This window comes from Plasmodium brasilianum, chromosome 3 (genome assembly GCF_023973825.1).
Source record: "Plasmodium brasilianum strain Bolivian I chromosome 3, whole genome shotgun sequence".
Taxonomy (NCBI): Eukaryota; Apicomplexa; class Aconoidasida; order Haemosporida; family Plasmodiidae; genus Plasmodium; species Plasmodium brasilianum.
This window is the reverse complement of record NC_090116.1, coordinates 1-125,605: the sequence shown is the minus strand read 5'-3', so window position 1 is coordinate 125,605 and position 125,605 is coordinate 1. Positions and strand designations below refer to the sequence as shown.

The 125,605-nt window shown below is 18.6% G+C and overlaps 15 protein-coding genes across 15 annotated transcripts; 11 read left to right on the top strand and 4 right to left on the bottom strand.

The window, feature by feature from the left end:
• Positions 1–1,086: 1,086 nt before the first annotated feature.
• Positions 1,087–2,771, bottom strand: MKS88_000838 (PIR protein; the record flags this gene model as incomplete). Its single annotated transcript, XM_067219477.1, has 3 exons — positions 1,087–1,251; positions 1,374–2,627; positions 2,745–2,771. The coding sequence occupies 3 exons, from the start codon at positions 2,769–2,771 to the stop codon at positions 1,087–1,089; spliced, it is 1,446 nt and encodes a 481-aa protein (XP_067075206.1).
• An 11,635-nt stretch (positions 2,772–14,406) lies between these two features.
• Positions 14,407–14,763, bottom strand: MKS88_000837 (STP1 protein; the record flags this gene model as incomplete). Its single annotated transcript, XM_067219475.1, has 2 exons — positions 14,407–14,502; positions 14,635–14,763. The coding sequence occupies 2 exons, from the start codon at positions 14,761–14,763 to the stop codon at positions 14,407–14,409; spliced, it is 225 nt and encodes a 74-aa protein (XP_067075205.1).
• A 1,031-nt stretch (positions 14,764–15,794) lies between these two features.
• On the bottom strand, positions 15,795–16,836 carry MKS88_000836 (STP1 protein; the record flags this gene model as incomplete). The annotated part of the gene is made up of 3 exons (XM_067219474.1): positions 15,795–16,291; positions 16,442–16,673; positions 16,801–16,836. The coding sequence occupies 3 exons, from the start codon at positions 16,834–16,836 to the stop codon at positions 15,795–15,797; spliced, it is 765 nt and encodes a 254-aa protein (XP_067075204.1).
• A 12,358-nt stretch (positions 16,837–29,194) lies between these two features.
• On the top strand, positions 29,195–30,064 carry MKS88_000835 (uncharacterized protein; the record flags this gene model as incomplete). Its single annotated transcript, XM_067219473.1, has 2 exons — positions 29,195–29,281; positions 29,408–30,064. The coding sequence occupies 2 exons, from the start codon at positions 29,195–29,197 to the stop codon at positions 30,062–30,064; spliced, it is 744 nt and encodes a 247-aa protein (XP_067075203.1).
• Positions 30,065–37,674: 7,610 nt separating this feature from the next.
• MKS88_000834 (uncharacterized protein) lies at positions 37,675–38,616 on the top strand (the record flags this gene model as incomplete). The annotated part of the gene is made up of 2 exons (XM_067219472.1): positions 37,675–37,761; positions 37,894–38,616. 2 exons carry the CDS (start codon positions 37,675–37,677, stop codon positions 38,614–38,616), a joined length of 810 nt encoding a protein of 269 aa, XP_067075202.1.
• A 1,795-nt stretch (positions 38,617–40,411) lies between these two features.
• On the top strand, positions 40,412–41,531 carry MKS88_000833 (uncharacterized protein; the record flags this gene model as incomplete). The annotated part of the gene is made up of 3 exons (XM_067219471.1): positions 40,412–40,495; positions 40,628–41,207; positions 41,341–41,531. The coding sequence occupies 3 exons, from the start codon at positions 40,412–40,414 to the stop codon at positions 41,529–41,531; spliced, it is 855 nt and encodes a 284-aa protein (XP_067075201.1).
• Positions 41,532–50,900: 9,369 nt separating this feature from the next.
• Positions 50,901–51,551, top strand: MKS88_000832 (uncharacterized protein; the record flags this gene model as incomplete). Its single annotated transcript, XM_067219470.1, has 1 exon — positions 50,901–51,551. One exon carries the CDS (start codon positions 50,901–50,903, stop codon positions 51,549–51,551), a length of 651 nt encoding a protein of 216 aa, XP_067075200.1.
• Positions 51,552–69,027: 17,476 nt separating this feature from the next.
• Positions 69,028–70,527, top strand: MKS88_000831 (uncharacterized protein; the record flags this gene model as incomplete). The annotated part of the gene is made up of 5 exons (XM_067219469.1): positions 69,028–69,058; positions 69,191–69,224; positions 69,419–69,538; positions 70,218–70,291; positions 70,427–70,527. The coding sequence occupies 5 exons, from the start codon at positions 69,028–69,030 to the stop codon at positions 70,525–70,527; spliced, it is 360 nt and encodes a 119-aa protein (XP_067075199.1).
• A 6,506-nt stretch (positions 70,528–77,033) lies between these two features.
• On the top strand, positions 77,034–78,808 carry MKS88_000830 (uncharacterized protein; the record flags this gene model as incomplete). Its single annotated transcript, XM_067219468.1, has 3 exons — positions 77,034–77,069; positions 77,225–78,517; positions 78,644–78,808. 3 exons carry the CDS (start codon positions 77,034–77,036, stop codon positions 78,806–78,808), a joined length of 1,494 nt encoding a protein of 497 aa, XP_067075198.1.
• A 2,043-nt stretch (positions 78,809–80,851) lies between these two features.
• Positions 80,852–81,806, top strand: MKS88_000829 (uncharacterized protein; the record flags this gene model as incomplete). Its single annotated transcript, XM_067219467.1, has 2 exons — positions 80,852–80,938; positions 81,066–81,806. The coding sequence occupies 2 exons, from the start codon at positions 80,852–80,854 to the stop codon at positions 81,804–81,806; spliced, it is 828 nt and encodes a 275-aa protein (XP_067075197.1).
• A 7,632-nt stretch (positions 81,807–89,438) lies between these two features.
• Positions 89,439–92,013, bottom strand: MKS88_000828 (uncharacterized protein; the record flags this gene model as incomplete). Its single annotated transcript, XM_067219466.1, has 3 exons — positions 89,439–90,550; positions 90,855–91,884; positions 91,993–92,013. The coding sequence occupies 3 exons, from the start codon at positions 92,011–92,013 to the stop codon at positions 89,439–89,441; spliced, it is 2,163 nt and encodes a 720-aa protein (XP_067075196.1).
• Positions 92,014–101,791: 9,778 nt separating this feature from the next.
• Positions 101,792–102,610, top strand: MKS88_000827 (uncharacterized protein; the record flags this gene model as incomplete). The annotated part of the gene is made up of 3 exons (XM_067219464.1): positions 101,792–101,873; positions 102,070–102,091; positions 102,403–102,610. The coding sequence occupies 3 exons, from the start codon at positions 101,792–101,794 to the stop codon at positions 102,608–102,610; spliced, it is 312 nt and encodes a 103-aa protein (XP_067075195.1).
• A 3,064-nt stretch (positions 102,611–105,674) lies between these two features.
• Positions 105,675–106,566, top strand: MKS88_000826 (uncharacterized protein; the record flags this gene model as incomplete). Its single annotated transcript, XM_067219463.1, has 2 exons — positions 105,675–105,764; positions 105,892–106,566. The coding sequence occupies 2 exons, from the start codon at positions 105,675–105,677 to the stop codon at positions 106,564–106,566; spliced, it is 765 nt and encodes a 254-aa protein (XP_067075194.1).
• A 4,289-nt stretch (positions 106,567–110,855) lies between these two features.
• Positions 110,856–111,882, top strand: MKS88_000825 (uncharacterized protein; the record flags this gene model as incomplete). The annotated part of the gene is made up of 2 exons (XM_067219462.1): positions 110,856–110,942; positions 111,070–111,882. 2 exons carry the CDS (start codon positions 110,856–110,858, stop codon positions 111,880–111,882), a joined length of 900 nt encoding a protein of 299 aa, XP_067075193.1.
• A 10,291-nt stretch (positions 111,883–122,173) lies between these two features.
• MKS88_000824 (fam-l protein) lies at positions 122,174–123,194 on the top strand (the record flags this gene model as incomplete). Its single annotated transcript, XM_067219461.1, has 3 exons — positions 122,174–122,260; positions 122,393–122,622; positions 122,738–123,194. 3 exons carry the CDS (start codon positions 122,174–122,176, stop codon positions 123,192–123,194), a joined length of 774 nt encoding a protein of 257 aa, XP_067075192.1.
• Between the last annotated feature and the right edge of the window lie 2,411 nt (positions 123,195–125,605).

The window sequence follows — 125,605 nt, the reverse complement described above, 5'->3', positions numbered from 1 at the left end:
AGCACGATTGATCGAATTAGTACTGTAAATTTATAATTTCTTTTTTCTATTATTTATAGTTAAAACGTAATTCATTTTATATTTTGCTATATTTTATAATAATTGTTAATGTACTCCCAAAACAGAAGAGTTACAGTAATATATAACACTTTAGTTGAGTTAAATAAAATAATGAATTATAATAATATTATTGTATAAAATGTCTTTATATAAATCACAAAATTTTAATATTTTTTAGAAAGATAAAATGTATTTGTGTAAAATTTAATATAATCTTATTATAGAATATAGACAATTTTAATTATAACGAATAAATAAAAGGAAAGAAGGAAAAAAAAAAGGGGGAAAAAAGGAGAATAATATAATAATATGTATTAATGAATTTTATTTGTTGTATTTATGTAAAAATGTAACTACACCAAAATTTTTAATAATAAAAGCATAATTCTTTATATGAGTTATTTACATTCTGAAAAATATTTCTACGTAATCCTAATAGCAAGGTATTTCTTTTCTTTTATATTTATGGTTATTCCTATTCCATATTTTTTGACATGATATGGGCATAAACTTTTTTTTTATTTTTCTACATTGTTATTTAATGAGCTAATTGTACAGTTTCATATGGTATTATCATTGTTGATTTTCTTCGATATATGCTAAAACATATTAGAACTTCTTATATTATTAATATGTATCTATTACTTTATGTAAATTTTTTAATATAATATAATTTTTGTTTTAATATATGGATACTTAAGATCTACTATGCTTTTATTAATGAGTTTTCATATATTTTTATGTTTATAATATTATATGTATAATTACACAAATTTTCTGTGTTTAACCATTTTTTAATATAGAAGCTATACCATGTAGTTATGAGTAATTAATATATATGGTTAATTTTACTTTTATTCATTGCGCGCATTATATGTTTGTTCTATGCAATAATTGAATTTCGTTCATTTTTTGTTATTTGTTCTCTTACTAAGCATAAATGCTTCTATGACCTCCTATCGAGAGATTTTCAATATGATTTTTCAAAATATTTTTACATTTACTTTAAAGTAAACATATACGATTTCACGAAGAATAATAAGAAAAACGTAATCCTCTAGTTCCAACTTTCCTTTTAACAGATTTTGGAGCATGGATTATAAAATGGCGCATATAAGGATTATCATAATAATCGTCAATTCTTTTTCTCCTTGATATCTTTTTATGAAAATATTTTCCGAAGGGAGTAAACTAAAATAAAGGTGAAGAATAAAAAATATAAATAATTTATTTTTTTTATAATTATATAATTTTGGAAATATTAAAAATTCTAAATTATTATATTCTGTATTTTATTGAGAATTTAAATTTACTTTATAATAAATGAAAATAGTGGAAATTATTCCCACTATAAAAGCAAATGCAATACCAACTCGGAATATATTGTTATTTAACGTACTAGAAGAAACACTACTATTGTTGAATGAAATAATAGCTTTTGTTTTATCGGGGTGATATTCATTCAGCTTTAATCTAATAGTTCCTGTTTCACGTACACTTGGTTCCCTGCAATTTCCTGATGAATCTCTTAGAAATCCAGGTTTTTCACAAACGGCTTGCGCTTTACTACTACTTTTAGTCTGCTTTTTATCTAATGACCGTAAATTGGATGATGGACTTTGTTGTTCTGAAATTTCGCTTGATGCTTGATTCTCTAGTCCTAATTTAGTAGATTCCAGTGTTCCTGTTTGTCTGACGATTGCAAAAGTAGCATGAGCAGGAGGAGGTTGAACAAATGGTGATAATGGATTATTCAGTGAACTAGGTGATGCTGGAAACACATTGCATTGCTGTTTTCCACTTTTAAGTCTATTTGCTGTAGGTCTATCATCTGTAATATCTCTACACCCAATAAAATAAATTGAATTCATAAAATCACTTTGGGAGCTCAGAGTTTTCTGTATTTTTTCTAAGATATTACAGTTATTTCCTTTAGACTTTAATGAAGTTATGAATTTAGTAGGATCAAATTCCTTTTTACATTTAAAATACTCTCCACAATCATCCCAAAATGAATTATTACAACATTCTTTATCTTTTTTATGCTTTATGTATAGTTCACTTATCTGATTAAGGTATTTTTCATATTCACTGAATTTTACCGTATTACAAGTATTAAACGTTTTAATATAATCATAATTTTCAAAATAATCAAACAAATATTTCTGTTCTACCTTTTCATTCAATTCGTTTATATGATTATCATTAATGTTAGGTAGACAATTATATAAGTGATAATCTCTATAAATACTTTTTTTTATATCCAAAAACTTAATAAGATGTTTTAATTTTTCACTTTCCGAGCTCTTTTCTAAATTTTTTTTTATTTTATAATATATCCAATATGTAAAATGTAAACAATAATAGACATATCTTCTATTATTTCTCAATTTTGATAAATCCTCCGCATTTCTTGAAATTTTTTTACAGAGATCATAACTTCCATCTGGATAATTAGTTTTATCTGAATTGAATACGTTACACTCAACACTGTTTTGGCTTCCACTGAAATTTTTATTGAAATTATTATATATGTTTCCTGATGGTGATCCTTCTAAAATTTGATTCTGAATATTAAGAAGAATTTATGAACTATATATATTTAAATTTTACTTTTGAAGAAGAAAATTTTATTTGCAGTGAAATAAATTAAATTATTAATCTTATAATATACAATAATATACCAAATTTTCTTCACTTATTTTATCCATTCTATATGAGATATGTTAAATAATAAAAAATATCATTAATTTTCATGTTCATTAACCAAATATAAAAAATAAGAACAAAATATTTATTAGTATGTATTGTTATATACGTATATTGAAAATTATATAAGTATTTGTTGCTTATAGAAGTTAGTTAACCATATTTCAGGTTTAAAAATTCAAAACAGAATTATTAAAAAAAATAATAAAGGTTTTTAATTTTTAAAAAATAAATAGTAAAATAACTATGATATGTTACCATTAAATTGAAGAACTTATTCAGAAAATATTATTCTGAAAAACATTAATCTATAAAAATAAAACACTATTTCATTAATATATTACATAACAGAATAATTTGTTTTTATCCCTTTTTTAATGTACATAAATTATAATTTATGTGAAATATATATTTATTCATTTTATTTATTTAATTTATTTTATATATATAATATAATTTTGTAATATTTTCATTTCCCTTATTGTGAATAACTATTTGGCTTTTACATTTAGAACTATATTTATATAATTATTCTATAGAAACTGTTCTAGTTATTGTAATATATATATATATATATATATATATATTTTTTTATCAAAATTACTAAATATATATATTTCAAAAAATTTTATTCTTACATGTGAGACAATAGTATAAATTAAGAGTATTGCGACTCTTAAAAAATAAATTGTTATAAATATGATAAAAAATTAGTATGTAAAAACTTATATCAGTCATAATTGCACTATTTAATAAAATATTTCCCCTTTTAATACAGAAATATATTTCTCCCAGTCTTTACATGTTTTAAATAACATTATAAAATTTTTGTTTTTGATTTTTTATTAATTTTTCACTTATATATTATCTATTAAATAATTTACTTTTTATCATATGTTTTTATTATTTTTTTCAAATTTAAATTACCACCTAATAAAAGTAATTAAATTTTATTGATATAATTAATTCACTATAGTAAATAATAATATTAGTAGTAATTAATTTTATTAATTAGAATAAATATTGTTAATAATACAAAGGACATATTACACATTCTTAAGATCTTGAAAAAAAGTTATATGAAATAATATTATAAGCACTAAGTTAGAGAAAACAATTATGAATAAGGGGTTGAATTTATTAATCCTTTTTTTATATGCGCATTTTCTTATATAATTATTATCTCATAATATATATTATGTATACTAACAAAAAAATAATTCTCATTATACCAATATTTACATTATCTTCAAAATAATAAAATGTAACAAAAATATTTTATAGAAAAAATCATTCATTCTAAAAAGAATTTATTTATTAGTTTACATTAAAATATTAATTTATTATATCCTGAAAATTCGTAAAAAATATTTAATGGATTATCAAATAAATTAATAAGAATAATATACAAAAGTACCATAATGTTTTGTAAACAGTGATACTGATACATTCTGACTGAAAATATTCCACCTCAAAACTTATATTTAAGAAAATATGTGATTGATTATGTAACGATTCTTTTCTTTTTTTTAATATTTATTATTATATCTTAATTGAATTATTACTAATTAGTGCCAAAATAAATGAAATAATAATGGACATAAATAAATTGTTTTGTATAATAAAAGAAATTTTAATTATTATTTTAATATGTATGTAATGAAAAAATATTTTTGCACTAGATATATTACTTGCAGTTAAATTCATTTTACTTAGTATTAAATTTTAAGAAAATGTTCTTATGTTAGATATCAAAATAAAAATTGTTTTTAACATATGACTTTTTAAAAATAGTGAATTTTTACATTCTTAAAATAATTATGTTACAATAAATTTAGAACTAAAAATATAATTATATATATATATATATATGCATAAAAATTTTTATTTTTCGATCTTTGTATATTACATTTTCATTTTTGTTACATGTAAAAAAAAAAACATTAAAATTTCCTAAAGAATAGTATAATAGGTGTTATAATATTTTTTAATTACATAATAAATGGAATTTTTTATATTGAACATTTATAAAAAAATTATATTTTATTTATAAAAATATAATTCAAATTCATTTATTATATTTAATAATATATGATATTTTTCATCCATTTTTATATATTGTCAAAAATTCAATACTCACTAATGTGAAAAATAATAAAATAAATTATTAATAATTATAATTACTATAGGAAGAAATTATAATAATATATAAGATATATGTTTGAGCTTACGACCCAAGATATTTATAATAAAGTAAATTTAATTATATACATATTTATATTTAAACAATATATTTAAGATGAAAATGAAATTGAATAATTTAATTAGCGTGTTAATATAAAATGAGTTATGTATATATGATAACGATATACAATTTGTTTTACTATGTATCCTTAGAAGAAATACTTTTCATTTTTATTAAATTAAAATTTAAATGATAATAAATTTTTATACTAGAATACATTTTTTAACGGACTTTAGATTACAAAAATTTATATTATTTCTTTCAAAAATATGAATGTCTATTATATTGAGTTGATAGAATTATTATAATAAAATCCAAATATTATTATTAATGTATAATTCTCACTAAAGAATATATATTTACTTTCTATAACGCATACGAATAATAAATAATACATTAATATATTATGTTCTGTTATCCTATATATATATCTATTTCTTCATAATAATGATCATTTAATTTAATTTATATCTTTCAAAAAAGAATGAGTTATATAGGAGATGATATTTTGATATATTTTAATTATTAAATAAAATCATTATTAATTATATTTATTATTATTTTATATTTAATTTAATATGATATGTTTTTTTTTTTTTTTAGGAGTATTTCTAGTAAAGATAAAATTTCTTTTTTCTTTTTTTTAGGAAGAAATATTAAATGAGTTAATTGAATACAAATAATTGATAATTTAATAATAATGATGTTTCAACTTCAAATAATAAATATTGTAAAGGATTATGTACTTCTGTAGAATAATGTACGGAAATAAGAACACTTTGTATTAGTATTGTAAATAATTTATGTAGTTTTACGAATAGTAGTGAAGAAATCAGTTATAGTTTGAGCTGTTATTTTAATTACTGCGTATATGATCAAATAGAGCAAACCTTTAGGTCTAAATGTAGTAACAATTTTGAAGTATTTCGTGATTATAAATTTAATAACATATTTATGAATATAGATATAGTGATATAATAGATAAATTTTTTTTATTTTATATGAATTGTATGAGTTAGGAATGGAAAAAATAAAAACATTTATACTATTACTTTAAAAGCCACGATTATATTGAAAAAAAAAGACAAAATGCATGAAAAATAAAAGTACTGTAAATAACTTGAACAGTTAAAAAATATATTTGAAGGTCGTATAAGGAAATGTTGTACTTATTTATTGATAGAGAAAATCTACGATAATAGTTCTACAAAATATTTTAAATGTTAACAATTGCATAACCCACATAATCTCTTATCTAAATTATTATGGGTCCATAGTTTAACTAGTGAATATTCAAAAAAACTAATTTAATAATTTTCCATTTATCATTATGTTATAACTAAAAATTTGAATTTATTGAAAATAACATATAGTAATTAAATATATGACCCCTTCTACAAAGAGTTAATATTGGGATTTATAGTTATAGGAATATTTTTAACATGATTAATATTTTATAAATTAAATGAAATTTTTATTTTAAGATATAAATATGTTATACATATCTATTCAATCAATATACATTAAAAAAACATAATTACACAGTAAAAATATTATATTTGTTATAATTTTTTTATATTCGTTTTCTCACTGAGAAAAAAAACAGATAAATATTTGGATAAAACTGGATCCTTAGTAAGATTTTAAGGTGCAAAACGTAGAAATATAAATTGAGAATGTAAGAAATTTTTTTTATCTTATTATAATATATGAAAGAATTTGTTATAATTTCTCATATGATATATTTTGGAGAAGAAGTATTAAAATATATATAAAACATATTCTGGAAGTAACCAAATTTACTAAAACAATAAAATAAGTAAATAAATGATATATAAATTGTAATTGTTTATTTGAATATTATATCTTTATTTATATATTATATTTTTTCTTCTTTTTTTGTTTTATCTCTATTAATGAAATAAAATATTCATAATTTTTTTCGTGGTAAAATGTACATTTATTTTTCTAAGAGTTAATTCTTATTTTAATGTATCATAATACATAAAAATATGATAATTATATATTTTTATATTTTCTACCGATTTAGAGATTATTAATTAGTCTTATGTACCTATAAATATATATAGTCGAAACTGTAGGAATTATAATAATACATTATATTTTTTTGTTATATATAATTTTATATATTCTTTTATAAATTAAAAAATTATGTATTACAACATTGGAATATATGAATTAGATAATGATATCATAAATTATAATAATGAAAAGTGCATGCAGATCTATCATATACGAGATAATTATTAAATTGATATATTAATTATATATATATAGAATATAAATGCATATTTCTTTATGAATTGTTAAAAATAAATATGTATTAATTGATTAGATAAGAAAACGATAAAAATTTTCATATTGCATTTTATGGGATGAATGATAAGTGCGCATGGTTAGAATGTTTTATATAATAATTTAAATGAAGTACTCTGGAACCTTTTAATATAAACTCTTCTTTTTGAAGGGTAAGGTATAAGTATATACATGTCTAATAATTATCATTTCAGACAAGTTATGTATCCATTATTAAATGAATTAAACAGAACAAATTGAAAAAAATATTTTTTCAAAATGTAAAGAGCTAAATACTTTGAGAATTATGTAATAATTGGAATATAAATTTATTATCTCCTAACAAGAAAAAATATCATTGTAAAATTAAAATTTTTATGTGTGAGTAATTTTATAATTAAATATTATTTTTTTTTGTATTATTATTTATTATATAAAGTTTTATCTCTATATATAGTTGATAAATAAAGGGAACTTATATTATCTGAGTTAAAAATGAGATAATAGTTTATCGAATAAAAAAGAATACAGTAATAGTAATAGTAATAGATAAAGAAGTATTTCTTAATTAGGCATAGAAAATAATTGAATTTTTGTTTATTATGAGTTGATTGTAAATGAAGTGTATTAATATATGTAAGTACTCTTTCTTTCTAGAATAATATTTTCAAATGTTTATGTTATTTAATGTATTTGATTTAGATTGTTTATTCATTCTATGGTAATGATAATATAATAAAAAGTATATTATAAAAAACATGTTCAGCTTGCATATATTATGTTATTCGCTTTTAAGTTCATAACAAAGTGATATATTTCTCTCTATATATCTATTTAGTTAGTTTTATTTATTTTTCAATCATTATACGTATATATTTTGTCAAAAGCTTGTTTTAGATAATGGTATCGAAGTTAAATTGATATAAGAGAATTATTTTTTGCTATATACATATTTTTTGTTTTATTATTATCTTAAGAATATTATTCATTAGTAAGTTTTTTGTTCTGCTTTATATGTATGTCAGAACGCAATTTACTGTTAATGATAAGAATTTGCAATGGAAAAATTACATTTTCAAAAAACGGATATTTATAGCTCTACCTAGATTGTAGTTAACATAAATAATGCATTGACATTTCATAATTTCTTCGTTATTTTTTGTTTTTAGTAATTATTCTAATATCTAAGGAAGAAATAAAATTTTTTGAATACCATTAATTTTGATAAATGAGTAACAATAATAATAAAAAAAAAAAATATGATTTGTCAAATATATGTATAAAAAACCATTAATATTATTCTATGCTAATATTGTATATTTTTGTGGAATATGTAGAAAAGAAGAAATTTAGACAATAAGGAATAACTGAATGAGTAAAATATAAAATTACTTCTGAAGTAAATTAATATAAAATGCAAAATTAAACAATAATTGTGTTCATATATATATATCCCTAATAAATGAACACACTATAATGTATATGTTTATGCTATAAAAGAAGTAATTCTATACTTTATTAATTCTTTTTCAAAACAAAATATATTATTTAAAAAAATCATAATCTTGAGATGAACAATATTTCTACAAAGTAAAAATTATTATAAACTTAATTTTTATATTTAACTAAAATTTTTTAAGGGCTATTACGCTGTTTTCTTCAACAAAATTATCCTAATTAACATGTAAAACATATATTTACGAGCTAGTACACAAATGAACATAAAGAGGATAATTACAAAAACTAATAAATTTAAATCTTTAAAAGTTTACATATATATAGAAGTAGAAATAAAAGAAATAAACGTAAATACCATAGAATACGAAATAAATGGATATATGAAAATATAACATTGAAAAATTAACTAAAACAATCATATATAGACGATTTTTCTTCATATATATATAAAAAAACAAATAAGTAAAAAATATATATTTTCTTATAAAGGTTATGTAAAATTAATTTATATAAATAATCATATAAAATGTAAATAATATAATTATAATATGTGGTATAAATATAATGTTAAAAGAACTAATTTAAATAAAAATTGAAAAGAATATAATTAGTGTATAATATACAAAATAGGAGATTTTGTGTACACTTAAATAAGTAAAAATCGATGTATATTAATATGAGTGGGATAAACTTAATTTTTTTAGATAATATATTTTTAATTATATTATCTTAATACAAGATTAGAATATTTCTCAGGCTTACTTGGATTGCCATTATTTAACTTAGCAATATTGATATGTACAGTAAGTAAAAGGTAAATTACTTATAATAAAAATGCTGAAGGAAACGATGAAAAAAGTATAACTAATGGTCGATTCAAGGGATTAAAAGAAATATAAATGTTTCTTAAACTTCCAATAAAACAATTTAGCATGCTTTTAATTTTTTTGTTAAATATACCTTTTAATTTATTGCATATTTTATTTTCAGAATTTATCCATTTTTGCTCTGAACTTTCATGTTTTTATCTGAATTACTTAAAAGTGTACTTTTAAATGATAATGTACTTTTTTTCTTTTTAGGTGAATCCTTGTATTTTTTACATTCCATTTCATGTTCATTATAACTCTTTAATGAATTAGATGATTTTTAAAGTTATTTTAAATTTTCTTTTAGGAAAGTTTTTAGTTGAATAGGATTTACATATGTTTCTGTATATAATAATCTTCCTATTCTCCAATGCGAAGTATTATTTAGCTTGATTTTCCTATTACATGGTTTAACAGAATTATCTTACTAAAAATTAGATTAAATATTTAAAAATATGTTCGTTTTTTCTCATAAATATAATATTAGATTTAAAATGAAAATGTATAGTTAAAAGGAAAGTATAAAAATTATTGAACATGATAATTATCGTATCTCAGAGGAATAATGACCCATCCATGTTAATCAGGTAAAAGAAAAAATTTTAATAATAAATATTTTACTTGTTTGTACCTTAATTCCGAATTTTTATTTAGATGGTATAACTTTTGTGATAATATAATTCTTCGCAGGATAGTTCTTTCAATAATATTCGATAGAAAAATTATTATAATTCTTTTTTATCGTTTTATGTAACCTAAAAATTTAAAACTTTTTTTATTTTTTAATTTAATGTTAATTATATTATATATACCAAGGTAAAAAGAAAAAAAAATTATTTAAATTAAAATATTATAGTAATATTTCTATGTAAAAATATTATTAATTAAAATAATATAAGTAGGTTAGGTTTTAAAAATATATTAAAAAATATAAGATTATTATATAATAAATGGAACTACATATGCTGTAAATAATTTATTACAAAGAATTTATTTATCTATTATAAACAAAATACTGTAAAGAGTTTCTTTAATTTTTTTATTAAATTGGATAAAATGTAATAACATTACATGAAAGAATATACGTAAATTATCCTTTGGAAGAATATCATTTAAAATATCTATAATGGAATTAAAATAAAGGAAAACATATTGAATTCCTCTAAATTCTTACATATAAAATTTTTTTTTTAAAGTAATTTTAAATAAAAATAATATTTAGAACAACAATATATATGTAAAATAAGAATGATATAATAGGATTTTATTAATTATATGTACTATATGCAACATTAATATAATGATGTATTTTAAACAAAAATGTTTAATGGCAAGTTATTAGTAAATATACCTTAATTAAGGTTACTTTTACTGTTATTTCATATAAGATAAATTAAACTTTTAATTTTTTAAATAATATATTATAAAATTTTATTTATTTTTACTCCACATTTTGTAGCTTTAATGATAATTATAAAACTCTAATGATGTAATATGTGATATAATATTCAAAAAAAGCATTTGAACAATGATTTTACATTTTGAATTCCTGAGGTAAAAATAATAAAATATAATAAAAAAAAAATAACGGAAAATAATAATAATAAGTAATAGATATATAAATGTTAAAAATGTTATAAATTATTATATATACATAATTAATTTAAGCATTAATTATATTTTTAATTAATATTATTAGCTAATTAAATTATTTAATACTAAAATGCATTTATCCATATAGAAAAATGTCTTCATTAAGACAAAATATAACAAAGAAATAATGATTATTATTAACTAAAAAAAGTATCAACTTAACATGTAATAAAGTAATTACAGTTAAGATTATGCACGTTATTTTCAAAATATATTATTAAAATGTAAATTTTTTTTCATATTTCATTTACATAATACGATTTAGTTAAATTTATTAAAAAAATATAAACATATTCCAGAATTTTTAAATTTTTGTGTAATACATCATTAAAGTGTATGTTAAAATCTGTTCTTTACTCCTATTATGTTTATAATAAATCATAAATTACAATTTTTAATTTTCTTCTTTTTTTTATACATATGAAAGTTCCTAAAAAAAATTTATTTTTTAAAAACAATAAATTTCCTAGTATGTACAAATGACCTTTGTAAAGTTTTATAACAAAATATTAAATATTTAAAATATGTACTTATATTTTTTAGTATAGCTTGGTATAATATTTACTGTATATTTTTACAAGAATATCAATATTATCAATAAAAAAAAGGCTTTTAATCGTAATATGATTTAATGATTCTATATATGGGTCTCACATAATAAATTATTAATGATGATGAAGCATAACTTAAGAATGTTAAGTTATTCATGAATTTTATTACTAAAATATGCATTTTTATGTTAAGTTAAACAAAAATTGATTAAAATTTTGCATCTTTTTATTTATAATTCATTTTGAATATAATTCTAATAATTAAGAAATTAATAAATATTCAAGCAAATATAAATTTGATAAAATTTTATGTTCAGTAATCCTTTATTGTAACATATACATATATATATATATATATATATATATAAAGTATTAATAATATATATTTTAAATATTATTTCATATAAGGTGTTTAGATGAATGTATATGAAAATATTTCATTTTTATAAATTTTAAACTATCTATTAATAAATCATTAAAAAATTACTATATGAAGAAGTATGTAATAATTTATGATTTATTATTTCTTCAACGAAACTATGTTCATTTATAACCCCTTTCATTATAATATATGGCTAATATAAATAATATTTATAATATATAAACCAGCTATATATCTATTAGAATTAATAATATATATGATGAAATTACTAACCATTGTGAATTCAAGTAATCTGTAACGTGTAAGAAGATGAAAGAAAAGTCACAATTTATTACTTAGTTGAAATAAATGAAAAAAAAAAATTTTAAAGGTATAATAATATTACTTTTTATTTTTTTATTATACATATGATGTATTAATTTGTTTTAAAATTAGTTTCTTAATAATCTCAGTGAAATTACATATTAGTTTTCTTAAATATTTTATATAATAAAAATATTTAATCATAAAAAGTAATATAACATTATTTTTTCTTTCTTCCTGTACAGTTATATTTCATAAAGTAAAATAAAACCAAGTAAAAGGAAAAATGTAATCTATTCTAAAATATTTAAAAAAATTTTGTTGAAAAAGGAAATAAGAAATTTAAATGCAACTGTATTTTACTTAATGTTCCTTAATTTTTTATCAACGTTTATAATAAATTACAAAAAAATAGTAAATAAAATAATATATATGTATGAATATTCTATTTTTCTGTTATCGCACTTTACAAATAAAAAAAATATTTTATATATTTTTATAAATATTTATATATACATATTAAATCTGTTTTGACTTTTATAGTTATCTTTTATAGTTAATTTATAACAGTAATATTTTCCGAATACTTTGAAATATATTAATCATTTATATTAGGTGTCACAAATAGACATAAGAAAAAACATTTCTTTGATATGAAACATAAAGAGGGTGATAACAGAAAATATATCTATATCTATATATATATAATTTTATATAGTAAGGTATATAAAATAAGATATATAATATAAAGTCATTAATTATGTGTATTATAACACTGGATAATACAATTAGTTATTGTATGTATATTATGCTTGTACAATTATAAGTAAAAAAAAAATATATTAATTTTTTTTTATTCACATATTAGGTTTAAAATAAACCATTAAACTTTATATTAGATTATTCATAATAATAACTGCTATTCAACATAACACATAACTTTATAGATTTATATGTAAGAAAAATATATTATTAAAAAATATAATAATTTTTTTTTTCCTTGTATCGTTAAATAATATTTTTATTATTAATCATGCTAAAAATAAATTTCTCTTATGGTAAAACATGATATTGTATGGACACAAAATTTCAATGAAAAATTACATAAAGGAAGTATAAACAAATTAAATATTTAAGAAAAAAACGAAAAAAAATTAACAAACAATATATATATATAAATATATATATATATATATAAAATTAAATGAATCCTTATGGAGGATACTAATGTTCTCTTTAATATTACTACTATGAGAATCTGGTTTTCAATATTATGTGTTGATCTAATATATATATAAGAAATTAATATAGATTTTAAAGTTATATGATATAAATTTAACATATCTTATAATTTAACTTAAAAAGATGTTATAATGGATCCAAACAAAGAACATTGCTAAAAATATCTTGAATTGTTGCCCTAATAACTCATAGAAAAAGATTAATTCTCTTTTATATATACAATAACAACTTCCAATTTTTATTGAATCAAGGATTAGTATAAATTTTTTATAGATATTCTTAAAGAAATAAAAAAAATTATATTTATTAGGAATATTTTTTAAGTACGTGCATTTAATTTATTGTATTTCACGATTGCTTTTTTCTTTTTTATTTTTCGTTACTTTACATTCTTCTACTTTTTTCCATTATGATATGAGAATATTTAAGAAATATTTTTCATTGACAACATGTTTTCTGTTAAATATCATGAGAATATATTTTAGATGTATATCTGTGAATTTGTGAAAACTGTTTTTATTTTATTTCAATGGATTTATCAACCCTTCTATCATTAATTATGAAATTTACATATTCATCATCTTAACTTATTCAACCATTCATCTCCCTTCTAATGTTTTATTCTACATGATAAGCATTCTTCTTATTTCTCGAAACATCTCGGTTAACATTAGTTATATTTTTTGTAATTTCTGATTCTCTCGATAAATTCACCTACGCGTTCCATTCATTTATGGAACTATCAAAATATGATTTTCTATTTTCTATACAGTCTAATTTTTTTACATTCTTCTGATATCATCATAAGTACGAGTACACAAAGTTTTACTAATACTTTTTTTTTACATATTTACATAATTCTTTATAGCATTCTTTATATTCCAATTCTTTCATATTTATTAATGGAATATCATTTTTAGTTTCTTCAATTTCGAACTCATATAAAAATATTTTGCAATTCTTTTGACAATCCATTTAATCAGTTGTGTTTCAAATATTGTTCTATGTTCGTATCTATTTTTTATATCCATTTTTTCCATAATAATTTTTCTTTTTTAATAAATGGAACTTTTTGATTTTCATTAGAAGATTACTTTTTTAATTTTTCCATTTCTCCTAAGTTTACTTATTTCTTTTTCCATGCATTATTCAGATTGTTAAACCAATCTTCGTTTTTCAATTTTTCTGAATGATTTCCAAGTCTCTCTATCCACTTATTGCATAGCCATTTTTGTTGTTATACATCATTAATTCTTTTAATATTTTCTGTTATTAGTTCATCATTTGTTAAATGAGTATGTGTTTTATATTTCTCATTTGTAAACACTTCTATTCATATTTCTAAAAATTCTCCTTTGCTGGATTCCCATTCTTTATTTCTGCATTCTTCGAGCATTTGCATATGCATTTCTATAATAGTTTTTGTTCTGTACTTTTTTCGCTTTGATTTTTTATGTTTTTGTTAATAATATGTTCACATAATATAACATTTTTTGTAATTTCTCCATCATTATATAAGGGATATTCTAAATATGCATGAACTAAACACTTAATTTTTATAGCAGGATATGAAGGTGTTACTATTTTCATTAATTTCATCTTTGTTTTTCTTTTTTTTTTTTTCAAACATCCCCATTAAATCGTACTGTAGTAGAGTAAAAAGTGTTTTGTTAGTAAAATTATTACAAGAATCATGCGTTTATCATATATTTAATACTTAAGGTTTATGTTACTTTAATAAAAAGGAAAAATAGTATAACAATTGGAAAAATTATTAAAAAAAATAATACGTATGTAATAGGGGTATTTCATTTTAGAACTGTAAATACATTTTAAATATGTATATTGTTTAATATAGTTATTTCGAAAATAGGGAAATAAAGAGCATAAGTGTTACATGTAACTGTAAGGAACGAAGGGGCGACTAAAGAATTTGGAACAATAATAGGTTAAATATGTTTCGATATATATGTTTTATTATCACTACCAAAAAATATTGTTTAACTTTATGATTTTATTGTTCCTTGTGAAGTTTTCAAATGTTTAAGAACTTGCAATAATAAATTTTGTTTTAAGTAATTATCTTCAGATTGAATATTTGGTGTTTGATGTTTCGTAGCTTCTGATTGTGTTGCTAGATCAAGTTCACATTTATCAAAAGATCGAGATTTCTCTTCGACAGCAGCTCTATATTTCTTTGTATGTGAACCTGGTATTGAATTCTGTTTTCGTACATCTTTTGTACAAGTTTCTTGTCCATACATAACTTGAAAATAAGGATATTTAACAAAATCTGCATTTACGAGTTCATGAAAAGTTTTATCCTTGAATACGTCGCATATTTCGTCTCTCGGAAAATCGATTTTTTGTGTTATTGCTTGGGATTTCTTAAATATTCTGTTTTGAAAAAAAACTTCTCTTGTATTTATAATACACGCATTATATTCTTTAAAGTTATTTATACATTTAGGATCATTGTTACATTTATGTGAATTTTCATCTTCTGTTTAATAGGGTATTAGAAATTTTAGCCGATCATTTTTTTCTTTACAGAAATCTGGTGCCTTATATGATAATTTTAAAAGTTATCTTTCTTCCTTCTTTAATATAAAAAGACATATTTCATGTATAGAAGAATTGTTAAAGTATGTACTTAAAAATTCTCTAAGTAGTGCTTCCCACCTCCCCTTTGAAAAAATATTTGGATGTATATTCTTTTGTATAATTAGAAAATTCACCATATGTAAGAATTTATTCCTAAAATCTTCTTTTTTAATATCACTTCTATTTAAGGAACTAGTTTTATTTATGATATAATTTATTTTAGCTACTACATTGTGAGACTTAGCCCAACTGTTTAATACTTCACGTTTACTCCTTGAGAACTAGATTCAGAAAAAAAAATTAGAAAATATTTAGGCATTAGTTTTTATGTTGGTTATACTATTATATTTTTTTATAATAAATAAATAATTTAATAAAAAATTAAGATATATTTAAAAAAATTAATACTGCTATGGATGTAAAATTCCTATAACAAGTGTACATTATTTCTGTATATGTTTCAAAACAAATATCTGGACGAAAAATTAAAATTTTTATGTTTTCTATTTATCAATAGTATAATTTACAATCAATATGTATTAATATATAGAAATTATAAAATAATCAAGTACGTATGAATTTATTTGAGAACTATAAAATAATTGAATGTATCAATATTTATTTTATATGGTTGTTATCGGTTATTAACATAAATAAATCAATTATAACCGTAAATATATAATAATCATATTTTTATATTAAATAACAGTTAAGCATATATTTGTATATAATGTTATTGTGTCCTTTTTAAAGAAAAATTCGAATAGCTGTTAACACAAAAATACATATAAGTAACATTGATAAGAAATATATACATTATCGTGTAATAATATCATTATATATGTATTTAGACTTTTTTTTTTTTCTTCTTTTCCTAATAAAATGAAATATATATAAATAAAGATTATTACTTGTATTAATGTAATTAATTCTTTTTATTCTTTTGATTTTCTAAATAATGTAAACTACAAATCAAATAATTACTACTAGTGATAACATATATTTTTTTTTTATTGTGTAACTTTTGTAATTTATTTCTAATATAATCCATTATAATGCTATAATTATGCTGTTAATATTTTTTTATATTTAATACATTGTACGGTGAAATGAATACTAAAAAAAAGTAAATTATGCTAAATTATTTTTAGGCTTCTTTAAAGTACGTTCTATTAAATGGCCTTATGACACTTAATATTGAATATATATATAAATTTGCTAAATATTAAATATTTATGGTATATATTATATCCTTGAGTAGTTTTAAAATTGTATAAATTATTTTAAGCATATGTATTTATGTATATAGCTACTGTAACTTTAGAATTGTTATGATTTCATTTTTTCTAAATTATAATTAATAAAATTTATATTTAGGTATATAAATGAAAATAATTTTGTTTACTTCTACAAAATATAAAAATTTATTATGTTATACATATGATGAAGAAAATTATAGGGTTATATATTTGAAAAAAATGAAAAATAAACTGTAACTTTGTAATAAAATATAACAAAATTATAATTGCATATAGATGTAATAATATACTAGATTAAATATTATAAATTTTAATGAAATCTTATGGTTATATTTCTGTAATTATTAATTCATATATTAGAATAAATACATTAATATAATATTATTTATATTTTGGTTTTTACTGTATTTTATAGCTTTATGAAAAAATATTTTTAAAACCACTATTATTTGTTTACCGTGCATTCAAAATAAGAAAGTCGTGTATTAATTTATATTAATTTTAAAACATAAGCGGGTAAGTTATATCAAAAAATAATTCATATGTATTTTCAACAACATAACATATTCTATAATAATGTAAATATATTTTATTTTTTCTAATTTTAAATTTTTAGTTACAAAGAGTTCTTAAAAGATATATTATTTTGAGAAAATAAAATATATATTTATATCTATCTTTTTATATGTATATATATATATATATATACATAATTATAATTAATTTTTGTAAATATTTTAATTATATACTTGTAAGTATCAAATTTTTTTAAGGGAACAAATATATAACGTTATATTTCATATATTATCAAATATTTAGGGTGATATAATATTTATATAATTATCACTGTACGTGTTACAATATGCAAAAGACAGAATTACTGCGAAATAACTAATTATTACTGTAAAAATATTTTTAATATAGTATTATTTATTTATATGCTTATTTTTGTTGATTATGTTATACCTTTAATATATACTTTTGCACTACTTTTGTGTAAAAAAAATAAATAAATAATTATATAATCCTTATAAAAAAAAGCAGAAAAATAACTAAATTGTATATATTCTTAAAATATATTGTTATTCTTTTATATTTGTTATGTGTATAATAAAATATATATATATTTTTTTCTTATTTTTAAATTCCTTTCATTTGAAATATTTCTGAATGACTGCAATTGGATTTAATATTTTTTACTAAATTTACTGTCAATCTTTTATTTTTTTTATGTTAATATTTGTACTAATAATATATATTTAAATGAAAAGAAAAGAATAAAATAAATAGATATATGTGAAAAATTTTCCTTTATAAATAATTATACAAAATCAAATTAAATAGAAATTATAATTTTCAAGAATTATGATACAAAATTAAGAAAATAACATTTGGAATTAATTAAAAGTTACGTTTCTTTAAGAACTATAAGAAGTATATTATAAATTGAATTTTATATATATATCATTGACAGTAAAAATTGTAGGCGAATAAGTACTATCTAAATCGCTTGTTGTAATTAATACAATAAAAAATTTGTACAAAATTCCATTTTTACATTTACTATTCTTACAATCATTATGATATAATAATTAATATATTTTAAGGATAATCACGAGTTTTTCTAAAATATAAATTTTACAAAGTTAGACTTATTTATAGGATAATATATTTAAAATTTGTAATTATTATCCTAATATGTAGAGGAGAGCATCATACATATATTGTGCATGTTCTACGTTGTTTGTAAAGCTCAAACATTACAAATATTAGGAAATTGTATATATATCTTTTTATTTTATCTTATAATGAATAGTATTAATAACAAAATTATTTGATTAGTGTAGTATATTAAATAGTTGTATTTTGCGTTTTGAATAATTATGAATGAATTCAAATATTTTATTTAATTAAATTTATTTGTTTTTAAAACAAAATTTAGATTAAACCTATAAAATACGTTTTTAAAGTTATTTTTCTTTATGAACAATGTAAAATGCATTGTAGTTATATGCACAGTATTAAGTACTTATGAAGCTTTAATAAAAAAAAAATTATAAAATAAATGGAGCATCCTTTATAATTAGAAGTATGTTATATTATTTTTATTAATTTTCTTAGTGAATATATTACTAAATTGAATATATAAATTATGAAAAAAAAATTTAAGTCACTGTTATTTATTAAAATTTGTAGTTTTATCATTTTAAGTTGGATATTTCTTTTTCTCAGAGATGTGGTATGATAATATTATTTACATGTATTTGTAGTATTCATATTTTTGGTGTTTTATTTTTGTTATTACTGTTTTATATTTTTAAATATGTTCTTTTAAATAATAAAAATTTACTTAGTTTTTTCAGAGAACATTTAACAAAATAATTTGATGAAGATGAAACTTTGGTAGAAAATTAAATAAAAAACTTGTAGATTACTAGTAAAAAGTAAAAAAAATAATAATTCGGGTATCTTATGGTTAAAAGAGATACCAAATAATGGAGAAAGCAAACAAAATGATATACCTATTGATGAAAAAGTGCCCAAAGGAAAAAACAAAGATTCTTATATATGTTCATTAACAAAAGGGAAATACAATAAATAAGTTATTGATTATAATAATGGATTCTTTGATGGAAAACATTTCAAATTTGAAAGAAAATGGGTCAAAAAAATAGATCATAATTATCATATTAAAAAAAATAGAACGATTGCTACTATAGCTTCACAAAAAACTAATATTTAGAAAATACCGATATCTTGTTTATATATTTATTTCTATTTTATTGTTGGGAATAGGATTTCCAATATTACAAAAACATAGTTTGTTGCCACTATTTGTAGATGAAATTTATAATGCACTGAAGTTAGATTTGTGATGTGTTGTGGTACTGAAGGCCTTGATGGATATTGCTGGACATCATTTTTTTTATATAGCCTATGGTGTAATTTTGGTTCCAATAGTTATATTAATAGTTACATTGGTTTATAAGAACCTTAAAAATAGGGAGAAATAAAATAAAATTAAATTTAGGGCCTATTTAAATGAATAATATCTAATATGCTAATTTTATTAAGGAAGTCTTTTATAAGAAATAATATCATTAGATATATACTTTTTTTACACGTATCCATTATGATTAAATTTTACAAGTACAAATACATATACCTGGACATTTTAATACATATCAATAAAGAAAATGTTCTTTTTTTTTTGTTTTTTGTGAATTTTAATGTTTTTATATTTTTATTTTTATGTATTGTCTATACATTATTAAATATTATGTTTTATTATATCTTTTTAAATTTTTAAGAAAAATAAATATTTGTATGGTAAATAAAATGTTTAATAGCATATTTCATACACTATAATTGAAGTGTGATTATTTTCAATTCAATTAAAAAGCGATTCTTTCTGTTTCTTATCTTGTTTTATTTTAAGTTTATTATTTGTTAATATAATAAAAAAGAAAAATGAATTATTATTTATAAATTAAAAATAAGTGTGTGCTATTTGTATGTAAAAAAATGAAATGAAAGTTTTTTATCGCACTGATATATATATATATTTATATTACTTAAAAAAGCTTAATATTTATTCTCTAAAATATGTTTTATGATAAATTTATTATAAAACATATTTAATGTAAAAGATATTTTAATAAAATAATCTTTTTTTGCATTATTTAAAAAAGAATATATAAACATATAATAAAATAATACATTTCTTGATTATTACTAATTTGTAATTGCTTAATAAATCCTTATTTCTAAATGTTCACAATTAAATGAAGAGTTAACTCCAATTAAATTTTTGTTATTCCACCTAAATTTTGCGTTTATTCAATTTTACAAAAATATTTAAATAAATATTAAAAATTTGTAAATAAATATACATTATATATATTTTCTTACTTTTTACATAAATATAGTATTAAATTAAGGTATTAACTATAATCATAGGTTAATATTTAAATTGTATAAATTCTTTTTTTTTTTGTCTTTATCGTAAGATTAAAATTATATATATATGCATTTGTTTACAAAGAGTTAAAATATCATTAGAGGAATGAAAATAACTATATATTTCTTAGAATCTTATAATGTTGTGTAATTATATGATTGTGTCCTATTTTCTATATCTATATATATATTACGAGTTAGATTATTTTAAAGAAGTATAAAAATATGTATATTTTACATTAACAATTACTAAATCATTTATATTTATAACGTTAATTTTTTAAATGAAATATAATTAAAGTAAAAGTGATATTTTTTTATAGATAATTTATTAATACAAAACAATGCTTCTTTTGGTTAGATAAGCTTTAATTAAGTTTATATAAAAACTTACTATATTTTTTGTACAAGGTTTTGTTAAATAAGAGTAATGTATATAGTTTCGCGTTTAACTACTTTACTAGTATATTTCATGATTAATTTTTATTTATAAAATATTATTTTTAATAGATTTAACTTAAAATGATAATGTAGCATTAATATATTTTTTTGTTATACAACTTATGTGTACTTTAAAAAATAATATTTAGTCAGTAAAATAACCCATGAATATTTTTTTCTTTGTAAAAGTATGCATAGGAATATAATGAAAATGAGACTACCATATATGGAGATACTGCATTGAAGAAGTGAACAAATAACTAACATGTATTTTAGCAATATATATATATATATATATGTATTTTTTCGATAATATTATATATTACTATAATGTGTTAAAATTTTTAATTCTATATGAACAGCATTTTTATGTATAGACATATAGAATAATCCTATTTTTATAGTATGTCATTTTTATTAGTGCCTTTACAAATAAAAAAAAACCATATTATTATATGGAACAGAATAAGTGTTACTTTATTCAGTACTTGTTTAAGTAGAAACAATGTAAAGACTGGAGATACCAATACATATTTATTATAAATTTAAAAAATAGTTCTGCAATAAAATATGTTATAAACCTTTTTATTACAGGTTATAATATAACTGTGCTTATATAATTGATTTTATTGTTTTTAGGAAGACGAAATACACTTTTGTAAATATATATATATAATATTCTTTTAAACTATCCATTCTTTTAACAATTTTTATAAATTTTTAGGAACTGTTCAAAAAATTTTGTGTGAATTTTATATTTCATGAAATAATAGAATCAGCACTAAAATTAAATACTAGATATTGAAGTAATTTATATAAGTAGAACTAGATATATGATTTTAATAAAGGATAATACCAAAATTTTTTGAATTATTATGTGTTGTTATAAACAAATAATTTTCATTTAATCTTAGATGAAACTTATATAAATGGAAGAAAATAATAAAATTATTTTTGATTTAATTATTTTATACAACCAATTGGAGTTAATATGAAATATTAAAAATAGGATAATTAAAATATTAAGAATTTTTTTTTCGTAAATATTTTCCGAAATTTTCGATTTAAATTGTATTACCATAATTAGTGATAATTTTATTCTGATTTAAACATACTTAAACAATAACTTTTAATTCTATCGTTGTAGGACAGTTATATTTTTGACAGTGTACATACAAATAATTATTATAGTTATGTCCCTATAAAATTATGTAGTTATAATGAAGCATCTTTTCCTTCATCGCAAGAAGTTCCATTCATATTATTAATAATGCTGTAAATACTTCGTATATTTTCGAGGTTAATTGCACAGTTATATAATTTAAATATCTATATATTACAAATGATTCTTTAATTTGATTTTACATTTATAAGTTCTATAGTGGGACTTCCAATATAAATATATTTAATAATAAAAATAATTCATTTTAAAAGGAGTATCTGAATTATGCACTCTCTGAGCACATTTTTCGAATTAAAATAAACTAATTTATTATTGAAAATAATGAGGAATAACTGAACCTAGTGCAATAAACATTTATACTGAAGAACATAATCAAATAATCTTGAGGTTGTATCAGTATATCTGAATGCATGTCACATATACCTTTTGCAAAAAAAGATATAATAATGCATATTGCATCAAGGGAGGTATAATTTTTTTATCATTACAATTATTAATAAAGATCATATGGATTATCATTGTTGCTAAACAAAAAATTTATTTTATTTTATATGAATTATCTTGTTATATTTTATATTGTGATTTGAATTCATAAGAATAATTTATATGAATATTTTAGAAAGTATACAGGTATAAAGAGTATAAATCAAACTTAATTTTTCTTCTTTTAAAATACACACTGCACTGTTGTAAGTGTTATATAATATGTCCAATTTGATTTTTTATTAAAACATAAACATGTGGTGTATCCAAATGTATTTATTTTAATTAGTAATTGTAAAAGTTATTATTACATGATATATTTGATGTGACATATATTAATACAAGTAATTCATTATTATGTTCCATGGAAAATAAAAATTTTCAAGTATTCTTACAAGTTATTGAGAAGATAATGTATTTAGAAAGATATTTCTAATAAAATCAAATATAATATTTTATGTAGAAATATAATTAAGAAAATAAGGAACACATATGAAAATTAAAAATTAAAAACATACTTGGTTTTTATACCATTAAGTTTTTACCTTTGTACTTAAATGCTTAAAAACTTATTTAAAATAAACAAGCATGAAAAATACTTCTGATATTTCAAATATCTTAATTATATATATATAATAATATAATATATACATATATATTCATCCCATTCATTCATTTTGTTATTTAATTAATTTTGAACTATTTTATACTTACTTATCATTGTTATCCACATGTTAATAAACAAGTTAGGGGGTTTGAAGTATATTTTAATATAAAATAGTAAAGTATTTACTGGGAAAATTTGAAACAATTTAAATTATATATATTGATCAATAAAGGAAAATAATTATAAAATTCATTCCTCCTGTGTAAAAGGTATTTGTATAATAGTACAAAGAAGAATAGCTGATAGATGTGTAAAATTATAGAATTCAAAATATATAAATTTATTGAACATTTAGATATAAAAATAAAAAAAACCTTTATATAAGAAATTATTCTTTAATTTTTATTTTATTTTTCTCAATTTCACCATGTCTGAAAAGTTATATTATTATTATATAATAAATTATTAAAGGGAATTTTATGTATTAATCATGAATCCTTATTTTAACGTTTTCGTTTATATATGATGGGATTAGTCATCATAATATAATGAAAAATTCAACAAAAAATTTTCATTAATTATATTCTAATATACATAATAAATATTTTCATGTTTATTTAATTTATTAAGTACCGTTTAAAATATAATGTAACGGTTTAATGAGTACTTAAATAATTAAAATTGTAGCTTTAATTAATATTTTTATATACAAATAAAAAAGGGAACGTCAATAAAATAATTATAGCTTTATTTTATTTATTTTTATTTTGAATACCTATATATTTGTGTATTATATTCTTTAATATGATAAAAATTATATTTTATAAATATTTATGCTGTTATGGTGAAACGAACAAATGAGCACTAAATTAAAATTTTTTCTTTTGAATTAATAATAATATTTAAGATAATTTGAAAAAAAAAAAAAAAAGGAAAGAGTTTTATATTGTTTATAATAAATATTTTATTTATTAATTTTTTTCTTTTATGTATTTCTTTTTTTTCTTGTATTATTTTTTTTCGTGTATTTTTTTTTTTTTTTTCGTGTATTTTTTTTTTTTTTCGTGTATTTTCTTTTTTCTTCGTGTATTTTTTTTTTTTTCATGTATTCTTTTTTGTTTATTTTTTATTATTTTGTTTTAATATATTATAAAAACTAAAGCTTTATACTGTAGTTTATACAATAGATTTATTTAAAAGTGATATAAAATTAATATTAAATGCTTAAGTTTTTTCTATAGTTTAATAAATATATTATTTATTAAAAAAATAACGAATAATATTATAATTATTTTGTACATTATGTAAATTACTAACATAATATAAACAAATAGAAATGTTGCAAACTTAAAATGTATCACAGAAAAAAAAAGAAATATAATTAAAAGTACTTTTATTTAAGAAAAAATAGTTCAGCAACATATTATATATTTTTATTTTTTTATTTAATATGTATAAATTCCCAAAGAACTATAGTATATATTATTAAAAAAAGGCACACACATTTAAATTATAGTGAATATTATTTCATACTAAATTGCATAATTATGTATTTATTATAATAGAAAATACGTCCTTAAATACTAAAATACCTTCAAAAAAAATTGGAAAATTTATTTTTGATAATAAAAATATTTTATGTTTATTCTTTTATTTACACAGGTAAGTATTGAGTCTTATAATACTATATAGAGAACTTGTACATTTTGTTGCACATAATATGGAATAAATTATATTTATCAAATTGTCATAATGTAATATACGTGCTAATATTTTTATATTCATTTCATATCGTTTAATTCTATAGAATTACGTTTTTTAGTTCCATATATAATATGTATAATATTATACTCTACAGTTCTAACGCTGATTTTTCAAAATTTGATTGCATATTTTATCCTATATATGTCAAATTAATTATTATATTATAAAAATTATTATATTTGTTTCAATTCAATATTAATATATGCAATATTTTTATTATTATTAGATTTTAGAAAATACATTAATCGTTTCATTTTTCAGTATAAATAGTTATAATGTTTTACCTATATATTCATTGAATTGTACTTACATATATATATATATATATATATATTTATATTTATATGTATATCTATTATGTGGATGATTTCTTATAATAAATATTATATGCCCCATGTTAAACTTGAGTAATGATATTAATATTGTTATGTACTTAATTTGAATGTAATTTTATATTTTCTTTATATCTTCTTCATAATGTATAAACTTAAATAAAATAATTATTCTTTAATTTTATATATATTTTTTTAAGGTTCTTAAACATGTTACCTAGTATCTTTTATATAAACCTTTTATGGTTCTGTTAGAATTATACTCATTCGTATATTACTACTCTTGTAATTATGTCGGTCAAAATTTTTATTCTGACATTTAATTTTGTTTGATATTTTTTTAAAATACCCTTTAATTAATTTGTTCATGCCCGTATATCATATGAACAAATATATTATCTAATAACAATTTATAAATTATAATTTTGTGCAGCATTATATGTTATACAACATCGCTAGTTATTAGAATGTGTCTGATTACACGAAAAATCATTTATCAATATTTGTTTATTTTGTTCATTTAGTTGTATCCATGCATTTACTTTTTTTCTTAATGAATACAATAGATAAAATTGTATGAAGTAAATCAGTTTTTAGAAAGAATGAATATTTGTAAATAAACAACTACTGAAAAATAGTAATTTTATGTAGTAGTAAAATAGAGGGATTGTAGACATGCATTCTCATTTTTAATTAGAATAAATTATAGTGTTAGCAAAAAAAAAAATTAGAAAACTCCTGTAAAAAAAAATAATGTAATTATTGGAAATTAATAGATAAATTCTATCCAGGTAACATGAGCATCCTTGTTCTTGTGATTAACACCGATGAAAGTAGATTTTACGGAAAGCTGGATTTATTTATATTTAGTATTATGGTGGTTATCGTTAACAAAATTTTAAAATGGTACCTTTTTGCATGCAAATGCAAAAATGATTGCAATCTTGTCTTATACAGTTATTTTAATGACTATTATATAATCAAATACATTTTTCATCATAGGTGAGAAGATATTTTGTAGAAATTGTGCTGTGGGAACAATATTTTAGAAAAGGTATAACTTATAATTTATATATTAAATTATAAAAGACGAAATAATTTCGAACACTTTTTTTTTAAAGGTGCAAGAAATTAGGTTTTTCTTTGTAATAAATTAAATTCATTATATAATAGAAATTTATTATAATCCACAATAATTCAATATATATATAAATATCATGTTTTTTTTTGGACAATGTATTGTGCATATAATGTACATATGAACATAATACAATATAAACTAAAGCTTAATATTATTTTATATTTAATTTGCTTTATTATTATGCACTTATATCAATATTATATATTAAATATAAATAAGACCTAATTCGAAATGTGTGTAAACGTCATTAAGGTATATATGTATATATACATGTATATATATAACAAAACAATTCCATAACTGTATATATATTTACTGTGGAATAAATTAAATTTATTGCTATATAAATAAACTATTTGTACACTATATATAAATTTAGGGAAAAAATAAATAATTTAGCAGAATTCTGATTTATTTTTTAAAAGAAAGGCTTACAAAAATGTTTACAAATCATGCATGTTGCCAAAACAAAAAATTTGTATTTATAAAAAAAATTGTTAGATGGATTTTTTTATGTCGTAAGTGTATTGTTCATAATATATTTAATAGTATATTTTGATTGTTATAAAATATTAAATGTGTTAAACTATACTGTACAGAAATATTATATGAGTACAAAATGATATGAACAAAATGTCCGAAAAATTATAACTAAATGAGCTATATTAAAAATGCTAGATTGTAAATGAAATTAACATAAATAAACGTAAATAAATAATATAAATTTCTGTACATTTTTTTTTTTTAAATTTGATTAATATCTTTTCTAAAAGTATACATTTTATTAAAAAATTTGTATATATAAAAGTAAAAAAATTTTAAAATATTTCACTTAGAAGTGATGTTATAAATAGAACTCAATTGTGAATTATATTTTTAAAAAATTATTATACAAATATAAGAATTTTTTTTTTTTTTTTTGCATCTAAAAAATATATTTTTTCGCATATTAGACATAATCTTATAAATATTATTTCTTAAATATACAACAAATAAAAAATAAAAGTTTTATAATTAACAAAAAAATTTCAAAAATATTTTTTTTAGTTTATTATTACGATTTTTATATTGTCATGATAATTAATATTTTTTATGAATAATAATCGTTTGTTACGAACTATAATATTTAAGAAAAAATAATTATTAATGAGAAAACATAATTAAAGTTTTCAATTATTTCATACTTTATACAGAATAATGCATTATTAATTTGCTATACATTTTATATTTTATTTAATCTGAGTATTTTCATATACTAAGGAATCATATGTTTTGTTTTTTATTTTATTTTGAAAAGGATTCCTAAAATAATTAATTAATATTCGATACAAAATAAATAATTTATGTATTAAAAATATTCAAAAATGAATTCATATTGTTTTATGCTAGTTAAAGTTTATTTTCTTTATAAATTATATTATAAAGGTTAAAATTTAATAATAAAATTTTAGAGTTTATTTACATTTTCTAAGTTGCAAAATGTATTATACTAATATATATATTATTAATTTTTTTACGAAAATGTAATAAAAAAATAAAACAAAAATATAGTATCCTTTGTCATTAAAAGGATGTTATATTATTATTAATTTGTTCATAACAGGATATATTAGAATATTAATAATGTACAGTATGAAAGAGAAAATTTGGCTATTCTTTTTTATTAAAGTTTATAAGTTTATCCTTTTAAATGAGTATGTCATTTTATGTAGTAAAGTGGTATGGCAATATTCAATATAGACACTTTTATTATTCATTTTTATAGTATCTTTTTTTTATTAATCATACTTGTTTTTAGTATTATATTACTTGTTTCTTTAAATAAAGAATACTTGGTTTTTTCAGAGTAACGTTAATAAAAATTTCCATAAAAAACACGATGATTATAGAATATCGGATATTAGAACTTATGGGTTAGTAGAAGTTCATAAAAACGAAAGGATTTCTAATATTGAAAGGATGAAAGGAGGTATACCAAATATTGGAGTGTATGAAATAAAAGATATATCTAATAATAAAAAGGGAACCAAAGGAAAAAATAAAAAACAATGTAAAAGTTCATTAAATAATAAAGGAGTACTTGAACAAGCTATGGATGTTAAATCTTCTGCCCACACCGAAGGAATTACATATTCTGATAAAGGTACACTAAAGAATAAAAATTATCTAAAGAAAGTTAGGGGAGTTGTAAGAACTCGTTTTAAGTTTTTAAGAAAATTTATAGATAGAAAAGGAGTTCTTTTTAATTTTTTATTTATCTTGCATTTAGCACTTGCAATATTAATTACGGTAGCAGCATTAATTGAAGGTACTGTTGAATATACAGGGGATGTAAAGAAGGTTTTTCCGTTTCTTTTACGATCACTTCTCATATTTTGGATTTTATTTTTATTAGGTATTTTTTGTATCTGCAGAAAAGCTGTAAAACATGAAAAGTTGACACAAATGAAAAGTGAGATGCATCATAAAGCACATACTTCTTTAAGTACAATACACTTTTAGAACAATTAAAATCTAAAATTTTTTAATTTATATATACAAAGAACTAAAAATTCTATAACTTTATAGATTTCATAGATCTACCTATGGGAGACAAGTTTTTTTGATTTACGAGAGTACAAATGTACACTTAACTTTTTGTTAATTTGAATATTTAAATGTTTTTGTCACTTTATCTTAAAATATTTTTTAAGAATAACATAAAACAGTGTTTCATATATATATTTCGGTAAATAAAATGAATTATTTGAAAAATATATGTATATAACATAAAATGAACACATAAAAGCACAATTTATATATTTTTTTTTGACATATGTGACACTTTGTATTAGTAGCTGTAAAAAATATTCTTGCTTATACTTTGTCTTTACTATTATTAAATTACTATTTTCTGACTTAATTAAAAAAATGTTTAATAATTTTTTTTCAATTAAGTGTAAACATTTCCTGTTTTCCACATGAAGAAATGAGGTGGATGAATGTAAATGTGTTGTTATATATATATATATATATATTGTATATAAATAACAACTGAATTATTAGCTGGATCTATATCACTATTACATATATATTTTTTTTTTCGTACAAAATAAATTAATTTTATTAAGAATAAGTTTAAAAAAAAAAAAATCAATGATATTTAATTAATTAGATCATATGAGTAGTTCCGAATAATATATTTGACTATAAGTTTTTATTTATTCTGCTTCGTTGTCTTTCGATTATTAAAAAATAATTTGTTTATTTAGTAATAAAATTTTTTTGTAAGGCACATAAAGATATAAAATATTTATAACATTTTAAATATTAAAAAGCGAAACACATACAGCATTTTTGTTTATTTTAATAATCTTATTCCGCTGGATTTTATTATTGAATTATAAACATTATTATATATATGCATTATTATACATTAGAGCTTTTGGATAATATTAGGTTCCATTATACAGTGTACTATAGAATGTTACATTTGTTTTGTATTTAATTGCTTTTTTAAGGAGTTCCATAATTAATATTTGGGTATACAGAATGACTTAATATTTAGTAAATAAGTTCTTTATTTTATTTATGTTTTTTCTACATTTTGCTCTGCATATATATTACATTATACAATTCATGATAGGAGCTTTATTATTTTAACTTTTCTTCTTTTTTTATTTTTAACTTTTTATTAGTTAAATATATATAAAGTTGAATACTATATGAATTGGTTAAATAAATTTTGAATATTGCAGATTAATTAAAAAATATAAACCTCTATAAAGTACTAAAGTAAAATAAAAAAGAGGGAATTTTAAAAAGACATACATATAGAAGTGGAATTTCCCTTTATTTTTGCTATTAACTGAAATATATAAGTTTTAGCTGAAATGTTTTTTTAGACCTATTAATAGTAAAAGAACAGTTGAAAAGACATTATATTTTTATAGTAAGGATCATTGAGATATTGTTAATTAACGAAACTGTGAGGGAAAAAAGTATTAAATGAAAATATATATAGTACGATATCAACTATATTTAAACGAAATACTGAAATAAATAAAGTCATATACCACAATATTGTATAACATTAGGAACCTTACCAATTAGAAGAAAAATATACTATTATTATGAAACTCATGTTCAAAATATATTATAATTAAAAATAAATTTATTAATACAAGAAGTCATAAAATATTAGAGTGTTTTAATAAATAAATATATGAATTCATAAATTTACGTACATACATAAAATACATAGAAATATATATTTATAATAATAAAAATTATATATGATATAAATATGTAATTAAGATCAAATTATATGTTTTATCTAAAAATAAAAAATATATACAGATGATATTTTGATTTGGCTTAATATATTTAATTAATTTAGATTATCATAAGTAGTCTTAATGAATGTATCATTAAAAATATAATTGTGGAGAAAACAAATAATGATAAATATGACGATGGAAATTAGTTAAATGAGAATGTATAAATATTAATGATATAGGAGAATATAAGTTTATATAACACATATCATGGGAAATTCTTTTTATGCTATAATATTAATTATTATGATGTTCTGTTATATTGTCTATATAAACAATAATTTGTAATATATGAGAATATAAGAGATATTTAAGTAATAGATACATTAAATGTCCATGAAATAGCATCTTATCAAATATATTTATAATTATACGTATGATATTTCTATAAATGGATGAAATAAGAAAATAATCTCACTTTTATGAAATGTTATAGAGTAATATATGATATATGGAAAAATATATTAATATTTTTTTATTTACATTGAATTTATTATTTTTTAGAAGAGTAGCTGCTTAGAAAAATTAGTAGCATAATATTATTTATTTAGTTAAAGTAATATATTTAATTAAATATATTTTTTATAATAAACTAGGTACTAATTTTAACAAAGAGTAAAAAACACAGATATTTTCATATATATTGTTATGATTCTAAAAGTATATTTCCAAAAAAAAAACTAATTTATTTCATTTATATTAGTTTCATAAAATAGATATTTTAATCAATATTTTCAGTAGTACTTGTTTATAAGTTATTAAAAAATAAATATTCATTCATGTCATATATAAAATATTCATAAAAAAAATTAAAACTTCAAAATTTTTCTTAAATTTTTTTATATACTATTATATGCATAATACATTCATATTTCGAAACTATATTTTTTTATCTAAGTTATTTTGTTTAAAAATATTTTTAAAATTATCATAATTACTAAAGGTAATTTTTAATTAAATTTATTTGTACATTTATATTTATTTTTCATTATTAATACACTTCTCCTAATTAAAAATTTTTATTATATAAAAAAAAAAAAAAAGAAAAGGATAAAAAAATGAATTCTTTTTATATAAATTATTCGCGATTGTTAATAAAAAATCAAATATATTTATTTAAATTATATAGTAACTATAATGCCATATTTACAATAATTATATAAAAAAATATAAAAGAGATATTTTGAATTTCCCTTTTTTAAATATATAAATGTTTTAAATAAATAAATTCTATAATGTATCTTTTAAGGGATATTATGTAAATGTTCAACATATTATAAGTATATTTTACATGTTACGTTAAATTTGTGCTACAAAAAAAAAATTATGGTTTTCTTATTCTTTTTAATTTTATCTTTTCTGTTATATTCCATATAATAATTTAAATATTTTAATTATAAAATAATATTTAAAAATATAATAAGCTCAAAAATTTATGTTGTTAGGAAATACAGAAACAAAAATTAATATATATATTTGTAATATTTATTTTAATGTACTGATTAAGAGTATATATAATTTTTTTAAATTATATATTAAATAAAATCATTAAACAAAAAACAAAAAAGTAATTTTATTTTATTTATAAAAGGTGTAAATAAAATGAATATATAATTGTCTATCAGGGAAAAAATATATATATTAATCATTTATTAATAAAATTTTCTTTACCAAAAAATATCGTAATTAATGTTACATTGCTTTATAAATAGCATTGTTATATTTATTGGTTAAAGCATTATTATAATTATTTTTTCTTTTTTACTGTTTATATTTGTATTTTATTAATGATATATAATACTTTTTTAAGAGTAAGAAATTTTTATAATCAACATGAAAATGTCCGTTTATTAGTAACTTGCGAAAATACAGTTAATTTTTACCAATATAAATATATTATAAAATTAAATAATTCCAACACAAATTGAAATATGAAATTTTTTAATTTAGTTATAACTCCTAAATTTCTTTTTATTTGGTTATGCTCTAATTTCTGTAGTATGTTATAAAAATAACGCACCAGAAAATTTTTTTTATATTCGTTAATACTTCATGTTTTCTATATATATATATAATTATAACAGTGTATCAATGATTAACAAAATATATAACATTGTAAATAATTAAAACATTTTATTTTTTTGTAGTGTGTTTTTGATAAATCTTTAAATTCTAAGAACAGTATACAGATAACTTTAGATCCTGGAATTGATATTTTATTGTCAGATCATTAGAATACAACAAAAAAGGTAGGATGGTCAAATATATTTCCTTCAAACAGAGGTAATGATACAAAATATGAAGGAGAAAATTCTGAGTCAGAATACGCTATTAAATGTGAAACTAATGACAAAAATAATTCAAGAGCTGCATGTAAAAGATAATTTAAAAAAGTAGCATCTATTATATGTAAACCATTTACAACAGTATATAATTTTTATAAAAAACTATTACACAGAGGATTCAGTCATATGTATAAATATAGGAATTGTATCGACCTTAACAAGAAAAAAAGTTTAAAACTTTCAGAATATATTAGTGCAGCTTTTCTATTTTTTTTACCTATAATATTTTTTTCAAAAGTATTTAGATTATTTATTTTATGTTATTATTACAATCGTATTTTTAATATACCAGAGAAAATTTAAGTGTTTATCTTCATTAGTAGCTAATAATGGAATAGAAATTGCATTATGGTTAGTGTTATTTAGTATTTCAATCTTATTTATATGTTGGTAAAATTACTGAAATATTTAATTTATGTAGGAGAAAAAGAAATTTAAGTCTATTTATAATATATTGTCTTCATATAAAATGTTTTCATGTACATAGTAAAGATGTACTCTATGTTTAATGTTATTATGTTCTCAAAAAAATTCTTGCTTGTATTAATGTATCATTTAATATATTTAATAAATAATTTACTTGATGTGCTAACACGAGAAAATAAAAAAAAAATATGTATGAAATATATATAACAGGTAGTATTATTCTATATTTATTTTATTATTATATTGTTTTCCTATGAGATATTTTATTATTCTCTCTTGCTATACTCGTGTATATATTTTTTTTTTGTTTCATAATGATATTAAATATATATTTATCATTAATCGCAAGAAAATGTGAAATACATTTGAAAAAATTATATTAATATATGTTCTTATGTAAATTTTTATTATAAACTATGTGTACGTTTAATTTGATATATCAAATTTTATTTAGTACAACTACAATCATGTAATGAGACAATTTACATTTTTAACAATCGATATTTTTAGTTTTTTTATGGTTGTAAATAATTAATTGAAAAACTTTTTAAAGGAATTTATTATATGTTATTTTAAACTTAAAAGTATATTGTTTTTCTTCATTTAATAAAACTAAATCTACATGTTTACTTTTTGTTAATGTGTATGTTTTATGCAAAAATGTAAGCTTAACAAATATTCATTAAAATATATTATTATGAGGAATATATATTTCAAAATGTATGTCATATAAAATTATTTTTATATTGTTTTTATTGTTTAAGATGTAATTATCAATAAAAACTATTATTATTTTGTTTTTTTGTACGAATTATTAATAGGACATCAAATTAAGAATATATGTAGCTTTATAATTAAATGAAGGACTTACAGCTCATGTATCATTTTTTTTGTAACTTATGTAATTTTTAGATAAATAATTGTTTTTTAAGTATTAAATATCTATAATAAAAGAAAATTCTTAATAGGTAGTTATTATACTTTTTAATTTCTGATAGTATTAGGTGATAACGTCTGTGAACAAATATTAATCTGACATTAAAAAGTATTATATAACGTGTACTAATTTCATTCTGTCTTAAATAATAAATGCTTTATAAAAGTTATTAATGTTCTTATAATAAAATTTAATTAATCTTTACACAATATGTAAATAAATTTTTAGTTAATTTTATTTTTTCAAAAGCATCAATATATATATGGATAATCATTTAAGTATTTGTGCTAGTTTGCTTTTTTTCTTTATTCGATTGTTTAGAGAGGCATATTATGATCTTAAATTTACGAAGAAATGTAAGCAGTTTCCATTAATGTTTAAAAATTTTATTAAATATTTGTAAAATCTTTTTAAAAATATAATGTTATGTAAAAGAAATACACGTTATACATATACGTTAGTTAACACATAATTAACTATACATTTACTAATGCTATACACTTCAATATATTTTAATTTAAGTATTCAGCTATTCTTTGAATAAAAGACTTAATTGTGTAAGAATAATATAAATGCTTTTTGGTTAAATTTATATGAGTGCTTTTCACATGGAATTAGTTTAATTTTCTTAAAAACCTTATTCTCTATAAGCAAATTGAGAAAAAAAAATAAGGTTATTTTTTTTTTTTATTATTACACAATTCGAATATTTTAAAATGTGTTACTCATCATATGGAACACCTTAAATATTTCCTCTTTTTCTGGATAAACATAATACGAGATAGAAAAATTAAGGGAAATATATGAATAAATATGAGTATAAAAGTTCACTAACTTGTTAATAATAATTTTAATTTATTAGTACATTTTTTTTTTTTTTAATGTTAAATGTTATAATATTTTACGTAATTATAATCTTTTCTGTAAAAAGTATACATATGTCTATAGAAAAATTTTATTTTGTGTTTCATTGTACTTGTAAGAAATTTCATATATATTAGCATAATCTTAATTTTTAGTAATACTATATGTAACACATCAATAATTTTGAGTAATAAAATATATAAAGAATAAATTAAATGATACCTGAGTTAATTATAACATTAGTTAAGTAACCTCATTGTTAGTTTGATTTTCTTTTATATAAATTATTTGAATATCTATGGAAAAATAAATTGGGAAAAAAAAATATTTATTCATATTAATGATAGAGTTAAAAAAATATATTAATGAATCAATAATTTTCTATCTTTAACACATTTTATACAAGAAATACTACTTGTTTTTAAAATACATTTCTCTTAAATATATGTGTTTAATTAAAAAAAAAAATAATTAGATAATTTAAAAACACATCACTTACAAATAACAATAAAAAATTTAGCATAATTAAAGATAATAATTCTAAAAATATTATTATACACCAATAAAAATAAATTCATTATTTTAATTTAAAAAATACATATTTTTACATATTTAATGATATATAATAAATTTGATTTTTTAAATATATTTTAGGCTATAAAAATAAGAGTGTGTTATAAATAGTAAAACGAAAAAGTTTTCACAAAATATATATTTTTTAATTTACTAATAAGTTTGTTTCGTTGTTGTAATAATTAATATTTATTATCAATTATAACTAGATTTTCCGAAATATTATATTAATATAATTAGTAGGAAAACTTAAAAATAGTAACTATTCTAGAAATACCTAGAATAATAATATATATCTATATTTTATACATTCTATACTGTAAATAAATTCAAAATTTCCAAATAAAAATAAATTTGTTTAAATACTCTAATATGTAATTTATTTATATCTTGTGAATATATATGAATGAATTTAAATTGTGTCATTTTACTTAAAGTTTATTTTTTATAAGTAATATCAATTATAAAATTTTTGGAAAATACATTTTTGGGTATTTTATTCTTGGACTATATAGTAATATATGATATATATTTAATTTGTTTAAGAATAAATATTAATTATAGAAGGGATATTTTTTTATTGTTAGATGTGTATAATTTGATGTTTATTTTTTCTTTATTGTATATATTGCATTATTAGAGATCTATAACATGGAGCACAGAATTAAGTTTATCGTTCTTATTAATATTTCTATGTTTATCCTTTTATATTGGATATATAATTTTTATAGTGACATGGTATGATAATACTTTTTGAAAGAAGTTGTATCACTAATATTTTTATTGTTTATTTTTATTAATTATTTTATTTTAGAATGGGAATATTTATTCATTTTTATAAGAACTATTTACATTTTTTTTTTTTTTTAGAGTAAGTTTAACAATATTTTTGACGATAAATATGGTATTTGTAGAAAATTATATAGGAAAATTTATCGATTATTAGGAGACTGTGAAAAGGATACTTATTCAAATGTAAGAAATTTAAAAAAATGTAACGATAAATTATTTACAGTCAGTAATGAAAAAAGAGACAAAGAAAAAAGCGCAAAATTATATAGAAGCTTATTATATAAGGAAAAATTATTTAAAAGGCTCATGAAAAATAAAATTACCATGTTACATAAATCATACAGCCATTATGAAAAAAAAATAATGAATGGACTTGATGATATATGCTTTTTTAAAAAAATTATGTTAATTAATGATAAGGATTACAAAAAATTAAAACGTAAAAAATACATATTGATGCTTTTTTTACTTTTAATATCGTTCGTGATGGTATTAACGATACCCATATTAGATTTATCCATTGGTAATTTATTAATGAAAATTTTTACATTATTAGATAACGGTACATCAGCTAATTTAGGAGCTGTGGGATCTCCCTCACCTACAGCCTCTCCGAACACTTCATGGATAGAATATTTTTCGAAGAATTTTTCTGTATTATACAAAGCCGAAAGTATTCTAATTTATTGTATACCTATCTTAGTATTGGCTATTATACTTATACTTGGAATTTTTTGTTATTATAAACATGTTATAAAACAGAAAAAAATTAAGTCTTTGGAAATGTTCAATGAATGGTAAGGAATACGTTTATTATTGTAAAGGAGCCTTTAACGTTATTTACTATCTGTAATATTTGTGTTGCCATATTTAATATAAGAATAATTGCTTGTATTGTATCTGTGAATTTACATATACGTAGTTATATTTATAAGTAAATATAAAAAAAATATATTTTTATATTTTTTGTTTATTTGAATGTTTGAAAAGTTTTTAATTTGTAATTTAATGTATTCATTTATATTAATTCATTATTATAGCTTAATATATGTATTTTTCTTTATATGAAAGTTTCAATGGAAAATATATATTTACACGTCAAAATTAATGTACAATGTCGCAAGTAATGTTATTTTATTGAATTAATTTATTAATTTACTTTTTAATTATAAATGTTGCTGTATTATATTTTTTATCATCTTGTAGTATAAAATTATTATTCCTTCACGTTAATAAGAAAATGAATTATTATTTAAAAATTTTAAATAAATTTTCTTTTTTTTGTATATAATGAAAGAAACAGGTTATATTTATTGTATTGATATATTTTATTTTTTTCAAATTTTAAAATAGCATAATAAATTTCATTTTTTTTTCATTGTTCTTAACTTCTTAATTTATTAATTGGGAAAGTAATATTATTTTAAATGAAAAATAAAATATAATTTTATTTGGGATTTTTACAGTAATTATTTGCGAATATAATAATTTTATAATTTTTAACATTTAGTTTACACTAGATATATTGCAGAAATAATTGAACGAATCATTGTTTTTTGCTATAAGTATTATTAAAAAGATGAATTTTTATTTGTTTTCATTATTTAATAGGTATCTGTAAAATTATTTTTCTGACAATTTATGTTTGTAAAAGACTAAACATAACTAATATATCATCTCTAATATTGTCAGTACTAATGTTACTAAACAACATATGTTAGTAAAACATATTGTTACACTTCATTATTTCTAATTTATATAAAATAACATGTATATTAATCTCATAGGTAAATTTAATTAAGAATTAAATTTTTTAAAAATATGATGCAAATACAAAATATAAATTTTTATGTAATTTTTAAATATATATATATTTTCGTACAATGTATAGTACGTTAAAAATTGAACTTTCTAGATATATTGTAAACTATAATCTAAAACAACAGTATATGTGACATTTATAAATGTGTTATATTTTATAAAACAAAAAAAGATATACTTGTCAATGAATGCTTCATTTATTATTATAGTTATTTTATATCTATTATAATTAATGTTTTATAAAATAAATTACACGTTTTTACAAAGTGTAACAACTTATAAATTAGATTTAATAATAAGAAATCATCATCAAAATTAGGAATTACTATCCCATTATATAAAACATTGCAATACATCTATATTCTATAGATTTTCTGCTGTTAAAAGAGTATTTAGAAATATTAATATATCATATATTTTTTTTTTACATTGAAAAAATTCTATAAAAAAAACGAGTAATTGCTCGATCATGCTGAATAATTAACTTATATATTTTGAATATTTATGAATAAATTAAAATAATATCATTTTATTTAAAGTGATATCTTTGTTCATATAGTAAATATTAAAAACTTATAATATTTTTTTAAAGGAATTTAATGTTGTTTCGCACTGTAAAATGCATTTTACGTATATATATATTATTATGTTTCTATGAAAAAATAGTAAACAAAAATTGAAAAAATATATTTAGTACAATCTTACGTTGAACATATAATACTTATTGTATATATAATTCTTTAAGAATATATAAAGAACTTTGGAAAATTTTATGATGGAACAAAAAATTATGTTCTTATGTATTAAAATTACAACGTTTATACTTTTACATTGTATATGTCACTTTTACAGGGACGTGGTATTATAATAATATTCAAAGATATCTATATTATTTACACTGTAATTGTTTATTTTTATTAGTAATTTTTTTTAGGATGAGTATATTTTTCCATTTAAATAAGAAATATTTACATTTTTCTTTTTTTTTTAGAGCTCTTTAAATAAGAATTTTGATGAAAAATGCAATCTTCGTAGAAAATTAAATACTATAAATTATCGATTATTAGTAATATATAAAAAGGATAGGGATTCATTTACTACAAATTTTAAAAAAGAAATTCCAAATGATGAAGTGAAAGAAAGAAATTATATATGTAATTGTAAAAAAGGAACATATGGAAAACACAAACCCTTATGTAGAAGTTCATTATATATTGAGGTATTTGGTAAAAATACTAAGAAAAATAAATCATGTATACCAAAAACAAAGAAATATCCCAATTTTGAAAAAAATATATTTAGAGAACTCGATTATAATGATTACCTTAAAAACATCAAGGAAATTGAAGATAAGGAGTATAAAAAAGTAGCACGTAAAAAACGTGTAATACGAGTTGTTTTACTTTTGTTATTTATTTTGGTACTGACTGTACCCATATTAGACCTTTTATTAGAAAAATGTGTAACAGGAGGATTGTTAGGTACATTAGGCTTGTTATCTTTAACTAAAATAGATAGCGTGTATTCGCTAGAGGGACTTTTGAGTACTGTGTTCGATATAGAAGGATGGAGTAATTCACATAAAATACGTGCTTCAACTATTTTCTTTTATTGTTTACCTTTTTTTATTTTTGTTTTTATATTTATATTATGCATGGTATATTACTATAAAAAGGTTATAAAATATGAAAATATTAAGTTCAGAAAAAGAATTAATAAGAAGTAATATGTGTTATTCCGTGAAGACGAATTTAACGTATAGTAGTATCTTTAGTGATATACTTATCAACTATAAAAATAAATATTTATATTTTATAAATACACCTAACTGTATTGATGCTTTCATGGATAATATTAAAAATTTATGTACTTCTTCTGTTAATTTTAATATTTGACTTTTTAAAAAATTTCCAATTTGTATTTTAATGACTTTAGATTATCTAAATATTTTTTCTCCAAACATACATATTCGTGTTAAAATAGGTTTCATGAATAATATATATATATGCTTTAAAAATAGTATTTATTAGAATAATTCACATAATTTTATTGTACTGTGACACTTTATATTTCACTAAAGTTTTTTCCTTACCTCTTTTATTCTGGATCTATTCTAATGTGATACTTGTTTAGGTGACTAGGAAAATGAATTATTATGTTTAAATTAATAAATGTGTCTTTTTTTAGCTTTGAGTGATTGTATATCAATAATTATTGTAACGGAGGTAATTATGTAAATTTTGTTTTTACAAAAAAAAGACTATTAATATTTATTCAATAAAATATATTTTATTAAAATTATTTTATAAAGGTACTAACTGTAAAAATCTTTTTAACAGAATTAATAATTTGCATAGTCTAAATATGAAATTATAAATATAAAAAGAAATAATATGTTTTTTAATTATATATTTTTTACATCTGTTTATAAATTTAAGTATTCCAGATCATCACAATTAGGTGAAATTTTAAAATCCATTGTTATATTATTTTTGTACCTAATTGTGATGTTTACTTAATTTTTGGTAAATTATTTGTATGTATATTATATTGAAAATTAATATTTAAATAATTTGTATACGCTTTTTTTTTTTACATCATTAATAAATTATGTTGGACTATAATTAAGAATATATTAATAGATAATTTGTTAGATATATTTCTAAATACCATAATTTATTTGGGATTTAATAATGGAATGTTATTATATCATGTGTTAATATTATCTGTGCTATTATTTTCGTATTTTACTAATAATTATATTAGATATAATGAATGATTTAATTCATGGGTATTAACGCTATCATGGAATTGACAGTAATAAAAGACTTATTTTATTAGCAATATACATTACTTGTTATGTTTTTTTATGAAATTTTTTTTAATTTTTGTTTTTTAAATATATTTTATTATAATATACGCTAATACTATGTCTCATAAGTGGAAAAATAGAACTTTGATAATTAACAATAATTTATGGTTCTAAATCACAATGAGTATAAAGAATACATTGTGAGAGCAATTTTATTTACTTTTATACACATAACACTGTGTAGTGACAACATTTTATATTAAAACTTCAAATATAAGGGATAAATTATATTTGTATTTAATATAATAATAATTCTGAATATTTGAATTTATTAAACCCATTTACGAGAGAAATTGCACAGAAATTAATAGCACTATGAACTGCTCAATATATAATCATAATCTAAATAATAATCTAAGTTTCAGAATAGTTATATTTATAATAATATATATATATAAAATTTCGATTAAAGATTATATAAACACACATGAACTAAATCTTTTTATATAAAATATTATATATATATTTTTGTTTTATTTTTCAATATTTTTTAAATAAAACAGAATTCCATTCCGAAAATAATGCTTTTATAATTACAAAACAATGATTATGGATATTTAAAATATTATATAACATAAAACATTTATTAAATACCCAAATGAGATAAGATGCATGTAAAAAGTGCTATTGAACTATTTTATTATAAAATATATTAATTGTAAACAAAATATGTTATAATTGTGGGAAAAATATATAAATTAAAAAAAGCTCATAATTCAAAATTTTAATATAATTATTTATATGAAAAAAACTGAATAGTAAAAAAAAGCATGATATAAGAAAATTAATTATAGTCTTCATAAAAATTTATATAAACTTTTTTTTTGTTGACTATATTATAAATAAAACTTTAACTAAAGCTCAAATATATATTATTTCATAAATATATTTTTATTATTAAATCTTTCAATATAAAGAACAAAAAATTAACTATATTTTTATAAAAATAAATATTTAATAAAATTTTCTAGTCTATGAACAAATTAACATACTAACTTTATTGTACAATATAAAACTTAATAGCCTTTCTAATTAATTTTGTAATAAAACCTGTATGCTTCTTTTTCTACCGAATTTTATGTATTAAACCTTTTTTTTATGTGAAATATTGTGTTTAACTCTTTAAAAGTTGTATAGATGAAATGATAAAAGCGTTCAACGCATACAAGAAAAGTGTCATGTACAACGTTATAGTTTTTACATAATATGTAATAAAATGAGAATAGAATATCTCAATTTTTACAACTTTGTTTAGTAATCTAGAAAATTTATTTTAGTTATAGTAATACTTTTTTTTTTTCTTTTAAAATTATAAATTTTTTCTTAATTATTTACATATGAAAATGATGTTACTATGATTTTTTTTCTTTTTTTTTTTGTTAATATTATTTTTTTTAACATCATACATTTATAATTATTACTCCCTATATTACAAATATGCAAAGAGTAAAATGAATAGGATGTAAAAATATTTTATTTTAATAAAAAAATTTTATATTTTATAAAAATATTAAATAAATATATTTCATATTAAAAATATGCTTTTAATAGTATGTGGTAAAATAAAATAACATATTGAAAATTTTTTTCTAAATTATTTCTTATTAAAAATTAGTAAATTTTTTATATTCCAAAATTTATATTTATCATCATTTAATATTTATTATGTATATATTTTTTTGTCTCTTCCCTTTGTAAAAATTTATGGCTATAAATATTTCTGAAATTGTTTAATTGTATATAATACTTTTATACTAAAGTCCTTTTTACCTTTTATTTTATAATTATATTAATATTTTTCTATATATATTCATATGAATTTTAAAGAAGTATAAGTAATATATGGAAATTAATAATTTTTAACTATTCTATTAAATAATAATAGATCATATTCATATTAAGTTATAAATTATTATATTGTGAAATCCTTATGTAGTAATATAATTCTCAATATTATATGGCTTTTAAAAGTATGGGTGAATTCGCAGGTTATCCCATAACAGTAAATATTATTTTATTAATATATAACTGTTCACAAAAAAACATGCATTTTTTAGTGAAATACTAATGCACATTTTATGTAATAAAATATAAATTTCAGCACTTCATATACTTCTTCTATTATTTGCATTATGGAAATTATTAATATTATTTCACTACATAAGGACGTTCTACAAAATAATATATATAATTATAATTATTTTTTAGGAACTGTAAAACTTCATAATTTGCTTATAAATACATACAGGTATACATTTTCTAAATGTTATACTTTCGTTTAAATTAATAAAATATTTTTTTTAATGAATGATTAATTTTTTTTTTTTTTTGTTTTTTTTTTTTTTTTTTTTTTGTTTTTATATAATATTCTTATTCATAATAAATTTTTTTTTTTTTTGATAAATAACGCTATATAGAAATTATGCTAAATAAATTTTCAAGTTATTTTTACTTTGTAAAATTTAATATGAGTCATAACTAAATAAATTCAATTTATTACTTATAAAATAAACTAAAAAATTCAGAAATAATATAAAAAGTTTATTTTATGATGTACGGGATTTAAAATATAGTTAATATTTTTATTATTCAATATTTAATATCATAGAAAAACTATACATTAAGAGAAAATTTTAATCTCTTACTTTTTATTAAATTTTTTTTATTTATTTTATTAATTTGGATATGGCATTTTAACAATGACGCAGTATTATAATAAAATATCTTCTTTTTTTTTGGTTTCACTTTTTATTTTTAAAAATTATAATTTTTTAGTGTAGATATATGTATACATGAAAAAAATAAATGTTTATGTTTCTTTTTTTAGTATAAATGTGGTAAATCTATAAATAAGTATAAATTATATGAATATTCAAGTTTAACAACTAATAGACTACTATTAGAGAATTCATTTAATATAATAAATTATGGAAATAAATAAGATAACAATCTTGACACTAAATTAATGTATGAAAACAAAGATATATCTAAAAGTGGAAAAGACCCTAAATCACAGAGAAAAATAATAATAGAAATTTTATTAAAAGCAAAGAAAAAGTATAAATTACCTAATAAAAGAAAATATTATTCATTTAATATAATAGATATATTCCGTGAAGGGGATATATTGAACGAATAAGATTCTATAAATAAAAATAAAAATAACAAGAAAATTGATAAACAGACTGAAATAAAAATGAGGCATAGCAAGAAATATTTAGGATATATTCAACTTTCTTTATTTATTTTGATTGTATTCGTATTTTTGTGGCTTATTAATTATTCCTTATATTATTGTATCTACTGTATGATAATAAATAAATAGAGGTACATCATAAATGAAGAATATTTTATTAATTCCTATATTATCAACAATTTCTGTACTTTTAGTATTTGTGGATCTTTTAACTGTATATGGTATTAATTATACTTCGAAAAGAAGTGAAAATTTTAAAGTAAAAAAGACGAATAATTCAAAAATGTGTTATAATATTGTAAATTTTTCTGGTAAGTAAAACATTTGATATGGAATATAAAGATGATAGTATCCTTAATAATAATATATAAATTAGAAATATGCGCGCATTTAATTAATTTTTATAATATCACATACATATACCTTACCATTTGGATATGAAATATAAGAATACATATTTTTAATTTTTAGTGATTTTCACTGTTTAATTTTAAAAATTTGTCTTTTACAGAATTGTTTTAAAGTAATTTCATATTTTGGCATAATATATGTATGTTTATGTAAGTATTTTTTTTATATGAAATATATATATATGTTACATATAATTCATTTAAAAGTGTGCATATGTAGTCTTGTTTCATTAATTTAGTAGGAAATTTAATGTCGTAAATATCAATAATTTGTCGTAATTTTTTCCTATCTCTCTTACTCTTTTAGTCCAAAATGATTATTTGGTGATCTAATTAAGAAAAATATATTATTTTTTTTATATTAATTGTACATAATTTTTTCTGTATTTTATAAAACGAAAAGAGCGTATATTTTTGGGGGGTTTTGTAGAAAGTAATTTTAAATAATTTTTTTTGTATATGTTATTAAGATAAATGCGTTACAATACGCTTTAACCACATAGCTGGTTTTATCATATTTATAAATTCCTGAATGTTTTAAATATGAAAATATAAATATATAATAAGAATAAAATATATAAAAAATGAATAATATAGTTCATTACTGATTTAAAGGTATATAATTTTCTGTATATAAAATATATCAGATACGTATATTATTGTATTTTCTTAAAATGAGTTCTTTATTCAATATTATAAGAATTACTTAAATATTTATTGTAAAGTGTTGTTATAAATATATGTTGTACTTTAATTATTACTTTTTAGTTAATATTAAATATTTTAATATTCTATTAAATTATTTAATTATATATACATAATATATATATTTTATTTTTCAAAACATAATATATAAAAATTACTATTTGTGAGAGAAGCAATTTAATTTTACATAGCACATTTTTTTCTTGGGATAATATCCATGTTCCCAATTCCTACGTATATTCACTCTTTATTGAATAATTTTTTTTTATTAGTACAAAATATATTGTAACTTTTTGCTTTCTACTGCCTTTACTTTACAAGCTGATATTATTATTATAATGAAGTATATAGTGTAAAATACATATATACATGAAAATATGTCTTTTTTTAATTACATTTAAATTATCTATTTTTATAAAGGATTTTAAAATATAATTTAAAGTTTTTTAAACATTCAACGTTTAGTAAATTTATAATTAGCAACATGATAGTATCACTTATTCAATTGGATATGAAGCCTTGTAATAACTTAAAATTGTATAAATGAACATAAGTTTTTTAAAATGGGAAATATATAGAACAATTTAAATTAATTATGGCATTTTTTAGCTGATAATATTTATCACAACTCAGATGAAAATTGTATAAGTAAAGGTCCTTATACATAGTATATTTGTTTATATATATATTTTGCATCAAGGTGAAAATATTGAATATATATTATTTCAAGTTTATTAAAATATTTTTAAGTGTATTAAAAATAATTTAAGGTATATAATAATGTTCATGATTGCATCTTTTATACAAGACTTAATATCTTCAGTTATATGACTTAAAATACTTTTATTATTATATTAATAAAACAATAAAAATAATTAATATACACAATTCAACATTTTTTATTATCTAAAATGCATTAAAATAATCTATAATAGTTGTATATTAATTTAAAACTTTCTTCAATTTATAATAATGTTACATTTTATACTTTTAAAAAAGATGATATATCAAAAACTAAAAAAAAAAAAGAATATATGTAAATAAAATAAATAAAAAAATAATAATAAAAGAAAAGAATCACATAAATCAGTATATTCATAATAAGACAAAACGTATCTATGTAATAAGTGTAATAAATTGACACATTGATATTAAATTATGTTTAAGAGATACAATAGTATATGAAAGTTCATATTTTAGCATGTAACATGCATTATATTGTTTATACTAGTATTTGTTGAGGAAGATACTTCATGAAATAACGGAATAGTAGATTAATGCAAACTAATGTTAAAATATGTCTAGCATATATCTTTATATTTATAGAAAGAAAATTATGAATTTTTAATGAAATTTTAGGTAAATATATGTGTAAATTTACTTTTTTAAAATTATTTATATAATTCATGTGTTTATATATTGAAGGATAGAAAAGATTTTAGAACAATTTCACATATAAATTAAAGGAGATAGTTATGTATTATAAGAACTATATTAATAATGAGACTAATAATATATATATTACTAAATGAATGTTTTAATATAAATAAATATAAAATAGATACATTTATAAAAAAATTGTATAACGAAGTATAATATTATTTATTAATATATATGAATAATTGAAGTTTTCTAACAAAATGACAATTCTATGGTAACCTTACTTAAATTGAAAGAATAGAAATAACATGTTCCAATATTATTAGTATTTAAGCATTAGGTAGTATAAATGCACATAAACATAAATAACTAATGAATATTGTCCATGTCGCCTGTATCGAATATTTCCCTTTGAAAAATATATAAATGATAACAGGTCATATATATATGAAAAATAAAACAATATGAATAAAGTACGAATAAATATGTATAATCATGTACAATTAAAAGATTAATCAATTTATATAATTTTCCATACATGAATTTGTAGTTCCATTAATAACAGTTTATTTAAAATATATATATACTTTAATCGGCATATTACTATATTACTAAAATATGAAACACTTAGGTAACAAAATATTTATAGAGCTTATTTAATAGTTTTTTATTATTTCTTAAAAATACCTATGAAAAAAAAAATTACTAAACATTTTATGGTCTTGATCATGTAGCAAAGTAAAAAAAAGAAATAATAATGTAAAAGTGGATTACTAAAATATTAGAATTCAATATTATATGAAATTTAAGTGGAAATGGATCAACATTAATGAGTTATATGAATATAAGCAATACTTCACTTATTATAGAGATATTAATATGGAAAAATTTAAATACCTTAGAAAAAACAGAAATGGTTCATAAAGGCCACAATTTTGTGAAAATATAAAAAATTTAAGTGATATTTAATATAACTTTAGTATGAAACCTTCAAGTAATAAAATTTTTGACTAATAACAAATATGGTTATTTCTATATTAGACTATAAATCCATTTATATTCGGAATAAATGTAGAATTATACTATTGGAGGAATTTTTATTTAACTTAAAATTAATTTTAAATTTAATATTTTACTATCTTTTTTTTTAATTTATTCGTTTTTGTTTTTTTTTTTTTGAGGAAATATAATACGAAATTATTTTTATTGTCATTAGTATAATTTTGTGTGTATATAATAAAATTATTGCTTCCTCTTACATTGTTATATATCACTAATAATGAAAATATGAAGTTATTTAATATTTTTTTAAATATAAATTTAGTTAGAATCATATATTCATATATCTTATATTTATGTACATATTTTGTTTGTTAAAATATATGCTCTTTGTGGTATGTTTTTATATAAATATAAAAAGAATTATACATTCTTTCTAAAATATTCATCAGAAAAGTGAACAAATTTATGAATAATTTTCTTTACATATATAATTACAATATTATATTAATTAAATAAAAAATAATATATATGTAACATTTGTTTAAAAATATATTTCATTGCATTGTTCTTGAAATTATTATTACTTCATCCGATTAATATTAACTAAAATTATTAAAATTGTTTTTTTTTTTAATAATAAATTTTAATTTATTTTTTTGAATAAATTACAAAAAAAATTTTTTTTTACAAATTTATTAATATATTATGTATAATAATAAAATCGCTTTCCAGGATATGCATTATATATAATCTTGTTAATTTATAATACAGAAACAAAGCTTTCATATGGATTATACTCTTTAAAACATAAAATTTCATATATTATAAATATACTGAAAATTCTATTTCTTTCAATATATTGTATTTCATAGAAATATAGGTATTATATTAGTTATTAAGGAATAATTTAAAATGGAGTTTTATATTTTAAAATTAATTTTTTCATTTATTTTTATATTTTAAAACATTAATTATAAGAATTCAATTTTTTAAGATACATTTCTTATATAGTGGAAATAGGAATAAGAAGAAACAGTTGAAATTAACAAAGTATTAATACACTGAATTGTGGGTACTAACTATATTTTGTGACTTTTATATTTTTAATAAATTAAATAAATTGAAATATTCGATAATAATTTTTTTTTTTTTTCAAAAGTGTTATTAAATTATTAATTATTAATTCTAATATTAAGTAATTATTTTACATATTTTGAACATTTATTAATGAACTTAAATGATATTATTTTATTTCAAATTAGGTTTATATAAATAGCATTAAAATAAAAATTTTATAGTTATTTTTTGTTTACCTCTTTTGTAAAAGATTCTATATTTACATAGATTTTATTAAGTTCTTTATGATGTATTAATAAAAAAGTTTTTTTAATTAACATAGAATCCTTTATATTTAGATATAAATTATACTGTTCTTAACTGTTTCCTAACTGAATATATTATAATATTAATAATTAGCACAATGGAAGAAACAAATAAGATACAGTTTTTTATTATAATTTTTATGTTTATGTTTTTAAGTTTGCTATGCTATACTAACAAATATATGGTACGATAATATTAAGAATATTCTGTATTATTCATGTTTTTCTTGTTATTTTTTTGTTAGTACTTTTGATATGAATGAAGTTTTTTATTATTTAGATAATTAATATTTATATTTTTTTATTTTTTTTTGTATATGTTTAATATATCTTTTTATGAAAACTACCACCTTCGTAAGAAACTAGATAAAAGAACATATAGGTTACTCTCAAAATATAAGCCTATTACGGATTCAAGTACTGTATTATTAAAAGAACAGGTGTCATATAATGAAAAATACGAAGAAAAAGATAAATTTAAACAGGTTTCAGTAACAAGAGGAAGAAATAAACATCCAACTAAATGTTCATTAAATAATATAGAAGGCTGTGTAGCATCTAGGAAAAGTAAATCTCCTGTATGTAGAAGAGATTCATATTTTGGAAAAAGAATATTAGACAAAATATATTATAAAAATAATGTTAGATGTGCTACGACTTCTGATTTTAATTTTTTAAAAAGGTGTAAAAAAAACAAAATATACTTTTTATATGCTTTGTTTATCGCATTCGTAGTACGTGCAATAATAGATATTGGTTCATTAGTCGTTCATAAGGGGAATATTGAGAACACGTTTACATCAGGATGGAGCATACCAGTACAAATATTAAGCTTTATATTGACTATAATATTTATAATAACGACTATCTATATATGCAGAAATATAAAAAAATACGATAAAATGTTAAACGTAAAAAGTAAAATGAATAATAGCCTATATCGTCCTTTACCTAAAATGGGATTTTAAAAACATTAGTATTAAATGATTTTTTAGTTATATATATACATTAAAATGAGAATTATAATTCTTTAATTCTAATAAATTTTACCTTTAAATGTCTATTCCTTTTTATAGGAAACAGAAAAAATAAACATTTTCAAATTTTTTGTGAATTTGAATGTTTTAATATTTTTTAATTTCTATTTTAAAATATTGTTTTAGTTTAACAGAACATCATGTCTATATATGTATAGCTGTTTATTTTAATATATCTTTATGAAATATATATGTATGTAATGTATGTATGTGCGTTGAAATCATTGAGAAATAGAAGAATTCTAATATCTTTAAGGCTATTTTGTGTAGTTTATATATGTTACAGTAATACTTAGATATATTTTTATTATTAACTTGTTCTGTCTTAAAGCATATTTCGTATAATAAAATAATTTTTTTATTAGTTTTATATAAAATATTCAGCCTCCTCCCTTTCATATAATGAGACGAAGTGAATTGAATGCATACATATTGTTACTTTTTTGTTTTACTTTATTTTTTTTAAATATACATAAAAACTAAATTATATATTTTATAAATGTTATCAACATTCATTTAATTTTGGTTAAAATTCAAATTTATTATGAGAGTTAATAATAAAATTAAAAAAAAGACAAATCAATGTAACTTAATATATTAAATTCTGGGAGATGTTTTAAATAATATATATGATAATTACTTTATATATATTTTGCTTTGATGTCTTTTTTTTTAAGAAATAATTTGTTTAATTAGTAAGTAAAATATTATGTAAGGCACAAAAAAGTGAAAAATTATGAGTTTTTAAATAATAAAATATAAAAGTATAACAGTTTTTTTTGTTTATTTTAACAAATTTATTTAAATATATAATATAATTTTCTTATTAATATTATTACATTTTACGCATTATTATACTTTAAAATATATGGTTAATATTATGTTCTATATCATGTAGGTAATATAGAATACTACTTTCATTTTTTTTAATTATATATCTAAATGTCTCCTTGCTAACATTTATATAAAAGGAAAGGAATGAATATTTATTAAATGAAATTGGTTTATTTTAATTTTTTCTACATGTTTTTCTGTATTTTTAATGAATCATACATTTTGTGATGGAATGATATTATAAACTCCTGTTTTTTTTTTTTTGTGGTGAACATTATATTGGGATACGTATATGTAAAATTATATGAGTTATGAAAATGTTAAATTTATTTTTAACATAGAGAATTAATTAGTAAAAATGAATGTCACTAAAGTTCTACAGTTGAATGATAAATATTTCATTGCTAGAAAACCGAAAGTTGTAAAATGAAATGTCACTTCTTTTCATGATTAAATAAAATATATAAGCTTGGATGACATATTTTCGTGGACACATTAGTAGTTCTATCATAGTTGCAAAGAAATAATAGATATATAGTAAAGATAATTCTATAAATTATACTTAATGAAATAATGATATAATAATATTTTAACTGAAAATGCACACCGTACTCTATCGTTTTATTTTAGACAAATTACCCAAATATATGAGATCATATAAACCATCATTATAAGTCATTAATGACACCACTAATTAGAAGAAATATGAACTACGATTATAAGAGTTTTTATAAGAAGAAGTGAACATTACAATTGATATATATTTAAAAGAAATAAAAAATTATTAAGGCGTTAATATATATATAAATATATACAATAAATATGTACGAACATAGATATATATAATAATACTACAAATATAAGTTATATCCATTTACTACAGAGAGAAGTGTACATTTAACAAAAAGGTCAAAAATTATATATGGATGATATTTTAATGTAGATAAATATGTGTAGTTAATTATTAAGAATTGATATATATGTTTTTATAAAATACACCAATCATAAAATAATTTAGAAAAAAAATACTTCTAAAAGTGACAAGATAAATTACTTCAGAATCTAAAAAATATTAATTATTTATCAGATTAAATATATATCTTATTTATATCAATGTATATTCTAAGTAAGATATAGTATTAATTATTGATATGAACCGCTATATTTCTATAAAAAATTTAAATATGTAATATATAACAAATTATGTAACATTCGAAAGTCTAAAACCAAGAAACGTTCCAAAAATATTTATAACTATATATATAAATATATATATTATATTTATACATATACGTATGATATGGTGAAATGAATAAATATTAAAATTTTGTAGCTTTTCCTCAGAGTGATATTAAATATAGAATATATTTTTTAGTGATTTTTTTTTTCATTTAATTATTTATATCTTAGAAGAGTAATTTTATTATAAAAATAAGAATAAATTCATTATATATTTCATTAAAATTATATATTTAATAAATGATATTTTTATAATTAATCAAAGAATGTAAATGCAACTAAAAACACGGTATAAATATATTATAATGCAAACATTTCTTTACTCTTTGGCATATTCCCCACAATATAATTCGCTTTAGTTGCATATAAGTTATAATTTACTAAATTAATTTTAGAAAAATTTATATATAAATAAATAATAAAATATATAAAAACTTCTCTCTTTCTTTAACATTTTCTAAGAAGGGAATTAATATAACAAGTATGTCCATATGCTTTATTGTATAATATTTTAATCATCAATTTTTCAAATATATAACTATGTTTATTTATTCTATAAATTTTTTATTTTAAATTGCATTAAAATAATAATATTCTACTTAAATTAATATAATGCAAAAATTTAAAACCACTAATTTGTATTGTAATATTTAAAATGGAAAATCTTTTATGTAAATTACATCTTATAATGCCATTTTTGCGAGAACAATGTTTAAACTTTTTATATATCCTACTAAATATATCATATGTTGGCTCTTAAATTATGCAATTAAAAAAAGTTTGAAGTTTTTGTATTTTTTATTTTCTATACTGTTATTGTAATTATGTTCTATATAATAATTCACATTTTTTAATAAAAAAATAATGTTTAAGAAAAAAAAATGTAAAAATAACTATATTACTAGTAGGAATTTTATAAAAAATTAATAATTGTAAAAGCATCATGTGACAATATAATTATTCTTATCACATAAATTGTTTTGTTTTAAATGTAAAGTAATATCATCAAGCAACCATAAATTCACTTTATTTTATTTGAAATTTATTCCCAAACAAATTTACTATTACTCTATAGGAGGATAATATATAAATGTTTTTTAAACATTTATTAATAAGATCAGGTCTAGCAAAAATTATTTTAATTAATGTTTATTTTTTAAAATATTAATTTATTGAAATATTTACTAAAATATTTTTTAAATTATTTTTTTTTTTTGTCTTTCTATTTTTATTTTTTTTTTGGAATTTATTACTCTTTAAATAGATAAAATAAAATCACCAATGAAATGAAAGTATATTTTTATTAGCATTTTGTGAATATATAGTAAATTATTTACATGTTAAATGATATTAAACAATATAATTACAGTATCAATAAAAACATAATATCTTTTGTTTTAGTTAAAAGTATTACATTTATACTTTTTATTTCTATATGTTCTTATTTCTGTGATGAATTATAATTATAACATTGCAGAAAATGTGCTCCATATTTTTTGATGATTCATGTTATATATACACATACAATACATATATATACTTGCAACAAAACAATTTTTTTATGTGTAAATAAATATATTAAATTATAAAAAATAAAAACATTTTATTTTCTTTTTAGTATAACTTTGACAGAATATTATGTATAAAACATATTATACATATAGCATTATATTCAAGAACTTATAGATTTTTATCAAAATTTGAGAAAAAAAAGATAATGTTTCATTAACACGTAACTTATCTAGAAATATATATTACAATATAAAAAAAAAAAAAAAATTGCGAATTGAAAAATTATGATACCAATAGTGAATTGATATATAGTGAAAAAGGAAGAACTATAAATAAAAATAATTCACGAGTTGAGGTAAATTAATTAGCGAAGAAATGATTATCTGTATTATGTAGACCATTTGTAAAAATAGATAATTTGTTATAAAAATTAGTATATAGAGGATTTATTGCAATATATAAATACAGGAAATGTACATATTTTATTCAGAAAAAGAGTTTAATGTGTTCAACATAAAAGAGCACGGCTTTAACTTTTGATGTACCATCAAAAATTTTTTTTATAGTACTTTCATTGCTTTTGTTAGTTTTTCCTTTTCTAGGTACATTATTATTGGATGGAAATAGTCAGAATTTTCATAAATTTATAACAAAATGTAAAATACATGTTTTTTTATTGTCGTTATTTATGATAAGTATTACCATGGTAATATATATACTGGTAAATTTTATAAATTATGCAATAGAAGTAGAAGAAGATTAAGTAGAAAACTACTTATAATAAATATATTACTTTCAGAAAAAATAATTTTTTTGTAAAAAATGAAGATTTACCTATAGCCTAATGAAATTTTGCTTAAATTTTTTTATTTTGTTTTGTATACATGGTTATAATATACAAGCTAGTTATAGCGTATATTTATACATATTCATAAAAATATGAATTTTTATTATATATATCAATTATAGTTTTTCCATATATGTTTTTCTCATAATAATGTATTCTTTTGAAATAATTTTATACTTTCATTTGGTGTATATATATAAATGTATGTATATATGAAAGTATGGAATAAAAAAAATTATTATTCTATTTTTTGCATTGATCTAGGGTAATATATATTATATAATATATCAAAAAATATTATAATTTTTTTTTCTTTATTTCAATTAATTATTTTTTAGAAGAGTAATTTAATTAAATATATTAGTATTAATTAATTATTTTATAATTACAGTAATTCATTTAATATATAATATTTTTATAATTAACTCAAATTGTCTAATGTATCAAAAAGGGATGAATAAAAATATTGGGATAATAATATTTTTTGCTTTATAGAAAAAACTAATAAAACAGCTATTTTTTTTAACTTATATTTGTTTCGCAAAAGTTATAATTTAATATATGAGTCCAAGGAGCACTTATTTATAAAGCGTAAGGTATAAATGCGGACTTCTTTCTCCATAAAAATTCAAGGTAGATATTAATAAATAAAGGATTTTGTAAAATTTTATTATATATTTTTATTTTCATTTTATCTCTTAATATTGCATAAAGATAATATTTTTCTTTCATATTTCTAATGTAATGTTATATTATGATGGAATTTTTTTTTAATTTTCTAATTGGTAAAAATACTTTTCTGTTAAACTTTTGGATTTTTCTTTTCTCTTATTTTTTTTAATATTTGTATTTTTTTATAACTTATAAATTCGTAATATTTTTACAAGAAATAACAAATTATATATATAAGTGAATTCATATATGTAATCTACTCATTTTTAATTATAATAAATAATATATATTTTTTAAAATTATATAATAATTATAATGTGGTTCTTATACGATATAAACCTATAAAATGATAATTTGTAGTTTTTTTTTTAAAATACAAAATTTAGTGTTCTAATTCGTTCTTCCAATGAGACTTCTATAATAAAACTATATAAACGTACCAAAAATTCAAGTATATATTAAATGCAACCTTATAATTTTTACAATAATAAAAATATGAAGTTCTTTTTTTCCCGATATATTACAGGAATTAAATTATATATAATAATTTATATATTTTTAATAAGTGCACAAAACTATGTTTATTTACATATATATAGATACTTCAATTACTATATTCCCAATTTATATTAATGTACTGTTTTATATAGCATATTTTTATATTTTATATATTAAATAAAAATTTTATGAATTGGAGAAGCCATTTTATTTATTTTCTGAAGATTGTTAAAAGAAGAAATTCATATTTGTTTTTTTATACAAAACAGAATAATGTATATGTATATTTGTTGATTTATTAATAAAATTAGTTCTACCAAAGTTATTTAATTGAAGATTTTTTTATAAATATATTCATTCGAAATATTTAGTAAAGCATTTATAATATGGTCCTTTTTTTTTTTTATTGTTTACATGTATGTTTTACTTAACAAATTTAATACTATTTAAGAAAAAGTAATACAATATAGTAATATAAAATAACAGATGAAAGAAAAACATTTTTTATCGCTATACATTGAATATACGGCATATTTTTTTACGTAGATGTACATATTATAACATTAAATAATTGCAAAATGAAGGCAAATATTAAATATTTTATTTTAATTAAACCTATAATATTTATAATTTTTAATTTCATTTACTTTTATTTTAATAATTTGGTATCACTATTATATCCCAGAAAATTTGCTTGATATCTTTAATATTTCATGCTATATATGTGTCTATATATATTCATTTAAAAGAACATTTTCTTTGTGTGTAAACAAATATATAACATTATATACAACGTGAATATTTCTTTTTCTCTGTAGTGTAATTCTGATAAATCTTTATATTATAGAAACTATGAAAATAGAATATTAAATTCGTGAAAATAGAGAATGTTATCAGATGATAAGAATAAAGTAATAAAAATGGGTTTCAAGTATAAATGAAATCTAAACTTAAATGATTATTTAGAAGATAATAAATAGCTTGGTAAATCAGATGGTATTTAAAAAAGTGCATCTAAGTAAAAATATAATTCAAAATTTGTAACCAAATAATCAGTTAAGAACTGTTCTTTTATTATATGTAAACCAAATACAGCAATAGATAATTTTTTTGAGAAACTATTATATAGAGTATTTTGTACAATATATAAATATAGGAAATGTACATAGTTCGTTTAGGAACAAAGGTTAAAACATTTTGTATTTATAAATACAGCTTTGATATTTCTATACCAGTAATACTTTTTTTAACATCTGTAATATATATTTTAACGAAATGTTTTTTCTAAACGTAGAAAAATTTTATTCCAATTTACGATACAAATATTTTTGCATATAGTACGCGTGATAATGCAACGTTCATTGCATTATCATTAGATATTTTAAATGTTTCAATTGTTATTTATACACTGGTAAAGTTCTTAAAATATGTAATTAATATAAAGAGAAATGTAGTTAGAACCTAGTTACAATGAATATAACGATTTAAGAAAAAATGTTTTTTATTTAATTATTGAAGATCTTTTCTATGACTAATGCAGTTATATTCTTAACAAATTTTCTTGTATAACTAAAAATATCATTATTCTTTCTAAATAAAATAAAAATGCACAATGATACGCAAGATTAAGAAACAAAAAATACATATATATATTAAATGTTTATAATATTTTTTTTGTTTTTATATTTTTTTTCACATTATAGTGTATTCTGGTAAGGTAAATTAACCCTCTGATTTAGCATTTATATACATATATATAAATACCTTGTGTTTCATAAAAATGTGAATCTATATTTTTCAATATTCCCAACATATTATCTATTATATGAAAAATTATATCTGTACAATAAATATGAAAATAATTATTATAATAAATGAAAGCCTACTTAATTTAATATATAAAAATTCAATTACCCAAACTTCACATATGTAGTGTAACGATTTATATTTTTAAGAGTCATGCATTTTATTGTTTTTTTTATGGTTGTATGTGATTATTTGTTGATGTTTTAAAATATATTTATTGTTTATTGCTTTTAATTAAAATATATTATAAGTTTTTCATTTAATAAAACTAAAATAATTTTTTTCGTTCATGTTTATATTTTAATTAAATTGAAACTAAGGAAATATACTTTGTTAAAAATAGTTTTATAAGAAACGAATATTTGAAATATTCTTTAATATTAACTCATATTTATTAGTTTTTTTAATTTTTTCTGCGTATCTTATATGTGAAATTATAAATATATACTATTATAATATTACTTATAAGAAAAAAATATTAATAGAACCTTATTATTTTTAGAATTCGTGAAGCTTTATAATTAGATGATGTTATCAAAACTCATTTATCATTATGTTATCTTAATTAATCATTGTATATATAACTTTTTTTTTTACATAACTTAGATATCTATAACAAAAGAAAATTATATATAATTTTTTTTGAAAATATTTTGTAAAAATAATATTGAATTAATGTTAGTTCGGTGTTAGATGGTATTATATAACAATTATACATTTTGTTCTCTCTAAAAAAATTGACTTAATAAAAATTAAAATAATATATTTTTATTGATATTCTGTTAACCATTATATAAAATTTAAATAAGTGTTAATTATAAATACATTTTTTCTTGTAACTAATTATATATGGATAATTATTTATGCATCTGTGTTACTTGAGAATTTTGCTCTATATATTAATTTATATCTTCAATAGGAAAATATAATGTGCAAAAATATATATAATGTATATTAATAACCAGGAATATTTTGGAAATATTTAATCAACCTCTTTTTAATAATATAATATAAAGTAAAAGAGAATACATCTTATACAAATAGGGTAGTTGGTATAAAAGTTATTGTCCTTTTATTAGTGCTATAATGTCTAATATAAATTCATTGGAATATTAATCTATTTTTTTAAATTTTCTAATAAAATAATAATATATTACATCGTTTTCGGTTGTTTTTATTTATACGTTTTCTAGTCTATTAAACGACAATTTCTTAAAAGCGTTCTTCCATATATTCAAGTTGAAACACATATCAACATAAATATTTGATTTATAAATAATTATTTATACACAAATGAAATAATATTACTTATACTATGAAAAATATAAAAAATTTCTTTTTTATGCAAAAATACACTTGAACTTTAATATCATGAGTTATATATTTTGAAACATGATCACAAAAAAATTGAATGCCTTGTTAATGAAAATTTTAATATTTTTTAATTTTTATTTTCTTTGTTAATTTCAAAAACATAATATTTTATGAAATTATATTCTTTTATGTATATTATATATATATATTTATTTAAGAGATTTGATATGTATTAATATTAATTTGAAAGAAAAGTTCAATATTTATTCTTATATTTATGATTTACTGTAGGTGTATATGTAGGAAATTATTAATTTTTTTATTGTAATATTTTACCAATAAATGAAGAAATAGTAACACATATTAAATTATAGTTATTTTTACGTAGTTATTGATTTATTTCTATGTTAAATAAATTACTTAAAAATATATAATTAAATGTATTAATATAAATAAAGGATAACGTGCTTATTCGTGACATAAATTACTAAGATACTATAGAAATTTCATTATTATTGTATAGGTGCATTTTATACAAGAATAAACTTTTTTTTTGTTTATTACTCTATCTTCTAATAATTTACGTTTAATTAAAAATAAAGTGATTAACTAGAAAAATTTTAAAATATTTCGTTTTCAAATAATAGTATAAATTAGAATTTATTAAAAATTATAAAGTTAAAAATTATTATAGAAAAATAAAAAATTATAATTTATTTATTTCTTATAAAAATATAATTTCCCAAATATTATTTAATATATTATAAAAACTATATTTTAAACATATTATAGAGAATAAAAAAATTCATATATTTAATTAGTAATTAAAGCTTTTGTTATAATTAATATATCGTAAAAAGTTGTTTTTTTCATTTATTATTACAAACATTATATTTTTATAATAATTAATATTTTTTAAGTATAATTATAAGTTTTTCAAAAATATTATGAAAATAGAATTAGAAAAATTAATAGGAATACACTACTAAAATTAGTATTTGTTCTCTTATTATATATAACAATGCATTATCTATATTCTCTCCCTTCTATAATGCATAAAAACTAAATATGTAGAAAGAGTAGGAAATTGTATATATATATCTTCTATTTTTTCTTGAAAATAAACGATAAAAAATTATATAATTATTCTGTTGTATTAAATAATTTTTATACAGTTATAGACTGTTTATAAATGAATTCTATTTATATTATTTTAGTTATATTTATTTTTTTATAAATAACTTTAAGATAAAAATATTATAGTTTATTTATAAGTTTATTTTCTCATGTTTACGTTGTAATAACAATTATAGTTATATACAATTTATTACGATTTTAGGAAATAATAAAATAAATTAAATAGACAATAATATTGTGCTTTATCATTCATCAAATATTGTATTATTGTTAATTTATCCTTCCTAAGTATATTACCATTTTAAATTACTATAATATGGAACATAAAATTAAAACATTGTTATTTATTAAAATTGTTATATTTATTCTTTTATGTTGGATATGTCATTTTGAGGTTTATTTGGTTATTACAATTTTACATAAATTCATTATATTATTTATATTTTTCGATTTTTATTTTTAACAATTTTTTTTTTTGTATGATATTATATATTTGATTATACAATTTTTTTTATGTTCTTTTAGTGTAAGTATGACAAATATTTGGTTGAATGCTACAGTCATCGTAAAAAGTTATATATAAGAAATTATCGTATACTTACAAAATATAATCAGGTTAAGGATTCAGGTATTGTATGCTTAAACGATGAGATATAATATGGAGTGAATAATAAAACAGATACATCAAATAATGAAAATGAATACGAAATTAAAAAGAAACAATTAAATGGAAGTACATTATATAGTGCCAAAGGCCGCAAATATACTATGAAAAATAATTTCTGTATATTTGAAACGAAAAAATGTACTAATTTAGAAAAAAAAATATTCAAAGAATTTAATTATGAAGATTTTCTTAAAAATAACAGGAGAATTAGTGAAAAGATTTACAAAAAAATAATGCCTAAAAAATTGGCATCATGATTACCTTTACCTTTGTTTTTGTTTTTATCAGTAGCACTCGAAGTAGATAGTTTTTTGGGTTATGGAACTGTAAAGATACTGTACATTTTATTGAAACAAATCTGTTGAGAGAATTGGAAGATCATTTTAGGTAAATGGTTGTTGAAGACCCCTCCTTTTAGTTGGTTGGTTTCTTCTGCAAAAAATGTAGGGCGAAAGAACTATATTACATTAAATTTTTTTTTCATTCTAGTATATGGCGTTACTTTTTTAGTATTAGGTGTTACACTTTTATTAGCTATTTTATGTTATTATAAAAAAGTTAAAAAATAAGAGAAATCAAATTAGCAAAGAGATAAAATTAATAATAAATAATATGTTTCTATATACAATAAAATCATAAATGTGAAATAGTATTTACCAAATTTATTGTGAAAATAAGCGTAAACATACCCACTATTTTTTATCTTTTATGTATGTACTTACATATAAATGGTCTTTTTTATACACAAATAAAAAAAAATGTATTATTATTTTATTGTAAATTTGAACGTTTTAATGTATTTCTATTTGTAGTTAAATGTATCGCTTCAGCTTAATTGAATATTTAGAAATTATTTGTATCTTGATATATTTCAATATATTTTTGTAAATAATTTTTTTCTGTGCATTATGATTAATATATAGGAAGACAAATTATAAAATTTTATTGGTATGTGCTAATTTACATTTTATATAAATTTTGATTATTTCTACTTTTTATCTTATTATAGTTTAAATGGACCTTATATTTATCTAAGTGGGTGTGCAATTAGCATTAAATAAATAATAAAAGTATTTTGTTTTGTGTTTAATTAAATAAAGTTAACGAATTTTGCTGCATCTATATAAATAAAGGCATATATATTTTTTTATTTAGAAATGCACATCTTATTTCATAATATATGTATTATGGGATATTTTGTACAATGTTTAGTTATTGTAAAACTGCCTTTAACATATTTAAAATATTTTTTATAATTTACATGTTGAACTATGAATAAATAATAAAATTATGTTCTTTTAAAATATAGATTATTTATAATAGATTACCCTTATATATATAAATCTTTACAGTTATGGGTTCAGTTAAAACTACTCTTTTTATTATTGTTAATAATCAGGATATTAATTTAATTTTGATAACACTATTTAAATGTATATTAAGTTGAAATTTGAAAAATAAATATATAATATTTTATACTTTTTATGATAATGAAAGATTAAATTAATTCACTAAAATTAAGGAAATATTAATATTTAATTTAGAGGAATTATTTTTCTTTCTTTTTAATTTTTTTTTTTAATAATAGCAGTCTACTATAAATGTGTTATATATGTATAAAATTAAAATTTCATTAAGGATAATCAAAAAGAAATTTGTACTTTTTTGAAAAAATATATTTATGCGAAGATAAATATTTATACATATTTTATATTTTTTACACTTTTATATAAATATATTAAGTAAAAGATTAATATTATTTAAAGGAAGCATGAAAATATGTATAGTTTATATTAACACTTATTATTTTCTTCAAATTAATAATATTAATAATTTAAATAAAATAAAAATGAAAAAAAGAACTTCATATATAAGTTGTAAAATCTTAAAATTTGTTAATTTGTTATTTATATTCTAATATGATATATTTAAAAATGTACTTAATATTATTATTTTTTTTTACAGTGTTTAAATATGCACAATGTATATAGTTTTACTTTAAATGGTTTTTCTAATATATTTAGTCATTAAATTTCTTTTATATTAATAGTTTTTTTATGGATTAAAATTATAATTATAATACAACATTAATATATGTTTTAGTAACAACAATCAATACATACACTTTAAAAAGTATTTTCTAATCAGTGATATGAGATTGTATATTTTATTCTTGTAAAAGTGTTATTAGATCCTATTGGAATGGAATAAGCAAATATGGGTAATTCTGAAGAAAGAAATTAAAAATGATAATAATATCGATTTTAATAAAAGAATCAAATATTTATATTATTTACATTTTTTTTTTTTGTTAATACTAAGAATTACTATAATATGTTAACATATATTTTTCTGCGTAAGCAATATTTATATGCTTAGATATATGGAATAATTCTTCCGTTATATGATTTTGTGTTTATTTTTTATTCTTTGTATTATTATAATAATAATATTTATATATATAAAATTAAATTAAAAAAAGAAATAAAAAAATTAAATAGATAAATATAGTTATTTTTTATATAAACATAGTAATATACACTAAATTTAATTAAAGTTTATAATTTCAAAAATTATTGTACATAAACAAAATATCGGTTCTAAAATTTTTATAAATATATTTCTTCACAGAACATATAGTGTTATATTAACTAAATATTTTTAGCATTTTTTAGGCTATAAAATATTTTATAGGCATAAGGTGTAATTTAAGCATGTGTTAAAATTTACATAACATAAAATGTTATCTTCATTTATTATTATATAATTTAATCATTAGGATTAATTCAGAATAAGAGAGAGTTATCATTAAATATAATTATTATAAAAGTAGAATTACGTATATGATAAATTCCTTATAATTTTTAAAAGCTGTTTTAATATTTAGAGAAATGTTTTATATGTATATTCCACAGGCACTATCATATACATAACATCAATATTTCATATAATAAGAAATAATACATATTTTTTATAGTTTATTCTCAAAAGGATTAGTAAAAAAAATTATTTACTTGGTTCACTATATATATATATATACATATGAAAATATATATTCTGTATAATTATGAATGGTTTCATACTTTTTTATTTTGATAAATGTTAGTTTTATTTTTTTTTTAGATCTTTATTATATAAATTATATTATACATTTTTAAAGATATCATTTATTGCATAAATCGTAAAAGCAAATTTATCATATATAAATATTATTATATGTTTACAAATTAATAATAAACAGTTTAAAAGTTTATATAACTGTTATCAATAGAAATATATTTTAAGGTTTTTAACTTTATTAGTACTGAATATATTATATTATTAAAAATTATATATAAAGTAACTAAAAATTGAAACTTTCTTATTTATTAAAATTGATACATTTATACTCTTATTACGGATATTCCAATTTTATAATAATAATGTATAATAATAGCATTTGTAGATATTTGCATTTTTCAAATTTTTTATATCTTATTTTTGTTGATACACTTATTTATCGTTATATTATTTATTATATTAAATAAAATATATTTATTATTGTTTTTTTTCTTAAAGAATCTTTAGCAATTATCCTTGTGAGAGCAAATTTGATACAATAATTAACACAAGACATAGTAAATTTTTAGGGAAATATAAAAAAAAAAGAGATTGAAATATTTCAGGGTTAAAAGAAGATGAACCAAATAACTAAGCATATTAAAAAAAAGATGTATCTAATAAAAAAAGGGAACCATAGGGAAAAACCAAAAATATAACAATTCATTAAACATAATGGAATACTATAGAGAATTTATAGATTATAAAAATGGAAATTTTGGTGAAAATATTTCCATTTTAAAAAATAATTGCTCCTAAAAATATTATGATAATTTTTGTTGATAAAAACAGATTTCGTAACATATATATATATAATATACAGCTTAGTGGTTACATATTTGATGTTTCTATATTTTTTCTTTTTATCATAATGGAAATGAGATTAACCCTATTACATCTATTTCAGTTGTCGGATAACACATTAACTGCAAATCTATATGTAGTAGCTAATAAGGTTATAGGATATATGAAAGAAGAAGCAGGTTCAGAAGAAAGATACATTTATGTAATGTTATTTTCAGTGGTTTTAATTATATTAGGTGTAATATTTATAAAAGATATTTATAATATATTATGAAATATATATGTATAATAAGTTGATTTTTAAGTATAACAATTAATAAGGTAAGTTTATATTTCTGTAAAAAATTCTCTAATATGAAGTAATATATATAATGTTTTTTGTGAAAGCCTTAATAATAATGCGCATAATTTCTGAAATATTATAAATTCATATATGTACAAGCAGTCCTTTATATATTCAACCATAAATGTATATATTCTTCGTTTTTTTGAAAATTTGAAAGTTTCTGTGTTTTCAATTTCGAATTTCAAAATATTAAAGCTTAATTAAAAGAATTTAGAATGTTTAATTGTAATCATAAATGTATTTATATGAATAATATTTGTTAGTACTTTAAGAAAAATAAATAATAGAACGATTAATATATTATTATAGAACCAAAGTAGTTTATACTGGAATTATCAATTGCATTTTTCTATAATGTACCTTGATTCGGCATAAAGTGATTATTTATTCGAGGAACTAAAATAAATTGAATTATTAGTTACAAATTAACAATAAATGATGCTTGATGCGTAATAATGTAAAGATATAAACATATTATTTTGTAATAACATATATATATATATATTGTTTTATATAAGAACAGACTAAATATTCAATTTATAAGATATATATTAGGAGAAATATGTAAAAAATCTAATTAATTGAAAACATATTCTTAAATTCTTTTAGTTTTTTTTTTTATCGTATAACTGTGAAATTATAGGTATATATAGAGATAATATCCTCTTTAATTATCAGCTCCTTATAATTGTTTCTTAAGTTGTAGTTATAAATAATTAAAATTAAGATATAAGTCAAAACTAGTTATTATACTATTATTTTTCTTAATTTTAATAGTAATTCGACCTTGTATAAATTATTTATATATAAATATATTTAAAACTTATAAATAAACAGAGAATATGTATTTCTTATTTTTTATGTATTACCGTAACTATATTAATGTATTAATTTTAATACAATATTAATTGTGTATATTTCGAATTTTTTTTTTTTTTTTTAATAAATAATTAATTTTATATTACTACTTCCTAAGAAATAGAAAATAATTGGTATAGGAAAATAAAAAATAATGAGCTGTCATATGTTATATTATAAGCTATTTATTTTAATATATGTAAGAAATAAAATAATTAAATATTTTGTTATAACATAATATAATATAGTAAACATTATATAATAGTTATCACCTTTTTTATTTTAGATAGAAAAATAGTACCAATATTAAAAATGTAAACATATATCGATAACCTACTTTTTTTTTGCTTTTTAAAAGAATTACTTACGTCACATATTTCTAGAAAATTTTTATTAGAAATAGTTCATGTATTTTTCAATAATGTCTTAATATTTAATAATATTTATAATTATTAAAAATGTATTTTATGTGGCTAAATTTTCAAATTGTAATAAATCCATTGGAACAATATCATTATGAAATAAAAGAGAGTAAAATAGAAAAAAAAAATTCTTCATTAAATGAGTAAAAAGTATTTCTATGAGAAAAATTATATTATTAAAAAGACAATTTTAGTAATAAGGATTTTTCATTCAGTTGAAAAGACCGTTTTGTAAAGTATCTTAAGCATATTTTAATAATATTTCTTTACCATTTTAGTATTTTGCAGTTTTTACAATATGTTTGAAGTTAAGTATATGATAATAAAGTTTTACTTTAATGAAATCCTTCAGAAAAAGATTTAATGAAAGAAATGAAATATTAACAACGTCAAACATACAAATATAGATATATTATTAATCAAAATCATAAAGAAATAATAATAATATAGATTCTATTTAATTTCAATAAATTAAATATAATTAATTTTTAAAAAATGTAATTAATGCAAAACAAAATAAATAAATGAATATTTCGATAAACAATTTAGCCAACTATTATGTTTACTATATAATTTTTCTTTATTAATTAACATATTTATGGTAAAATAGCTTTTTTATTCACGAAACATTTACAAAATGCTATTATAGCATGGAATTAAAATCTTATAAATTATGCAATTAAAACATCCTTTTTTTTCTGATAAATGAAAATTTTATTTTTCCGTTATGTTTTATTTAAATTGAAGTTTTTTTACTAAGAAAATATGTTTATTAGTATTTTCTTGGATTTTTATATATATATCAAATGGAGTAGGATATATATAAATAAATTTAAACTTTATTTTATTTACTACTTAAAGAACTTTCTTTGAAAATATTATGAGTTCGTTAATTTTTTGTTCTTTCATTTTACAAATATTCATTAACAAAATACCTTGTGCTACTATTCAGGTATTCCATTGCTAAGTGTTTTTAACATTTAAATGTTTTAATTTTATTATTAACTATACTCCAGTGTAGAATTAAATTTATTTGGGGATCATTTCATTATATGATTTTTTCAAATAGACAGTATTTGCAATGTTATTACTGCATCTGTGTTAGATATTATGAGCTTCACATGCATTTGATCAACGTGTAGGTGCTCCAGTTACTTTTGGTAAAAGTATTAAATATGGTATTAATGATAATCGTTGTATTACGGATCTTAATTTGACTACGTATTCTGATTGTTTAGAGTGAGCTAATTTGTTTCGTTTACCAGAAAAATCACGGGAAATTGTTGTTAATGTAAATGGAGTAAATAGTTGCACTGTAACTTTACTAGAAACTCTACAAGATAAAGCACCATATGGAAGGTGCTTCTGAGGACCATAATTATGGTATTTCTTATTCTAAGATATCTGAATATCGCATATCAGTTATTTAGGATAAAGAAATGTAATCCTAGTACATCTATTTCTAAGGAAATTATCCATTAAGAAGATGGTTATAATACCTGTCTTTCTAATAAGGTGATAATTTAAATTATGATACCTTAGATTTTTGGTAAGTTTCAGGATAAGACTTTTCGTTGATATAAACCGTACGTACCATATTTGTAATGAAATAAATTAACATAAGCCAGTAAAAAATAATTATTAGTAAGCGCACTAATTCAAATCCTCTATCTATAAATAATTATGTACTTAATGAAAATAAATCTAACAAAATAAATTAATAATATTTCAATATGTCTCCAGGTTAAGCAAAAAGAATGATGATCCTTTAGATCTTCTTTTAGAAAGCACTAAAAGAAAATTTGAACTTCCTCCTTATGATGGAGGAAATGATAATATTATAGAAAAAAAGTACTTTGTAATGTAAAACATTCAATCTATTTAGACTACAGTTCATATAGGTTCATCTAAAAATTCGTGAGTTTTATCAAGTTATTAATAATATTGCTTGATATAATATAAAATTTTTTAAAAAGGATGTACATTATAAATATTAATATTTTATACATCTTATTTTATTTTAATTATAATATAAAATTATAATATATATATTTCTAATAAGTCAATATTAATACATTGAATAACTTTTGGATTATATTTAGGTGATAAAGTGAGAAAGAATAAAAAAAAGACCCTTCATAAACTATAAATAATACACGTAGACTATTATTTTGAAAAATGTGAAATTAATCAAGATATATATTATGATTTTGAGGTAGAAGTGGAAATATATAAAATAGAGAGGACACATATACATGAACGAATGAATGTATTTACGAGAAGAAAGAAGAAAATATGAAGAAGACTATATATTCAAATGATACTACTGGATTAATAATAAATGATGAGGGGGAGTTAAATGAAGGTTGTTTCTTAGAAACATAAATAGTAGAATTTATGAAAATAAAAAGAACAAGAGAATATGCAATATTAAATGAATGAATATTGGACATATAAATGTTTTATGAGATATTAATTCGGTAAAAATACAAAACAAACTATGAAATAAATATATAAAAAATTATAAGAATATGTTATGTAGGAGGAGATGGGAAACATATTTTAGTAACTTAAAATTCAAATGGGCAGATGAAATAATACCATATAAATATTTAGGTAAGGTTGAAAGAAAGTTCAAAATCGTAAATCCACATTTATAAATTCTATATAAGAAATGAACGTATTTATAAGGAAATAATGGTTAGAGAAAATAATAGAGGTACAACAACATTTTAAAGAAAAATGTTTTAGTGTTGATTAAGTCCTATAAGAGTAAATTATATACATATAGTAATGAATATGAAAATGGCACATTAATAAAATTTATAGGATCTTTAGAATATAAAGAATAATTTGATGAATAACATAAGTGTAAGAAAAAAATTTTTGTAGAAAATGTATCAGTAATGACATATATGATAGTATTACATGAATTTATGAAAGAAAAATATATTAGGTACAATTTAAAAGTTTTAGAATTATCAATCATAAAATACAGAAAAAGAGAATATCTCTCTAAATATTAAAAAGCTTGAGATACTATGAAAGGAATAGAAGAGTAATAATTTTAAATATAATGAAAATAAGGAAATTCATGTTATAAACATAATGAAAACATTTGAGCACCAAGATCCATTTGATAATCGATGTTAATGATGAAGAATTAATTTAGACTGATATTAATTTTTTAAAAATAATAAAGAAATATGAATTGAAATATTATGTGGGAAATAAAGAAAAGTATGTCAAAGACATATCTGGAATAAAATATTCAAAATGAAGCGGTAGGCAGAAATAACACAATAAATTCGAGGCACATTTTCTGTAGCAAAATTTACATAAAAAAAATTACCTCGATTAATTGAAAAATCCTTCATTTAGAAATAATTTTATAAATTACTCTTGACTAAAAAATATATATTTTTTAAAAACTATAATACAAATTTAAAAAATCACTCTCTACCTTTAATATGTACATTTTTTAATAGAAATTATATTAATTTACGAATATATTTTGTTATCCATATCATATATCGAAAAGAACCCATATGCTGTAATTTTTAAAACACGAAAATTTTCACAAATTATACGCTTATTTAGTTTGTTAATACTTTACCTTTATTACTGTAAATATTAATATTTTTATTATTAATAATAACTACATTTTCTTAAATATCATATATATAAAATTAGAATAATTACTAGGAAAACTTAAAAATAGTAATTATTCTAGAAATAACTAGAACAATAGCATATATCTATATTATATATATTGAATTTCGTAAATAAATTGAAATTTTTCTAATAATTAATAACTATAAAAAAAATTTGTTTAATCACTATAAGATGTAATTAAATTATAGGTTGTAAATATATATGAATTAATTGAAATTGTGTAATTTTACATGAAGTTAATTTTTTATAAATAATATTAATTATAAGATTTCGTAGCATTCTTTTTTAGGTGTTTTTTTTTTCTGATTATGTAGTAAATTATACTTTATTAATTTTTTAAGAAAATATTATAATAAAAATATAGGAATTATTTTTTATTGTTGGAAGTGTATAACGTGATATTATTATTTTCGTTATTTAATATATTACAATATTAGAGGACTATAATATGTAACAAAATATTCATTTTATATTTTTTATCAATATATTTCTGTTTATCATATTAATTTAGATGTGTCATTTTTACAGTGACATAGTATACTAAAACTTTTTGAGGTCTTTTGTATTATTAATATTTTTACTGTTTATTTTTATTAATGATTTTTTTTTGTAATGAGAATATTTATCCATTTATATATGAAATGTTTATATTTTTTTTTTTTTGTTAGAGCAGATTTGACTAATTTTTGTGAGAGAAGTATTGTTTTGGTAAAAAATTAGATAAGCAAATTTATCGATTATTAGGAAAATTTGAAAAGGTTATTCTTTCAAATGTTGGAGATCTAGAATTCAAATTACCATATAGCATAAAAAAAAAGAACAAAAAATTACTAACAATTGATGATGAAAATTAGGAATATGAAAAAAACGAAAAACTATATAAAAGTTCATTAATTAGGGAAAAATTAATTAAGCAACTTATGCAAAATAAATGTACCATTTTTCATAATTCATGTAACCATTATGAAAAAAAAATAATAAATGGGCTTGAAGATAAAGTTTTTTTAAAAAAAAAGGTGTTAATTAATGAAAAGGATTAAAAAAAATTAAAACGTAGAAAATATGGATTACGACTTTGCTTGCTTTTGATATTGTTTTTGGCGATATTAATGATACCTATAGTAGTTTTATCATTAAATTATTCTAATATATTAAAAAAAGTTTTATTTATATTTTTATGTAATTCATTAGGATATACTACATCAAGTGGTCAGGCGATTAGTCTAGATGCCCCACAAAGTGATTCACGCTAAATATCGTCCTTTTTTTGTACATCGAATCACAATACGGCACTAAAAGCATCTAGTATTATAATATATTGTGTACCTATCCTAATACTGGGTTTTATATCTATAGGAGGAATTTTGAATTATTATAAAAAAGTTATAAAATACAAAAACATTAAGTTTTTGGAAGATTTCAATGAATGGTAAGAAATATGTATATTTCTGTAAAGAATCATTTACATTTATGCACTACCTGTAATATATTTAATTATACATTAATTATAATAATAGTTACTTATATTTTACATATGAACTTGCGTATATGTAGTAATATATTTACGTAAATATAATAGAAATATGTTTTTACATTTTTTGTAAATTTGAATGCTTAACGTTTTTTAGATTGTAATTTAATATATTCCTTGGAATGAATTAAATATTATTGCTCAATATATATATTTTTTTTTATAAGGAAATTTCAATGAAAAATATACATTTGTACCTTAAAACATACATATAAAAGTATAATAAATATTATTTTATTGAATTCATTTGCTAATTTACATTTAACTATAAATATAGCTGCTTTGTATTTTTTATTATTTTCTTGTACAAAATTATTATTTTTTCATGAGATTAAATAAACATTTTATTATTTTTAACTTAAAAATTATAGTGGCATGTATTTTTTATAATGAATGGAAGTTATTATATTTATTATATATATATATATATATATATTTTTTTTTTTTTTTTTTTTATTTGTTTTTCACATTATTAACATATTAAATTAATGTTTTAAATATAATCATATTTTTTTATATCACAATTATATATGCTGTTTTTTCCTTTAATATAATGGAAAATTTTATATATGTAAATATGCCTGTAAAAAGCTAAATTAACTTTAGTGGAAATTTAAATAAATATATATTCAGTACAATCATAAAATAACGTGTCTCTATTTTTAAATGTATATAAATGTATTAAGTAATGAACTAAAATTATTTTAGATATAAGTACAAAATACATAGATATACTGTAAATTTGAAATCTTTCTTAACCATAAAGTTAATTTTTCAGTAAAATAAAGGTTAAAGGGATAAATTTTCTTTTTTTAGACCGTTCATAAAAATACGACATTTTGTTTTTGGTAAGATAAGTTTTAATAGTGTCTATTTAATGAATTAGTTTATATGTTTTAAATTTTTAATTAAATAAATGTAAGATACATGATTTATCTGGAACACTATCGTTGGTAAACATCAAAATTAATTTTCATTTAATAAATGTGCTTAATTAGAAATTCAAATAAATATGACAGCATATATTAACATATGTTTTAGTTGTTATAATTACATTCATTTAAAAAGGTATTGCTCGTTTAGTAGAATAACACTTTCACATTTTTATCTGTTATAAAGTAGCCTTATAAGCAAAGAATATTAAACAAATGTATAAGCAAATTATAGGTGGTGAAAGAGAAAAGATTGCTAATAAGAATTTTAATAAAAGTGTGTATTATATATATATGGTTAATGATGAGTGTATTTTAATGATATTTTTTATTTTATGTAAAAAAAATATATATATATATGGAATTCATGGATTCAATAATATTTTTATTTCAATATTTTTTGGTATCATTTACTCAGTAATATGTTAATAGGGAACGTTTTATATTTATGTAATATATAATTAATTTTATTCTATATACATAAATAATTCATCACAATAATTTAGTGCTGAATACTCTTTTAATTCAGAAGAGTTTATAATAGTATAATGCTTATTTATTATTTTATACTGCATAAACTTAAACTAATGGTAAAGAAATACAGTCTTATATTTCATGAAAATTTTATTTATAAACGAATTAATTATTGTAAACCTCTAAATTCTAATAAAATATAATACAAATACTAATATAAATCGAATTCTACATCTTTGACGATTAAAATTATATTAAAATTTATAAATATATATATAAAATTATATTATGAATCTCTAAATAATATATATAAATATAAAATATATATTTCTTTTAGTTATTTTGAAATTATTTATTTATATATTATTAATTTTATTGTTTCTGTAAATTTAAAGTAATATTTTTATTTTCTTTTATTTTGATGAATGAGCTTCATGTTATGAATCATTATCCTTCTTTTTTCTTTTATTTCATGAATTAATATATTCCATACATATTTATTTTTACATATATAAAAATAAGTTTTCTATTTGATAATATTTATTTTTTGTTATTCCTTATACAATAAAAAAATGTGAAATGTATATATTCATTTATTCATCCTATAATATTCATGACATAGAGCAAAGTTGTCATTTTACAATTTTGTATAATTCTTGCTTAACAAGACAAGTATGACAGGAATAATTAAAATAATGTTGTATATAGTATTTATGATTAAGTATCATTTTCTTGAACACATAATTTAACATATGAAATTATACAAATATGCTCTCTTCAAAATAAAAGGCTACAGTATGTGAAATAAGCGTAAGTTCATATAATAGTTATTGTAAATAGAAGAATATTATACTCAAAATTATTATTAAAATTTATATTGTTATACATTGAAAATTAAAAAAAAAGAAAAAAGTATTTGCTCTTTTTTGTTTTATATAATTGAAAATAAAAAATATATGCTTTTCAAAGAATACTGTTTATATAAAATTAATATCAACTATATAAACTAATATTTAATTAATTATATAATAATGTTATTAAAAATATATTTAATTAACGTTAAATTAAACTAATATTTCGTATAAAAATAATTAATTTAAATTATTATATGCAAGTACATTATTTTCAAAAATTAAGAATAAAAAAAACTAATTGTATGATAAAAAAAAATTAATCCTATGAATATAATTATAAAAGTTCAACAGATATAAATTAACAAATATAATTTAAAATATACTGAATGCATATAAGTAATTTCTATGTAATTGTTATTATTTAATTAGTACATTTTTGGAATATGAAATTTTTTATCTAGGTGTTATTTATTAATGCAAAGCTTTAAAAAAAAAAACAAATATGTAAAAATAAGAGAATGATTAATATATTTACTAGAATATTTTTTACTGTAAATAACTTATAGTAGTAAAAATAAGATTCAAAAAAAAAACTGATAATATCACACATTAAAAAACATAAAATAAAATTAGTAGAAAGTACAAAGAAAAAAAATGTGGTAAAAGCACAAAAAAATTATAATAATTAAATTATTTCATTAACGTATGGAAAACAATGTAGCATAATACAATAATTGAGAATTTTTTAATATATCACATTTATATACCATTATATAATAACATTTTCGTATACTATATTTTAATGTATATTTATACATTATAAAAAATAAAATGCATTAATTGGAATTAAATTAATCAATTGTAAAAACAATATATACTTCATATATTACTCATGAAATAATTATTAATATATTATTATAAATACATCCCAATGCTAACTGCTTATAAAAACATAAATTATATATTTCATTTTAGTTTCAACTTTATAAATGTAAAAAAATAAAATAAATAAATATAAAGATAAATGATATATTATTTCAAAATTTAATTTGTATTTTAAAAAATTTTTAAGAACATATTATAATATAATTATATATATGCATATCTTATCTGTGCGTGTTCTCACAAGAAACAGATCTTATCAAATTATTTATTCTTATGGATAAAATAGTTTTTCATTTTAATATTCGTTTATAAGCAATTATAAAATAAAATAAAAATCCATTCCGTAAATATATTAATAATTAATTTCACCTATATTATGAAAAAAAAAATATAAGTAATTATTGATGATATCTAGATTATTATAACATTATAATACTATTGTACTTCATAAATAGTATGTTCGGAAATTTGAGAAAATCAAATTAAATAAAAATCGATAAAAAATATTTAAATATATATACATAAAATTACTAATTTTTTATTTTTTAAATGAAATATAGTTAATTATTTTTATTTTTAGCATAGCTAATATTTATATTAAACAATATAAAAAAATGTACCTGAAAAATATGATAATATTTTTACGTTATTATATAATATACAAAAAGTCAAAAAGGTTTTATATATATGTTTTTATGGAATATTAGAATATAATTATGCACATCATATCAAATTATTTTAGATATTATATTTTTAATTTTCATTTCTTTATGTTTTAATATTATAAGTTCTTTTTTAATGAATAATTTTAGTGCTATATTAATTTAAGTATGAAAAATAATGAAATATATTTTTTTCTAAAAAATATTTATTTTTATAGTAAAAATAATACAAAAAGTAACTTATAATATATATATAGATTATTGCTTTAATCATTCATATAGATATATGTAAATCTTATTTTACAATTTTAATTATTTAAGTTGGCTTAAACGTATGAAAATACCATGGATAAAGAACTTAGAGATATATTTGGGAAAGATGTATATTTTCGTTGAATTATTTTGTTATAAAATTTACATATATATATATACATATTTTATTTCTCATATAATTCAATAATTTATTATCTAACATGCAAATTCACGTATTGTATATATATATATATATATTTTTTTTTTTGATTTTTAATCTTCAGGACTCTTTTTTAAATGAATTACCTTCATATAAAATATATGAAATTTTAGACAAAAATGCCAAAAATCCTGATTCTGATGTATCTTGTAACGAATTAGAAAAATTTAATCAAGAATATGATGGTGTCAAAAATATATGTTTTAGAGTTTTACACAATTTAAAGAATTTATATACAATACCAGATATGGGTAGTAATGATGTTGATCGTTGTTCATATTTCAGTTATTGGGCATATGATCAAATGTGGAAAAAATATAGTACTAATTGGAATAATATTTCTATAAATAACGTCTTAGATGCATTTAATGGAAAACTTAATAACATTCAAAAAAGTCTATTACCTGATAATCTATGTCCTTTCTCTTTTAATGTAAATTACAATGTGTGGAAGAATGAAAGGTATTTTTACGATTATTCTAAAAATTATAATTCTATTAAGAATATTATTACTAATATTGATAAAAATAAATGCAAAAACTATAAAAAATACCTTGGATATATATCTACACTGTATGACATGTATAAAGATGATTGCATTAATTTTAATGATTGTGATGACTTTTTTAATATTGATCAGAATCCTCGTGAATTGTTATCTGTATTGGGTAATTGCGAAGATGATAAGCGTGGTAGAGGTTTAACAAAAAATGGTAGAAATGAAAACTCTATAGTACCAGCGTATCCTGAGAGTTCCAAAGAATTTGTTACCTGGGGACTTAAAAAATTAATATGTCCTTTTAATTATGAAGAAAAAGATAAAAGGGGGAATGTTGTTTCCACAGGTGCAAAATGTTATTATATAGATCAGAAGTCTTCCAAAGCTCGTGGTCCTGTTGATCCAATTGCTCCCAATAAAATACCAGTTTTTGAAAATATAGGTGTATCAGATGCTATACAAAGAATTAGAAGAGAAAAATGTAATGATATTGAGGGTAACGAAAAGTATGGATTATTATGCAGCTATAAAGCATCTACTTCAACATTAGGATTGGATAGTTCAAATTCTACGCCAGAACATAGAGCAGTGGTAAAGCAGCAAAAGTTATCAGAAGCCGAAAGTCAAACTACATCTAAAGACATTGAAGAAGAACTTAAAAGGGTAAGCACTGAATATACAGTTACATATCCACGTACAAAAACAAGGGAGAGACTTAAAAAAATATATGAGATGACTACTAATATTTATGGTACTGTAAAAGAAAAAAGTGTTATTTATAATTCCTATGTATTTCGTATTATGGTTGTCGGAGCTTTAGTTATGGGAATAATATTTGTTTTTCTCCTTTATTTTAAAGTAAATACTCAATGTTATTATATATTATAAATAAATTTTAAGTTTTTCATTATAATTCATTTTTTATAAAAAGTTTTAACCTTAATATAATAATATTATACACGCTTTATTTTATTTGTTTATTAGTTTACTCCCTTTGGATCACGTATAGGTAAAATTAGAAAAAGGAAAAAAAGATATAGGACTAATTTCGCTGAATTAAATACGAAAAGATCTCCAAGGAGATTCATAAAACGTACTTATAGGCATTCCAACAGGAGAAGATTTAGTGTAGTAAATATAGAACAGTGAAATTCATTTCATTAGTATTATACAGGCTATTAAATGATTTAGTTTAAAGTTATTAAAAAGAATACACAATTGAGATAAATATATATTTTTATTAAACAGATATAATTAAAGAAAAGTAAGAAGGTTATCTGTATAGTTAAAATATATTGCTTTTTGTTTCTAACTTTTTATATTTATTTGTATATAGTTTTTTTATATTTTTTAATAATATTATTATTTGAATTTTTTTATAATACCTTTTTTTTATTAATTTTATTTTTTTAAATTATTAAAATTATCGTAGACAGTATTATTTTTTTTATATAAAAAAATATATTTGATTTTAATGTTTAGTAATAATTTAATTCTCTTATATATTATATGTTGTAGCAATATATTGGTAGAATATATTTATTTATTTTAATTTTACTCATAGTAGAATAAGTTCATTTATTAATTTATTGAAGCCTCAAATATTAGAAATATATTATAGTTATAATTAATATAAAAATAAAATTGAATTCATAGATATAATGAATAAATATAGAGAAAGGCAATTAGCAAATAAATTAGTAGCTCTATGAACTTCTCAAAAGATAATCATGATTTAACTCATAAAGTAATAATTCTTAGAGTAATTCATTTTTAGAGAATAAGATAAATAGAAAATTAAGATTAAAGATTATATTATAATCCGTGTATAATTGTTTTAAATTTTTAATTATGTTTATGTATTTTTATTTTATCTTAATTAATGTTAAAAGATATAATATTTTATTAAATAATATTCTTTTCTATATATGACATTCACATATATGTAACACTTGTCCGTTTAGATTCAGGTTATTATTAATATATATGCAAGAACTTATAATTCAAGTTTAATTTGTAGCGGTTAGATATGTGTGGGATAACTAATTTGCGCATTAAGAAATTTTATAAATAGAGGAAAAGATACATTTATTATATTATTATTGCAATTGAATAATAGTTTATTTAATAATATTATATGAGAATTAAATAAATAATTATTACAAAATAAATTGGTAAACAATATAGTAATGTTTATTTATTCTTAATGTAATTATGCAGATGCAATGGTAAACCAGCATCATTAGAATTTAATATTTTTTATATAAAAATTATTCCATAAATTTTTTTTTTTTTTTATTATATTACTACTAAAAATATAAATATATATTAAAAAAGGAAAAATTAAATTATGTCCTTATATTTACAAAATTCACATTTAGAAATGTTAATATAAATAATACATAATTAAAAACTTTTACTTTGAATATTTATATTATATAAATAAAAAATATGATCTTATTTGTGTGTAAAATATCTATTCTTTGTAGAATTGTTCCTATTTTGTATATTTTATTTTTAAAATATATCATGGATTATAAAAGAAGAGCATGTGTTTACATAGTAACTAATGGGAATGCTATAATATTTATGTTACAAAAAGTTGTACAGAGTATAGATTTCATCATTTGTTATTACTATTAATTATATTGTTATAATAATTAATAATTTAATAATAATAAAAATTATTCCAAAAATATAATTTTTATGTTAAAATTAATAATATAAATATTTCAATTAAAACAGTAATAATTATCTTAAAATATAGCGCAAAGTATTCTCTATATTCTCTATATTAGGTATATATTCGATATATTAAGAAATCAAATATTATACTCTTTATTTTATATTTAAAATAATTATTAAATAATTACCTTATTTAATGTATTAAATAGATAATTTATATATTTTGAATATTTGTAATTGAACTCGAATGATATTATTCTAATTCAAATTACCTTTTTAAAGCTAGGATTAAAATAAAAATTTTATTATATATTTTTAAATTTAATTTTATTTGTTTCTTTTGTAAAAAACAACACAATACACATATACTATTCACTTTTTACGAAAAAATAATAATAATAAAAAAAATTAACTAAATAAATAATTATAGTGTCCTATTTCATGAAATGAATATTATATTATTGTTAATTATTACATTAATATATTGAAATATTAAATATATATATAATGAAACAAAAAATGAAGCTATTTTTTTTGATTTTATTTTCTACTTTTGTACTTTTATCTTTGATATGCTATTTTTACAAAGATGTGGTATAAAAATGTTATTAGAAATTTTTATTTTTTATTAATATTTTTTGAATTTACTTTATATCAATGCTTTTTGTAGCATGAGATTATTTAATCCTATGTATGATAAATATTTACTTTACGTTTATAGAATATCTTTAGCAAATACTTGGATGAGAACTACAAACTAGGCAGTAAATTAAATGGAACTTTTCGATTGCTGGCAAAATGTAAACGGGATAAGAATTTATGCATTGTAGAATTAAAAAATGGGACACCAAATAATGAATTAAACGAACAAATATACATATCTAATAATAAAAAAGGGACAACAGGAACAACAATGCAACCAAATGGAAGTTCACTGAATAATATTGGAAGGAATAAACATGCTAATAAAAATAGATGTTATATATTTGAAACAAAAAAATATTCTCGTTTAGAAAAAAAAATATTCAAAGAACTTGATTATGAAGATTTTCTTAAAAATAACAGAACAATTAATAATAAAATTTACAAAAAAATTATACGTAAAAAACTGGCATCGCAACTTGCTCCAACTTTAATATTTTTCATATTGTTATCGTTGTCATTTGTATTAGATTACTGTGGTAGTTATGGCCTTGTATGGGGGTTAGTTGATATAGTGAAGAGCTTTTCAACTGATTGGATCAATGATGTAAACAGTTATTTGGGGGGATCATTCTTAAAATCGTTATTAGGTTATAAGCATCCAAAGGGTGGAAGTCAGTGTTATTATACCGTATCACTTCTTTTCAATCTATTTTACGTCATACCCTTCATTATATATTGTATCATAATTATATCAAGAATCGTTTATTACCACAAAAAAGTTAAAAAATATGAAAAAATTAAGTACCGTAAAAGGTAAAATGAATAAGAGTATTTATGTTTCTTTCTATAAAAAATTTTTCTCCATGAAAAGAAATATATATTTTCTCAGTAATAGACTTAATAAATATACCCACAATAGCATAATTTTTACATGTTGAAAAACGTATACGTAGTAAGTTTTATATACAGCTGTAATGTATATTGTTATTAGTCTTATTATAAATTTAAATGTTTTAATGTTTTTCAATTTGTATTATGAACTAGTGTTCCCTCATAACTAAAAATTATTCCCTGGTATATATATTTGTGAATTTCATCTGAATTTTATTTAAAATACATATTTGTAGTTATTCATTAATATATAATACGACAACTTATATAATTTCAGTAATTTACCATGTTAATTTATATTTAAGTTACAAAGAAAATACTGCTTTATATTTTTTTATCATTTTGTAGATTAAAATGATTATTTGATTGCCTAATTAGAAAAATGTCTTTTTGGTTTATAATGAAGAGAAGTTTATTTTGTTCTGTATATGTATATATGTTTTTTATAAACATAAAATTGGACTTTATATGTATTTTACAAAATTAGTTTTTTTTGAAAATACATTACCAAAAATATATTTACTTAAGATACATTTTAATATAACTTATACCTTTTTCATGGTAAAAATATAAAATTGTAAATATATAATAAAATAATTTGGTTTTTATATAGGGTTCTGAGATTAGGATGTATGGTTAATATTTTAATTTTGCTACTATAACTATTTTAATTTATTAATTTATATATATTATCAAATATACAACTAGTTATGTTAAAAAAAAAAAAATAAATAAACTTTAGACATTTACAAAATTGAGATATATATTTTTTTATTTATATACATAAAAAAAAAGGTAATAGGAATGAAATATGAATTTGTTGATTAACTAAATAGTTTATATATGATGTGTTAAAAATATTTCCAAATGATATTATATATATTGATTAGGAAAGAAATGTTATATTAATATTTTTATTTTTTTTTATCATGTACATTTTGAAGCACAAAATGTTTAAATATATATTACATAGTAAAAATAAAAACAATGTTTAAAAAAGTATAATAAACAAAATAGTGTTTCTGTATTTGTCAGAAACGTGCACAATATGCTGAGATCTCTTTTCCTCATTAAATTTATAATTACTATAAAAAAAATTTTATGAAAAATAAAATTGAGTGTCTCCTTATTGTAAAAATATTACTATGTTTTTTTTTAATATGAAAACTTTAATGTTTCTATAACGTGAAATAATTTCAACGATAAATATTGTTTGTTTAATTATTTTGAATTTAACATTACACATAATCTGATAAATTCCATATTTAAATTAATAATAAAAATGCAGATTTATGGAAAAACTTAAGATAATACATGGCTATGCAAAATCATTAAAATTAATACTCGTTCTGAAATTACTAATATGATTATTAAAACAGAATCTGAAATTTTTACATGTAATAAAAAAAGAGACTGAATTTTTAAAATATAATATGTATAATAATGTGTTCCTCGGAGATCATAATAGTGGAATTCTGTTAGAAACATGAACAAAAGTAGATTTCTGTTCAATTTTATTTATTCTTAAGGTACTATAATGATACATGATATTACATTTAAGGAAGCAATTGTCGTATTTTTTCCTTACTATAAAGTAAATAAAAATGAATTATAGTAATATATATGCGATTTGTTACTTTTATAATTTACCTTAGTGTAATTTTTATAATTGTATAATAAATTTATATATGTTTTTTATTTATCATATATAGATTTACTTATTACTTTGGATGTTATATGAATAAAATATATTAGAGGAGAAAAGGAAAATTAAGTATAATGCTTAGGAAGAACATATATATGAATTATAAACTAAATATTAAGAGTTTTCCTATATAAATTAGAGATTGAGTCGAATAAATAACTCTTAATTACATACATAAATAACCTTTTTACAGTGTTACATAGAATATATACCATACAAAAACAACAGTACTGAACTTAATGCATATTATTTTAAATGTTTAATTCTGTTTATCGGCAAGTAGATAAATGATAAGGAAACTTTAAAGATATAAATAATATATATATATTCTTTTAAATTTTTGAATAATGTTTTTATTTTATGAATTTTATTTTTTTATTTGGATAAAAATATTACTGGTGTTTTTTTTAAAGCTTCTTCTTCTTCTCTTCTTATTTTAATACAAATTTAAGAAACAGTTCTATATATTAATGTGTATTAAAATCATTATTTATTTCACAATCTTGTGCTAAATATTTATACCTTAAAATTATGTGGTTTTAATTCTAAAGAAAAATTAATATTTAAGTGGACCTTTTGTTACTGACTCAAACAGTAGTACTGTATTTATGTTAACCCTTTGTTTGAATAATTGTTGTGTAATTTTTTTTTTAATTTTAATGCGCATGTATACATTTCTAATTTTTTTTATCTTATTTATTAAGAAATATCCTCATATACGTAACATTTGCGCCGCTGAGTAAATAATATAAATTGTAATTTTTGTATCAAGGTGCTCATTGTGATTGATACCCTATACTATGAGAACTTCCTTTAAATTTTCCATATACTTATTTATATATATTTTGTAAGGATTCTCTTTTTTCTTTAAGTTCAACTATTTTTTTCGTAAATAAGCTATTACATAAGCATGATATCAATAAAGTAAACTATATGAAACAAAACAAGTATATATACCTAAATATATTAATGTTTTGTGCTTGTAAATTTTTGTAAAAATGGGCATACTCATTGTGTTAGAATATTCACGTTATTGACTATAATTTCTTTTTAACTTTATATAAAAAAAATAAAGAGAATGTTGCTAGCAATTCGACCGATCTGGATAAACTGACAGAAAATATATATTTTACTTGCATAGGTGATAAATATGTGATAAACCAGTACAAGGAGCTACCTTGTGAATTTTATTATCAAATACTTTTTTACAATTGATTAAATCCACGCAAAAAGCATTTTAACTACATTTTTGATGTTTTTTACAATTATTCTTGTAAAGGTTATAACATTTCTTAATATTACCACAAATTATATCACCAGAATCCTGTTTTTTATCATTAAATTTGCTAAAATCTTCATAATAACCGTATATTTATTCAAGCTTTGTTAAAGATTCAGTATCAATTTCTTTTATTTCTTGTATGCCTATATTATCTAATTTAGACGAAACACCTCTAAAGGAGTTAATTTAAATGTAACTATTATTCTTTTTATTTTTTTTTTCTGAATTTATCAGGTAATTCAAGTATTTATGACGTTTGATATTATCCGAATAATATTTATCCTTAATTTCAATAAAATATCTACCAATCTGTTGACATAATGCAATAAAATTAGTATTAGAAATATCTAAAGAATTATATTTAGTATTAGAAAAAATTTGTCCAGGACTTATACTATCACTTTTAACATTTTAACTAATCCCCTCATATTCCATTTTATACTGAAGATATAATTCCACGGAATTATTCTAAAAATAAAAAAAATAAAATAAAAAATACTACTACTAATAATAATATATATTCGTAAATTTTTATTTTAATGAATAAAAATAGATATTTCATTGATATAACAACAAATTAACGAAATATTATGATATATATAAATATTATAAAAAAAAATAAATCTTACGCTTTCCCCCTACATTTTATATAAATACATGTGAATGAAATAGCAAAAGTTAAATTAATATAATATTGATATTTATCTAAGTGAAAAAATGTTACGCTTTAAGTTTATATGTGGTGCATTCTTTTTTGTCGTATATAGAATTTAAGAAAACAATTCTTAATAAAATCACCACTTTAATTTTTGGTTAAAATTAATATAAGGTTGTATAGTTTGTACAGTACAATATAAAAACCATTAATTTAAGCATAATAATATGAAAAACATAATTTCTATATAGTATCTAGAATAGAATTATAGTAATGAATATTCTTCCCTTTAATTTTTGTTCGTGTGAAAATTATATAAATGTACTTATATGATATAGAAAAAAATAAATTAACTTTACTGCATTCTCATATACATATTGCGAATTATATTCGATTATCTATATAAAAGTCCTTTTTTACCTTTTAAAATACTATAAATATTATTTATTTTATAAATATATAATTTTCCCTTTTATTTTTATTTTAGTGTTAAAATGGTACCTTTCAAATTATTACAGTTAATATTTAAAATATGTTATAATAATATATGGGTTCTTTAAAAATCTCAATTTCATTATTTTTAGTGAAATTATAACTTTTCATAAATGAAAAATAAATACAAGTTAAATAGGTTTATAATACATGAAAATAAAAACTATTTCGTTTAATTAAAAATATCTCGCTTAAAAATAATATTTTAAGTATAAACATATTATTCTAGAGATAGACATTATCGTATAATTTAAAACAATCTCTTATTTTTTTTCATACTATTACACAAGAAGCTAAAGTTTCAGTTTAATCTTTATAACTTTTGATTTAGTATGATATATATGATTATATTTTAAATATAACAATTATATAAACAAAAATTACATATTATTACAAGGTAGATTAATTAAAATTATAAATTAAATAAAAAAAAAAAAAAAATTTTATGCCTAAAGCTTTTAGTAAAATATATTAGTGAATTTTATTTATACATGTGACTAATAAAAAATATAAATTAATATATTAACTAAAATTTATATTTACCGACAAAATATAACAAGCCCAATTAAAAAATAAATTTATGGCTTTTGTTCTACTTTCCCAATATTGTAAAATAATTGATAAAAAAAATATCATAAAATTTTTCAATTTTGCTTATTTCACTGCTATTTTATTTATCTCTATTATGTGTCTTATGTGTTGTAGTATATATAAACGTATATTTCAAAGATCTCAGAGAATAATAATAAATTGGTTTTTTTTTTTTTTTTTTTATATATCATATTATTGTAAAATATCTTAAGATTATATATTTCGTAAAATATATAACTTGTATATTATTATATTTTAATTGTACTAATATATTTATGATATAATTAAATATATTTAAAAAAAAATATAAAATTACATAAAAACAAAAATTGTTTTTATTATTAGTACATACGTAGAATGATTTCTGTTTTACTTTATGAACAAAGTAGTAATTAATATAGAAAAGTTATTATTATAACGGTTAAAATAAATATTTTTTTTTTATATTTGTTTTATGTAAGATATCCTCTGTTATTTTATTTTTATATTTATACCAATAATATATCTTTTTTCAATTCTCATATATGCGTTTCATTTAATAAAGTACTGTTGTCAAAATTCCCAATAGATTCCAAAGAATTACAGTTGTGCTGTTATGAGATTAATATTAATTAATAACTACATTTGTAGGTTTATGTGTGCCAATATTCTATTATTATTATTATTAATATTCAATATATTTCTAGTATAATCACTATAGATTTAATAGACTAAAGTTATATTAAAAAATTTATTAAGTACAATATCATATATAAAAAATAAAATATAAAAGAAAACATAAATATTTATTTTCTGGTAATGTATAATTTGTATGAATAAATTATGCATGTAATATTAATATTTTATGATAAAGTATAAAAATATCTAATGGAATGAATCTTATATAAATTAAAAGAATATACTTTAAAAGAACTATATATTTACTTCTTGTAAAACAAAAAGAAAAAATATAAATTCTATTGAATTTATTCAAAAGTGTTGGAACAAAGACAATGCTAATATAACTAGCTAAAAATAATTATTTTCTTAATAATATGTTATTAATATGTAATAATATATTTGCTTAATGTATTATAAGGATATTACATTAGAGAGACGAATATATCTATTTCATATAGCATTGTACTAACCTATGGTAATAATTATAATTAATTCAGATTAATATATTTTTTGCCATTTTATTTATTATATTATTTATGAATTAATGATATTGTAAAAAACATAAATTAAGTAATATTATTATGGGATTTACATAATATAAAACAGTAAATAATAATTTGTAATCTGCCTATTTTTTTGGTATATGATAGCAGTTAAAAATTGTTACATATATAAAATGGATTTTATATTTTCATAGATAAATCTAGTAGTAGTTATTTTTATAAATATTAATATATAGAGAGATGATTTAAAAAATAATAACCATTAATCTTATTAGCTAAGTAGAAAAAAGAAAAATATAATTAAGTAATTACAAAAAATCAAAAAAAAACATAAAGATAAAAGTCAAAATTAAGAAATTATTTTAAAAATGTAAAAATATATCATATTTTTTAAATTTACTATAAAATATTTATATTTTCTTTAATATCCTTCTGGTTTTAGAAAAGCGCTGAAATTCATATAGTACTGTTTAATTTATACATTTTTTTATATTTAACTTTTATATCTTTTATTTTATAAAAATATTAATAAATAATAATGTAGATATTAAAGTAAAAAAAAATATAAGAATATTTTTTATTTAATTGTTTACATTTTTTTTAAATGCGAATATAAATTACAAGTTAATATAAAAAACTATGTATTCAGAATAATTTCATTATTATCATGTTTTAGGCATTTTAATTAGTTCAATTATTTTTTTAATTTATAATTATAAAAGTTATACAATCCCAAAATATACTTGAATATCATAAATATCTATAAATATGTATAAAGTTTTTTTATTTAAGTTACACTATTTGTTGTATAAAAAAATTGAATTCTTTATGAAGGGACAGTACATTTAAATATGATTTTTTCTTAGTGAGAAGATATATATTATTAAAAAAAAATATATTGATATATAACAAATGAAGGGTTACAAACTTACTATAAATGAAAACGTTTATTATGAGATTATCTATTAAATCATAATGACCTAGAAGTATTTCATTATGTATATAACATATGGTTTTTTTATAATATATTAAATTATATGAATTATATATATGTTTTCACTACGCTTTCATGTGTTTTAACGTATATCTGTTTTTTTTTATTAAATTTTTTTTTATATTAATTAAATCCTTAAACGATTAATTGATAGGAATTTTTTGAAGGATACAAATAAGCATCATTCTAAATATGGAAATAACCATATAAATAGAAATAATGAAATAACATAGAATTATAAAAATATAAGTAATTATGATGTATAAATTAAAAAAAAGTATTTCAAAATTAATGTTTTTGCTTTTTTTTTTTCCTACAAGTTTAATATTTTTGGAATACATTAATATAATTTTAATTTTTACATATATATATATATATACCTTGTTACTTGTATTTAATCAAATACTAATATAACATTCATATTGATAATCTTAAATAAAAAATAGTATATATAATTGAAATATATTTTATGCATTTTTATTTCAATCTTCATATTTCATGTTCGCTTTTCTTTCTTTTATTAAGTATTTTTTTAAATTATTTTTTTCATTGTTCCCTTAGTGAATAATAAAATTTATGAAATAAGTATCATATAAATTACATGCTTACGCAAAAATATTATCCTTATATATTCAGAATGTATATTATAAATTTTAAAAATGTATTTTTTTATAATTCAGTAGTATTTGTCTGCAGTATTCTCCTTTTCCATATAATTTGCATTTGTATTATCTTCTATTATCCAATTTTCTAACTCTTTCCTAAATCTATCGTCTGTTGTATAATCAGGATTTTCCATATTTCCCAAAAAATTTCGGTTAAAGTCACTTATGTTTTCTATAAATTCTTTTTTACTATCTGAATTTTCTTTTTCCTTAAATTCAATTATGTAATTATCAAAATGTGATTCATTTTCTTCAATGTCCTGCTCTTTTTTGCATTCTTCTAATACTGATATAAGAACGAGGATACACAGTTTTGTTAATAATTTTTTTTTTATATATTTATATAATTCTTGGCAGTCTTCTTTGTTTGATAATTCTCCTATATTAATTAATGGCAAAGAATATTCAATTTTTTCATTATCATAATCATCTGGTATAATCTGGAGTTCAGCAGTTAAATAGTTAAATAAGTCCTGTTCAATATATTGCTTAATAATTATACACTTCTCCAATATCCACTGTCTCCATATATCTTTTTCTCTTTGTGAAAATGGAATATTTTGAATTTCATCAGGATCATTTTTTAATTCTTCTCTTTTTTTTAAGTTAGCTAGTTCTCCTTTCCAATCAATTTTTAAATTATTAAACCAATGTTCTTTTTTCAATTTGTCAGCAAGATTTTGATGTTTTTCTATCCATTTATTCCATAATATTTTTTGTTTTTCTTTTTGATTAATACTTTTTGTATTTCCAATTATTAGTTCGTCATTAGTTAAAAAAGGGTATGTATTGTGTTCGCCTTTTGTTAACAATACTAAGCATATTTCTAAAAATTCTCCTTTTGTATACTCCCATTCTTCATTTCTGTATTCTTCGAGTATTTGCATATGTACTTCTATGATAGTTTTGTATCTATGTTTGTTTTGCTTTGATGCGTTTATATTATTATTCTTGTTATGTTCAAGTATTTTTATTTTTTTTGTTATCTCTTCATCATCATATAATGAATATTCCATATTATCATGTTTTACAAATTTGTGTTTTGTGCAAGAATGTGAAGGTGTTAGTATTTTTAGAAATTTCACTTGTCTTCTTTTTATCTTTTTTTTTTTTTTAAATATCCCTATTAAATAGTACTGAAATATAAAAAAAAAGAAAATTTATAAAACAAATAATTACAATAACAAAATATTTATCATATTTTTATAAGACAAGTTTTATTTTACTTTAATAAAAAGGGAAAATACAATAACTATGAAGATTATAAAAATAGATGAGTATGCTTTAAGTGAATTAACTGTTGGACCTGTGTAGTTATATATATGTATATATATATATATATATTAGTTAGTTTTTTTATATCAAAAATATGTAAGTAGAATTCGTGATTCCTGGAATTTTACAAATTTCAGTAGAATTGGCAGAACCTGGCCTATGAATTAATGATTGAGCACTTGGAGCATTAGTTTCAATAGCAGGGGATACTCCTGATCCTTCAGAATTTGAATTTGCTAAAGTATCGGATCCTGGTGATACTGTATTTTCAATATTATCCTGTGTATATCCTTCTAATTTTACATTTGGTTTAATTTGCATAGCTGGAATACTTGTACTTTTATCTTGAGAACTTGATGTTTCAGTTAACGACTGAGCATCAGATTGACTTTTCTGTTCCTTTGGAAATTGTTCTTCAGTTTCAGCTTTCTGTACATCTAGAATTTCCATACGTGGTGGAGTTTCAGAGCTTATTTCCATTGAAACTTCAGATTTTAGTTGAAGTTTATCTTTTTCTTGATCTGATTCTTGTGAACTATCACTTTTTTTTTCAGGTAAAGTTCTACAAGACGGAATTTTATTGATGGGTAAGCAATGAGAAGTTTTTGTAAAAGTTTCCTTTTGGAACACGTCGCAGAATATTTCTTGACTTTGTCTTCTTTTTCCTTTATTTGGTTTTTTTCTGTAGCAATGTCGAAAGCGATTTGTAATTGTCTCAAAATAAATCTTCATCGCGTCAATCCAATCGTTGTATTCATTGCATATCTTTAAATACTCTTCATCACATGTTTTTGAGATTCCTCTTTCTAATCGTTTTATTTTATTCATATATGTACTTCTTTTTTCACAAAAATCTTCTTCTTCATATTTTAATTCTAAAAGTTGCATATCACTTTCATCCATAACAACAGGACATTTCCCATGTATATCAACATTTTCATAGTGAGATTTTACCCAATTTTTTATTGCCCCTTCCCATGTATCTTTAGAAGACCTATAATATGATGGGGGAGACTTGTTTTCAATTAGATATTTACTCAAATCTCTACATACTTTCCTAAATGTTTGTTTGTTACTCTTATTACTTAAGGTAGCAGACTTAGAGGTTATATATTGTCTAATTTTTTTAAAATTTGGATCGACAACGTACATCAGAAATCCAGAACTTCGAACATTCAAATTCTAGATTCAAAAGAATTATTTAAGAATTATTTTTTACCTTATTTATATTATCAGTTGTTCTAGAATAAATAAATAATTCATACACATCAAAAAATAAGCAATTATTACCGAAGAAAAACAATTATCCATGGTGGATTTACGTTAATATTTTAGTTTATTGTAAATAACAGTCTGAAGGAAAAATATGAATTTATATATTTAATTATCAATATTGTAATTTTAAGTTTATACATGGTAATAAAAATAAATATAAAATCATCATTTACATAAGAATTTATATATATACTATAATATAATTTAATAGATCAGTATTTATTTTATGTGCTGCTTATCTGGTTTTACGTTAAGTAAATATACAACAACTGGAGATATATCCTAATCATTTTTTAATATTAATTCACAATTATGTATATATTATTATATAAAATAATTTTCGCTATATAAAGAAAAAGCCAAAATATTATCCGCAAAACAATACATATAAATTATATCAACATGTAATATAAAATTTATTCGGTAAAAATAACTTTAATCTATATATTGGCATTTTCTATTTTTTCTTAGTAGAAACACATGTATATATAGATGTTATTACCTATAATAATATATATAATTCCTTTTATTCTTACGTTTTTCATAGAATAAATTATCTATAAGCCAAAACATTATTAGTAATGATAATTTGTTTTTATTTTTGTTTTTTTTGTATTATCTTTTTTATTTATTATTGATATAGGTTGTTCTAGTGTTATACAATTTTTTTAAATATCTTTTATATTTACTATAATGTATAAAAGAACGAGAACTAATATTATATAAATTATACTAAAGTGTTGCTATACTTGTGGAATGTTCTTATTAAAATGTACGCGTGACAGTTAACATTTTATTTATATCTATTACCTAACATTCCTTATTTACAGTATATATTATTTCATTGAATAATTTTAATATAGTATAATTTATTTTACATATATTTTCTCTTGTACATACCTGTTACAACTTTTATATATGAATCCTTTGATTTGAAAAAACAATATATTAAAAGTATATTTAGTTTTAATAATGAAATAAAATTTGGATACATATTAAAAATATATAAAAAAATATTAAGAAATAATTATACTAAAATTATTTATGCAATATAGTTGAAAAAAATATAAAATAAATTATAATACTCAAATAAGGAATCATAAAATAATAACTTGACGCAAAAGAAATAATATATTACGTTAGACAAAACAAAATATATTGAACCTTTGTAATTTTTTTTATTCATTAATTGATAGTTATATTCTTATAAGTAAATTAAAAATATATTATATATTTTTTTGTTCGTTTATACTTTTAATTAAAGAAAATAACATTTTTATAATAATAAATATTTATTTAGCCTACATAAAGAAAAAGATTATGTATAGTTTATAATACTTTTTAAGTTGTGAATAATTAATTGAAAACGCAGAACAATTTAAATTCACAAACAACAGAATAGGTTATTATAGTATAAATTATATAAATTATTTACTATTTTAATATTACATTTGAAACATGTACATATGAAATATTGAATAGTGAGCAAATTAAAAAAGAATGTAATAACAAATGCTTGTAATTAATTATTTCACGTATAAAATTACGTTATTATTGTTAAGCAAAATAAATATGGTTTTCTAAAAAGTTTTATCTTAATTTTCTTTTATGCTTTAATTTATTTATATTAAAATTATTTGTTCGTTTTTCTATTCCTTTTATTTTAAGCTCTTACAATTTATTTAATTTTTTTTTTTTAAATATATTAATAACAATAAATATCGGATTATAAATAAAAATAAGTTATCATATTTTAAAGTATTATTTATATATATTTCTGTATTTGAATATATTATATAAATTTATGTAAATATAATATATATAGTGAACATATCATTGTGGATTAATATATGGCAACAAATAACAATATACTACGATATTATCAAACATTTGAAAGAATATTAAAAAAGCTACGTAATTTTATTTATAAAATATTTATAAAAAAAAAGATATTTTTTTTTCTTTTTTATTATATTTTTTAATATATGATAAGAGGTTTTGTACAATACTGAAATTTATGCATTAGGTTTATTTATCAATAATACAAAATTAATAAAAATTCATATGAAATAATGAAATTTCCTTAATTTTATTGAGAATATGTCATAAATCATTTTGCTTAAAAAATAATATTTAATACAAAAATAGATATATTTTTATGTAAAGCATTAACATAATATAAGTTAATACAGATGCTAAAAGCATAAGAAGTATTACAGCCTGAAATAGTAAAAATATGTAAAAGTAAATGAAATTTGGATAGTGCAGTTATTTAAATAACAAATTATAATTGTTTCTTATTCATTATGTACAAGAACACCATGTAAAAACTGTAGTATATAAAATTTTAAAGAGGAACTAAGGTATTTTAATTTCTATTTAATGTTACTCAAACTAGAGCTTATAATTAATAACATATTATTATAGTTAAAACAGTCATAAATAATAATATAACTAAAATATAAAATAAAAAAAATATATTTCGATGATAAGCATGTTTTAATTTTAACAGTGTTCTATTAGTTAAACAGATAAATATATAATTGTTTCAAGTTATAAAAAGAACTTATTTTCATAAGTATTTTCACGAATAAAGCAATAAATTATATTTTACAAGATTATTGTTATGTAAAATATATGATATTATTTTTATGTTTTATTTAGTATCCTTTCATATTATTTGATTAAATAAAAACATTATATGTATAATTTATTCGTTATAGAATTTTATTATTTTAATATTTATAATTCAAAACGTGACTTCATATATACCACATTTTTGACAATTTAATAATTATAGTATAAAAATTAATATATATGTACTTATCCTAAATTCATATATGACAGATTCTTAATATTACGAATTTTTATTTAATTTACATTATAATTCTTTTCATCTACTATATCTACTGATCTTGTTACGCTTATTGAATTATTAGTTTGTACTTTTTGATACATTTCCATTTATATATATTATCTGAATGGATTTTATATTAGAAATATTACATATCCTAAGAAACTTAATGTAAAACAATAATTTGGAAATTGGTTATCCAATAAAAATTAATACCTTTTTATATTTCTGTTTCTATATTAATTATAATTTTACGTAAAACATTTGTCTTTGAATTACATAAATATATATATTTTCTTACGTTGTTAAATTTTTTATATAGTTCTTTATGTATAAACGTTTTATATCACAATTAAAGTCATACTCATATTTTATTACATTTGCAGTGTTATTAAAAAAAATTGCTCTGATCATTTTTTTTTCAATTTTTTTTAATATATATTTCAATTAAATTGTTGAGGATTCTAAATTATATATACTATGAGATATATTATTGAGCATTTATGAATTACAATTTTGTACACTATATGTTATTTAATACCTGATGTAAGTCTCATATATCTTATAATTTGCAAAACTATTTATCTGTATTAATGTATTTCATTCATGTATATATTTTTATTTTTTCTCATTAAAGTTCAAGGAAAAGTACAAGTGATTTAAATTATTATTAAATAAATTGAATATTTATATATGCAACACTATTAAAACAGTAATTTATTGTAGTATCATATTACAAGGATTCTGTGGAACATTCACATTTTTAAGTAAATTAATTTTTAGTACTAAACAAAAGGAAGCATTAAAAATATTGCAATATGTGTTAATGTAATAGTTTAATATAAAGATATAAATTCATACAATCTAGCTATATAAGTTAGTTTTTCTTGTTCCAGTATACCCACAAATGAGATTTTTATAATAACTGTATAACTTTTGGATTCAGTACCTTCATGCAGTTCATTAATATCATTTAAGAGTAGTGTCCTTTTGTGCTTCATTATATGATATTTACGAGAATGATATTCATTTTTAATATAATCAATTTGTGTGCAAAAAATTTATTGCATTTTGTGTAACATATGTATTTATATATCCATTATATAATCAATTATATTTTTCAGCATAGGCACGAAAACTATATATATAACTATATTATTAGAACTTTTTAAAAATAGTAAAACATATAATTTATATGTTAAATTATAAAAAGGAGTAAAATATAAAACATATCCTTGTAAAAAAGAAAAATATTGATTTCTTTGGTAAATTATATATAAAACCATATAGAGAATATATTATTTTTGATAAAAATTAAATATATAAAAGAATAATTTACTTTTTGTAGACATAGTATTATATAGCTAATATAAACATAAAAATTATATTGTGCAAATGGAAATTTAATAACTTGTCTTTACTAATAAGAGTTATTGTTATGTATTAATAATATTAATTATTAAATATAAAAATGATATGTTGCAAAAGTAGGTAAAGATTTTTGAGATATAGGAGTAAAATAAAAATATACTTATATTATATATACGTAATAATGAAAAAATAAAATATTTTAATAGGAAATTAAACTTATTGTATATGACTTCTCAAATTGGGAAAAATATATATAATTTTTACTAATATTTATTTATTTTTTTTAAAAATGGTCTCAAAAATATATTTAGAAATAATGAATATTGTTAAAATTGATAAATCCTATTTATAAGTAAATGCCTTGGAGGATATTATTATAGAAAGAGTTCAATATTGTGATATATTTTATAAGATATATGTATATATTTATGAATATTTAAAATGCTTTTTCTCATAATTTATATGTAAATATTAACTGTACTTAAAAATGTGAGATTACCAAATTCGAAAAAGAACTCCAAAAAAACGAGATAAGAGTCTCCGTGTATGCTTTAACGACAATAACACATATATATATTAAAACAAAAAATATATTAGTGTCAATTTATATTGTTTTCTTTTGTTTTGTATTTTAAGTATAGTATTTTAAATTTATATATTTTTTATTTTTTTTTAATTCTTTCACTTGTTTAATCTAAAGAATAATATTTCTTAAAGTGAAAAATAATATAAAGTTTTATATCGTATGACTGCAATATATTTCTTTGCGTATAGTATATTCATAATTGTCATACCCAAGATTATAATGCATAAAGTATATAAATATTGAAGAATTATATATTGTTTTGCTAAAATTATTTTTAAAAATATATTATGATTATTTTTTAATTTTTTTTTCAGAATTTGTTCCTGATATTATTGACTTGCAAAAGAATAAATAATAGTATAATATATTCTGCCGAAAACTATTAGAAAAATATTACTAGAAAATATATTTTATTAAAATATACTTATTCATATTTATTATCTACATATTATATTCCACAAATGATCCTTATGTTTAAATATATTTAACTTTATATATCTTCGAACCGACGAAAATATATAATATATATTTGAGAAAATTTTACTTTATTATATCTATTTTTCCCTCATTATATTTTATTTTATTTAATTTAATTTTTTTTTAAATATATAATTTTAATCAAAGAACACGAAAAAGAAATTAGTTCTATGAGTATAAACAAATTTCATATAGAAATAATGATATATATTAAAATTATTTAAAATATATTATTTTACAAAAAATGATACAACAATTTATAACTTCTTTTTTTCTGTTTATTTTAATTATCTTTAAAAAATATATATTTTTAATATATTAGTGGGTATCCTATTAGTATAATTTTTTTTAATATGTAATATATAATAAGGAAATGATTTCTCATAATTAATATAATGCATAACTTAGGCAAAATGCTTTTTTTTATAATTAATATTACTACTATTATATTGTTATGATAATAACAGATTTTCAACTATAATAAATATTTGTTCCAAAATGTAGCGTTTGCAAAATTGGCATTATTAATAAAAAACTATTATTATATTTATATATTAATCTCTTAATATATAGTATAATATATAATCTATATTCCATATTTCATATATTTTACAATTTACATATATTTAATAGTTTGAAATATTAAAAAAATTATATATATATAATATATATATATATATATTTTTTTAAAAAGAATTATATAAAAAGTATTTAATTACTGTACTATATTAAATTTTATATTTTTTGTATATTTATGAATGAATACTAATTATATTTTTTTATTAAAAATAATTTTTTATGAATATCATTAAGATAAAAATTATATAATATATTTATAAAGTTTCCATTCTTTGCATCAGTTGTAAAAAACATTTAAATTATGTAGATATAATTATATTTTTATAAATAAATAAAAAATTAATAAAATAAATACATTATCCTTTATAATTAAAATAATATTTTAGTATTGTTTGTTGTTTTCTTACTGAATGTAGTACAATTTTAAAATTATATATCACGGGAAAAAAAATTAGGTCAAAGTTTTTTATTAAAATTGGTATGTTTATACTTTCATCTAGAATATATAGTTTTTACAATGAAGAGGTATGATAATTTTATTTAAGGAAATTTGTATTTTTTATTTATCCGGTTCTTATTTTTATTAACTATGATTTTGAGATTGAGATTAATTATTATTTTAAATAATAAATATATATTTTTTTTTATTAGAATATGTTTAATATATTTATGGGTAACCATACGTATGATATAAAATTAGATTTAAGAAATTTTCGATTACTAGCAGAACTTGAACATAAAAACATTTTACATATTATATATTCACAACAGATACCTAATTATTAAAAGAATGATGAAACATTTGTATTTAGAAATGGAAATAGGAACAAACAAACGAGCACACAATCAAGGAGAAGTTCTTTATATAAAGAATTCAATAAACACTATAAGGTACAATAAAATTAATATATGGAAAAAAACAATTATCTCATTTTGAATAAAAAACTTTCAAGTAACATGATTACGTAGATTTTATTATAAAAAAAAAATCTTCAATTAGTAATAAGACATACCAAAAATTAATATGTAAAAAGTTTGGGCATAAAATGTTTTTATCTACTTTAGAATTCTCTTGGGCATTATTAGCTCATTAGGAAATTCAATTTGTAGTTTTTTTGGTCAAAGTAAAAATTTTTATACTACTGTTAGTTATGACTACGTTAATATAATTTTATAAGATGAATACCATATAACATTTCTTGTATTTTTGGGTATATTAATTGTCATATTGTTGATATGGTCTGCTTTTACTTATATGAAGTTTAGAAAATATAAAAGAATTTTGAAAACTAAATGTTAGAATGGATAAAAAAAATGTTATTATTTACGTAGTGTACCTGGTAATCTGAATACAAACGTGTATTATAATTACTTATATGTTCAATAAAGATATGCATAATTGCCTAAATTATATGAATGTACATATGCTAGCTAGAACTTTTGGTACTCAAAAGTAAATAGATGCTTTATTAGTATATTTATTATTTTGAATGTATTGGTGTTTCACAATATGTTTTTAAAATCTTTCTCCTGTTATATTAAATATTACAGAGTGATATTTATATTTATGTATTAAAATAGATACTGATGAATGGTATATGTATGTGAGATAAACTTAATACATTATGGAATAATCATGAAATTTTATTGATGTATGATAATTTGTGCTTGAAATAAAACTTGTTTGTTTCGATTTTTTATGTTGCTATAGTACAAATTTATTATTTTTTTAAATAACATTAATAAGATCATTGTTAGTTTTGATATAAGGATAAATGTGTATAGTTCTTTATTTAATAGAATGAAGTGAAGATATATTGTTGCATTAATGTGTAAATATATATTTATTTCTTACTTATAAATAAGCATAAGATTTATTCTATAAAATACGTTTTATAACAAACACAAAATTATAATATTTATTGTAAATATATTTTTAATAAATGATTAGTTCTATATGTTTTAAAAGATAAAATATAAATATATCATAAAACAATATCATTATTAAATACTGGTTTTATGTAACTTTAATAATTTCAGACTTCTAAATCTTCACAATTAAATGAAGAATTAAAAACATTTTTTAACTTATTGTTGTGTCCATGTGTGTTTTTATTTCATTTTTGCAAAATTACTTAAATATGTATTAAAAAACATATTTAAAAATAAACATACTTTAAATTGTTTTTATGACTTATGATAATAAAAAACGAAAATAAAGAATTAATTTTTATTATTTATTGTTGCATATGTTAAAATTCTTTTTTTTTTTTTTTTTTTGATAATTGCATATTTAAGAAAATTTGTTATATATATATAAAAATAAAAGTATTCATTAAGAACGATGAAAATGAATGTATACTTCTTTGAGATATTAAAATAATGTCTAAATAAATAATTATACACTTGATCTATTTTTTATTCTTATCCATAAATATATTAATTATACTTTTAATCATATGTTTAAAAAGATTAAATATATATAGTTCTTATTGATAATTACTAATGTTTTCATATTTATAAAACTTATTTTTTAAGTAAAATATATGTAAAAAAAAATATTCTTTATTAGTAGATAATTAATGGATAATGTTTTATTGCTTAAAGATGAATTTTTTGCTAAAAATAATATAAGATACATTATTATATTTTTAATTTTTTGTATGAAGTATATATTGAGAGGAGGTTATTAAATTTGAATATTACAATAATTATCAACGAATGAATAACTACTTAGGTTATTATAATTACGTAAATATTTGTTTAATTCCATTTTATAAGACATACTTGTATATGTATGAAAAAATAAAAAGATAGCATAAAAATATATGTATTTTAACTCTTAACAGGATGCAACAGATACAATATTGAACCAAGGTTATTTTGGTATAACTATGTTTTATAAATTTATTACTTTTTTTTTTCATTTTCTTCTTATTTATTATTTTTTAAAAGTGTAAAAAGACTACATAATTGAGTAAGTTTTTATTATTTACATAAGAAAAATATTTTATTTAATATATAATATGTAAATAACTATTTCTAGTCTCTAAGTGCAACAAATCAGAAAGAATAAAAATATTGATATATTAATATTTCTACTTTTATAAGAATAATTTCATAAAACATCTGAATTATTTTGTTTTCATTATTAAATAAAATTTATTTTTTATTATGTAATCTTCTATAGTGTTTATTTATATATGAAGGAAAAATTATTATCCTGATCTCTCCTTTATAATAATTACAAAAAAAAACTTAATACAAAATTTTTTCTATAATTTTATTATATATTACCTTGCATATTATTTTAATATATGATATTATCTGATTTTTTTTTGAATTATAACAATTACCGAACATTTTTTTTTAATAAATTTACTTTTACCTTTATTTATTTTTTTATTATTTATATTTCTGTAGAATATATAAATTTTTTTAGTATTTGGAACTAACAAATATAAAAAAGGAAAGTAGGCAAATTCTTATATCTAAAAAATTTACTTCTAGTTATATTAAATATATTTATTTGTATTATATAATAATTCTGTTATATTTGTGATAATTTGTTATTAAGTTATATAACTGTTAATTTAGGTTTTGCTTTTTAAATTAATGATATATTTAGACATGTTCAATCAAGAATGGATATTTTAAAATAATAATGTAAAATTGTTCTACATATGTAGTGTATATTCCTCATGTTATCTTATAATGTGTTCAATAATTTTTTTTTTTTTTTCTTTTTTCTGTCTTATAAGTGATATAATACTAAATATATTATTTTATGTTTTTTAATTATATTGATATTTAAAAAGGCATAATAACCCCCAAATATTATCTTTATTTATAGGAAACAAAGAATAAACATCAGTAGATATATTCATATAATATGTTAATATTTCTATTCACTTCATATATATACTTTTTTTTAATTATAATATAAGATGTTTAAAATCAAAAGATGTAACGATATGATATTTCTTTCCTCCAAAATATTAATAATGAATAATTTAGATACTTGTCTTAGTGAATTAAAATATATAGATATCCTAAGCTTTTATTTAACAAAAAATATCCCAGCAAAATAAATTATATTTAATGTTAATTTTCTTATAAATAAAATATTGTTGGATATATTTGTTAAGATATTTTTAAAATTATCTATTATATAATATGATTTATATTTATATTTTATATGAGGAATTTAATGCTTTTTTAAAAGGAAAAAATAATAAAATAATAGTGTATGTAACAGTACACTTTTATTAGTACCTTCTGACTAACAAACTTTTTACCTGCTCAGAGATATTATAACATGAAATGTTTTCATTACATATGAAAATTAAAAATATTTTATTTTAATTAAAACTGTTACATTTGATCTATTTACATAGACGTTCTCTTATACCAGTACGTTTGTAAAATTATAACGTATCAGATAATTTTCTTTATATACCTTACTGTTTCTTGTTATGTGTATATATAAATTTACTGTATTATAAAAGATTAAAACTTATTTTTTTTTTTGTAGTTGATTTTTATTAAATGCTTATAGTTTAAAAGAAGCACAAAAAAAAACTGTATTCCAGAACAGATTGATTATTTTCAGAAATAAGACGGAAAAAAAAAGTATAGGATTAAAAGATATGTTACCTACAAATAGAAGGAATGATTCAGAAAAAGAAGATATCGGTAAAATAGAATATGATGGAAATATGAATCTAAGAATAACAATAAATCAGGAGTTTGAGAAAAAAAATTAGTCAATAATTGCATGTCTGTTATACGAAAATAATTTGCAATGACACACGATTTATTTGAAAAATTATCATTTATTGCTTTTAGTTATATATATATATAGAAAATATATGGAACCTACAGGTAAAAATAATCTAAAACTTTCAGCATGTATGAATATAGTTTTGATATTTGTTCTACGAGTAATACTTTTTTTAATACAATTTCCTTTATTACTTTTAGAAAACTGTATTTCTGTTTATTTAAATAATCATTATGTTAATAATTTGTATTATTTTATTTTGTTTATACCTTCTTATGGAAGGTAAAGTATGACTATGGTTAAATCTTTTATGTATTATACTAGTTGTACACTGGTAAAATTTATAAAATAAGCAAAAAATATACGAAAGAAAGAAATTAAATCTTATTAATGATGAATATATATTCTCCAGAAATTTTTTTTCTTGTGTAACTGATGAGGATTCACTTTCTGCTTAATGAAGTTATGTGCTAAAAAAATCTCTTTGATATATATATATATTAATTCATTATACAATCTAGGCAACATACAAATATATATTTATACATAAAATTATATAAGAAATTATATTACCTATGCATAACCTTATTCTTGTTTCATTAATTATTTTTTTATAATAATGTATTTATTTAAAGCAATTTAGTACAATGCCTTAGGATATTTATATATATTTTGTGCTTCATAAAAATGTGATATATATATTACTCAAAATTCACATTAATATGTGTTTTATGATGAATAAAATCTATGTATAAAAGTATTATGTATATTTTCGTTGTAACAAATATGTGGTTTTTTAATTTAATATATAAAAAATTAAATTCACTGTAGCTTTGACGAAGTGATGAGACGAATTATATATATAACAATTATAATTTTTCTTGCTTTCTTTTTTAATATAAGTGTTTAATTGAAAAATTTATTAAACATTTTATTATATATTTTATTCTATTTTAACATATCATGCTGCTCTTAATCTAATAAAACTTAATGCATTTGTATTTCTGGTTGATATGTATTTTTTATATAAATGTATACATTATTAATAGTTGAACTAAATTTATTTTGATAAACATATGCTTCAAAACTTATTTCATGTGGGATTATGTCTTTCAGATTTTTAAATTTTATGCTTATATTCAGATGGAAATTACAATTATATATTAATATTATTTTACTTATTATAATGGTTTAGTAATATGATCTTATCCTTGTTAGAATTCATAAAGTCTTTTAATGGAATGAAGAGATCGAATTCCATTTATACTAATGCTCCTTAATTTACATTATTGTGTAATATAAATCTGTTTAATATACATCACTGAGATATGTATAATAAATGTAAATTATATATATTTTTTTTATAAAATATTGAGGGAAAACATTCTTTTAGGGAAGTTTAGTCTAATATTATTTTATATAGTATAATAGCTTCTCATACTATTTGACGTAAAAAATATTACCTTAATAAAAAAAAGAAATATATTTATAACTAAACTCAATTAAAAGTTAAAAAAATATAAATTAATTTTAACCATAAATAGATTTTTTCTAATATCTCCATTATATATAGATAATTATTTATAAATTTGTGTGATTTGCAATTTTTTTTATATAAAATAGTTTGACTCGGTAGAAGAAAGTTCTTGTATGCAAAAACATAGGGAGATTATATTACGGGTCAATAATTTAAAAAAATTCCTAATTATTCAGTTTTTAATAATATTAAGTAAAAACAAATTTATGTTGTAAATTTAGGTTAGTTAATATAAAAGTATTGTGATTTTAATAATTTTAAAAATTCAAATATGTATTAATTAAACTATTAAATAAATTGTATAAATTGTTTAATTATATAAGAATAAATTATATTGTTTTTGTGCAATATATATATGAACTTTTGACTTGATTATACATTAATTTTTTAAAAGCTGCTCCTCCGAAAATTTAAGCTGAAACCCAAATTAAGATTAATAATTAATTTGCTAATTATATGGTGTATACATTTGAAAACGAATTTATTATCCCAAGAAAAATATTAAGTAATTCTTTTATTAGTATAAGTGTAGTATAAACTTGATAACATGAGAAAAATATATGGAAATTACAGTAAAAATATAGGCCAACTTAACAATAAAAATTTTTTAATATTCTTTTTTTTTTCTTTTTTTTATATTACTAAAAGAATATATATATATAAATAAAAAGAAATTATTTCCTTAAATATAAAGAAGCTTAACTAGTTATTTTAGTATAAATTATGTATAATTAAAAATTTTTGAATTGAAAAATTAAATTATAAAAATAAAAGAACAGTGACTATTTATCTTTGAAATATTTTCTTTTTTTAGTTTCCACGTTATACATATTTTATTTTTAAATTATAATATGGACAATAAAATTATAAATATGTCCATGTATTAACTAATGAAAGTGGTATAAATTTTATATACTAAAATTTGTAGGGAATGCAGTTTTCTTTATTTATTATTACTATTATTATAATTATTAATATATTTTATGCATAAACATTTTTCCAAAATATTATGCCTATAAAATTAGTATAATTAATAGAAAAAAATTATTAAAATAGATAATAATTCACTTTTTCTATAGAAGAAAGAATTATCTATCTTCTCTATATTCTATATTGTGTAAATACCAAATATATCTTAATAATAAGAAATCATATAATTTTTTTGTATTTTAAAAATATATAATAAAAAAATTATTTTATTACTTTGCTATATTAAATAGTAATTTATATATTTCTAATATGTATAAATGAATACAAATTATATTATTCTAATTAATGTAACATTTATAAAAATAACATTAAAATAATAATTATATAATGTAGTTTTAATGCTACTTCTCTTTGTTTATATAGCGAAAAATATTATAGTTATATAAACTTTATTATGTATTTACAAAAAAATAGAAAATAAATTAAATGAATAATTATCGTACCTTTAACATAAAAAAAATACTACATTATTGTTAATTTTTTCTTTACTGAACATATTACAAAATTAAATTTCTATATGATGGAACAAAAAATTATGTTTCTCCTATTTTTTAAAATTTCTGGGTTTATTTTTTTTTTATCTTGTATAAGTCATTTTAACAATGAAGCTGTATGATACTATCATATAGAGATATTTCACGTTTCATAATTTTTACGTGTTATTTTTATCATTACTGCTTTTCAGAATTATGCTATACTATTTATTAAATAATATATATTTATGTTCTTTTTTTTAGAGTACGTTTATCAAATATTTAGATGAGAACTATAATAATGGTAGCAAAATAGATAAAAAAAATTATAGATTACTGGCAAAATATAAACAGTATAAGAATTACAACGATGTAGATTTAAAAAATAATATACAAAATAAATGGGAGCACCAAGAAAAAAATATATATAATAATAAAAAATGGGGAAAAGGAAAAAAAAAACAGTCTAATAGAAGTTTATTAAATAAGGCACAATACTACACAGAATTTATAGATTATAATAATGGAATTTTTGATGGAAAACATTTTCATTTTGAAAAAAAATGGATAAAAAAAAAAGATTATGATAATTTTCTTGAAAAAAACAGAAGAATTCGTGATATAACTTTAAAAAAAATAAAATTTAAAAATTACGGATTTGGAGTTGCAATATTTTTTCTTTTTTTTCTGATAGGCACAGGATTACCCATATTACGCGGAATTGAAATGTCCTTTGGTGAGAAAGTTAGAGAAGAAAAGCAGATTCTTTTTGAACTTATAGGAAAATTAAAAGACATAACGAAATTAGATGAAGGAACAATTTATATAATATTATTTGGAGTAGTTATAATTATATTAGCGGTCATTGTTATAATAGCGATTTATAAAATATTAAGAAATAATGAAAAATATAAAAAAATTAAGTTAATGACGGAGTAAAATGAATAATAAGGTATACATATATATATATATATGTAAAATATTGTTTAATATAATATCGTAACTGTAACATTTTTATTTATATATAAATAAAATATGTATGTAATTGCTATAGTATCATAAGTGCGCTTGTATAAACCTGGCCTTTTTGATAAAGTACATTATTATATTATGTTCTTAATTTTCTTTGAATTCAAATTTTTTAACATTTTCAAGTTTTTATTTTGAATTAATTCTGTAACTTATTTTAATATTATGGCATAATATATATATTTTTGTATTTAAATACATTTTTATAAATATAAATATTATTACTTTATATTTTATAAATAATAGTAGAATTTAAACAGTTTTTTAGGAATATTATAATTTACATTTGTAATAAACAGTTTTATTTTTATTTTACGTTTTCTAGTATAAAATTATTATTTATTTATGTTTTTAGGAAAATGTATGATTTATTTTAAACTAAAAATATATGTGTCTTGTTTTCAATTCTATGAAAGGAATTCAATGCATTTTGATACACTTATGTGCGTATGTATATGTTTACTAAAATAAAAACTTAATATTTATTATGTGCAATAGGTTTTATGAGAAATATACAGCATATTGATTGTAAATATTTTTTATGAGTCCTTTAATTTTTTTTTTTGATGTAAATGTTAAACTATAAATATATAATAAAAAAACATATTTTTTTCATTATGTATTATTTACAAGTGCTTATTAAACTTAGAATACTAAATCATTAAATAAATATAAATAATTTAAACAATTTATAATTTTATTATTTTTCTTAATAATACAGTTAATTCAGACTTTCATAAACTAATTAAATATATATTATATTGGAAATTACTATATGAATATGGTATATAGTTTTTAATTACTTTTTTTGTCATCAGAAGAATAAGATTAATGAATAAAATTTATTCATATATTAATAGATAATTTGTTGAAATTCGTTTTTTTATTTTTTAATATATTTAACTTGTCTATAGTATAATATTTGTAAAATATAATTTAAAATGTTTTAAGTAATTAGATCATATTCTAAGTTACTTATGAGTGTTATTTAATATATATAGGGAAAATATTTATATCCAGAGATCCTAAATGTCGTCAATGAATAAAAAATACGTGTATTTTTTTCTCGCATATGACAAAATTTTTATTTCTAACAAAAAAAGATATATTGAACCTGATACATCCTCAATTGCAGCGGTTTATTAATTTTACGACTAGAAAATACTTTTTTATAATTATGAAATGTATTAGTATGTATTCGCACAAAATACCAAATTCATACTTTGAAAGATTTTAAAAATTAAAGTTTTTTTTTCTTATTTTGTGTTTCTTCATTTACCCCTTTTTTTAGCTGAGTTTTTGAAGCTTTTCGAATAAGAAAATACTTTTTTCTTTGTACACTAGAAATTAGAATAGTTCTTGATTCCGTTTTTAATAATTAATTTTATGTTATTAATAGTTAGACATATAATTAATTTTATTTATATAATTTTTATTTTAAACATATTTTATAATTCCTATCTCACATTTTTGGGAATTTTCTATAAAGTTTCAAATTAATTTGGAAGCTTTAGTATTTTTATTTTGTTACTTTATCAGAATATAGATGTACAAGTTCCACAATGGATTACATAACTTCTGGTACATTAAATATAACTATAATTACATTATAAAATATATTTTTATGACATTTTATCAAGCATGAGTTTTAATTTTTTATATACAAATAGAAAATTCCACATTTATATAGATTAAAATATATAAAATTAGCGAGTTTAAGAATTAACAAATATTTCTAGATATAAAAAAAAAAAAGAAAATTAATTCATATCAAAAATACATTAATTTATATTATTTTAATTATTCTAAATAAAATATACATTCCTTTTGTAGTAGACACAAATGACATTAATCCTAGCGTTTATATGAAACGTAAAATATATATTATTTTTTTATAGCTTCATGGGTGTTCTTTTGAAAAGGTAATAAAAAAATTTCAAAGGTTAATTATTCTCATAAATTATTTACAATTCTAATAAATGGGTAAAAAAACATATATTACACAGCTTTATTTTTTATATTATGTATTTGTTCATTTATTATTTTATATCAAGTGTCTCTCGAAGTAAAAGGCTTATTATAGTATGTTGAGAGAATTTGAATTATACTTATAATTATTTAATTAAAAAATTTATTTTTTTTTTAGATTGTTATAATATTACTCGTTTCATGATTAAAAATAAAAATAAGATATTATCTTGGAATATTTACTAAAATAAAAGTCATATGTTTAAGCATAAATAGATTCAATTAATACATAAATATTTATATTTTACATATTATTATTCTTCATATATTATAATGTTTTGATTTTTTTATACATTAACCAAAAACGTACTACAGATGGTACTTGAGTATTTTATTCCATGAAAATTAATAATAAACAAAAATATATTATTTCTTTTGTAAATAAGTAGTGTTTAATAGTTTGTTTTTTTTTTAACTTTAACGTTTTATGAGAATAAATTTTTATATAATTAGGAGAGTATATAAAGAAAATTTAAAAACAAAAATATTAATTTATTGTACTAATAATAATACTTAATAAATATTTTTTAAAATAAATCTAAATGCGAAAGAAGGAATATCATAATATTGAAGGAGGAGAGGGAAAATGAAAAATAGGAGAAAATCTATATATATATGGATATAGAAATATATTTAATAAAAAAAAAATAATTAAAAGAAGTAATAACCTATATTAATAAGTATGCTTCCAAACAGATATATTTACTTGGAAAATAGATTTAATTGTATATAAAAATATAATAATAATAATATATAGCTCTAATAATTTTTTTTTTTATTTTTTGTGCTATTTATGTTTTTTTTTTTTTATATATATTTAATAATTTATTAGTGTGTTAAAGCCATATTATCTTTTATATATTCTTTATATAATGTTTATAATATCTATAAAAATTAAGTTTACATATTATAAATAATAAAAATTATTCTATATATTAAAAGCTAGTATTCAGATTAAGGCCAAGTAGTTAATATACATTAGTATTATTTTGATTTCTTGTATGTTGGAAATTATAAATATTTGGAATTACAATATTATTATAATAACTGACTAAATATGTGAATTTACTATGTACAATCCTAATGTGGTAAATGTTAATTCAATTAAAATTTTTATAAATTACTTAAATATCTACAATATAATAAAATAAGAAAAAGAAGATGCTATTTTATTATTTAAGGAATAAAAAAATAATTTAGTGAACCATTATTATTATGATAATAATTAATTTAATAAAAGAAAAAGAGTTTTTTTAACTTTTTTATTATTATGTTATATGAATATTTTTTTTATATATATATTTAATTATGAAAAAATAAAGAAAGTTTTTAGTAAAAGTATTTGAAAATATTTCATTTACAAAATGTGATATGAAGTAAAATTAATTAAAAATAATAGCTTTCAAAAATTATTAAAGAAAAAATTATGATTTATGTAACGCTGAAATATGTATTTTTTTATAGATTTTGGCTGTAAGTTATAAATTCAATATATTAATTGAAATTTGTTCCTTTATAGAATGATAATGTTATATTTAATATATAATGAAAACATTAACAAAATATTGTTCTTTTCGTTTATCATAACTATTGTTATATTATTAAAAGGATTAATATTATTTAACAATAATATAGTATTTTCTAAAATATAATGTTAATACAATTATAACTATTAAGAGAAAAATATCTTCATAATAAGATAATATCATCTCAATATATAGGACAACGCATTATCTATATTCCATACATTCTATACTGTATATACTCCATTTATTAGATAATTTTAATATAAAGAAATATTAAGAAAACTTATATATTTTTTTTTTTTTTTTTTTTTTAAAGCATTAGCAAAATATTTAATTTACTATATTATATAAATAAATTATATATTTTAAATATTTTTGAATAAATTCAAACTTTTTTATTTTTATTAAAATTACTTATTTGAAAATATAATAAACATAATAATTTTTTAATATATTTTTGGAGTTTATATATTTTTTATCAGTTTTAATATATATTCTAGTTATATATATTTTATTAGGTTTTTAAGAATATATATAAAAAAAATATTAGAAAAATATATGTAGTATCATTTATGATTAGAACTATATTGTATTAGTGTAAAATTATTCCTCGCTGTATATATTGCAGTTCTAAGAATGTACATCATGGAACAAAAATTTAGGTCATTCTTATTTATTAAAATTTCTGTGTTTGTTTTTTTAAATTGGATAAGCCATTTTGGCAATGATATCGTATGATAATATAATTTAAAAATATTTTAATTATTTATATTTTTGGTATTTTATTTTTATTTATACTGTTTTTTAGTGTCATATTTTTTATTTGTTTAAATAATAAATATTTATTTTTTGTTATTAGGGGATGTTCAACAACCCAGTGGATGAGAACTATAAATTTCATAGAAAAATATATTCAAGAAATTATCGATTACTATCAAAATATAAACAGAATAAAGACTCAATTATTTCAGGCTTAAAGAAAGAGATATCAAATAATGAAGTTGATGAAGGAAAAGATATTTGTAATAATGAAAATAAGAGGACAGGAAAAAAGGAATTATCAAGTAAATGTTCAAGGAATATGGATATCGATAAAAAATTTATAAAAAATAAATATTGTATGTTCGAAACAAAAAAATATTCCAATATGGAAAAAAAAATATATAAGGAACTTGATTACGAGAATTTTCTTAAAAACAACAAGACAATTAGTGATAAGACTTATAAAAAAATAATCACTAAAAGATATAGTTTACGACTAGCTATACCTGTATTACTGTTCTTGTTGTTATTGATACTATTCGTAGTAGATTTCTCATTAGGTTTTTCTACTAATGAAGTTTCATGGAAAGGGGGTTTATTTGGATTTTCGGACTTTATAAGTAACATCGATACTGAAAAAGGATCCCTATCGACTGTATTAAAATGGTTGAGAGATAACACACCAGGATTTTGGCAGCACTATGGTAAAACGGCTGGAACTTCTGTTATATGTAAATTGTGCAATGTTGCAGAGAAAAAATTGGATTTAAAATGCATATTAGGGCAGTTATTTGGATATATAATATATTTCGTGCTGTTTATTATATTCGGTGTTACATTTATATCGTGGATAATTTATTACCATAAAAAAGTTAAAAAATATAATAAACTTAAATCCAGAAAAAGATAAAATTATTAAGAACAAATATTTTTCATTCCGTAAAAATGTCTTTAATATGAAGTAATAACTGTAGTACCTTTAATTAAATATTTATTGGACTACTTTATAATTGCTTATATTTTATAAATGTACAGACAAATAAGCATTATTTTTGACAAACAGCTGTATAACAAATGATTTTATGTTTTTTTTAATTCTGAAATAATATTTTTCAAATTTCATTAAAAAGTATTCTTCGAGATTGACTAATTTTTATAGTTTCTTATTAACATTTATGTGTTTAAAAAGATTTCTTCAAAAATAAATATGTATAATATATATATGGATTTAAGTGAATATATAATAGTGGAATTTATAGAATTATACTGAATCATTTCAATTTCTGTTTTATCTAAAAGTTATCGATTTCTGTTTTTTACCATATTCCAATATAAATCTATTATTTTATCATGTTATTAAGAAAATTTATAATTACATTTATATTAGCAATAAATTTGTCTTGTTTTGCTTTAATTAAAGGTATTGAATGTATTTCGTTTCTTTTACATATATATATATTTTTCTCTTACCTTGGAAAGAGGTAATGTTTATTGTATAAATGTGTAAAAAGTATTTAATAAAATATAATTGTTTTAAAAAAAATTTTAATGTACACTTATTTTATTTTGTATGTGTAACTTTGATGTTATATATAATTAAAATATACTTTTATTAAATTTTAATTATATATAGTATTTTTATAAACACATATACTTTATATATATATATATATACAACTGAATGAAGTGTTAAAAACGTTAATTATATTATTATTGTGCTTAGTTTAAATTTTTATTTAATTTTGCATTAACTGTATTGCATATATATATATATATATATAATATTAAAAATTTAAAAATAAACTACTTATATTTTTCATTTTTTCTATTACTAAAAAATTGAATTCATAAATTAGATATGATTGTATATTAATCAACGATGCCTATAAATTCCTTTTTTTCTCTTTTTCATAATATTATAATTTATATAAATGTGAATGTATCCATAAAAAGCAAAATTAACAGTAGATATAAAGAAGATATATAAATAATATCTACAAGAATATAATAGTGTGTATGTATTTTTTTATATGTATTTCATATTTTTTATATGTGTAAATATATTAAAAAATGAATTAATATTATTTTAATTATTTATAAAAATATATGTATTTTATATTAACTATCAGTAATGTATTCTATTGAATACTGATAATTTTTGAATTAAAATAAAGCTGATAATAGATATATTTTTATAGATAGTTTGTAAATACATATAATTTTTTTTTATTATATAACTTATAATAATATGTGTAGAAGAAATAACTCTATTTTTATTATGATATATTATTAAATAAGTTTAATTGTTAAGGTTTCTCATGAAAAATCTTACAAATAATATCTATTATTTAGATTTGATTTTTTATTCTTTTAAATGAAAATGAAAACGTAAAATTAATAAGTTTTTTAATCATCTAACTTAAACTTTAAAATGTATGAATTAGTCAAAGATCAAGGGCATATATTATTCCTCGTAATAGTATACTTAGGAACCGGAGAAAATAACTCTAGTAGATGTGGATTTTTCTGAGTGACAAGAATGGAAACAATGACGATAAGATTTTTAATAAAATGTATATATTTAATTTTTTGTTATTATAAACTGTTGCTGTATTTTACTAAAACATTCGATTCTATGTATAAAATATATATATGTACGTAAAATAGTTATATAATAGTAATGTTTTTTTGTTTTTCTTTTTTTAGTGAAATGAGGAGGAAATAAAATTGTACTTTCATTTAGTTAAATTAGTAAAAAATGGGAAAAAAATCAGATATAAAATGGAAAAATAGTAAATTCCATTAGGTCATATTATTGCATATTTGGATATATAAGAAAACTAAAATAAGTAAATATTTAGTTATACATGGAAGCACATTAATATATCATTATATTTATATTAATTAGCATATATAAGTGGTAACTTTATGTATTTAAAAAGAAAATATATTTTATTCAGTTTTTTTTTTTTGGGAATTTTAAGATAGTTAATTATGTAATATTCTTCAAGAAATATTATATTGAACTTTTTTGTTCTTTATTTTTCATTTATGTGTTAATATTTAATAATATTAATAACTGAAGATGAATATATAATGTATAATTACTAAGTACAATAAAATATATGTAAAAACATTCTTAGAGCATATAACATAGAAAAATATTACAAAAATATTTTTTTGTATAAGGTATAAAAGCTATTTTTATACAAACAATTACATAAGCCAAAAAAAAATGATGATAATATTATTTTTATACAATTAAAAAAAAGTTTATTTTTCAATTATTTATTTTTATTCTTTAGTATTATTAGCGTTTCTACTATTTGCATATTTATAGTATGCATGTAGATAAATATATATCAACAAAATTCTTCTTTAATAGAAGCCAACAGAAGAAAAGTTAACAAAATATTTTGAGTAGAAATGACTTAAAAACTGAAAATAAATTAATCTATTCAGTAAAAAAATAAAAGAAATAACCTCTGTTTGAATCTCCTACATATTAAGTTTATAATTTTACTATATTAATATTGTAGTTTAAAAAATATATTTTTTTTTTTAACTTTTTTTGAAATGCTTTTAATTATTTAGATGTGTATATGTGTAAGGACATGCATTATATGTGTTAATATATTCCTTAAAGGTTTCTTAGTTCACATGTGAACATCTCTCTCCTATCTCACTTTTTTAATTCCCCCTTTAATCTCGCTTTTTTGCATTACTATTTTTGTAATTAATGTATTAAAAATTAAAATCAAAAAAAAATAATTTTTTTAATTTTACTATAAGCTTGAGTAAAATTTTTTATAAGGAAAAATAATATGTGCAAATTATAACTGTGGGAAAGTGACTAAATTCAGCATATACCATTGAACTGATATAATAACTGTTGTGTTATGCGTAATTAAAATTATAAAAAAATTTTTATTTTCTGCATTTGGAGTACCAATATTCATTGTATCCATGCGTATTATTAGAGTGAACATGCAAAAACTTTAATAAATATAAAATATGAATACAGTGTAAATTAACATTAATATAACTAAAAATTATCAATATTATGGTTATGAACAATACGCGTTCTTTTTTTAGGATATATGTATCTTTATCAGGATGACTTATTAATCTAGAAAGGTTATGATGAAACAGGAGAGAATGCATAAAAGGAAGAACATTATTTGAAAAGGCCATGCAAAAGTGTCTCCAAGAAAATGGAAAAAAATTAAATAAAATAAAATGTCATTAAGATTGATACAATATAATTAAGTATAATTGGAAATTTTATGATAACTTTTATTTTCTTCCTTTTTTTGGAAGTCCGGATGACAATTACAAAGATATTTTTCTAAATATGAAGATGGATATGCATATACATGTTTTATTCAAAAGATAAAAAATAGAAATGGTAGTGTATCCTTTTATAACATTTTGCTAATTTATTTTTTTTTCTTTATCATATATGAAAGAGAGTGAAATCACAAAAATACACCACTAATTATGTAGTTTTTTGGAAAATTTGGGATATAAAAGTTGAAAACAATCGTTTTCAAAGAATTTATATGTGTCAACTATGCTGTTATACTGTGTACATATATGTACTTATACATATGTGCATAAGAACATGTATCTATACATGTAAATGCTTACATGATAGTATATGTGTGTACATATGTATACCTGCACAATGTAATGCATTCATATACATATTCCAATACCTTTACCTTCTTATTTTTCAAAAAACCTAACTTTATTTTTAAACTTGAAAAAATATATTGATATACTTTACTACATTATTCACAGGGATGATGTTAGTATGTTTTCCTATATATAAGGAGGGCACATAAAAATAATCATAACAAATAAAACATATATGATGTATCATTTACAGATTGGTTTATGTATTTTATTTAATGAAATAATTAAGGAATTTCCATATTATGGCTGAAATTCATACATGTATATGTAAATGTTTTTTTATATATTGTTGTTTAAATCTTATGCAATGCGAATGATGGAAACCACTGAAATAATAATTTTATAAAGGCACTAATGCTCATTTAATGAGTTTTAAGAAAAATAAATTGAACAAGACATTTATCATAATAATTCTATTATATGTCAATAACTGAAACAATATGAAGACATAAATGCGTTTATATATATGTACGTTAAAAGGATAACATTATTCATGATTAGACGCTCATGTATGCATAGGATACGCATGCATATATATATATGTTTATTTATACTATCTTTCCTTGAATGTGTTAGAATATTTATGTAGATAAGTCATAAAGGGGAAAACACGCGTACATATATGTGTGTGTACAAACTTTTGCATATTGAAAATATATTTACATGACATTACTGGAATTACAAAGTCATGTTCATGCATTATAAATGTGAACAATTTAGAGTAAGTTCATGCACATAAGAGAGAATGGAACATATGATAAAATTCAGATAAATGACAAGGTAGAATAACAATAATGCATTAAGTTCCTTGAAGCATTTACTTCTCTTAAGGACGTTAATAAGGAAAAGGAATAAAAAATATATATATAATGTAAGTCGCTTGAACAATGAGTTCTTCAAATTAATTATTTGGAAAGTAAATTCATTTAACTGTAACCCATTTTATATTACGTCAGTATTGTTAAAAAACTTTCGATTACCTCTATTAAAGTTATTTAAATGATGATTAATTAATGCCTTTATCGTAAGAATGGAAGAAGCACAAAAATAGGAATATAAAAAATACAAAAGTATAAGGAGTACAGATATAAGCAGAGACACAAAAGTTATTAATTTGTCGTACAATAGTAGAAAGATTTTCATATATGTAAATAAGTGTACATATACATAAACTGTATTTATGTGTTGATGCATACGTTCATAATTTTCACCATAGATAATCAAGTATATAGTGAAGTATACACATGTAATAACATATAATATAGCCAAGAAAATTATGTTTGAAAGTTTGAATGTAATGAATTAATTCATTTGTAATAAAGAAAAAGGAAAAAATAATACGTAAATTTTTTTTATTTTTTCTGAAAGAACTACATTAGATGTATAAATGTTATCTTATTTGTAATAAGAAAGTATTTAATATGTTTTGAAAAAGAATTAAATAATTAGAAAAAATAAATGTCTCAAAGTTCTAGAGTAGAATGAAGCATAAATACATAAAAGTCGTAATGATCCTAGTTTTAGGAATTATATTAACATATACATATTTGTGTGGACATAGTTCAATAGACATCATTGTAGTAATAGTATTGTAGAAAAGATTTAGCAGTTCTATAATAGAGATAGCTGTAAAAATATTACTTAATGAATCAGTAGGAAAAGGATAATTTCAAGGAAAAATGTATAGCACATTTTAATTAATTTTTAAACAAAATATTATAATAAAAAAAGTCGCATGCCTTATTATTATAGCATTAAGTATACAATAAATTAAAAGAAACCTAACATATTATCACAAAAGTTATATTTATGTTAAATCGTTGTAACAGTTGACCTTATATATACATTTATTTAAAAAATGTTAAGGTATTAACATTAATATATATTAATTCATTCATGCAAATATATAAAAACATATTTATATAATAATGCTACTTATTCATGTCATATGAATTAACATAGGAACTAAAATATTACAGAAAAAAAACAAATTATTCATTAAATGTTCTATAATTTTATTAATTATATATAATTATTTAATTTAAATTGACGTGAGTGTTTTTAATAGCTCCAACATATATTAAATAATTTAGGAAAATATAATGCTCCTGAAAATTACCATATGTATTAGTTACAAGAATATTTAGAAAATAATTATAAAAATGAAGCTTATAAGATTATGTAATTTTTATCATTATATATAATTCATAATAAATAGCACTTCTTATTAAGATGCGCCCTTGTGAATTTTTATATAAGCAATAATTTATAATTTTTGGGCGAATTTAGAATATTCATATGAAAGAATCATTTATGAGTCCTGAATGATGAATATTTTAAAACATTTTTACATATATATATCTACTTATATATGTATATATACACATGAAAAAATCTAATAAAAAAATAATTATCTTATTTGTGTGAAATACTGTAAAGTAATATGTATCACATAGCATACTAAAAATTTTATCTCTGCATATTTTTTCTTATTAATTAATTTTTTAGAAGTGTAATATGACTATCAGTATTAGTATCAATTTATTATTATTCTGTTAAGGTAATGTATTATATTTTTATATTTGTTTCCATTCATTACATTCACTAGTAAGTATATAACATAAATATTTCTGCTTTTATTTACATATAAGTAAAATATTTAATTAATTTTACGTTGGATAAAAAATGTGAAGTAATACATGATTTTGGTATTATTTAATTATAAATAAATAAAAAATATACATATATTTTTTCCATAAAAATATCAAAAAGAAAAATAATGGATTAAAGATTTTCCTAAATTTTTTTGTATGTTATATTATATATAATCTTGTCATATTTCCTGCGGATATGATTTTTTTTTTGTTATAATTTATTTTTTAATTATTAATTTTACTACAAATATTTTTCTTAATACTTTTAATTTTATATTTTTTTCCATTTTTAATATTATGATTTCTAAGTAACTTACAAATTTATGTATTAAAAAAAAAAAAAAAATGTATAAATAACTTAATTTTTAAATTTAATAAATATCTTTTTAGTCATAATATTTATAATGCATTATTTTAAGTTGTATGTTGTTATAGTATTCCATATTTAATAATATAATAAAAATGTAGAAAAGCGTTAAATTGGATAACACTATTTAAAATGCATATACTTTTTACGTTAAATAATTCCTGGAATGTTACTTCCAAATTATTCTCGTATAGAAGTTATAGATGTTGTAGGTATATGGTACATGTTAAATTATATTATGTGTTATAAAAAAAAATGTCTCTTTTATTTTTTTTCTTTTTCATACTATTAATAATATAGTATACTATTCAATTATCTATGTTTTTCAATTATAAACTAGTATTTAAATGTATAGCATGTGCAAATAACATATCGTGTTATTAGGAATCTGACAAAAAATTTAATAACTATATTACAAATATAAACATATATTTCTGTTCTCACCATATAAAATTCTTTTTATTCTATTTATAAAATATAATAATTATACATGAAGTAAAAGGTATTTTATTTTATTAGTTTTCTGAAAAGTATTGATAAATAAAAATATAGAATTATTCTCTTATAATGTTGATATAAATAAATATATACTGGATATTTATTAAAACAATAAGTATTACAAAAAATTATTGTGATGTTAATTTCCTTGTAATTGTTTTATTAGAAATATTTGCAATATTATTTTAAAAATTTTTTTTCTTATTTATATTTTATATTTGTTTCTTACTAATACAGTATAATCCCTTTTTAAAAAATAAAATATGGACGCACATAAATTTACCATTATGTTAGTACCATGTGAATATACTGCGAATATTTTAATTACTTTTATATGTACTATAAAATTCATGAGTTCGCACATAAATTAAAAATTGAAATGCTTTATTTTAGTTAAAGTAATTACGCTTATCCATTTTATTTGGATACGATCTTGTTTCACTAGTGCGTTACAAGAACATAGCAGAAAATTTGCTTTATAGTTTTTGCTGCTTCTTGTTAAATAAATATATATATGAAATTATGGGGTAATTTCGTTTAAATAAGTTTATTTATTATATTATAAATAATAAAAATAATTTTTGTTGTTATAATGTACCTTGAATAAGTTTTGAGTTAATTAGAATTATAAATAAGGATTAGTATACTCAAGAACTGTTATATTATTATCATAAAATAGGAAGGGAAGAACTAATATAGAATTAATGATATGTTATTTGAACATAGATATGATGATTAAGAGGATGAAGAGTAAAATGTTAAATCAGAATAGGATGGAATATTTTAATCTAAGGATAAATATAATTTATGTTTTGCAGTCAAAAATTGTTTAGAAATGGACATCGGTTTCACGTAAAGAATTTTTTGTGATAGATATATTCATTTTTAAAAAACTATTATATGTGTTTTTCAGTCTTATATATATTCATAAGAAATGTATTGAAATACCCCAAAAATAAAAGTTTAAAATATTAAGAATTTATAAGTATTGCACTTGTATTTGCTATAAAGGAATACATTTAAAGCATTTTTATCACTTTTTTTATTTCTTGTTCCATTAGGATATTAGTTATAAAGTAGAGAAAAAATACTAAGGCGTTTATTTTATTTTGAGGAAATATGTTCAAATGGATTATTATTATTTATTTAATTATGTATTTTAGTTATTATTTATATACTGTTATAAGTCTTAAGAATATATAAGCCACTGAACTAATAGAATATAAAGTCAAATGATGGTTATAATTAATATATTGTAATAATATCTAATAATCTTGATATATTTAATGAAATTTTGTTTTAATATTATTGAAATTGTGTTTAAGAAAAATTATATGTTGTATACTTAAAAATTTTTTATTATACAATCTACATAATATGCATAGACATATTTATAAAGAAAAGTAAACAAACATATATCAAATATTTTTAATAGTTAATATATTTCTATATTTTATTAGTGTTGCAATTAATTGTTTGGAAATAGTTCAGTACCTTGACTAAACATATACATATATCATATTTTTCTTTATTCATAAAAATGTGATATTGGCATGGTTAAATATTCATCATAAATATATATACACTGTATATTAGTAAATTATATTTGTAAATATATCGCATAGATTTGCATTATAATAATTATATGATCCTTTAATTTAATGTATAAAACTACGGTTAATATAAGTTTACTCATATATTGAAATAATTTATTTTTTAAATAATTACTTTTTTTTCTAGTTAATTTATGAAATTATAAGTAAACGATAATGTGATTCCCTTTTAACGAATGATTTATTTACATAGAATTGTCAAGGTTAGAATTATTGAAACATTGTATTGCGTGAAAAGCTTAAAGAACATTTTTATTTTACTTTTTATATAAAGAAAAATTTATAGTTCAAAATATTTTATAAGTATTACTTTAACATCGATGATAAAATACGGAGATAACAAAACATTATATTAACTTTTACTATCTACTATATTAAATATGTGTATTGTTCTATCAAGTTTATTTTTATGTTAATACGTTTAATATATAGGTTACTCTATGCTATTTATATTTATAATTTTATATTATAATTTATCTAAATATATATATTAAGATAAAAGAAAAAAAAATAAAAATAATTTTTTAATTTTAAAACGTTTGCATTTAGAAGTAACTGTAAACATTTTATCTAATTAAGTGCTATAGTCTTCATAAACTATATTACATTTATAAAATATCAGGCATCATATGCAATTGAAGTATATGCTTTTTTATTAGATTAAAAGATATGTTATAAATTAGATAATGTATATAGTGAATATTAAAAGAATAATTATGTTTACGTAGTAAATAATGTCAATAATATCAATAAAATAAAATAAAAAGTTTTAATTATATAGTTTCGTTTATTATCATTTTCATTATATTTTTATAATTATTAATACTTTTTTAAGAATAACCAGATTTTTTAAATTGTAACTTTTATAAAGTTAGAATTAATAATAACAAAATGTGATGTTATACACAATATCTCTATTAATATGTATATCTATGCGTTATCTATTTTCTCTATATTCTATATTATACATATACTCAATATTTCGAAATATTAAGAAATCATATTTATATATATTTTTATTTTATTTTGAAGAGAAATAATATAAAATATATTTATTTAATATTCTAAATTAAATAAATAATTCGCATGTTTTTAATATTTATTATTGAGTTCATCCTACATTGTTTTAATTAAAGTTATTTTTTTATAAATAACATTAAGATAAAAATTTTGTAGTATATATTTAAAATTATTTTTCATTGTGTCATCATAAATAAAAATTACTTTTATAATTTTAATATTTTCTTATGGAAAAACAATAAATTATACTAAATAAAATAAATAATAATAGTGTCCTCTACCATTAAAGTAATATTATATTATTGTTATTTTTTTTTGCTAAGTAAATTACAGGTTTAAATACGAATAAAAATGGAACAAAATATTAAGACTCTATTATTTATTAGAATTACAACATTCATCCTTTTATGTTGGACATACCCTTTTTACACTTATGTGGTATAATAACATTATTTAATGATATTTATGTCATTCACATTTGTTGTGCTCTATTTTTATTAATTCTGTTTTTTCCCCATTAGATATTTTATTCTATTATGTAACCAATATTTACATTTTTTTATTTTTTAGAGTACTCTTAAGAAGTCTTTAGAGGAGGGGGACAATTACTATAGAAAATTACATTCAAGTAATTATCATTTATTGAAAAAATACAAACATAATAAAAATTCAAGATTTTTATGTTTAAAAAATGAAATTCAAATTAATGGAGTTCCCGAAAAAAAAGATATATTTCATAATGAGAATGATGATTCTGAAAAAAAAAAAGCGATCGAAAAAATATGCATCAAATATTGCAGGTCATAAATCAGGAATGAAAAATAAATCTTGTATATTTAAAACAAAAAAATATTCCCATTTAGAAAAAAAAATATTCAAGGAACTTGATTATACGAATTTTCTTCAAAATAACAGGACAATTAGTAATAAGGTTTACACAAAAATAATATGTAAAAAATACGGATTGCGAATTGTTTTACCTTTATTAATCTGTTTGTTTTTATTAATAATATTTATAGTAGAAGTATCACTAACATATAGCAATAGTGGTAGTTTATTGCATCATATAGGTTTGAACAAGGAATATTTAGAAACTTTAGCAAAAAATAATGGTCCATGGTCACCTATTGTAGGAGTACTGAAAATTTTGGGAGAATTCTTGCAATACAGTACATCATCATCGGGTACACTTTCATGTGGCTGGTGTCAAGTAGCATCAGAAGTTAGTGATATGTGTATATTAGGAAACTTTTTTCGTATTCTAATATTTTTCGTACCTTTCGTTTTATTAAGTATCACTCTTATATCAGGAATTTTTTATTACCATAAAAAAGTTAAAAAATATGAGAAAATTAAATTCGAAAAAAGGTAAATTACATACTAAAAAGTATATTTATTTCTGCAAGCATATCTTTAACATAAACTAATTAATGGAATATATATTAACATATACTTAATACAAATACGAATAATTGCTTAAAATATTTTAAATACACCTATGTGTACATAGCATTTTTTTGGTAAACAACAGTAAACGTTTATGATCTTATTTTTTTTGTAAATATTAATGTTTTAATGTTTTTGGATTTGTATTTAAAAGTATTAATTTAGATTAATTGAATATGATGCCTTAATACATATAATTTTGTATTCTAATGGTTTCCTTTGTAAAAAAATATTTTTACATTATAATTAATTAACAGTAGAACAGATTGTATAATTTTATTAATAATATTTACTAATTTATATATAACTATAAAGAATACAGATTTATAGTTTTATACTTTTTTGTGTTCTAATATGACTATATGTTCTCAAAATTTAAGAAATATAGGTTTATTATAAGTTGCTCATATATATGTTTTTTTTCATATTACATAAAGAGAAATTAACTTATTATATTACACTGATATATATATATATATATATATATATATATATATATTTTATACTTAAAAATGAGACATATATATTTTTTTAAATATGCTTAGTGATACAGATGTTATAGAATACTTTTAATTAAAAGATTTTTTATAAAATATTTAGTTTTGTAAGTTTTAAAAGTGAAATCATAAACATATAAAAAAATAGAATATTTATAATATACAGTTTATATATATTTGTTTAATTCCTTTGTTTTTATAAATATTTACCATTAACTAAAGAGTTAGAAACATTTAACTTTTATTATTGCTTTTAAATATGTTGTTATTACAATTGTTTAAAATTAATTAAATATAAATTATATTGAAAATTTATAAATAAATATATTATATAGTTTTTTTATTTCTTACATCCTTAATGTATTAAATTAATGAAGAATACATAATACTATTTTAATATATATTATGTTTAAATTTTTTCTTTAATTATTCTTTGAATTTTCATAACAATATACATCTATATATATGCTCCATATCTATAGAAATCTAAATATTCCTTAAGTTTAATGGAAAAAAATATACTACTTTCAGTAAATATATATATATGTATAAATAAATTTTTTATATTTGAGTTATTGTTTATACTTATCTATATATGTAGTTAAAGTTAATATTTTTTTACATATTTATGCGAACATGTATAGTTAATGTTGACAATTACAAATTCATTTTATTTTTATAGCAAATATTCTATATATTGAAGTAAAAGCTATACAGTACTATTAACATATGATATAGTTATGAAGTTTACATACATATTAATAACTACTGTTTGTTCAAAGTAAAAACCCATACATATTTTTTTTTTAAAAGAATGCTTAAAGCCTACGTAATATTAGATCATCTTATGTATACATTTGTATATGAGAATATTCAAAATAATGCTAATAAAAATTTTAATACAAGGAATACATTTATTGTTATATTTATTGTTTATTTTTTAATATAAAATATTGCCACGATTAGTTAAAACATTTTATTCTATGTAAACAATACATATATGCATAGATATCTGGAATAATTCTACCGTGAAAAAATATTTTTTTTTTCTGGAAATATATTAATGTTTTTACTAAAAATATATACTTAAAAAAAAATATAAAATATAAAGAACATACATATAAAGTTTTTTAGTATAGTAATAATATTACGAACTGAACTTAGATATTATTATACAATAGTAAAAAATGAGTTATTATTTATATTAAAATATACATTCCTTAATAGATTATGTAGTAGGAAATATATTCAATTTTTTTTTATATATGAGAGTATTCGAATGATTGTTTGTGCTTAGAAATTACCTACATTTTCTGCTTAGATGCACAAGATATAAAATAATAATCCGTTGACCTCTTATTACTATTATTATATTATAATAATAAATATTTTTAAGAAAAATAAAAGAACTTCTACAGTATAAGGTTTATTCGTTTAGAATTATTAGTAGTATAATATCCATATGATTTTTACATACTGCTTTAATATACTGAGTAGTACATTATATATATTCTCTACGTTCTATATTCCATATAAATTGATCATTTAGAAACTACATGACATAATATGTATATTTTTTTCAGTTTTATTTTCAAACGAATTTACATAGAATATTATTTCATTAATGTACTGTGTTAAATAGTTAAATAATATATTTTTTTATTTATAATTATATTCATATTATGTTTTTGTAATGAAAGTTAATTTTGAGTAAATAATATTACGATCAAAATTTTGTAATATATTTTTATATTTATTTTTCTTAGTTAATATTTTGAAATTATTAATAGTTATATACTTTATATTAATTTTTTACTGAGCAAATAGTAGAAGAAATTTT